Source organism: Myripristis murdjan, chromosome 23, assembly GCF_902150065.1.
Source record: "Myripristis murdjan chromosome 23, fMyrMur1.1, whole genome shotgun sequence".
Taxonomy (NCBI): Eukaryota; Metazoa; Chordata; class Actinopteri; order Holocentriformes; family Holocentridae; genus Myripristis; species Myripristis murdjan.
The window spans coordinates 16,313,450-16,419,710 of NC_044002.1; the positions used below are offsets into that span (position 1 = coordinate 16,313,450).

At 42.1% G+C, this 106,261-nt stretch overlaps 4 protein-coding genes and 1 long non-coding RNA gene across 8 annotated transcripts; 1 reads left to right on the forward strand and 4 right to left on the reverse strand.

The window, feature by feature from the left end:
- Positions 1-3,280: 3,280 nt before the first annotated feature.
- On the reverse strand, positions 3,281-37,415 carry LOC115355518 (uncharacterized). The gene is made up of 5 exons (XR_003927888.1): positions 36,985-37,415; positions 36,018-36,072; positions 31,278-31,334; positions 11,438-11,565; positions 3,281-4,211 (listed from the first exon to the last, which is right to left on the reverse strand). It is a non-coding gene; the product is annotated as an uncharacterized LOC115355518 (long non-coding RNA).
- A 16,628-nt stretch (positions 37,416-54,043) lies between these two features.
- On the forward strand, positions 54,044-60,920 carry wnt7ba (wingless-type MMTV integration site family, member 7Ba). Its single transcript, XM_030045674.1, has 4 exons — positions 54,044-54,126; positions 55,561-55,787; positions 58,653-58,924; positions 60,280-60,920. The coding sequence occupies exons 1-4, from the start codon at positions 54,044-54,046 to the stop codon at positions 60,757-60,759; spliced, it is 1,062 nt and encodes a 353-aa protein (XP_029901534.1). The 3' UTR covers positions 60,760-60,920.
- On the reverse strand, positions 58,076-74,354 carry atxn10 (ataxin 10). Of its 2 annotated transcripts, XR_003927840.1 has the most exons (12): positions 74,213-74,354; positions 73,530-73,709; positions 73,081-73,166; positions 72,873-72,969; positions 72,354-72,518; positions 72,045-72,125; positions 71,555-71,714; positions 70,647-70,755; positions 69,896-70,080; positions 67,259-67,322; positions 65,758-65,992; positions 58,076-58,277 (listed from the first exon to the last, which is right to left on the reverse strand). XR_003927840.1 is itself a non-coding variant. In XM_030045673.1 (11 exons), the coding sequence occupies exons 1-11, from the start codon at positions 74,341-74,343 to the stop codon at positions 65,808-65,810; spliced, it is 1,443 nt and encodes a 480-aa protein (XP_029901533.1). In that variant the 5' UTR covers positions 74,344-74,354; the 3' UTR covers positions 62,866-65,807. The 2 variants fall into 2 exon arrangements, 1 of the variants encoding a protein (XP_029901533.1); XM_030045673.1 differs by lacking the exon at positions 58,076-58,277 and having other exon boundaries at positions 62,866-65,992.
- A 2,076-nt stretch (positions 74,355-76,430) lies between these two features.
- Positions 76,431-90,743, reverse strand: LOC115355042 (fibulin-1-like). Its single transcript, XM_030045672.1, has 16 exons — positions 90,547-90,743; positions 90,139-90,241; positions 88,515-88,650; positions 87,978-88,131; positions 86,772-86,861; positions 86,213-86,350; positions 85,462-85,599; positions 85,147-85,290; positions 84,849-84,971; positions 84,379-84,504; positions 83,418-83,537; positions 82,407-82,538; positions 81,694-81,817; positions 78,965-79,107; positions 77,487-77,627; positions 76,431-77,247 (listed from the first exon to the last, which is right to left on the reverse strand). The coding sequence occupies exons 1-16, from the start codon at positions 90,599-90,601 to the stop codon at positions 77,108-77,110; spliced, it is 2,007 nt and encodes a 668-aa protein (XP_029901532.1). The 5' UTR covers positions 90,602-90,743; the 3' UTR covers positions 76,431-77,107.
- Positions 90,744-92,024: 1,281 nt separating this feature from the next.
- Positions 92,025-105,735, reverse strand: trim24 (tripartite motif containing 24). 3 transcript variants are annotated; one of them, XM_030046027.1, is made up of 19 exons: positions 105,031-105,735; positions 104,075-104,193; positions 103,849-103,996; positions 103,497-103,626; positions 103,072-103,188; positions 102,707-102,821; positions 102,260-102,406; positions 101,946-102,060; positions 101,504-101,643; positions 100,109-100,354; positions 99,750-99,872; positions 99,465-99,591; positions 99,275-99,332; positions 97,761-97,887; positions 96,523-96,824; positions 94,779-94,902; positions 94,274-94,348; positions 93,930-94,091; positions 92,025-93,332 (listed from the first exon to the last, which is right to left on the reverse strand). In XM_030046027.1, the coding sequence occupies exons 1-19, from the start codon at positions 105,302-105,304 to the stop codon at positions 92,778-92,780; spliced, it is 3,204 nt and encodes a 1,067-aa protein (XP_029901887.1). In that variant the 5' UTR covers positions 105,305-105,735; the 3' UTR covers positions 92,025-92,777. The 3 variants fall into 3 exon arrangements, with proteins under 3 accessions (XP_029901887.1, XP_029901889.1, XP_029901886.1); XM_030046029.1 differs by having other exon boundaries at positions 100,109-100,345; positions 103,497-103,629; XM_030046026.1 differs by having other exon boundaries at positions 103,497-103,629.
- Positions 105,736-106,261: the final 526 nt, after the last annotated feature.

The window sequence follows — 106,261 nt, forward strand, 5'->3', positions numbered from 1 at the left end:
TCCTCTGAACTTTTTTTTTTTTCCCCCTCCTTGTGCTGACTCTGCTCTGCTCCATAACCTCTCAAATAATAACCTCCATAATCTCTCAAGGCCTGTTTTTCAAATCTAGCCAGTGCACATTGGGAGTGCAAGCTGCCAATTCTCCACACAAAGCACCAGGATACACAACATGTAATATTTGGCGCCATCTACTGTGGATGGAGCCTCATCAATTTTTTAGTATCTGTCTCCACTCTCGGTATACATACTGTACTTACACTTAAGAGACACACACGCTTCACACACTTCACAAACACACACGCTTTCAGGGGATTTTCTCCCACTTCCACAGTAAAGCTAGACGTTGAGAGTCCACCGAGTGCGCTCAGTGTCTTTTCACACAGACACGTAGGAGGGTGATAATTTATTTTTTGGTTGATACCTCAGCACCTGGTCTCCTCCTGCGCCATCCCTCAGAGAACCATAAATTCAACACTATGCTCATGTTTTCTGACTTACACTCCATCCTGCACCAAGAAGTCCAATTGAGATACATTGAGGGAACAAGATATCCAAGTTGTTGGAGAGGAAAAAAGAAAGAAAGAAGAAAGGGGAAAGAAATCGAACAAAATCTTGAAGCAAAAAAGAAATTCTTGCCTTGAATTCCATAAACTACATTTTAAATGTTTACTCTGAACTGTGCTGAACAATTTCCTGACAGTGATACAGTGTTGCTCAAATGAAATGTCGTGGGTGGGCACTGGATGTTTTTCGTGTATTGAATTGCCTTCCAAAAATAATTTCTAGACTTTTATTACACCTTGATCAGATAAATTATTTAGCTCTCAGCCAAGAAAAAAAGCATTTTAAATAATCTTGATGCACCAAAATGAACCACAGGTAAAGGGATACATTTGGGAATAACAGTAGATGGATAGAGAGACCCACCACACACATTGAAAAAATTAGACTCCACTCACGATTTGTTCAGACAATATTTTGAACCAGTCTTTATTTATTATTCAAACAGTACATTAAAACATTAATGATGCTAATATAGCTCATTTTCTAAAGCCAACTGCTTGGCACGCAATCCCCTTCATGGCCAGTCAGAAATCTGTGATCATTTTGTTGCATTTAAATTTACATTCACATGAATCCAAGATGTCTTTGTCCTGTGCTGCATGCCATGATATATGTATGTGTGTTTGTGTGTGTGTGTGTGTGTGTGTGTGTGTGTGTGTGTGTGTGTGATGTCCATCTACGACTGTTTGTATGTTGAATGCATTGAGGTACATGCCATAATGCCACATTAATGGGCCTTGTTCTTACACACCTGTTCTTATTGACTTTTATAAAATCCATCAACCTGCCCAGGGAGTGTGGATGAAAATTAGACTCATAGCTAAATACGACACATTTACAGTACCGTTAAATGTGCACTGATCCTATTAAAACATATAATATAGAATAAAATAAAATACAATAGAAAAAACGTATATTGTGATTCTGCTCCACTCACCCCATTGGAAGAAAGTCCAACTTTTGAAACATAACAGCAATCAGTTTTGTCACCTTCAGCACTTCCTCTGCCAGATGAGAGGTGACGAGAGCGGCCTCTTCTATCCGTTCACAGCTCGGCGTGTCCACACTGTGATGTATTGCTGCCCTCCAGGGAAGGCAGTAGGTTGTATAGTTAGCTCCTGATGGGGTAAAATCACAACCCTGAAACCACACAACCTACTACCTCACCCTGTGCGAACACCATAAGTCTCACACGCGAGTGTGAACGGGACGGGGTCCGGGTCTGATTGCGGGAGGTTCGGAGGTCAGAGTAAAGACATTACAGCTACACCGCTACACACAGTTACTCCATTAAAGTAAAACCATCGTCCAAACAACAGCTCTGTGCTCTGTGCTCCAGGCATGATGGCCTGAGTAACAACATTTGCAGCTGTAATAAACACACATGAAACAAATGACCCCTCGTCACTCACAAAATGATTAGTAGCCCTACATTTTGTAGTAAGTGATATAAGTCTTCACTTTTACAAATTCATAGTTCAGCAATAACTACTAACAAACTTCAGGTTATTCTTTGAAAATGGATATACATTGAATGTTAAAAAAAATAAACAAACAAACAAACCTGGGGCTAGAAAAGCCAAAAAATCTTTCATTAACTTAATTTACATTTCTAAGGGAAACCAGCAGGAGATAACAGCATTTATCCAGATCAGTGTATATCATGAAATGACCAACATTCTCCAATATTCTGTACATGCGGTGTATATTATTGTTTTGGAAATGAACATGCAAGCGAGGAGAAGAGAAAACAAGTGCAATAAAATAAATTAAATCAAATTACAACTCCAAATCAGTAGTTTCCTTTCGCTGCGAAGATGCTGAAGACGACGCTGTTGTCATCACAGCCGCTTCAGGAAAGACAGTAAGTTGTATAGTCATCTGACAGCTTGGGAATGACCCTAAAACTATACAACCTACTACCTCACCCCAAAGGACAGTTGATCTGCAGCGGGCGTGTCTCGGGCGGCGAGGCTGACCGACGCCTGGGCGACGCGGCCGCAGGAAGCCGGGAACACAAACACTGCTTCAAAATAAACTGCCGAGTGCATAACCATAAATGGGATATTCTATATTATCCTTCAGATTAAATGAAACTGTAAAGTGCATACTGTGAAACGGGATATTCTACATTATCATCAAAATGAAATGAGGTACCCTACATGTAAATAATAATAATGATAACAACAACAACAATAATAATAATAATGTTATATGCTATTTCAAACAACACACTATATTTCTGACATTTGAATAAACTTATTTTTTATCTATTATTGTTATTAATCTTTTGAAAAACTAATGATTTTCAAGAAACATGTCTTTATCACAATTTATGTAGTTGAAGGGAACATGATGTGTTTCATAATTTCATAATAAATGGTCTATTTGTTTCAAACAGGGTTCACACTCATCTGGACATCCAACTCAAGGACTTTTCAAGGACGTTCTGACGGGTCCTGTTGGGCGAAACAAAAATTCTTTTCATTTCTAGCTGTGTCAAGAATTCTTGGTCACACCATTCACTTTTTCACCGCGCACCGCCGCTTAATCAATGCAACTATCCCTGGCAAGGCTTTATGTCAGGAGGTGAAGTATTCATGTTGGGACAGAGAGGGAGAGCAGAGGCGAACTGGTGAGTTTCAATCCAACATGAAAAAAAAAAAAGCAGCACTTCTGAAGCCGTCCATTTATTTTCAAAATCTTTTGAGGCCTGTTTTTTCTTTACTTTCAAGGATTTATGATGCATATGGAAGCCCTGTTTGAATAATGTGGAAAGTGAAGTAGTGGTCAGTATCTCAGCCTCTGAAACAGAATTTTCTCCTCCTCCATCCAAATCAGCCTAACTCCACCACAAAAAACAAAATAAACACATTTTAAAAAATATATATTATATATGTATGTACAATATAGTTTTATCCAAATTCTCCTGTTCCTTGGAAACGCAGTGGTGTGGGAGCGGTCTTCTTACTACACTTTTATTCGCGCGCGTGTGTGTGTGTGTGTGTGTGTGTGTGTGTGTGTGTGTGAATGTATGAAATTTCGTCAGTGTGTTGTCACAAAACAAATTTCCATGACGGCAGACAATAAAGCCCATTTTTTGATCTTATCTGGGCTCACCCAACCTCATGTGTAATTAGGAATTTAAACTCGACCCCCAGCAGGAGCTTGTCTCGCTTTTCGTACGCAGATTCGACAGGATTGGCAGAAAAATAGCAGATAATTTTGATTTTTAGGACTTTTGACTGCTAGCATCGGCGGATTCCCTCCTGTGTTTACCGCATGTGTTGCCACACTTGCGAAATCCATGACAAGTGGGAGATATCGGAGCCCACAAAAACCTTTTTCCCCCCCATATATTCTGCTTGTAATTACCAACTAGGAGGTTGAATTTTTTTTTTTTTTTTTTTTTTTCCAGTTTGGAGTTCAAATTCATGGAAAATCCTATGTGATGTGAATGTGACATAAATAAAAAAAAGCAAAGGAAATTGAGTGTGATTTAAAAAGAAGAAGAAAAAAAAAGATTACTACATGCCGCCATTGTGCAAGTGTAAATCAACGAGCGCTGTCAAAGGACTTCCTGCGTGCTTGACAAGTTACCTCGTCTGCGTCACCGGCCGCCTCGTCTTCTCTCAGGTTGGCTCGACCTGATGGAGACAAACGAGGGGAGAGAGAGTCAGCTGCTGTTGGCTGTCGAGAGCTTAAACTTTCACCTCCTTTCTTACAAATTAACACCACAGAACCATGGCAGCCCGTGTCCATGTCGGCGTGCACGCTCGCACGCATAACACACACACACACACACACGCGCGCGTGCACGAGGAGCAAAGCGGTGTGAACACGCTTGTGAACAAACGCGGGGACACACTCTGACACACACACGCACGACGAGGAGAGCGAGAGTTGTGTGTTTTATTCAGGAGGATTTTGTTTGTCAGTCAAGGTGAAGTGCCGTGTTGCTACCTGATGGCTTGAGTAACACCTCTCAAGTGAACACACGCACACACACATGCGCACACACACACACACACCACACAACTATTTAAAAACTCGCAAAAATTACACAAATATTCAACTAAATGCTCTGCAGCGATCTGAGTGGAGCGCATGGGTGGGTCACAGGAGGTCTCGATGCATCACAGAACGGTGTGTGTGTGTGTGTGTGTGTGTGTGTGTGTGTGTGTGTATTCGTGTGTGTGCTTGAGCGAGGGGCTGGAAGGTGAGGGGAGGCAGGTTTGCGGCTGTTTCGGGGAGTTTCCTGACCGAGACAGGAGAGGCTTGCGGTGCTACTGCGGTTTCCGTTCGAGCTGGGGGAGCAACAGGGGAGACATGAGGAGGTGAGGAGGGTCAAACTTTTTAAAGTGAGTCACAGCCCTCCATCCTCACACACACACACACACACATGCACGCACGCACCAGTTTGCGGCTGTTTTATTAGAGGCCGGGGATCCCATAAATGCCACACAAATCTGCCCCGACACAGAGGCCTCGACACAGGCTTCCCAGTGCCTAAGCCTGTAAAATACACACCAGAGCAGCGTCTCACTGCCTCTCTGTTACAGCTCATGTGGGCAGAAATCAGGTTTACAGAGGATGAGTCCTGTTACTAAACACTACTTTTATGTGCGACTCAATATAAGAGACATCATTCTGGCGTCGGGTTGCAGCCCCTTTTGCACACAATCCACCACCGAATCGTCTCGAAGCTTAAAAAACGCTTCACTAACCCGTCTGCTTCTCTTGATTTACACCTCGTTCTTTGTTAATCAAGTGAAACCAATAATAGCTTTTACCGAGATTCACCTCATCAGTTGGGCTTCATGCAAAAAAAAACAAAAAAAAAAAAACATAAGTGCACATTTAGTGTCCATCTGGAGTAAATCTGAGTTAAATTATTCAGCGTTCCTCAAGTTAAGTGCATCTACTGTGTGTTTTAATCATCTTATCCGCTTAAGGAGAGGTGTCTCCGTCACACCGCAGACTGCCCCGTGGCCGCGTGTCCTCGGACGCACTCTTCCCTAAAAAGAATATCCGCGCCCAGTGTTTTGGACACGCGCCGCCATAAACAGCGAAATCGTTTTAAAACTGTCAGGAATAATCAGCGAAGGGATCCAAGATTAGCAGACCTCGAGGGCGTCGAGAGATCGGTTAAAACTACAGTGAGGACGAGTCCAAAACAATCTGTGCAAAGAAAATAAAATAAATAAATACAAGTTGGGGTCATTTTTTGGATTTTGGCTAATTGTGAATCCTGCCGCGGGACGGGAGAGATGAGACATAAAGGAAGGAGGAGATGTGAGGCAGGAAAAAAAAAAAACAACAACTAAAAAACACAAAAACGCAAGAGCCAGATTCAAACCGCGTGGGAGTCTGCTGATCCAAGCTGCGCCAAAATGTATTCGAGAAGCCGGTGTGCCTTGGAATTTCTTATCTTACTTGAGTGAGCTCCACACACACACACACACACACACACACACACAAATAAAACACTTGAGCACCAGTGTTGTCCTGCCCAGGCGTCTGTTCCCTCTGCATGCAGTTGACCAAAACCACCAACAGGTGTCATGTCTCCCCCAGCACACAGGCGGTGTGTGTGCTGAGCTTTGGGCTCCCGTGACAATGAGGCCTTTGTGCGGTTCCGGGTGCCAGCCGGCGTGCCCTCGTGTACTGTTTCCCTCTAATCTTCATTTGACCTTTAGGCTGACGGCTTTTCTTTCCCCTTTTTCCCGACTAATTTCCTTTGAGGAGATTATCTTCGAGCTCGAAGCAGAGACTTACTGATTCAGATGACACGACGGAGCGGGTTTTGATGGGACGCGTCACTCGCTGCCACAGTCGGTGCTGTGTGCCGGGAACAACGTGAGCCGGATTGAATTCAATAAACCAAAATGCAAACTGTGTCAGTCGTGTTGCCTGCGAGTCGCTGGGAGATCAACCCAAGCGATGGTCATTTCCAAAAGGCAAAAAAATAAAAAATAGGTGGAGTGATTTTGACTTCAGGATATCAAAGCAGTGTGCTGGCATGCTCTCTCACACACACACACACGCAGACACACACAAATACATGCTTTAAACATCTCCTAAAATCATAAAATATTAAATAAATACACAGGTTAGACGAACGGCGAGTGTTAAGTGTTCAAAAATGTAAAATTAATAAAATGTTGAAACTGGCCTTTATGTTGAGGTCAGCCCGAGGGACATGAAGTCATACCCAAATAATCAGCTTTGAAATTAATTTTTGAAAAAGCAAAGAGAGTATGTTATGTATTAAAACTCGCACACACCTACACATGCACACACCAAAAAAAAAAAAAAAAAAAAAAAGGAAAATCACAGTGCAGATATATTCACTACACACACACACACACACACACACACACACACCAGGGTATCCATGTCGACGAGAGTACAGTAGCTCCCAGGTCATAAACTTTCCAGCAGCTCCTTCAGTGTATCATTAAGGCTGATGTGCCATATGTTAGAGTGATCACTGCTCTGAATACTGAGCCCAAATTTAGGCTAACTGTATTACCATGCACTGGCCACTGTTGAATCAGGTTAAATTAATCTCTCCGAAAAAAAAAAAAAAAAAAAAAAAAAGCACACGGTCCAGAAAATTACCAGTGGGAATTTTATTATGTTCTTCGAATTGAACTGAGCGTCGCCCGTCGAGCTCCGTTCGGCGTTTGATTCGGATTTTCGGCGCCGAGCGTTTTCATCAGCGTCGCCGTCGGCGTGAAGCCGATGAAAATAGGATGCCGAACTTACGAGTGTTTTTTTTTTTTTTTTTAAATCTCGAAAATTTAAAAACGGCAATAATTTAACTTTAAGAAATGAAAAAGCACCAAAGCAAACTGCGAACACAAGTAATTATTTTGCATTAAAATATACTATATTAAATAACTGTATATAATATATACTATATATATATATATATATATAGTTACACTTACACACACACACACACACACATACATACACACACACACACACACACACACACACACACACACACACACACTAAATTGTTAAAATCAAAGCCGTTTCTTAAGTAACAGTATATTATAAACTAAATTTAAATTACATAATTGCACTTAATTTTTAATTATATTACACTTAATCTTATGTTGGAAATGACACAAAATTTCAAATTTATATTTTAAACTAAAAAAAAATGAAAGAACATTTGCAAGACAGGACGAAAAATAAAACCAAAAAAGCTCAGTGTGCTTGTGTACAAATTATAGTTGTACAAAAAAAAATAAATATTGCCATGTATGTTTTATTTATATATTTATTCTTCATTTGGAAAATTATAGGTTTTGTAATTGGAAACACACACACACACACACACACACACACACACACACACACACATACACAAATGCAGACAAACACACACCTTCATGTGAGTACATACACATAGACACACACATGCACACGCATGCACACACACACACACACACACACGCACATGCACACACACACACACACACATTCGGGAACATTCTACTGCGAATCCTGAACCTTTAAAAAATGCACAAACTGTTTGATTTTCCCACAAACCTCGTCTGCTGATAGAGCTTTTGTTTATGCTTCATTTGGACTCACAAAACAACACCAGACAGTACGACTGACACACACACACACACTCACACACACACACACACACACACACACACACACAGAAACCCTTTGCCTGGCAGTAAAATACCAAGTTTGCCTCACAGTTCATTTCCCCTCTGGTTTGCCGCTTAACAAATTAAAAGTTGTGCCTGCAGGAAAATGACCAAATAAATGACGACTAAAAAATAAAAATAAATAAATAATAAAATAAATAAATAAATAAATAAACAAAACACTTTCAGACTCTGGCTTTAAATGTGATATGTTTACCATGGGCCTGGAATGCTCTGAATAATGACTGATATTTTGAGTGTGTGTGTGTGTGTGTGTGTGTGTGTGTGTGTGTGTGTGTGAGTGTTTTAAAATATGTGCTTATACCTTATTAGAGCACAAGTGAGATTTTGTGCTACATTTGAGTGCACCTGTGTGTGCTCGAGCAGGACTGTGAATGTGTCTGCAGTGTGTGTGTGTGTGTGTGTGTGTGTGTGTGTGTGTGTGAATACTCAGAGGAGGAGGCTGTGCCCTGCACTCCTTGGGAGAGGCGTGGGAACCCCATTCATCTTAGGAACCAGGGTCCATTGTGGGGTACATAGCATCAAATGTGTCTGGGTGTTTGCCTCGATGTGACTGTGTGTGTGTGTGTGTGTGTGTGTGAGAGAGAGAGAGTGTGTGTGTGTGTAAGACAGAGAGAGAGTAAGAGAGAAAGAGGGAGAGAGAAAGAGAGAGAGAGAGAGAGAAAGAAGGAGTCATCTGTGTGTGAGCCTAAGTGTGTCTGTTTCTCCCTCTCTCTCTGTGTGTGTGTGTGTGTGTGTGTGATTCAAAACGCAGCGTGCTAACTTTTATGTTAGCTCTCGCATTTTCTCCGACTTCTCCTGTTTTCCACAGCTCCGAAACACAACTCAAGATGTGTTGCCATAAATCAGGAGTGCAGCTTCAGCTCGGAGGCCAAATCCACATAGCTGTATCCCTTTTTTTTCCCCCAAAATAAATCACCACGTGACACCTCGATGGTTGACACTGCCGTCGAGTTGTAAAGGGAGAAATTCCATCAATTAAAACGCAAAGGTCAAACGGCCTTGTAAGTACAGGAAATCGATGTATAAAATGGCGCAATAAACTATCACTTATTGCCAAAAACTCCGGCGTGCCATGAGCACGGGATACGATGTTAAACTGAATGAAATCCAAGAACTAACCAGTTTTGTTTTTCCCTTGTCTACTAAAGAAGAGATATTCTTTCTACAAGTGCCAATATCTCGAGGTAATATATGTCTCAGCTTTTCATTGTTATTCATGACATAAATCGACTTGACAGATCTGAGACTGTAAGTATGCATAGGACACTGTGAAACCTATCCACGTTAAGGGGGGAGACACTATAAAACATTTGCAGTGTTTTTCTAAGGCATATGAAACAATCGACAGAGTTTCCAAGTTACAAAACACAGATTAAACAGCGTCTCTCCCAATTTCCCATAAGGGCTTTTGATTGTCAGGGGTTATAAGACACTCCGCAAATATTATCTTTCGTTTTTATCTGCATGCATAAAGAAGAGAGGAGAGGAGAGGAGAAGAGAGGAGAGGAGAGGAGAATTAAATGCAATTATATCCTTCATTTGCCTCTGTGGTATTTTTTTACTGCTGTACTTTGCCCGATGATCAGTGTCCAGGCCTGCCATGTTGCCGCTCGACGCTCTGACGCACTAGCTCATCATTTCAAACCGGCGGAGGCTCTCAGAGGAGCGTTTTCACAGCGTCAGGCGCGCCGTCGACGTCAGGCTTTTTCCTGCCGGAGTGACAGCGGCGGCGGCAGCTCGCACCAGGCCCTGTAGTGAAAGTGCGGCGGATGAATAGGCTGTCAAACGCGTAACGTAGGTGGGATGACTCGAGCTCTCTGTGATGACTCATGCTGCCTCCACATCTACCTATTGGTCGGGGTGGATTCGAATCTGCTGGGGTGCTCGAACATGCCACCACACACACACACACACACACACACTCGGCAAACGATGTGAAAAGCCATACAGTTTCAATTAGCGCTTGTGCGAAAAAACTGATTTATGGGCGGTAATCGATGAGCGCCGCGTCGAATGGCATCGATACAGGGTGCGGCATACCGTATTTCTAAATTATATGGATAATTCATAATACGCTGAAAATATCGGTCGATTATCTCCCTTAGGAGCAGAGTAAGCAGGAGACTATTATAAATGACTCCATAACTTTTGATTCTTCTGAAAGCAAACCCTCCTTTCCTTCAAAATAACCACCGCAAATACTGTATAATTACATTTACATTGCTTTGGGAACAGTTAATTTACTCGGGGCGTTTGGAAATCTAAATCAATTTGCAGCATAAACATTTTCTTTTATGTGTAAACGGTAAGGGAAATTGAAAAATGTGAAAATGAGCGATTCAAGTCGCTTTTAGCGTTGAAAAAAAAAAAAAAAAAAAAAGCCTCTATCTTGAATAGGCCCCTTCGTGCTATATTAAAGCGATGTGTGGCCACGTGTCAGCAATGGCCCATTTTTTAAACGTTTAACCTTCTGTTACAAAGCGAATACGTCCGGCGTGTTCATCGAAACGGCACTTTGTGATTCAAGTCCGGATCAGAATCGCGGCTGATAGTTTTGTGATGGCTGGGCAGGGGACAGAGGAGGGAAGAGGCAGCGTTGTAGTGAGGCACGGCCTTGTGCAGAAGGCCTTGTCTGGCCCTCGGCCTAACATTACAGCACTCGTCCCTCTCCCTCCAAAAGCGTCTATCTATCTATCTTTCACACACACACACACACACACACACACACGCTCTTACACAAGGCTGACCTGCAGGTAGAAATGCACTCTGAGAGAGATTAGCTCAGTTTCATCTGAAATTCAAAGCCCGTGCCACGTTTCTCCCTCTAGTTTGCCTATATTTAGTGAGGTTGCTTCTCTCTGGATAAAAGCCCTGAATGACACGACACCTCGACATGACGCTCAACTACAGCAGGGCACAGTCCAACGGAACCGCTCTTGTTTTTGTATTTGTGTCGCTTTTTTTTTTGGTCACATAATGTCTGTACGTGTGCATGCTCCCGAATTCTCTCGCAGACACACACACACACACACGCATGCGTGCACTTGAACAGCCACACACACAACAGATACACATAGAAGCTTACCTCCCAAACCCACACTTTACCCCTCCGCACACACACACACACTCACTCACACACTCACACACACACACAGAGTCAGACTTACCCACTACGACTTGAGGCCAGTGGTGGACGCAGCCATCAGCTATCAGGGTAAAGAGTAGAAATCTCCGCGGTCGGCTGTGCTGGATCCATCAGTAGCTCCACACTGTATGTCCACATATCCTCTCCTCTCTGTAGAGAAGGGCAGAGAAGGAGCTCTGATTCAGTCACACAGCTCTGCACTCCCTGCAAGGAGTAGGCGGGCACGCCAACATGAGGCTCCATTCAGAGCCCCAGAAACTGCCAGCCTCCCTGTCTGTCTGAACGCCTTGTCTAGGTGTCTGTCTGCCCATCTGTCTGCCCCTCTGTCTGCTTTCCACCCTGTCAATCTGGCCACCTTGCTGTAAACCCGTGCCTGTGCTTGCCCCTGAGCTACCGGTAACCTGTCTAACCCGGGCTGCCTTGCCTTCTTCTATCTGCAAACTGGCTGCCCTCGCTCTCTCCTGTCTGCCACCCCCTAGTCTGAGACTGTCAGGGCCCGCCACAATGGGGAGGCCATGTGGGTTTCCCATGGAGTCGCGTGTTCCTCCCGTCTGGCAGTTAACAAGGCTTTGAATGAGGAATGTTAGCAAACAGAGCCACTGAATGTCGGGTGAATGCTAAGCCAGGCAGCCAGTCAGATCGCAGCACCGGCCCGGGCACATGAATAATGCAGAAGACTCAACGGGGAGGAGGAGGAGGAGGTGGGGGGAGGCTCCACCTCCTCGTGCCCCCTCCCAACTCCACCCGCCCCTCCTTCTCTTCCCCGCTTGAAACTCAAATGCCTTCACGGGAGCGAGAGGGAAGGAGACACACACACAGAGAGAGAGAGAGAGAGAGAGAGAGAGACGGGAGAGAGAATTCAAAATATCTGCTAAAAATCACTCATGCAATAAAAAAAACTCCTGCACTTGTAAGATTTTTTTCCCCCCCACATTTGCAACTTTGCCACACACATAAAAACACACATGTAATCGCTTCTTGCAACATGCAACATTTTTTTTTTCCCCTTTCGCTGGGAAGCATCTCACTCTTTTTGGCTTTTTGTGTCTTTTGTTTGAAATTGGCACCTGTCCCAGAAAAAGCCCCACCACTGCTCCGCCCTCCTGCTCCCCTTTCACTGGAGACTGCCCACGAGAGAGAGAGAGAGAGAGAGAGGAGAGAGAGAGAGAAAGAGAGAGAGGGAGAGAGAGAGAGAGATTGAGGAAGAGAGGGTGGGGGAGAAAACGCAATAGGAGATTTCGAGAAGGAAAGGGTGAGGACGGAGGAAGGTAGAGGGGCATACGAGATAAGAGAGCACAGGAAACTGCATGAGAAATCATCTGTGAACCCAACAGCCTTTGGGATAGACAGAGAGAGAGAGAGAGCGAGAAAGAGAAACCGAGACAACACACACACGCAGCCAGGTAACATGAAATCAAGACAGCTGCAACATAGTCGTAGAACATGCTGGAGAACAAACTGCCGTCTCAGTCCTGAGCTTAAAGGGAGGAGGGCTCGATCTGCACTCACGCGAAAAAAAAAAAAAAAAAAAAAAAAAAAAAGCAGGCATGCCGAGTGATCAAGAAACACATGCTCGAAAAGCCTTCGCATCATGCTAAGGCACAAACCAAAAACCACCGTTTCCACCAGCCCGTTTTAACACTACCGACGACAACTCGGAGGCGGCAAAAAAAAAAAGTCACCAAATTCATGCAATCGACGCCCGGGAGGAGGAGAAAACGGGGTCCCAAAAATGTCTTCGCGGATGGCGCAGCAAGGTTGAAGTAGGAGTAAAGGCAAAGCCACTTGTTGCAGGATATTAAGGAGCAGATCTTGCAGAGAGAGGCTAGAGCAGGCAGAGGGTTAAAATCCTGGGACTGGGAGTAGTAAAAAATCCCTCCCTCTTTTGGCACAGACTAGCTGAAGGGGAGGGCCAGCCTGTAGAAATAGCAGCAGAGCGTTTTTCCCCTCTTTTTTTCAGAGCTGCAGCGTCCTAGTCTACCCTCTCGCATGTGGCCAGGACCCAGGGAGAGAGAGAAAGAGAGAAGGGAGAGAGAGGGAGAGAGAGAGAGAGCGCAGGGAAGAGAGAAATGGATAGAAAAAGAAGAGAGAGGCGAGAGGGAGGGGTGAGAGAGGGAGGGAAGAGAGCTGTGAGTGGAGGAGAAAGAGCTCAGCTGATGATGAAACGGGGATGTGTGGAAGTGCGTGCGCACTACGCGTTTTCATCACTGGCCCGGCACGACGTGCGCATGCACAGGGGGAGAGGGGGGGTATTTTGTGTGTGTGTGAGCGGGGGGTGACACAGTGCACTTCTCCTAAGGAGGATAGCCACAGCACACACACACACACACACACACACACACACACACACCCCGACACACAGATGATTAAAGGAGTCCAGAATAACTTTCGACACCTAACTTTAAGATTCATCTTTTGTTCCCCTTTCAGAGCGGCAGAGTTTGATATCAAATGCAGATTTCTCTACGACAGACGAGTCCATTTTCACAAAAGTTGCAGGGGGCCGACTGCAATGGCAGCAACTCAGAAAAAAGGAACGGCAAAAAAAAACAAAACAAATCAAGCCAAAAAAAAGAAAAAAAAAAAAGAAGAAGAAGAAGCAGGACCGAGGTGCACGGTGGTGAACAGCGCCTTCGTTACTGGCTCTCTTCTCTCAGCCACAGACACTTTTATGAGCTGAAAAGCTGGCAGGCCACTTTGACTATTATGGCAAGTGTTCAAAGCCAGATGAGTGCCTGGGTGCGACCGCCCCGGAGCAGGACCGAAGGGAGACTTTTTTGAGCAAGGGTCACGATTGCAACAGCGAGCCACTCGGGCTCGTGCATTCCTGTGATATTTACCGCAATGCACCCAACATTTACCGTCGCCAGCCCGCACCCTATCCTCCCCGCGAACGAGGCTATCAGCCCTGCGTGCGAATAAGGAGAGGAGAAATGTCGGGCAGCAGCAGAGCGATAAAATGGACTCTCCTGATGACTCTGCTCGTGTCCTGCGCCCCCCCCTTCCCTCCCTCCACCCCCCCCACCCCCCTTGAGTGTCCAGCCCACTCTGTCTCCCACCCTTTCTTGTCCTTTCAGTAGCACCGTTATGCCGTACAGTAAACAGCCCTGCTCTGAAATCGCCAGTGTTAATTCTTGAAGAACTCCGTCTGAGCCCGCTTTGAAGAGGATATTCTTATTTTTTTGCAACGTACATAAAATGTGGGTCACATTTTCTTACATAATTTTGTGACTTCTTTGCCAGACACCACCCCTTCTACCTCTCTTACCTCTCTCTCTGTCTCTCTCTCTCTCTGTCTCTATGTGTCTCTCTCTCACACACACTCACACACCAACCTCTGCATCAGACTGCTGAAGGTTATTCATGCTCGTCCTGCTTCCACCCGACTTCCCTCCCCAGAACTTCTCTCTGTGGCCAATGCTGTAATGCCCCTTAGCTGTTTGCAACAGATTCCCCCATGGCAAAAAACAACTTCCTCTCTCTTTTTCGACGCCATTCCCCTCCCCTCTGCTCCTCTCTTTCCCAAAGAAACCCAGAACTCAGCACAGGCAACTTTTTTTTTTTTTTTCTCCCCCTCCTCTCTCCCCAAAGTAGCAGCCGCACAAAAGAGAGGGGAAAAAGGAAAAACTGTCCAAAAAACGGATGGATCTCACATCATGGAGCACGGCTAAACAGTCTTGATTTCAATCTGTCTTTATTGCAAACTCAGATGCTAAGTTGGCACTGCGCACATTGACACAAAAAAAAAAAAAAAAAAGGTGGGAAACCTTCACTTTACTATTCTCCGCATGTGTGTTCACAAAAAAAAAAAAAATACTGGGGAGAAGTAGACTAAACCCCGAGTAGGAGCGAACAGCAAACTAATATGGCGGCTTAGGTAGTTGTAGTCTCGCCCAGCTCACTCCCAGTCTTGGAAGCTGAGAGAGAGAGAGACGCATTACGCTGCTGTGTTTCTACCTCAGAGGACAGACCCACCGAGAGAGAGACAGAAAGAGAGACAGAGAGCGAGACAGTGCACTTGTCTTGCCTAACTCTCTCTCTCTCTCTCTCCCCGCAGCTTTCCAGATTCTCAAATGAAACTCAGGTTCTCTGTATGCTGGGTAGTGCCACAGCCAGGACTGCGCCGCACCGTCCGCACGGCAAAAACACACACTGCGTCGCCGCGAAAACTTGCGGCCACATAAAAAAAACGAGGTGAAGAATGACAGAGACGGTGTTGCCACAGTGCTCGCACGTGTATTTCTCTGCACTTTACGGAGGTATTAATTTGATTGTGTCTCTCGTTGAGAAAAGCGGATAAAGCCCCGAGAGTCATCAGGGTGAACCCCCGTGACGTCACATCTCGCCACTTCTTTGAACCAATTGCAATCACTGCGAGTGTAAAACACCCCTGACAAGTAAATGCAAAACGTGAATCTAACAGTAATGTAAGCAAACCCATGTTTCTTAAGCCATCTGAAGTGTCCCTCTAGTCCTGCCTGTCTACCTAAGATGCTGCTTCTGCTAGTCAGTTGTTTACCATCTAACATGTGGCAGGAATTCAAAAAACTTGGCAGAGCCTGTTGCACCGTACGTCGTGGAGAGTTCACTTGAGGATACGGCTCTGGTTTTGGCTCAGCTGCCAACTTCTGACACTGTAGCCCTCTGCGCGGCCTCGCCCCTGCAGGAGCGGCCTGCGTAGTGCTGCCATTGATGAAACTCCAATATTAACAACCTCCTTTACGACACCTTCAAGAGTCCACAGCCCGAGCCTTTTTATCGGCCCGCTTCATCTCCAGCTTGAATCAAAGCTGCGCTCTGCTATAACAGACATTTATTGTGCTTTAAAACCATAGCGCATTGTTGACATTTGATATGCATGTGAGGGCCTTGTTTTTTTTTTTGGTTTTGTTTTTTCTTGTTTTTTTGAAAGATTGCTTCATATCTGTTGAAATGTGGGAAGCTGAAGAACACACTTTAAAAAAAAAAAAAACTGCTGCAGCAAAGCAATTAGATATGATCAGTCTTTCTTTTCCTAAATTAAACAAATGCAAGCAGTCAAATGCAAAACACAGTCAAATAAATCTGCCACAGTAAAGGTGTCAGCAATGCACAAATCATACTGCACAGTGGCAAGAGTGGCTGCAGTGAGTGTCTCACAGTTGAAATGAGTTATACTTTTCCTTGTGAACTGAAACAATATGGCTGTTGATGCAGTGGTGTGTATCAGTCCCCAGGAAGCCTTCACGTCCCTGTGAATCATCCTGTGAATCCACTGCTACAAATGCAATCACTCAGCAAACCCAGATTAAATTTATGGCACACAGAACCCCTTGCTGCTATACTGTCCCACTGCCTGGGACAAGCAACAAATGGAGTATTTCTCATTGTCTCAATATTAATGCTAAATTACAAAAAAATATGACTCTGTGCAAAGATTGATAAATTACAATATAACATTTAATTAAATAATACGAATTAGAAAAGCCTTTTATGCGCATTGTCTCCGTCTTTCTCTCTGTGTGTGTATTAAGTACCCTAAAGAAGTTTTTCTAAGAGGAAAATTCATCTTAAGACACAGGAAGAAATCAAAGTATTAAAGTCCTTCTCTGGACCGAAGAGGTAATTTCCTCAGTTTATTGGTTGTTGCAGTGAAACGAATGTACTCGAGTAAGTAGAAGCACCTGGAAAGGCCAGTTATGAGAGACGGGGCGGTGTCTGCAGCATTAACCTCTGACAAAACATGACTTACTGCATTTAAAATTCCAAGGAGTGGGCCTTATTTGCAAGGTAAAGCCCTTGTCCTGAACAGCACTCACTCACACATCTCACACTCGTGGTTTTTTCACCTTACAAGTTACAGCTATCTATATGCTCACACTCGGGCGAACACACAGACACTCGCTCCCCTCATTGGTGACCAGTGAGCCGGGCCGGCTCCCTCTACAAGGTGGTCTGCAGCGGGGCCCCTCGAGAGCACGCGCCTCGACAACTTCTCTATTACAGCCGTGACCCCTTGGGTCAGTCTCTGAAGGGTTGTGAACAAAGGCCACGACCCCGAGGTCAGAAGTGTAACGCCGGGGGCAGGCCGGGGCCCCACGGCAAAGAGCGCGTGCTGTTTGCTTTGAAAGGTAAGGATCACTAACACAGAAGCCTAATAAGGATTAAGGGGCCATCCCCTTTGGGATGTCACTCAGGGGCCTCGTACATCAGTCTCTATTAACCTCCATGACCCCCGGCGGCCATTACGGGGCTACGGGTCGCGGTCGCCTGCGCTGCGGAGTTGTAAAACCTGACGCCGCATGCAACCACTGACACGGCAGGCGCTGACAATCTGGACAAATTGTTTTAATAAGTAAGCACTTTGTTATTAAAGGCACACTTTTCTTTTTGAGGTATTGTTCATGTCAAGGCAGTTTTCAACTTGCTCAGGTATTGACTGGAACAATTAGATTTTTATGAAAATGACACTCCAAGTGATAATCGCCACAAACACGATTTGAACCATCGGCTAAATTGGCCTCTTTCTTAAAATGAAAACTATAAGGGACTCAATTCAATAAAAAATGTTAACAAACAAAATTAAATGCATATTTGAAAATCATGAGAAAGCAATCCAATTTACAGCTGTGCAATGCTGCTTTGATGGGGAGAGCCAGAGCCAGAGCTAAGTTTGATAAAAAGCATTTAGGCAACAACTGAGAGACAAAATCACAAAATGGAGGACAGGGGCAGACAACATGGCGGCTGGAGTGATGCAGTAACCAACACACTGTTTATAACCTGCCAAATCGCTAAACGAGAAATCGCTCTTTAGGTAAAGCAAGGTTATTTTTTTTTTTTTTTTTTTTGACAAGTGACAAAACTGGCACAACTGCAGGTATTAAAGACATAAATTCCTCCAGTCACTTTAAGGCCAAACAGATGCAGTGGTTAACCCTGTGCACTCTGTTCCAGATGAAGAAAACATTCCTCACATTTTCTATTCTGTGTTGGTGTTCATATCAGCACATTATCATCGCATTAAATAATTTACACATTTTGCTTTTACTTTTCAATTAAAACACTAAATTATTATGAATAAATAAAGTGTTTCAAAGATTATAAAGATAATAAAGTGCAATTATTTCATGCCAGAATGGCAAAAAAAGAGTCTCAACTAGAAGATAATTAATTTCTCTCTCACTACTACTGAATTGTGTTGAATATAAATAAATCTATTATATTTATTTGAAAAAATAAAAACATAAAAAACAAGTAACTTGGAAAGCAAATAATCTTAGTTTGTCTGAAAGTATTTCTAACAAAAGAGTACAATTTAAAAGGTACAGAGAAAATAATGTGATAATACAAGATGAAGCAACATAACAAAGATTCTCTGCTTTAAAAAGGCAGGGAAATTGAGCTGCGGATAAAAATGATTTTTTTAAACCCCCTGAATCAATTATTTAAAAAACCCGGAATGAATTTATGACTTATTTTACTATGAGAGTTGACAGAATATGTAACTTTATCGAGGAAGAAAAGGCTGAGCGATTGCATTCTGAACTTTTTATCTGAATTAACAACATAAAACAAAATCTTTTTCCCCCCATTATCTCACCATTAGGTAACCTTGAAAAGGACAAACAATTGTTATTAATATATATTTAAAAAATAAATCTAATAAAGTAATAAAATAAATAAATAATAAACTTTGTCCTCCTGATAAACTGAATACTGCTAAGTCACATGGCAAAGCTGAGAACAGACACATTTTTAATTCACTATAGGCTTGACCAGTGATCAGAGATACAAAGGAATACATTATTATCAATGTGCACCAATTCAGACATAATCTATTTTTAAAAACCGCACCATGAAGATTCAATTTAAGTTTAAAACACGCTTATAAGAAAACAAATAATTTCTCCCTCAGCCTCTGCCATAAAACAGTGTGTCTTGAGAAATCTATTACACAGGGCTGTCAAAACATGCTCTTATGAAAATATTATATTGAACTCTTGATATATGTCAGACAGTGAAAATACATAATACTCAGTTGTCAAGGAAATAGACCGTCATCTCATTGTGAGTGCAAAACATGTCAGTGTGCCTTCTCACTGCACAAAGGCATCGGAGTTTCAAACTTTTCACATCCCAAATTCCCCAAATCTGCATTTCCAAATGCAACTGCTGCTAATTCAAGTTAAAGTATTAAATAACTGAATATATATTTTTTCTTTTCTCCATTGGATTTCACTACAGTCACTTCTCATAAGTTAAACTTTTCCTCACATGATCCCTGCCAAACTTCTATTTGGGCTTTTTTTTTATGATTGTCTCGTTTCAGCACATAATATTCATAATGTTTAACGGCCTCATGAACGATTTGATTTTTTTTTTTACTCTGTAAACAAACAAGATGACACAGTGGCCGACATAAACTGTAAATAAATAGAGAGAGGCTTGTGCTTCAAAGATAATAAAAAAAAAAACCCATCTTGAGTGATTTGTGAGCACTACAGAGCACTTCAGGACATAACTATTTTAAAATTACACCGATCAAAAGCCCAAACTCGGAGCTCTGAATTCAAACTTATCTCTCTGATAATCATTAAGCCACTCACCTCTGGAAATAAAGCCTTTCTGTGGAGGGAACCCATTCGACAGCAGAGCAGACCAGAGCAAAGGTTGGAACAGCAGAGCGACAAAATGGCCCTGGACTTTCTGGACACAAGTGTCCCGAACAGCCTTAAAAACCTCCACAGAGACAGACAGCACATCCTGAACAAGCAGCACTTCACAACAGCCTCACAGCTCTTCCTTTTGGACCCCATCTCTCATTAAAGTAAGGGCAGTGCTCTGGGAAAATCAGCGTCCTACTTTCAGTTAACCATGAGACTACCTTCTCTAGGTCATTTTCCAACAATTTTCCAGGTTTATTAGAAAAGTTTGGTTTCTAATTTTGCTAATAGAATACACTGCCAATCTTGGGGACATGAAAAAATGTAATTACGGCTGTCTTTACCCAGTGAACAAAGCGATGCCACTCTGATCCCTGGTAACATGGGCTTTTCATCTGTAATTTACAATAACTGTGAGAAACATGGAAAAATTAAATTTGACCTCAAAACACATGCAGCAGTCCTGGGTACCTTGGTTTGATTCAAGCTCATATTAAAGGTTTTCACTGTGAGGCGATGAAGCACTGAAATATTGCGGGCTAAATGCTAAATGATAGAAGAAAAACGTCCTAAATATGAAGTCGAGTGCTTTCAAGGCAGGACTATTTCGGCTTAAGTGTGTTTTGTTCTTGTATATGCTCTTACTCTGAAATTAGTCATTATTGCTCATGCAAATCTGTACGTAAATTGCAAAACAGGCACACAAGCTGTACAGGTAAGTTTAATTTTTTTTACAGACAAATTTTCAGCCATTTGAATCACCCCTCCTTCCCCTCCCCTGCATCATACCTCTCTTGATTCCTTGCTACTGAAACTGCTCATATTTCGGGGTTCGTCTGGCGAAATGGAGCAAACGGTAATAAAACGGCCGTTATTTTTTTCAGTTCTATCGAGTGCTACTTTAGCTCCCTTGCTTTCTCAGGGAGTGGTACCACCTCTTAAAGGGTTCGGACCTGCTGTTGGCTCTAGTTTAATGCCACGTCACAAGGCCACTGCAGCCAGGACGGGCCTGGGTGGCCTGGCTCGGCCCAGATAGGCACCCCTGCGCACCCCTGCCCCCACCGGGACAGTACACCCACGTTTTCAAACAAGAGGGGGACAAGACAGACACACAGAGAGAGAGAGACACACACGGAGCCATGTTTTATTTTAACTGCCTTAAACGCAGTGCAGCCTCCCCCGTCCTTCCACCTCTTGCCCCGTTTATTCTCTTCTTCTCCTGAGATCACTCACTTATCTGTCAGAGAGTGACAGCACGTTTGTCTAATGCGCACCTATCCAATTCAGCTGAGTAAGGCTTTAGCAGCGCTCCAAATAGAGCGTTCGTTTGATTTCATATCGGCCATGAGTGCCTACACACACACGCACACACACACACACACACACACACATACACCACCTCTCCCTCTCTCTCACTTACACACACATGTACAAGAACATGTCTGGGGATGTCTGGGTTGCACAGAATAACATAAGATAAGATAAGACAAGATAAGAGAGAAAGAGAGAAGAGAAGAGAAGAGAAAAGAAGAGAAGAGAAGAGAAGAGAAGAGAAGAGAAGAGAAGAGAAGAGAAGAGAAGAGAAGAGAAGATGAACCCCAGCAGGAGAAATTCAATTTGACACACAAAACACAAGGTACAGGAGTAAATGTGTATAAAACGCATATATACATGTAAAAAAATCACTGCATTAAAGCACTGAGAAGCAAAGTTTCTGAAATTGGAACATCAGTCATATTGTTGTTTTCCCTGGTGGCTCTCTGTGGTTTAATAAGAAAAGTGCCCCATTTAAAGAACAATAATGTCTCTGAATTATAACGTGATGCATAATTTTGTCCACTGGATTTACTGTATTTTTTTTTTGGTTAATGATGACGAGTAAAATGAAATTGTAACGAACTGGCTACTTGCTATCTCATTAAAAAGATGTGTGAGTGTGAGTATGCAAGAGAGAGAACGTCTGTCTGTCTCTCTCTCACTCTGTGTGTGTGTGTGTGTGTGTGTGTGTGAGAGAGAGAGAGAGACAAAGAGGAAAAGAGGGAGCGTGTGTGTGTGCATGTATGTATGTATGCCTTAATGACCTACTCAAGGACATCCACATGGCATGGTAAAATTGAAAAATGAAAGAGTGCTAATAGGTCGGAGCATCTCCTAACTGCCACAGCCAGCGAGTCTCGATGGTAGTGATTTATCTTTAATTGGATTTTACAGCGCGTTCTCCCGGTGGGAATCAGCCGTCTGATTTCTCAACTATCCACACAACTTTCTGCAAAATGTGCAGGGGGAAAAAAAAAATAAGCAAAGCTGGTCTGCTGGTAAATAGAAAATGTAATTAGCCTGAAATGTGGAAATCATCTTTTTAGAATCAATAATTAATACTTCACAAATCTACAAAGCAACAGTGAAACATTACTTTTATCACTGCATACTTTTACATGTATTTCATGTGAAAACACTGAGCACTTTATGGATATTTTTTTTTTTTTTTTCATGGCTGACCTCTGTGTTAACCCCAAATCTTTGTTAAAAACACAGCCCTGATCCAGAGTGCTGTTCTCTTTGCTTTAAAAAGAGTTACTTCAAAATAAAAGGTTTACAAAACAATTAAAAGTTTGTACCAGTGTGCAAACAATATTACACATTCAAATTCCATATCACCTAAAGGGGAACAACAGTTTTCTAAACACTGTTTTGTTGTTTGTGTTTTTTTTTTTCTTGTGAGTCCATAAAAATGCTTAACATATAAATCATCAATTAAACATTAGATCTCACTTGAAATCAAGTCCTAAATCTTGAGAAGACTAATTTGTTTTTGGGTTTTTTTCCCTTCTTTTTTCTTCCTTTTTTTTTTTTTTTTTTTACCAAAAAGCAATAATGGACTGTCGTGCCTACTGCAGTGTGCAGTCTAGTGAGCCGGGAAAAGAGACGCTGGCTCCGAGGGGTTAAGATGCTAGCAGTCATGTGCCTGTCGGCTGCAACAAAAGCCTGCCTATGTAGGGTGCATACAGATGGAGCGAGCTCCTTTGTGTGCAGCGTTTCACACGTCGCAGCCTCGGAGCTGCCAGGTCTGGCTCTCTGGGCCTGGCTGCAGGCCTAGCTAGCAGCTTGTAGCACCAAACTCTGGGTTTTCTACTTTGCTTTTCCCTTACTTGAGACCAAACTGCAGCGAGTTTGAAAGATAATGGAACAGAAATACAAATATTGGGTCACACAACACAGCTCATCACAATAAAACGCAGAGCAGAGTCCAGGCGAGTTTAGATCAGCGTGACAGCAGCAACTGTAAGCAGGGCACTAAAAGCTCAATTGAGTGCAATTACTTATTTATTAAATCCGTCTCAGAGGTTTCCCTACTCTCTCACTTAAGTCTGCGACAAAATATTTAGTTTTTCCTCCTCTCATGTTTGCATATGCCCCTGTAAAGTGTACTATTCTCTCTGCTCTCTCAGGCTAATTGTAATGTCTTGGTGTAAATTCAATCTGTGGATGTGTATGGGGTGTTGTGCATAATGTGTACATGTTTTGTCTCCAACTATATACATTTTGTCTGTATATGTCTGCATATTCTGTTGTATTTATGTTACATGTGCCAAGTCACCAAGGCAAATTCCTAATACTGAACATTTTAGTGTATACATGTAGAGATTAAACTATTTCTGGTTTACTGGGGGTATGGGGACTGAAGGGCTGTGTGGACCGGCTTTTCTCATAAGCTGAGGCCAGGAAGCGACTTTGAGAGAGGAGTTCAGCCTCTGAGAAGCAGGAATGACTCAGATCAGGGAAAGTTTTACCAGCTTTTCGTCTGAGCTTGACAGATTTTACAGAAAATTAGACTGCAGAGAAGTAAGCTGTCCATCATTTTTGATAAAGAAATCCCTTTTTTTTCTCCCCCCTCTTTGGCGCATAGGACCCTCACGTGCAGCACCTCCCTGTGATCAGACATAAAACACACATCCACTCCGAGACAGCTAGAACACAGCACAAACGTGCTGTCAGCCGCACATTTCATCACCGAAACAACGTCCTGTTATGTAAAAAGACAAGTATCTCATTCATGAAGCTACGGCAAATAGTTGCTACAACAGACGCAAAACAAAAGCAGAAGTGTACAGCCAGGGTGTATTTAAAGACAACCTAAAATTAAAATGCATTGAGCACCATTTAAATAAAAAAAAAAAAGAAAAGAGAGAACCTATGTTTCGGGGAGGGAATCGAGTTTCGGCCCTCACAAAATATGCAAACTATACATATGGGACATACCGGCGTGGAAATACTGATCATATTTAAGTGCTTGTTGCAGATTATTAACCCACATGCTGATAAAAACTGCACTGTGATGAGAAACACTGATGTTATGGTTGTGTATTCATGTGACCGCCCAGATGACATGATTAAATGCACATTGTAAAATATGAAAATTTTATATATATATACCTGTTAAAGCTGCTACCAATGTGGAAAATGTAACACTACTAATTTGCATTCACATTTTAGGCACTTGGCTGGCGCTCTTACCCAGAGTGACTTGCAGTGAGTGAGCAGGTAGGGGGTTGGGCGTTTTTGCTCAAGGACACTTCAGCAGGACACGTGGCTGTTGACGGCCGCGCACTGGCTGTTACGGGGGTTGAGCCTGCGACCTTTTAATTGCAGGACGATCACTCTAACCGCCGGGCCACCTGCGGGCACTTAAAAACCCACGTAGATGGAAAACACTGCGGCGGAGAGCGGTATTATTTTGAAGTTATTTCAAGTGCAAGCAGAAACCAGTTAATTCATAGATTGGCTGAGTCAGATTTTTTAAAAAAAAAAATATCATTAAGTATATGACATGTTCGATACAAAAATACTCTTTGACAGGGTTTGAAAGCCCCCGAGCGAGCCACAAAAGTGACATACACTCCAAAAAAAAAAAAAAAAAAACAGACCATAAAAAGCAGATTCTGCCATGCCTCCGAAAATAACAATAAATCTTTAATGAGAGGAAAGACTGCTCTCTCTAGATCCTTCGCTCAAGTGCAGGAGACAAAAACAAAAAAATCCAAAAAAAAAAAAAAAAAAAAAAAAAACAGAGAATTGTCTGAAATATCAGGGCTCATATTCGGTGTAATGGCTTCCACGGACAAATTAGTTAGGTATGCTAACATTTTCCTCAGGCGCACAGCTGTAAGGAATTACTGCGACTTCATTTGAAGGTGATTGACTCGTTAGAGGCTTTTACTGCAGGCTAATAACATGCTATGTCTATGTTCATGAAGAAAATGAGTAACTGCCCTAATACTAATTAATAAAAATTAGTGGCTGTCCCATTAGAGATACAATTCACCGTGTGAGCAAGGCTACAACACATGCTAATGATAATATTTAAGCCGAAATTATTACTGTTATTAGCCGTACATCCTGCTTAGTGCCTTAAAGGAATAATTTGACATTTGCATTTTCAGGTATTTAGTTTTTTTTTGTTTGTTTGTTTGTTTGTTTTTTTGTTTTGTTTTGTTTTTTTGCCCCTCCACCAATTATTTAACACAATTTGGCAGGTAAGTTTTGCATTTAACTGAAAAATGGTGAGTTAGCGTAATGTTAGCGCTCCTTTCAAAACAAAGGGTTGGAGCGCCGCTAGCTGAAAGTTAGCTTGTTATGGTGAAGCTAGCGGCGCCTATTAGGAACCTTAACAAGTTTTTTTTTTTTTTTTTTTTTTGGTTAGCTGCTATGTGCCAAACCAGGAAGCTTTTTTTTTCCCTTTCTCCTTCTCGCTCTACCAAGCACCTAGAGGAGAAAAATAAGCGAGCAAAATCCCCCCTTGAAGCAAAGTGTTAGTGTATCTCTTTATGGCTGGCACAATGCTGGGCTGTCATGTCGTCAGCGTTGCCGTGAAGCTGTTGAGGCGCAATTAGCCGCCACAAATCGTCGCGTTTTGTCCAGCGCCATGTTACAAATTTTATTAAAGACAGTTAATATTCCCAGCTCAGGAAATGAAACTCTGCAGGGCTGCAAACACAAAATGTGCTTGTGTGTGTGTGTGTGTAACTTCCCCTAGTCTCTCTCCCCCTCTCTCTCTCTTTAAAACACACACACACACACACAAAACAAACCCCCTCTGTCATTCGAACAAGCCGCCGCTATAAGTTGTATGTTAATTAAACCTTTTGTCAGTAAAGCCTCGAGATTATTAGGTTCCCTTTTCTGACCCCTATACCCGTCGGGCACCAATCATGCTCTAAAACACATACACACGCCTTTTACACAGAAGCACACACATATAAACACACACACACCGCATGCTTGTGTTACATGGATGCCTGACAACCACAGCGATGGAGGAGACGTGAGGGAGGCAAAAAAAAAAAAAAAAAAAAGGTGCCCTGGCGTGTTAGTTTTCTGCCAGGGAGTCCCTATTGACCTGTTAAACCTTTGTGACTGGAACAAATGCAAATGGCGCTGACTTGTTCACACAAAATACTAAAGGCCCATTCAAATGAGGCCCCGGGCCACAATGCATCGGTGGCCGAGGGCTCTATGGAGGCCGGGCAGCCCCCAGTCTGAGAGACAGAGGGAGAGAGGGAGAGAGAGAGAGAGAGAGAGAGAGAGAGAGAGAGCTTCTTTTAGTATTTTAGCCATTGCACGGTTCATTCTGCTTGTCTGGTGGAGAGCGAACATCCACTCTCATTACTCCTTCATGACCCCCCCCCCCCCCCCCCCCCCCCCCCCCCCCCCCCTCCAAGTGAACACACATGCACACACACACACACACACACACACACACACACTAAACAAAGATAAAGTTACCCTACACCTGCGTGGTAATTCTCCCCTCGCTGAATCACAAACACCGTTACAGTGCGCTGAACTTTACTCTATAATTACTCTGTATGTAATACTTTGTAATTGGATGCCAATGGAGCCGAACCATCCCTGTTATCAAGCACGCTCCTGACACCGCTTAATCCACCTTCGCTTTTGGGAGGGGGTGGGGGAGTCAGTGTCTCCCTCTGGCTCATATCATATCCTACTTTTTAAAATTCTTTTCATGGTGGTGCCGAGTAGGAAATGACGACAGAGATGGGAGTGGGAGAGGGAGAGAGAGAGAGAGAGAGGGGCAGAAAGTGGAAGCAGCCCGATAGAGATCAAAGCTGTGCTCCTGTGCAGCTAAACGGGGATAAAACGGCACCAACATCGCCACGGTTTGGGAGTTTGACTCCCAGGAAAGAGCAATGCACCGATATTGGAAGAGTTTAGAGTTGGAACCTTTCATATCCTGCAGTTAAGCTTCTCTGTTTCCATTGATAAACCAATTAAGAGAATATCCCCGTCAACTTTAGATGTCTCGCCCACAAACATAACTTTCCGCCGCCAAATAGTGTGGAAAAAGATGTATCAGCGAGCCTTTTTGACTGAGGAGTATGTTATTTTTAATAAAAGAGGGAAAAATTATCCCTATGGTAATAGTAATTGTAAATATGCCACTGCTTGTTGCCATGTGAGCCTGAATTTTCCCCATCAAAACACAGCCAAAGATGTGGTCACAGTGACCCGTTTAATATGGGATGTAAACCAGGTATATTAACTGGGTTTAACATCATCTGAGAATTATTATTATTATTATGCTATTCTGAGATGTGAACATTAAATCGGTCATTTCACAACTGGGCAGATTCATATACAGCATGATGAAGAAATACTGTATTATTTTATCATAACTCTTTTTTTTAAATCTTTGTTGTTTACCTATGTATTTAAGTGAAGCTTGCTCCTACACTTGAGCATGTTCAATTCCTATGCTGAAGCATTTTATTGGTACAGAGGTTGTTTTTTGAAGTGTTTTTGGTCTTTTTTCTCTCCATTTTGTTTAACTGTAAAGGACATCACATTGCAATTCACTGTATAAAACGTGTTACAATGTGTTATAATGTGATATAAACAAAGTTTGGTTTAAAAATTCTCATGCATATTAAATGTTGCTTAAAAAGTATACACTCGGGGTGCAATAAGGGGCTTTGGACAAAATGGCACACAGTACATGTAGAGAAATTGGCTAAAATTTTTCAGTTTAGCTGCTTCAGCTTGGGTAGAGCACCCAAGGATGAATAAAAACTACATGGATTTTTTTTTTTTTTTTCTAAATTCCATTGCTAAATTAGAAATTTGCAAGTTACGGAGGGCTTTCTTGTTCTATCCTGTCCTTCCAAACAGGAGGTTTAGTCGGAGCCTGAGGATGACTCTCACCAGCACATCTGGACAACACCTGATCAGTGGGAGGCTGCCTACTGGACCTCCCCACTAAACTGGTTAAGTCAAATGAAGGGTTTCATTACAAAAGTAGGAATGCAGTCGAAGGTAAACCCACCCAAACTCACTTCATCCATCCTTCAATATAATATAAATGCTTAGGGTTTAAATTTATAGCATAAACTTATTGTACAAAATATCAGGGATGTCTTCTTGATGTTGCGATGCAGCTTCTTTTGCACAATCCATATCTCAGTCATCTCAAAACTTTTTTAAAAAATCCTTCCGCTCCTCTTAATCGACAGCTCTGCATTTGTGACTGACTGACTTTGACCTGACTCAACTCATCTGTATTTTATTTAGGAAAAGTAGGTGCCTCTAATATTTTGCACATTCATTCTATGTCATGAAACTGATCGAAGCTGCATAAAAAAATAATCATTATGCCTAACTTTTTATTTACCACTACATCACTGGTTTTAACTCCGTACTGGGAAAATGTGTTACCTTGCATTATACAAAAAAAAAAAAAAAAAAAAAAAAAAAAAAATGAAAACACTGATGCAAAAGTTACTGGTTTTGAGACTACTAACGAGACTTCAATGCTGACACAAAGCACCAAAATTTTCAAACGGGGTTTATTTTGGAATTAAACTCTTAAATTCTGCCGACATGTTTGAACCTGTAAACGTTTGCCTGGTGCCACTATTATGTTTGATTTTCTCCTGTTCAGTGGTGAGCTTTGCAAGAAAAGTAAGCTGATTGTACAGCCTCATCTGGGTCTCTTGGTTGTGTTGTATGTGAAGTGACACCTGCAGAGGTCACACATGAGCTAAAACTCTGCAGGGAGAGAAGCAGAGGAAGTGGGGAGGGGAGAGAAACACCACACAGAGAGAGACGGAAAAGACGGAGTGGGTCAAACTGTATTTGCAAATGCTTTTTTTTTTTTTTTAATGATTTTTGTTAGCCTACTTATGTGCCAGACCGGTTTGACATATAGGGTAATAAAATGAGTGCCGTAACTTTAGAGAAATCACAAGAAAACATATTTTTAAGACGATGTTTGCACATGTTTGCTTCATTTGAAAGTTAACATTAAAAAAAGACAAGAGAGATGAGAGGAGAGGGATGAAGACGATGTCAAATTTGAATCCAGCACGTTGCAGATACGCAGTGCCAGGATGCAACCCAAAGAAAAAAAAAAAAAAACAAACAAACACAAAAAATGAACTTGGTGCACTTTTCTGAGATTGACAGCTTACATTACACTTCTGGAATTATCCTGATGCAAAAAAAACACCCATCTGGTAGTCCATGCAAGTTTAAACAAACACACACACAACTATTTTTAAACCAGGATTTGACCCAGGTCGAGGACAGGTGTGGCAGAGAAACAGGCTTTCTGCTGACAAAACTTGTTGTTCAGTCACGTTCTCTCAGCCTCAGGGTGTTAACTTGACGCGGTTACTAATTTCACTCCTGAGCAAGTCATGCATCATTTTTTACCTTAAATGTTATTCCAGCATTTTCAGGCCTGTGGATAGCCAAAACTATCTTTCTATCTCTCTAACTTTATTGTGCAAAAATTTACTCATTCGTGGCTGACAAAGTCAAAACCACCTTGAAATAGCACCAATTTCATGACCTCAACATAATGTTTTGATTGACAAGAAACAAAAGGCTGTCATGTTGTTATAATCAAGTCCACAGGGATCATAAATTATAATACAGCCATCTCTGTTCTTCTCATCTCCTTGCATAAAATCCACGATGTTCAAATCCCCCTGACTCTCCCACACAATTATGGCATTCCAAAACTGAAGGCAGGCATGTTTCTCCTTTGCTGGGAACTCAGGGTGCTGACGGCACTGCTGGACGCACTCTGCTCATCGCTCGAATTTGATCGCCCCTTTCTGCTTATTACGCTCGATTAAAAATATACCATGGCATATTGCAACATTAGTCAGAGACTGGCAGTTTAAGCATTCATCTTGTTTCTGACTATAGGCTCATCCTTTAATTTTCTGCTGTATTTGCTAAAAAAAGTGCTGAGGAGGGGTGCCCAGATTGCACTGAACTTTGACAGTGCTCTGTCTCAAAACATATTTAGAAATATAGATCAAAGAAACAGGTTACTGTCGAGATCCATTGTCTGTTTTTATTTTCATATTTAACATTTACATAACAAGGGCACTCCCACTGGGAATATCTTTTTCAAAGGGTGGACCTTGCCAAGAAAGAAACATCGATATAAATACTGTTAGATTCAAATTATGGACTCTGTATTCTGTATTAAAATAAAAAAAAGAAACCTGGTCTCTTGGAAACCTATATTTTCTGCTATCTTCTTAAACTTAACTTATTTTCACTACTTTGTGGAATATGTTTCATGGTCTTTGGACTAACCCAACCTATTAAACCTTAATTTATTTATTTATTTAGATCGCTAGTTATTTTTCAATACATGCAACTATAAAGACATAAAAGTCTTTCCATGTTTTCTGAAAAGCTGACATTTTGAAGACAGGTTTTTGATGAGGTCTTTTGAAGACGCACTTCTCACGTCACCTTCTCCCTACTGAACCACATCCTCTCTTTTCTCTTCACTCCAAACACTCTTATGAATGCCTCCTGTCTCTCTTTTGAGCTCTAATATCCTATCGTAGTACGACTCTCTTACATGATCCATTTATGGTCAGAGAAATGCCATGTGGCTGTGACCTGGGTGCTCCTTTTCATCGGTTTGCACGTAGTTTTGGTGATCAAGGAATTAAATCTCATTCTACTGTGGCACTCACTGCAAGTCACTCATGTATATGCTTAAAATTAAAATGTTTGCATGAAGAAATAGTGGTGTATCCCCCCATAAGGGAAGACACTGAGTCTTCCTCTGCATACAGGCTGAGTAGAGGAGTGTGTATGAGTGTGTATTTGCGTGTGTGTGTGTGCAGTTCCTCTCGTCCAAGGCACTGTTTTGCGCCTCCACAACCTCACCTGCAATGCAGTGGCCGAGGCCTCGTGGTTCCACCTCTGCTGGTTTCCTCAGTCGCCCTGCACCAAACAAGAATTAACACAGAAAAAAGAGCCGAATCACAAATCAGCATCACGGAATCTACTTGGCACTAAGAAAAATGACCAAGATTTTCGGTAATTCATTAAGACACGCAGCAGACTGGCAGTTTGTGAGGACGCTGTTTTCCCACACTTTGCCAGCTCTAGCTGGGCACAGGACATTCTCACTGGAACATTTTTGCTGTTGCATGTCATTGCTATCAAGACGGAGAGCCAGTTTTTCAAGAATTTATTAACGATTATTTTCCAAGAGACACCCATTATTGTTTTTTTTTTTTTTTTTAAATTACAGGGACTATTTTTGAATTGACTGTTGTAACTGTTAGTGTTGTTGCTATTATTATGAACAAAATATTACAAGTAGTTACTCTTTCCATGAATTAAACTGATGAGATGAATGAAAAAACTATTGTCTCTTATTAATTTCCCTTACTAAATCTATACTAATTACAAAAGAGGAAATGTAGACAAAGAGAAGTAGATGAGTTGGAGGATTTTTGAGCTTATATGACAACTGAGATGTGGATTGTGCAAAAAAGGAATATATACATACACACACACACATACATAAATATATGTGTGTGCGCGCGCGTATGCATAATATTGTCCATTCAGTATTTGCAATAATAACGCTTTTGAGCCACAGCCTTGCAGCTGGAGGGGATTCTGTCTTGCTCAAGGGCACCTGGGCAGGGTGGACACTTGGTGACATTTGGATGCTCGACCCCAGGTCCTCGAGTTAAAGGGCGATCTCACTAAACATTAGACCACCCCGCCACCTTGGCTCTCATCGGCCCGAGGGGAGCGACAGTCTCTCAACACACAGCAAATAAAAACAGGAAAAAACGCCACATTTGGTGTAAGGCGGTTTTCTGCAGCAATCTACCACGCACAGCCCAGTTTATTGATAATAAATCCAACAGACAGAGTGTGTCATCTCCACTGTTCTTCGCTGAATGTGTTTCTAAAGCCGCATTCATGGCTATTTCTGTCATGCTATTGCAGCAACAATACTGTGTCCCACTATGTTCTAGGAAATTCTTGCAGCATAAACAGTTAAAGATTTAGCAAACGGCACACCATGTGAGCGAGGCTGAGGAGGTGAAAACTGTTGTGGACTGTAAATAAGATATCGAAGGCTGCGGGATTCTGCATCATTTTCCATTTCCATTATGTTGTCTTGAGCAGCTAAACCTTGCTTAACAGTTGTGTTTCAAGTGCGGTACATCTGGACTCGATTTTGCCCTCAGCGCTACCGACTGTCCAAGAAAGATTTTTGCGGTTTTCACTTCATTAGATATGTGATTGCAACGTTTTTATTTTAATTCCTAAAAAATCCCTATTTACTGTATTAGGTACATGAAAGCCTTCACAACCCTGAGGATTGGATTTGTTCCCACAAGGGTTTGGGCCATGCTGAGTTTCATCATTTTCAACATTTCACTGGGCTGCATTTTATACAGGAACAAGTGTCATCCATTATGACATTAGGACAAATTTAAACTCAGTAACTCAAAAACAAAGTGACTCTGTGCATGTCTGCCAACAGTTCTGGGATGTGAGAGACGTTATTATCGTTATTATTATTATTATTATTATTATTATTATTATTATTGTTACAGAAAGCCTTCAATCAGCCTTCTGCTTTACTAGAGTGGCTGTGAAGTGAAATTTACTTTTACATTTAAAGCATTTATCTGATGCTGTCACTCAGAGGGGCTTATAATAAGGGTGACAGTAGAACAGATAGTTATTTTTGGGTTTGGATTATTTTGTTGACATGTTAAACTCTGTTCTTAGGCATATAAAAGGATTGAGGTTTTCTGTATTGAGCCTCCACACCGGCAGTAATAAAGGCCATGGTATAGTGTGAGTAGGTGTTTTATGTTTTTTTTTTCCTCACTCCTAAGTACATAACACAGGCCAGGCTCTCTCTGCTGTGGGAATGTTAAAACTGAACCGGAAGAACCTGCACTGCTCCCCACAGAGGCCTGCTTCATTTGCTTTTAGTCTCTCTTTCTCTCTCTCTCTCTCTCCCCCCCTCCCTTTCTGTCTTTCTCTCTCCCTCTCCCTCTCCCTCTCACTCTCTCTCTAGCTCCCCTGTCTTTTCACAGGACTCGTGAACTCTCGCTAATCCCACCGATTCGCTCTCGATCACTGCTGCATATCCTAAAAAATAGATGTTACCTCGGTAGAACTGGAAGAAAAACAAAAGGAGGGAGGGAAAAAAACTGTCTGCTCAGCCAAAATAGACAATAAGGAATATAGAATGAGAGAGAGAGAGAGAGAGCAAGAGAGAGAGAGAGAGAGAGAGAGAGAGAGAGAGAGAGAGAGAGAGAGAAGCAGGCCAGATTGCAGAGGGCCTGGTCTCTTTTTTTCTCCTTTTTTTCTCTTTCTTTTTTCGCTCGCTCTCAAATGATTCACAGTGGAAAGAAAAGGCCTTTTCCCTGTCCTCAGTTGAACTCCACATCAGCTTCCTGTTAGAAGGCAAGGAGGAAACACCCAGAGCAACACGCGCGTGCGCACGTACACACACACTCTCACACACATACACACACACAGAGGAAGGCCTTCACTAGTGGATTCTTCGCTGCCAGAGAAATTAGGTCAAGCACTTAAATGCCCTGCACTGAGACGCGCAGAGATTTAAAACATGAAGTGTGTGGTGGGGACATCGCAGGCACACTCGAGCAAACAAACATGCACGTACACATGCATTTCTGCGTGCATGCACACACACACACACACATACAAGCCACAGACTATACTGTTTGCCCATGCCGTGCCATATTAATAATACTGAAAAAACTGAAATAATCGGTGACAGACGCCTACTGCTCCTACTGTTAATACATCGTCCATCTGTGCAGATTAGATCATGACGAGGCGGCACAGACACACACATAATGAAAGAAGGGTTTGCTGTGTTTAAAAAAAAAAAAACACACACAACAAAACGAAAAAAAACAAAAAAAACACCTGAACCTTGAACGCCCCTCACAGACAGACACTGGAGCGGCTACGTGCACGCATTTTTAAAACGCTGGATGACCTGATTAGGGAGCGACGGGATTGTCTGTGCTGCTCTACAACACAGCCCTGGACAGGACAGGGCAGAACAGGACAGCAGAACACGCCACAGTGCAGTATCAGCCTGCCCCTCGCCAACCCCCCCACCACCACCACCCTCCATCCCTCTCTCCCGCCCTCCTCGACCCGACCCGAAATGCCCTTAAAGAAACAACACACCACATCGTCATTGCATCCAATCAACTGTTCACAGAAAGGATGGATTGCGCTCGGTCTGATCTTGACGTTTAGGGTTTCAATCAATTGCGTGAGATATGAGGGAGACAGAGGGAGAGTGAGAGCGGGAGGGAGAGGGAGAAAGAGGGAGGGAGGGAGGGAGGGAGGATGGGACAAAGCTAGTTGCCGTTCATAAAGCAAATGAGAGAAAACTTGGGTGAATCCAAGCCTCTTCTCTCCTCATTCCAGCCATTACAAACCTCCCATCCTACGGTCCTGGGCTATAGGGGGTGGCCAGGAGGGCAGATCAGACGGTAATCACGTCAATCTTCAGCCCTCTGCCCCGCGTTTTCTCCCATCCCACTGACTCACAGTCGAGAAATGAGCCCATTGTCTGAGGGCCACCTGTGTTTTTGCTCCGTTTTCTCAAAGGCACAATGGCATTTTCCTGTTTATAGCCGTAACTGTGTTTTATAAACATGGAATATTAGCGGGCATTAATACATCATATCAGAGAGTGTGTTCACGGCCAACAGGTCATGTTGACCCAGTTCATATTTTGCCTCCTGACTGTGCTCTTCCTCTTTCCAGTGAGAGAGCAAGAGAGAGAGAGAGAGAGAGAGAGAGAAAGAGAGAGAGAGAGGGAGAGAGAGAGAGAGAGAGAGAGAGAGAGAGAGAGAGAGAATGTGGTAATAGCACAATGCCAAGTTTCTGTCAGACAACACAGAGCCCAGAATCTTTTCTTGGGAAACATTGCTGCATTGCAATTCGACTGACACTCCAGCAAGAGTCTGAATCTTCCTCAGCCAGCCAGGCAGCCTTCAGACGAGGCCTTGAGAGCACACACACACACACACACACACAGACATATTCATACACACACAGTGAAATACACAGGCCAGATGTGCAGGATGGGACAGACGATCCGAAAGGACGAACAACCCCAAAGATAAACTATGTGTGGTGCCACTTCTAAACTTTCTGCCTCGTGCTGAGTTGAAGGTGCGGATGTGTGCCGTGGTGCTCTGGGTGAGGGCAGCCAGCTGAAAGTTATCTTTGGCATGGACAGAGACGACGTCTGAACACATACGTACGCATTCGCACAAATACGATTGTGAGACGTGTTGCAATGCAATGCAAGGCGTAGGCTTTTGCACACACACGCAGAAAATGTGATTTTCACTGTCAAGCAATCATCTTCCTATCATTTATATGAACTGTGACAATATTTATTTCTGAGTTACAAGGCAAAAAGCTGCCCCACTATTGATTACTTTTGTAATTAAAGCAATTTTAGCCATGAATAATAATATATTCCCATTAGAGAGCTTTATATATTGAATTCTCTCTTTTAGACTCTCAAAACCGTTCGTTTGTCCTGGTAGTTACTTCGTTTTCAATTTTGAAACTTCCTACCTGGTGAATGTGCAGTTCTTGCTGTGGCTGTCCGAGATTCCCATTCAAGCACACTCTGAAATACACAAGTAACAATGTCCAGTAAATATCACCATATATATACGCTCACTTAAATCCATCAAAGGAAACTAAATTATAATCATTTTATATTTATATTTTATATTTTATAGATTTTTGTTTCTGCATCTAAGGCTACACACACTTCACATGAGAAAGAGGCAGAAAGCACAAGCCTTTTAACCATTAAAAATACATTCAGCTACTGGTGTTTGATCCTCTCGGATTTCAATGAGAGTAGAATTAATTTCATCAGAAACTTCTCTGAGGGAAACCACAGTGACACATCAGGGGAAACCACACAATTATACCATATGTTCTCATGTCTTACATACACTGATTATCTGAGGGCGAACAGCTCAGAGACGCTGCTATTCTAATTAAATGCACATTTTACTGAAATCCTACAAATTGCTCATTTGGAGAGCAGTCGTATCTTCCATTGGATTAACGTGATCTGCCCTGCTGCTGTGCCTATCTCTGTTTGCATCGGGGACAACAAAGGGAAAGATTATGCCTCTCTATGAAGGAAAAGTAGGGCACGAAAAAGCGACCTCTTTTCGTATATTGCGAGGGGGAATTTACAGTTTAGCGACCATTTCATCTCCACGTAGAGACGAATGGATGTTTAGGGCTTGTTCTCAAATTTACAGACGATTATGTTAAGCCAGGGTTATTCCGAAAGCGCGTTTTCAACACCCTGTGAAAGTTCCCCCAAGGACTGTGGCTCGTTTCAGTCAAAACAGTGTCAATATCCACTGACCTAGTCTGCATGGAAAATTTCGTTACATGCGTACGCGTAAAAAAAATACCCGTCCTCATTGTCATTTTAACGCACTTTACGCAAATGCGACACCCCACAACCCGCGTCATTAAAAAACACAGAATTGTAAATTGAGGGGCTACGCACCGATCACAGGGCTCAAGTTCAAGTTGGAGACCGTCTCTTCCCCCCGGGTGTCAACTCCATGTCCACGGGCTTTATTTCCTACACCGCGGTTCGCCTTCTGATGCGTCTGGACAAAAAATAAATAGAGGCGACAATATTTGTAGGCGACGAGGAGGGGAAGCCTTCATTTGGATATATGGGACACGGTATCCGATAGCGGCTACCGGGCCATCAAAGACTTGAATTCCTCCCTCTCTTCCCCGGCCATCCATCTCGGTTCAGTGGGGACAGACAGGCTACAGACTGCGCCGTGCGTCCTGCGCCGCCGATGAACCAGATGCGTCAAGTTCAGCTGAGGTGAAGCCCGTTATACAACCAGCCTGGGTCTGCAGCCTGCACTATCGCACTGGTTATTTAATGTCTGCTAAAGGGGAGAAAAAAAAAGAAAAGAAACACGACGAAGTCACATTGAAATATTTGCAAGAAAAAAAAAAAAAAGGTTGCGGTAGATGATCATTCGGCGAGCCTAACCTACCCCACCTCCTATCTCAGCCCCAAATCAAAAAACACGGTTTGCTTCTCTTATAATAAACTTCCCCGATATTCACCTCAGAAAAAGAAATAAAATCCCCCAATTCTTTTTAGAGGGGTGCAGCCTAAAATATGGCCGCAGAACTATAAATGATTGATAATATCCAAAATGATGAGCCTGGAGGAACAATGCACCGATGCTATATAAATAAAAAGACAGCATCAAGTATGATAAGGTTATTATAAATCCAGTCTTGTGGGTCACAGACTCACAAAAAGCCTCTACAGGATTATTATAGGAATATTGTAGTGATTTTTCGTTAGGGTCATTCTCCAAAGGGCTTCACCCAGGCCTGCCACTTGTTTAGTGAATAGCTCGACAAAGTTTTTATTCAAACAGCATCATCTATTTCAAATGACCACCAGGTAGCCTATCGTGTTGGAGAAAATAATTATAATCAAGGCAACTGGTAATACCCTAAATTTGGCTGTGTCATCCTCCGACCACTTTTGAGGTCTAAAGCAGCCTGAATGAACAACAAGGGGGAAAAACACAGTTGAGTTCATTCTGCACCTTATTAAAGGAAATCGTTCCCTTTTATGTCATCTAATAAAAGCAAATAGTTGGGATTTCAAACCTGAAGCCCTTACACCTGTTTGCCTGTGGTAATGAATATAACTCCGCGCCCCCCACCCCTCCTCATCCTCCTCCTCCAAGCCCCGTAAGTTAATGACGCTCATAGTCAGGAACCTCAGGTGACTTCAAGACAAGCCCAGACTTGTTAAGCTCTATGATTGGCCTCACAGCCACTTTATTGATTATTCAGCTGTATCTTGTTGTGGAGATAAGACTATACACATCATCATATTCAATCACTCAATCAATAAATAAATACATGAAAAAAGCTCTCCATATCTAAAAGGAAGGCAACAAAACGGGATAGTATTCACCTACTTTACTTTTAGTTATATCTGTATTAAACCAAATGATAATGAATGTGTTTTTAAATATTTATAGCTATCTAGAGGATGCAGCTTTTGTTTTGTTTGGGACAGTGGAGTAAAGCAGGCCTATGGTGGATTTGCCTGATAAGAAAAATAGGGTTAGGGTTAAGGTTATAATAGGAAAATATTATTTTGCCTCTGCTTGTCCTACATATAGGCTGCTGTATTTATAGCAATATTGTCTCTTTTAATGACTAGATAGATAGATAGATAGATAGATAGATAGATAGATAGATAGACAGACAGACAGACAGACAGACAGATAGATAGATAGATAGAGATGAAAAATTCATTCTTATAGCAGAGTAACACTCCACTAATGCTTCATCCGAACACACTCCTTCTTACTGTGCTATATAATAGTGTATATTTACAAAAGGAGGAAATGTTATGACAAAATTCACCAGTTAATTAAAATCCATCTATTGTGAAATTCAGTCCAGCCCGACCGAAAAAGGTTATTGTCCTTTGATGGAAATTTGCAGACATGGTCCTACAATGAAAACACACATTTAAAAACACACATGACCATGATTTGTCATGTTAATCTACAAAACAGCAGCAACGTTTCACTTGAGATTATTAATCACGTACAAAGAAAGCAATTCACTGCTGTCTAACTGAACGCGGGCTACAGTTGTGTGCCATTGTCCATGCTCATATTCACTGTGTGTAAAGAGGCAAGAGGCCGCATGTGATTTGATTTTGCTTTGGCTCTGTTCATGTGAGAGTTTCCATGCAATCAAAGCATAACCCAGTCACAATGTGAACCTGCAGGACGGAGGCAGGAGTATTGAGTGGTGGGAGAACTTTATTGACAGTCGCCCTCGGTGACCGCTGGTCTGTGTACAGTAAGCCTATATCTGTCTGCAGAGATAGGAAGATTAAGTGTGTGAGTGTTCCTATGGCTCACTCGTGTATGGACAGGGCACGCATATCGTGCATACAAGAATTAGAAGGTGAAGGAAGTTCATGTTGATTCAGCCTCATGGCTTCATGTGACTGAGGACACACACACTCACACACACACACACACACACACACACTGCAGCCTATTTTTCACATGATAACAGACAGCATCCAACCACCTGACAAAGCATAATACATGTTCATGTGTCAAACTATTTAGTGATCTCAATTACCGGCACTACAGGCACAGGCATTCGATAATAATACACAGAGATCTACAGCTTACAGGTAGAGTGTTAACTAGTATCAACGACAGGGTGGCCTTATGCTTAGAGAGACCGTTTTGTAACTGAAAGGTCAGTCGTTCAGCTGTGTGTCCCGTTATATTATCACTGACCACCACACTGCAAATTCACGTTAGTTCGTTCAGAATAACAGTGTCAGTTTATGCCTTAAAGTAATTGCAACTTCATTGCTGTCACTACATACACAAGTATAGATACAGGATTTGTCACAGTAATCATACTAGTAATAGCAAATGTCATGATTTGGGTGGTAATTCATGTGAAATTGTGTTTGTTCTCATTAGCACATATAAATCTGCAGCTCATGAAGACATATCAATAACCAGAGTGCATTATATCCTTTATGCAGCTGCCCTAATTTGCCTCATAAAGAGAGTTAACATACATAAGAGATACAAACCTATTATTAAAGCTTCTAATGGCCCATATGTTATTATTATAACACATTATGATCCATTATAGCTGCATGCCTTATAATGGTATTGCACTCTGGTATAGCATTTGTGGTTTTGGGCAGAACTCTTCCAAGCCTTAAAATGTATGATGTGTTTCTTCTCTTTCGGGTTTATCTACACGTACGTTTTTTGTTTTTGTTTTGGTTTTTTTTATACCACCTTGAGACAAAGGACATTTATTAAATGCACTTTAGAAATAAATTTGATTTGACTTGGCATGACTGGGTTTTTGCTTTTGAAGCCAAACTTTTAATCCTAAAAAGAACCATAACGAGGCAACAGATAAAGTGATCGTGAATATCATGCTTTATTTTTCTTTTCTTTGTAACTTTTTATTTATTTATTTATTTAATTTGGAGGACAAAGAAGTTATTTTGTCTGGTTGCAATTATCAATGGAGGCATGACACGGACAAAAAAAAAAAAAAAAAAAAAAAAAAAATCCCAAGTTTATGGATGTTGCCAGGACAGCTACGATCAAACTTTGACTTTGACATGAGTGTGCTGGAAAATAAAATCAAAGTGAATTATCCCTTCAGTGATAGTGTTAAGGGATGATAGTCCAGCTGATGGATATGGACGTAACATTAAGCACTTATCATCCAAAACCTTTTGTCACATCACACCTAAATGGACTTGTGCACTCAATACTCATCAATCATTCATTCCTTACTATTCATGGACACTCATTCACATCAATTAAAAGAAAGTTATTGACAAAAACTTTTTTTTTCTTGGTGGACATTTAACCACATCAATGATGCAAACGTGCAGTAACTTTCTTTGGCAACGTATATTTCTTCCTAATTTGAAGCAGCATGACGCCTGAAGAGGTAAGGAGGAGAGGAGAGGAGGAGAGGAGAGGAGAGGAGAAGAGAGGAGAGAAGAGAGAGGGGGGCTGAATCTGGTGAAGGTGGAAGGAGGGAGCTCCATTTGGCACTACTAATTTGCAATCAGACACTCTCTTTGAGCTCTCTCCCTCCATGTCTCCAGACAGTGTGGATGGCAGCTGAGACAAAGCTAGCATTCTCCGCCGCCCAAGGCCCCTCTTAGTTTTATTTCAGGCCACTGCTCTCAGACACAGGCCATTCTGCACCGAGCACCCAACGACGGCAGCTCTGGAGGGGAGGAAGGAGCAAGGCTGGGAGGAAGAGGAGGTGAAGGGAGGAGGCGGGAGGAGGGGAGGTGTGGAAAATGTGGGAGGGGACTTTGTCGAGGGCCAAACTGCTGCCTCTACCCCCTCCTCCCTTCCTTCCTCTCCTTGGATGACACCCCGTCCTGTTCCCCCTAAACGTGCTGCAGTGCAGTGCCACACCCCACCTACCACCATGATGAGCCCCGAGCCTTTATTGATCAAACCGCTCACACCAGGACAGGGCCGCTGACCTTTTCCCCTTGACCATCTCTACCCACTCATTACGCGTGAAATCCGACTCGCCATATCCTACTGTAAGAAGTTTGATGGGCGCCAGCTCTGCACTCCAAAGCGGCTCAATTTGGCTTCTACAGTTGACACAGACAAAATATTAAGGACATTCGTCTATTGAGTTACAGCCTAATTTGTAGAATCCACATCTCAGCTGTCTAAAAGCTTAATCCTTCTTAAACTCATCTGCTTCTCTTTATCTACATCTCTTCCGTTGTGATTAGTGAAGATTTAATAAGGGAAATCAATGAGGGGTAACGGTTTTTTACCTGGATCCAGCTCATCAGTGCACTTCATGAAAAGAGTAAGAGTCCCTAGATTAACTGCATAATAACCATCCATCTGATAATTATTGTATCTGTTAGAAAATCTGCATTTGATATCAACTGATAACGCAAAAGGAACTTCACAAGCATGTCTAAAGCAATATCACGTTAATTAAAACGCTAAGCCTGTGATACGCAGTGCATGAGCAGCGATAATTAACAGATATGTGTACGTGTGTCAGTGTGTGCTTATGTGCATGTGAGTGCACGTGCATGCACAACTGTTTGTGTGTGTGTGTGTGTGTGTGTGTGTGTGTGTGTGTGCCTGTGCCCCGTAAAATATGCTGTTATCACCTTGTTATCAGCAGTCCAGTGGTTGTACAGTATATTGCAGCTTGGTTGCCACAGGTAACAGGTGAATGATTACCCAGTGGGCCGAGGGTGTCCTCAAGCTCGGGTCAAGACCACTTCCCTATGAGAGGGAGAGAGAGGCAACAACACGGGGCCGCAGCTGCTGTCTGTAACAGGCCTGTGCACTTCTCAGCGTCTTATCAGCTCGATAAGCTGCATTGTGCTCACACTGTGTATGCATGCACTTACGGGGCAGGGCCACACTCTCATGGTTTACGCTGTATGTTTTATTTTGTGTGTTATCAAGCAAGAATGTGGTCGGCCTTTTGTTACCAGCCGTTTTGTAAGCCAAGGTGCTGTATTTTTGGCACCGCATTTTTCATATGCTTGTTATCTCACTCTGGATTGACCTGCATTAACGTTAGGGCTGCCACATTTATTTAGTTATGAATGAATCAATGTATCGGTGACTGTATGTCTGTAATTGCCCTTTGTTGTAGGCCTGACTGATCAATATTATAATATGAGTAATATGAGTATAATGTTAGTACCAATGTTATATTAATGTGGTGATATTAGACTAGATGTCATCCGGTTTATAAGGCTGCATTACAGTAGAGATACAGTTTCCTTATTAGACTGTTGTGGCTGGTCACCATAGCCACATTTCTGACTTATTGTTCATCAAGAATCACTTCTGTGTAAATATCTTTTGACAGCACCAACAGTCATCCCTATAATATCGTCACAACACCAGCATGAAGATATTCGGTCAAAGATATCATGATATTTGACTTCTGTCACCTGGCCATACTTTGGTGTACATCAATAAAAGTAGGTTGCCTCAAGAGAAGTAACGCCTCCAGCCATGTTTAAAAAAAAAAAAAATACTATAAAAAAATACTATAAAAACTGTCTTATTCTTCCTTAGCTTTGGATTGATTCCCACAGGTTGTCTCACTTAGTAACTGCCTTCCTGCGCTGGCCCAGGAGCACAATCCCTCTCAGTCTCATTCTAACACATAACAATGCCAGGAATGGCTGCATTTGTGCAGTACAACCATTAGGCAACATCCGACTGCCTAATTCATTCAATTTCTCCCTCTGCCGTGCCAGCACAACTGGTCTGAAAGGGTGCAGGGAGGCGGGAGGAGGGAAGGAGGGAAAGAAGGGGAGGAGGGGAGGAGGGGGGGCAGCTAATCGTCAAAATGCAAGCAAGCTAAAGTTTGTCTCAACGTTATAATTGTTGGGACGTTTGGCGGGGACAAAAGCGCAGGACACAGGGACTGATTGAGGGACTTGTTGGGAGAATTGTGTCCTTGAGGCGACCCCGCCGGTGCACCCTCGAGTGCTCGGTGCTCACCCTGACCCAGACCCCCCTGCTCTGAGCATGACCGTTGCCGTATCTGTGGCAGCTAACAGTACAAATGACTGTATCGCACCGCTCTACTTTCTCTCCTCCTCAGTCTCTTTCTCTTTCTCACTTTCTTTCTCTCTGGATGACCACAAACAGTCATTGTCACTGCAGACCGCGAGAACAATTGGGTTCTTATGCTGTGGCCGGTCAGGGGATGGGAGGGTAAACTTCAGCAATGTCTGCACTAAGCAAATTATAGCTCCAATGGCCTGTGTGGTTTGGAGAGGCTGTGCTTTGTGAGAGGTACTGCATCGAAAACCACCAGTTCAGCACATTTGGTGCTCCTGCCATTCAAAATGACGAAGGCCCAGCAAATATAGCACCACAGATTTTTTTTTTTTTTTCTTGAGCGATCTGTGCTTCCTATGTATATATTTTTCCATTAAAAACACATTAATAGCCATGTTTGGAACAACGACTAGCACTACTGAAACGCCTCTTATGAAAACTTGATAATTGCGTGGCTGCAGGGCAATGAAGGATCACTGTAGCCCTGCTCCCTCTCTCCCATCTTTCCTCTCTCCCCTTCCCTCTCTCTCAGATCAAGGCTCCGCCTGTCGACTGTCCTCCCGCGCTCCGCTCGCTCCACCCTCCCGCCCTATCCCCTTTCTACATGACATCATCTGCACATCTGTCGTCCCAACAGGGTGCTGGTGACACAGACAGGCCACAAAATTAGTAGATCTCGCTCTCTCTCTCTTTCTCTCTGGCTCTCTTTTCCTTGCTGTCGATCTACCTCTCCCCTCTGTTTCTTTTCCCTTCCATCGTTCTCATTGTCTCTCTGTCTCTCTCTTTCCCTGCAACCCTTTTTCACTTCTGGGTCCTGTAAATAATATGGATGCATACTACATTACCATCTCCTTGTTTCCCAGGCATGTGGCAACACGTACATTTGAGAAGGCAGGAAACGGCCATTAAACCAAATGATCCATGGGCCTGACCCCAGACTTGACCCGTGTGATTGTGAGCAAACTCAATCAGCAAGGTCAGCACTAACGTGATGTGACTCTTACAAAAGTTTTTTTTGACTCTCTGTGGTTTTGAGCTATTAGAGCCTGCTAAAACCGGTTAAGCGGTTGTGGTTGTATCTATGTGTGTGATTGTGTGTGTGTGCGAGAGCGGGACACACACACACAGACAAATAGAGAGGGGAAGAGAGAGTGGGAGAGATTTCAGTGTGTTTCAACAATAAGGCCCAACCCATTAAGGGCAGAGTATTTTCAAGGGAGTAGAAACTTACAGAAGTGTAACACATGTTTGATTCCCAAAGTCCCAGTGCAATAATTCTTCATGTATGAATTACTAACAGACCAAATCAAGTCGTACTGGATCAAACCAACTACACTGAAATTACAATCTTTTGTGAAGTAAATGAACAAAATACAATTAGTTCTATAATTAACAAAAGATTCTTTGAGAAGAATTGACACTCCTCGTGTATTTCCTTCTTATCTACATGGGTTGAACGTTAAGGGGCAAAAACAGACACTCGCACCTTTTTCTTAATACCTTTATCTTGTGGAGAAATGCATAATTCCTCCCATAATTAAAGGTACAGTACAAAAGCAATATAAAAGTAAACTAGCCCAATTTAAGTAAATTAAAATAATCATTTGCGATAAAACCTCACTGTTCAGTATGTTAACACCTTCAGGAGGTTGTGATGATCAAAACGATTTTTAAGATACAAGGTTAACAGACCAGAGCAACAGATGGGATTCGAACCCTGAATTACACAGGGGGATTCATTCATGGATCTGAGAGACAGCCTGAGGACGGCAGCACCAACAGCAGTCTCCACCCAAATTCTACTTATTTATATATTTCACTTTTTTCCCCCAGATAGTAGATCTGTGCATTATCATTCAGTAATTCGTCCTAATTGCTATTATTACTAAGACACCAGCAAGTTGCCACTGAAAAATGTGCTCATGCAAAATAACTCGGCACAGTCTTGAAATGCATTTTATGCTGTTTGAACGAGCTCCTGTAATTGCTCTGCACACTTTAGAGGGTTTAATAGCTACTGAGACGTATTCTCACTGCCTGCTGGCTGGTTAATGGAGCTGTCTGTGGCTAAAGATCCTTACCAGCCTGCAAGTTAAAATTAGTTAACAGGTGAGGGTATAGTATACATGCTGCTTTATGCAGCGATGTCTCACCTTTACCTTGAGCAAACACTAACCAGCTCCTGGATGCTTTTGCTGAAGTGGCTATAAAGTATAGACATTTACATTTTATTTTTGTAGTGCAAGATTTTTTAATGGTCACACAAAAAATATGACTATAGAGTTGCCAAAGAGAGCAGTTAACACTGTTACATTTTAATTTTCAACGGACTAAAAGCGCTGATATTCTGCTGTAAATAAACATGCATGCTGTGCTTTATACAGACAACTGTTGCGGTTTGATTTTGAAATTTTCGATGGTAGGAACCAAGATGGTGGAACCACTCAGGGGCGGTGGAGGTGCCTTAATCCGGGGGTTTGCCGGGCTGTTGTACAGCTTTGCCTGCTGCACTTTAAAACATGGGAGTAAAGAGCCCCCTTGAGGATCCCAAAAGTACTCACTTTGCACACACACATTGCTGCTGAGAATGCGACTCAGCAATGTGACACACATTTAAACTTACTTTTGGTAGAAAAGCTCATCATCTTCATAAACTAAAATAAATGGCGACAGTCCAAGAGGAGGAATTCTCTCTGCTAAAATTCATGTTTCAAACTGTTAAATACTGGACTGAATTATAACATTGTAGCCTGGTAATAAATCTTATCCCGTTTAAAAAATATGTGACATTTGTATAGCATGTGTGAAAGCATATTACAGCTGTTAATGCCACAGCATATTAGACAAAATGTTGGTTTAAAGAGAGCAGGCTCAGCCCAAACCAGAAAGGCCTTATCAGTCAAACTGAGGCTTTTTGCTGGTGCTTTGTCTCCCTCTGCAGTTACGGCAACATACAAGCAGAAGCAAGAGGCACTCAACTAAAACTATAATGAATGACAATGTGATACACATATAGGTCAAAAACTGGAAAAATCGCTATGTGGCATGCATGTATTGCAATGAAAAATAAATGCTGAATGGCAGTCAAAACGTAACCAAGAACAAAAACATAAACAGGATCATTATTATTATTATTATTATTACAGTCTCAGACAGCAACTCTCAACTTTCCTCAATCAAGGCAGAATGTTTTCATTTGAACAAAAATCTGCAGCATCTACTGTAATTTTATTGATTAGCACCCTGGAACAGAGAGGGGGAACTAAATAATGAAATAAACCGTTTGACTGGAAAGAAAATTGGCACACTGTCAGGCCTCAAGAGCACATTTTTGCAAAAACGACGATCTAGGACAACTGGAGCATTTGTCACTGCCTTCGGATAACAAGAACCGTTTTCTGATTTATATGATTTTTTATCGACTGCATGGAAAACACATGGAAGATTGGGGATTTGAAGCTATTAACTACTTACAAATGAGCAGCTTTTCTGCTTTTAGTTCCTCCTGGTCATCCTTTCAACTGTCTTGTCCGAAGATGCCATATATCTGTTTTCCAAATGAATCTAAGAGATATAAAAACAGCATTATTTTTATTAATTTTTTTTCCATTATCGTCTTTGTCACTTTCTCATGGTCTTTTTCAGCCGTCTTGTCTAGCGATACCATGTATCCATTTTCCAACATCTGCAACATGTTTACAAGTCCAAAGCAGTATGTGTACACCAAAAACATAAATCCTGTTTACATAAAAGGGATAATTTTTTGAAGAGATTTACGCGCCCTACATTGTAGAATATATGCTGTATTTTTGCCCTCCCTTCATCTGCTCTCAAAAGGGTTCAAGATGCTGCAAGGACAATAATTGCTCAAAAGTGGATTTGCGTTGTTGTTCCTCAACATGGAAACAATTTCCCCCTGTCAGCTTTTAGGATTTCAGGGATGCTCTGAACAGTGTACATTAGATTTGATTACAAAGTCGTTTCGCTTGGCTGCGTCATGAACACTCTCTAGCATGTCCACCCCCGGGGTAGTTTTGCTTTTCATCTTTAATACTCCATAATCCCATTGGAGTGCAGGGGGCAATATTCATTTCCCCAACCACAATCAGATTCCTCACGCATTCCAGCATGCGTTTTCCCCCATTACATATATAAGCACCATGTGTTTGTCTTGCCATATTAGGGTCTAAACAACGCCTCTGACATTGTGGTAAAGCTTGAAAGCCAGCTGAGTCACATGCACTGTAACTGCGTGCCAACATCCTTCACAGGGCCCATATGCATTTGCTTGACCTAAAGAAATTAAATCCATCAATGTGTCTTGGCGGATTGGAGGGCTGTGGCACATGTCGTGTGCACCTAACGTCGCGCGTTTGAACCCCGGTCATGACCCGTGTTGCACATCACTTTAAACCGTCCACCGTTTATTGAAGTGCAAAATAAAATGCAAAAGGTGATTATTTTTACTGCACTGCTGTCATATTTTAAGACTCTGATAGGAACCATTTACTTTTTTTTTTAAAGTATATTTTAAATCCTAATACGTCCACTGTATACTTTAATAGCATTTTAATAGAGTTACACTTTTTTCAACACTGTTTCTGGTGATAAAAAAAAAAAATATCCAGGCCCCAGATGGATAGAACCCTGTTAAGACTTAAGACTTAAACTCTGCATACAAAAACAGAAATATGCATACACACTCTTTGTGTCAAATTTAAAAAACATGCATACTCACTGTTCTGTTTTATACATCTCAGTCACTGTGGAATTGTTTGCACATGCAGAAGCCTCTTGTCTACTCCCACAATCAGCCCTAAATGGAGGTTGACACACACCAATTAGCAGTATTTCCATATAAAAAGTAGTTGCATTCATTCTCAAAGGAAAAAAAAAGGTAATTCCACCAAATGTGAAATTGAAACAATGGCTAGAAAGGTTGAGCAGAGGAGGGCTATTTTGTTTGGAGGTCTTAATGCTGGCATCCACAACAAAATGAAATAGGTAGAGTGACGAAGAGAGATTGAAGCTATAAATTACGTTAGCTCTGAGCTGTGGACCCTGGAAGATGCAAAAAAGAAATGGTGTGACTAAAAGCGTGAGGCGAAGAGGCGCATCAGTGCACACAGTACAAGTGTGTGAGCTACAGGTGCAGGCGAGGGGACCCCACCTTTCTCCAAAATAGATGAGTGACAGGGATCGTGTGCTTTCTCTGTGTCTGTCATTCTAACAGTGGGCCCAGTTCAGCACACAGCTCTAAGAGAACAGCTCTCAGAAACCTGAAGTGGTACGTGAGCTATTCATCATCTTGATTAGCTTATGAACAGAAAATCACATTCAGTGATTTGTGTTATTACACACGTCTCTGCCTATTTATAGCACTGGTAATGACTGTTAATTGATCACACATTGCCTCTAAATCAGTCCATGAGCACATCTTTATTATGTGTGACACGGTGTAACAGACAAAATTCACTCACAATATAAATTAGATAAATAGGCTGGGACAAAATCATACACTAGCAATGAAAGTGGATATTAAGGACACTTTGTATATTTTAATAGTTGTGGTACAATAATGTGTAAATTCCCTCTTTTATGTGATTTTTTTTTTTGTGCCACTTCTCCATCAGCCTGCAGCCAAAAACTGTTTACGCATGGTGTGAAGCATGCACGTACGCAGAAGCGCAGGTGATGTAATCTGGAGAAATGTGAGGGAAATAGGAGGTCACCTAAACAATTTGATTTCACCCTGGTTTTGAAGTTTTGGTTTGATCGCAATCTACAGAACTGCAAACAAGTAAAACTTTCTCAAAAATATGAGGCAAACAGTAGTAAGCAGGAATATTTCCTGTGCAAATGAAGTCTAAACTGAACAGGAGACGACTGGTGAAAGTTTGGTTATCACAGCCGATTAGTGCTACTACAGTTGAGCCCCAGGGTCCGCTACAGACCAGCAACCCTGAAGCTAGTACAGACTCAGACTTTCTCTCCCAAACAAGCCCCTCCACACTTCACACGACACACTGCTCTCATAGCTCAACACCTTTTCTTAAGAAAAAGGGTGAAACTCTCCAGAATAACAAAAATCCCATGCTTTATTCGAAGTCTCTTCAGCAGGGAGGATGCCTATCGAAAAATAAGGCTTAACCCCCACTCAAATTGAAGGACAGTCTCCCTCCACATTAGGTCATACAGATCAAAAATAATGTTCAAATTCAGTTTAGAAAAAAAAAGCATTTTCACTGTGGACAAAGCTGAAAGTTATAGCTTCTCTTGCCCTGCACTTTCAGCTGTTTGTGGATGGACTTGACTTGATGCACAGTTCATGCCTGATGCTTTTTTTTTTTTTTTTTTCTTTGCCTCTGAGTCCTTCTGCTATGGAGAAAAAAACGTCACTTAGGATGAATTATCTGATGTTTATCTCATGTGGTTTCCTAGGCAACCACTCGGGGACCCTGCTAGGACATCTGGGCCCCAGGAAAGGATGGACCCAAAAGCCCATAGGGCCATAAGAGAGCAGTATTAATCTAGACTTTCTTGGGCTCCATCCAGCATGAGGCCTCACTGAATTGCTGCTCCAAATCCTCCCCCCCTCTTTCACCCCTGTCACTCATCATCATCCTGCGATCCTACACTGTCATACCTGGAGTGGCGAACCAGTCCAGATACGATGATATCTGCTCTTCTATCAACATTCTGACAAGCGTCCAAATAGGAAAAAAAAAAAAAGCAAAAGTCACATTAGTTTTATAGCAACTGTTATCACTGCTCTGACGTCCTGTTCAATAACACCGAAAGAATTCCAGATGAGTCCCAAACTTGAGCGTCTCGGTCTTCACCTCATCTTCAGCACAAAAATATGAAAAGAAACAGATATCACTGTGCGAGTGCCAAGACAGTGAGTGCACGCTGCTTAAGTGCTATCTTGGCTTTGGAAATTGTGGTCAGGAGGATTATTTGACAGAGTGAGAGGGAGGAGGGAGGGAGAGAGGGAAAGAGACGGAGAAAGACACACGCACATGCACACACGTACATGTACATACATCATGATTTCTGGTGTCTGAGTGTTCTGCCTCTGCTGATCCGGTGCCAGAGACATTATCTGTGAGTCGTCCTCGGGAATGGCCGTAGATTTGGAGCTGAGTTTTTGTGACAAGGGTTTTATCCAGACGGAGGCTTGGATCCACCCTGTATCAGCCTAGACAGTCCAATTTATTGGCAGAGCTGCTTCTCATACTGTACAGGCTACATCTGCGGCTATGGTTACACACAATCTGAGTGGGCGTGGGGAACAGTCCAGTCTTATAACAGTAGAAAGAATGAGTGGTATTTATTCTTCCATGCTCCAAAACACCACATATCTCTCATAATGTTTTGTTTGTGGATATCAGCACAGGATTTAATTGTATCAAAGTTCATTTCACCAACTTTTTATGACACTTTGGCTGATTAGTTGATATCTGTGAAATACAATTTATCAGGGAGGGAAAATCCTTCGAAAAGCAGGACATTTTATTTTAATTTTGCCCTATTAAAACCCACACTCTCCCCCCAGATAGTGAATATCTCATTTTGGACTGAAACTATTCACAGTATCTCTGTGTGGTTACTTGTTCAAGCTGCTTGAGTATTTCCAACTCAATCTTCAGTCTCCAAAATGTCAACAAGCTAAAAGACAGCGCACTTTGCCCCTTATCTCCTGGGTGAAGCAGACCTATAAAACGCCTCATCCTTTGAAGGTGCGAGGGAACTGGACAGGACCATCCCCGCCTGTTGTACTTTGGTACTCGCTCTGAAATTCCACAGCAAACAGGCCGCTATTTGCAGGGACCATCTTTAAAAGGAGGGAGACAGTAAATATTCCGGCTGTGGTCTCTCCTTAACAGGTGTTCACAGCATTTTGCAACATGTTTGAGATCTGTCCCCATGCACGTTCCCATCGGATTACAGCGGGACAGTTCAAAGGCAAGTCTTATGAGATTGTGTTAAGAAGGGTTTTGCTCCAAAATGACATCCAACATACAAAACCTCTTGACAAAAGAGTGATAGCTAAAAAATAAAAAAAAAAACTAGTAATGATTGATAATAAGAATTTTCTTAATGAATAATCCCTTAAGGCGCACCATTCCAATTTCAAGGGAGAAAAATACATCAGAAATAATAACAAACAACATATATGGTGGTTCACCCTTACTTATCCATACAACTAACCGCAGTAATAATAGGTAACATAATCTCTTGTTTTAAGAAATTGTATCACTTTTGCAGACTGAACTATCTGTATATTGAATGATGAACTCCTGGTCGAAGTTATTTCCCATAATTCAGAATACATCTTTTCATATCTGCCTTGTTTGTCAAGTGGAATAACTTGATAAACTGTCCAAAACTGAACCTTTACTGGCCAAAGTGTAATATAGCAACAATAATATTAACTTGACTGATATGACGGGGTGATTTCCTTCCTGCTACCACATGAGGGCGTATTGGAAAAGTACCAGTACATTGTCTCCACCAGAAGAACAGAGACTGATCGACTGAATGTCTGAACCCACATGACCTGACATCAAGCTCCTGTGTAAGCAAGGGGAGCTGTTCTGTGGCTGACCCTAACCTCGGACGTCCTGGTGAAGGCCAGCAAACGAAGAGAGAAGTTCTCCTTAGGGATTAATTCATACATTCATCACTGTTACTGATTAAAGCATAACATTGCAGGTGTATCATATAGTGCTCAATAGATTTGCAAGTTGCTATTACAAATATTGCATGTTCTGACAATACATTCTTATAAAGTGAGATATCTCTGAGCTGATCTTTGCTTCTGCCTTGAGTATAAATGATCAACCCACATATATCTCACAAGGTGCTTCAATTGCTCACTTAGTATTAATGCTCTGCTTTCCTTTTAGTTCCCAAAGAGTCCTATTACATAACTTAAGTATATGCAGTACCTTATGCACCTGCAGACTACATTTTCCTGCTGCAAATCCCTGCTCTGCACTTTAAACAATTTGAAATTAATTTTACTCCTAACAGCTGTAAAATCAAATGAAATGCTGCAACATTTAGAGTTTTGCAGTCATGTTGCTGTTTTCTGATGAAGTGCTACAGGCTTGTTCTTGTCAGAGACAAGTCTAATGATGTGAGTCGTTTAGGATGATGATGTAAAAGAATACGGAGTGAAATAGAGCCTACAAATGTCATATTACATGTCAAGTCCACCTAAAGCTGAGCAGCAAGTGACAGGATGGTAGCCCTCTAACAAGTAGGTCACAGGTTCCTGCACCACCACAGGCAGTTAGGACTGGGTGATATGGACAAAATCAAATGCCACATTTTTAAACAAATACCTTCAGGATGTCAGGATGACTACTGGAGCTTCAAACAAGAAATTGTTGATGAGCAAAAATGAATAATGTGGGTACGACGACTAAGCAGTTAAAGGAAAATAACAGAACAGCTAGAACAGTCTAGTAAGAATATAAGGCCCCTTTGCTGTAATGCAGTCCTTAAAAGCAGGAAAAGGCAACACTTATGCCATATCACGGTATTACATGATCAAAAATCCTAGTCTCACATCACAATATTGATATATCAATATATTGCTCAGCCCCATGGGCAATGTGGTCAACAGCTGTGCATCCTGCTGAAATGCCCTGCTCAGTCAGTGTGAGTAACCCCGTCATGTCAGATGAACACATAAACTATAAAGGTGAGAAATGGTAAAACATGTCATGTAATTGTAAATTTACAGTTTTGTGATCAGCTGGCAAAGGTGCATTTTAAGGCATCACCAAAAATGGAACGCCTCATTGAGAGAGAGAGAGAGAGAGAGAGAGAGAGAGAGAGAGAGAGAGAGAGAGAGAGAGAGAGAGAGAGAGAGAGGTGGGTGGGGGTGTTGTGGGGGTGTTGGAGGTTTGGGGGTGGGGATGTGGGGGTTGCACACTCATCCATATACCCAGCCGGGGGTTGGATGGACCGGGAGAGGCCACTGTCTCCCACCCTGCCAATAACAGAACAGTCGCACTTTTGGAGAAGAGAGCTGCGCATATCTGACATCCGGAACCTACCTCCCACCCTACCTCACCCCCTCCCTCTCCTCTCTGTCTCTCTCTCTCCCTCCCCAGCTCTCTATCAGCTCAGGTGGCAGACCACACTTTGGCCGAGAGATGAAGCCTCCTCTTGTCTCCAGCACATGGACAGGGGAGCTTGGAGCTGCTGCAGCGCACCACGGCTCCGCCAACTGAGGATACCAACACTCAACAGCGCAAAGAAGAGACGGCTCTACAGCGTCAAACTCCTGGACTAAAGAGGATATATCTGTTTATATATCAACTTCTTTTTTTTGCTTTTTTTTTTTCCAAAACGCAAGACAGCAGAGTCCGCTGTGTTCAATGCGCAACCATGCTCATCATCTCGTCTCGCAGTGCGCTGCTGTCCGTCTACTATCCACAGATCTTCTTCATCCTCACCAGCGGTAGCTACCTGTAGGTCTCTTATGAACCCACTTGCTCCATTTGAACACCTGTCAGCTGGATTTATAAGTCGCATAATGCAGGCAATCAGTTGCGCCTTGTGCGCGAATTGGCCAATTACGCACCTGATTATCGGATGCTGAAGTCGGGTCACGCGTAGAAAGCAGGACTGGTTTGTGCAGGTGTTTATTATGACAAGAGAATATGCTCTGCATGATATTTTACTCATCCGAATTGCTAATGGAAGTGGCCAATAGGAAGGCTGTCTCGGTTTCTTGGTCGCTACAATTAAGTATTAAAAAAATACGACTGGCCAAACATTCATTGAAACGAACAAAAATGTCAACAAAGTGTGTAAAGTGGACTGAAAATGCGTGGTGTACCGTTTAATCAATTTTATTTTCTCTGAATGAACCTATACTACAGAGGGAAAAAAATACTCATACTACTCATTCCATAATTTGCACTAGAATGTGTCTTTATTCATTCAATATGTCATTTAGTTGGCGGAGTAGAGATGGCGGAGAGTGAGGTTAATATTTCATCTACATGATTTTTACATGTTCCAGGCTATATTACGTACGCAGCTGATGAGATAACCTGATCCTATGGATTTTCGCATTACAGCAGAACCACTTTGTCACAGGCTCACCTCGTCACACAAAAGCCATAATTTGAAAGTGGCATATGGAAAGGAGTAATATTGGACTACATCATGCTCCATGTCTATAGGCGCAGGCCAATGTAATGAGCTCTTTCATATGACATTAAACGACCTAGGCCCTCACAAAGGGAATGATTGCTGCACCATACATGCCTCTCATTCATAGCAAGGGCAGGTCTTGAAACCTAAAATAGCTGTGGTGGTTCATGTTTTGTATAAGAGACAGAGAAACACAGGCATACAGAAATGATCTGGATTTGGACCAAGTTAACTGTTGTTCTCTTTCATGTCTTTATGAAGGTCCATTAGATTACACATGTGTGATCTGGGGTAAGGTTTAATGTTACACACTCTGCTTTCTTCTCCTCGTGCATTCCTATGTTTATTTGGTTCACTTTTCCCCCTTAGATTTATATACTGGCTGTCTTCAAAAATAAAACACAAAATTCTTTATTGGAAACTATACAGATTTAAATTGTGGATGTGGACAACAATGAAATAGTTTCTTGCCCAATTGGTTGTAATGTTGCAACAAGGGCCCAGAGTTCAAGTACTGGTTCCATACGCATTCTGTCAGACTTTGCCTCTCCCTGTCCATCTGCTTCACTCCAAATTATATGGTTGGCACATGCATTCAATCTCTGGGATAATTCCTATCTCTCCTCGCTTTTCCAGATAACATGCTCCTTATAGTTCTGGTAAAAGCTCTACTATAATACTCCTTTTGTGTTTCCACCCATCTTGTTCGTCTCTCTCATCTCTCCCTTTCTCTGTCTGCCTAGGACACTGTCCTCTGTGGTAGCTCTGGGTGCAAACATCATCTGCAACAAGATACCGGGGCTGGCACCCCGTCAGAGAGCCCTCTGCCAGAGTCGCCCCGATGCTATCATTGTCATCGGTGAAGGGGCACAACTGGGCATCAATGAGTGTCAATACCAGTTCCGCTACGGCCGGTGGAACTGCTCAGCCCTGGGTGAAAGGACAGTCTTCGGACAAGAGCTGAGAGTAGGTCAGTCTGTTTGACCCTGGCTGCCTGGCTTGTGTCATCCAAACTCAGATTTTTTTTTTCTTTAAGGAGGACAATGGGCAGTCCACTCACCTCCAGTGCTTTTATTCTTTGTTGAGACAGCAGAAGCAAGAAGTAAAAAGTAGACTGGGTGAGGGAGATACAAGACAGAAGGCTGTGGTAGGATTGAACCCTGAGCCAGTGGAGGCACACATGCGGTTCCACAGGCAGGGGACCTAACCACTCAAGCATCTCTGAGCCAAAACTCTGATTTTTACCTTTGTTTATCTGTAACTGGAGAATATCCCAGCATTGTATTTGGCAAGTATGTCAAAATAGTTTGTCTAACACCAGTTTTGCCCCTCATTTCATACCAAATTAGTTGAGAAGAGATGAGCAGACCTAAGATTAGCACTAATGTTCTGGAGGCTTCATAAGCATGGGTTGATGCATATTACATGCGGTCAGTATGATACAAAGCCCCCTCTGGTGTACTTAAATCTTCCTGCCACTGTGTCAACAGGTATTTTAATTGGCCTATCCAAACCAAACTGAGCCGTGCCAGGCCTGATTTCCTATTTGCCACAATCGGTGGAGCTGTACTATGTCAGTAGGATTTATGTGGACCAGCAGAGCTCAGGTGCCGTTCAGCTCTGTGGTATGAAAGCAGCCTTAAAGATTCTTTTCATATTGTTCTCAAACATCCTGTAACTGTGGTCAATGGCATGAGAAAGAGACTGCTCAGCTCGGCTCAGCATAGCTCGACTTAGCGGCATGAAATTGCCTCCTAGATGGGTGGCGAAACTTTTATTGAAAGCATTTCTGGTCGGTCTCCCACAAGCAATAACCACAATGAATTCTCTGCCTCCATTAGACACTAACACGAACAACTGAAACTTGAAGCCGTCTTGCTAGTGTCCTGAAGGACTTTCAATCTGTAACTGGCTGTGACATCACTGCAGACTGTGCTCGCAACACCCACTTTCACAGCAAAACAGTCTTAAATGGAGTGTGAAGACTGCCTCAAGAAGTATAAATGTCCTCATAAGACGGCTAAAGGCCTATCTGGGTGTGCCATCTTCTGAGAGCCAGTATATCAAACCTAAGTGATCTGTAAACACAGAAACACACACATCTCCCTGGTTTTAGTCAACATTCCTCCCAGTTTTATTTCTCACAGAAGCCTGTTCACTTCTAATGTGAACCTCTTATATAAATTGTATTTCAGTCAGAAATGTTTTGTTGCGGTCTTGCTGTGGGTTTGGAGTCGTGTTTAATCTAGCAGCTCTGGGAGCAATCACTTTCTTCTACACGGGAGACAGGCAGACAGACGTCTGGATCCCTTTATTTCTTTTGTCAGAGGAAATGTCTCTATTCTCTCGTGGTGTGTAAAAGGGCTAATAGAGACACTTTGGACCCTGGTTTGTTCCCCATCTCCTGTCCATGTAGTCAATCTGACCTGACCAGAACTTTCTGGAAGACTAAATCATATTACATCTGATTAAAACAAAACTACATAATTATACAGTAGTAGCTGACAGTGTAAAAACAGACACTGAGCATCTCAGATTTTCTTGCTTCTTGGCTAAATCTTCAGTTAAAATGGTGTTGATTGGTCATTGTTTCCCTTTTTCATTTCTGTGCCCATTTTTAAAATTGGGGAAACCTAAGCCAGGGCCATACCCCCTCGTGTTTCTACCATCCATACGCATTCATTTGATTGAGTTGCCGGGCCTGTGAACTCATTAAAAATTGAGAAAGTCCAGAAAGATTCATTCTAACCACTAATTGAAGTCAGCTACAGCAGCTGGATGGCAACAATGGAACCGTGCATGCATTGCTGTACAATCAAAACAAATCACTGTGCATGGAGATGGCTGTTTGGCTATTGCACAGGCCTGATGCCTTGAGAAACGCTCACCATACAATATATCTGAATGGGTCATGGATTTAGCCTGATGAGAGAAGACTTCAGAGTTTGTTATGAGTTATGGACCAGGGGAACCGCAGGCCCAATGGCTTCTCAGACTGAGTTTGTCAGCTTGGAAGGGAGCCATCAGAATCGCCTCTACCAGAGACGCCATGCATTAATACTCTGGGTTGTTGAGAAGAACGGATGCCCAGAATTACCCTGATTGGAGAGGGAGGATATCCTATTACACAGACCAATTGTAATGCCAATAAATTAATTTCCTATCCATGCCGTAAATATAAATGTGTTTATTCTTAAGTTCAAATGGTGACACGTAAAGCTTGAAAATGGGAACATCTCGGTCAAGCCCTGCCACAGATCATTTCAACATTCAACACAGCAGTATCACTTGCAATAATGATATGGACATCTTAAGACAGACACAAAATGACACTTAAGCCGTGTGAGAAGGTCCATTGATGAAAACCATGGCACAGTGGTGCAGTGAGTGCAGATACAAACAAGACTCCTCTGGCCAACCAGTAGATGTCACTTGTGTTTTCTCTGTTGGTCTTCAGCTCCTGGCAAAAGAAAAGGCCCTTGAAGTCCTCTATCAGAGCGGTGAATGACTGAAGTGGATTACACATTAAGAGAAAGACATAAAAAGAAAAAATCCATAGAATTGGTGTTCTGTGATGCCTCATATTACAGAATAGCTATTGTGGCTTTTCACAGTCTACATGTGTTCAATAGCCCAAAGCATATCCCATTTATGTGGTCATTTTCAAGAGTCATTTAAAATCTACACATTATGTCAGCTACTTTATTAAGCAAGTGTGAAGTTAGAAAACAAGGGAATATGGGAGTATAGCAAGACTAGGAATCATACACATCAGACACATATTAGTCCAGCTCATACCAAACCTATAATTAATATTCTGCTCTATTCTCTTTAGGGAGTAGGGAGGCAGCATTCACATATGCCATCACTGCAGCCGGAGTTGCCCACGCAGTGACTGCAGCTTGTAGCCAAGGCAACTTGAGCCATTGCGGCTGTGACCGGGACAAGCAGGGCTACCATGATCACGAGGAAGGCTGGACGTGGGGTGGCTGCTCTGCTGATGTGAAGTACGGTGTGGAGTTCTCCCGGCGATTTGTGGACGCCCGTGAGATAAAGAAAAATGCCCGCCGGCTGATGAACCTGCACAACAACGAGGCAGGGCGAAAGGTAACCTGATCACTTAAGCAAAATCAATCTGACCAGTCTTAGGAGTAACTGCCATTTTTCAAATGGATTTCATTCCTTTTGTGAGGTAAAATAATCTTGCCTGGCATGCAGGACCAGGCTAAGCTGTCCCAAAAATGTCTTGTGCAAACCTTGCTAATACTGTAGACATAGTAAAGACAAGGGAGTGAAAAGATGTGTGGAATGAATAATTGCTTAAATTGGATGGAGGGTGCATGATTCCCAACTACAATTTTAGCTTTTATTAGTGCAACCACAACTAATCTCTTTCTTTAAAACAAGTATTTGCATCATGTACAAAAGGTTCAATAGATTAATTTATTAGATATATGGGTCCTGGATTAGCTCTAAGTAGTACAACAATGAGAAGTTCTGAGGAAAGATAACTTGTGCACTAAATGAAGCTCCTGTACACCAGAAGCTTTCAATGGACAAGCACATGTGAACAGGCGCACGAGTGTGTATGTGTGAGAGGAATGCAAGGCCGGGCAGATGCGGCTGCCAAGTGGAGTTGTGCCACAGCCCGAAAGTCCATTCATTGAATTACCAAGCATTAAGTCAGGATACAGGATATTATTGCAAGTCTCTCTCTCTTCCTTTCTCAGTGGCAGCACCAAAAACCATGCTTCTGCATCACTGCACACACTGAACCAACCAAAATCAAGAGGCAGTTCTCCCAAAACTTGATAGCCGTACAGTGGAAGACAGATGGAGTTGCTGATTTAATAATACTGGGCCTCTGGTCAGACAAGTCAGAAGACGTTCTGATTATGTGCTTGGCCACTGAAAAATCATATAGCCTTCGAAGTCTCAGATGACAGTGATAGCACATCTACCACCAAAATTTAGATTGCATTTTTATTTCTAATGTCAGAGTTGGTCACAACTTAGAAATCAGATGTGAAGGGCAAACAGTCACATGTCAATTTTGTCAGCAGAATATGCTTCTATGGCATCAAAATATAAATCTAGTTTCAACCACAGTGTAATTTTATACATGCAAGACTGCACAACAGCTCTGGTCACTTTTTCTGTCTATTATGTGGTCTGAACAAAGGTAAAGTTAATTAGAGACCAGCTGTGGGCTATGAGTTATTTTCCCCTGGTCTTTGACATGAAGTTGGCACATTGGTTGGTGTGCTGAAAGTTAGTCTATATTACACTAGTGTCAGGAAAAGTCAAAGTTAGCAAGAAATACTTGGGCAATGCCATTATAAACCCTTTTTAAATTTTTTGCTGTGCATATAATCATCCATCTGTTATAAACATAGAGATTTGAATTTCAGCAATTCATCCAGGTTATAAGGCCCTAACCCTCTTCATCTCTGTGTGGTCAGATCCTCGAGGAGAGGATGAAGCTGGAGTGTAAGTGTCATGGTGTGTCGGGCTCCTGTACCACCAAGACCTGCTGGACCACCCTGCCCAAATTCAGAGAGGTTGGTTACCTGCTGAAGGAACGTTATGGTGAAGCAGTTCAAGTGGAGCCGGTTCGGGCCTCGCGGCTCCGTCAGCCTTCCTTCCTGCGTCTCAAAGAGGCTCGGGGCTACCAGAAGCCCACGGACACAGACCTGGTGTACCTGGAGCGCTCGCCCAACTACTGCGAGGAAGACAAAGCCACAGGTAGCACAGGGACGCGGGGCAGACTGTGCAACGGCACCTCTCCCCATACGGACGGCTGCAACCAGATGTGCTGCGGCCGTGGTCACAACACCCACCAGTATACGCGTGTTTGGCAGTGTAACTGCAAGTTCCAGTGGTGTTGCTTTGTCAAGTGCAACACATGCAGCGAGAAATCAGAGGTGTTCACTTGCAAGTAGGGGACGAAGAAGTGGGGCACTGAGGGAGGTTGGGGAAAAGGGACAAGGGACAATGGTAAGGCCATGAGAGTGGATGTGAAGAAGTGGAATTTGAAGAGGAGGACTTGGAAATACTGATTCATCGTTTTGCACATTTTGACATCCTATTTGGAAATCTTTTGGAAGAAAAAGACAGACATGAAATGTGATATGAAGTTTAGAAAGCCTATTTGAAAAATAAACATGAACATCTGAGAAACATGTTTGCTTGCGTGCCGACAGAAAACTGCGGCATGGCACAAACACGTTGCAGGGTTTATATGAAGTGCAAGGATTGGTCGTTCTCTTTTTGTCTCCAGCAAAGCAAGTATTTGGAGGAAAACAACTGCCTAGACATCATACCAAGATATAGGTTACAGTCTTCAAAAGACGCCGCTCACAAGAGTAAAAAGGTCTTGTATTGGATCTGGAGGAGAAGTACTATCATAACACCATAACTGGAAATGGTACAACAGTGAAGTGCCTTTTGACTGCCATGTAAGAAAACAAGAGTAAAGTAAAGCTCTAGTGGCTTCTGCTGAAGATTGTAAAATGGCAGTGGAATACCTTTAACTGTACGCTCACACTGTATTCTGTTTGAACACTGAAAATAAAAAACAAAATTATTTATGTAAAAAAAACTTTCAAACTTAAGTCTTATAGTATGGATGGCAAGTTCAATTGCTTGTTAATGTTTTTATTATTATTTTTTCTCCCTCATGATCTTCGATTGCTACTGAAAAATTTCTAGCTGCGAGTGTTTTTACAGTCATGTGGCATTGCATTTAGAGCCACTGAACAAAATCTCCTGCTATTTTCATTTATTATTAATTGTCAGTGGCACGTTAAGATATAGATTAGTTCTCTGTTATTTTGCACTCACATAGTCAAACATCTTTCTCTTTTTCATGGGACAGTAGTACATCAACAAGTTGTGGGTTGTTTTGGTGAGTGCTGCGCTGACATACACTCTATGGACATATCTCCCCAGGGCCCATACCCTTTGTTATGCTAAGAGCCAAAGAGGCAGAAAATACTCACATACTATTTTGGGCCTCAAACTTTTTGGTTTGAACAGCGCTATCCAGCCTGACCATGTTCATTGTTTTGTTTTCGGAGGGGCTCTTGACTTCTGAGAAAAGCATGTAAGCCTCACTGAAACTCCATAGAGGTGCAATCAGGTTCAGATACATCGAACATTCCCATGAACGCCAGAGACGTGGGATTCCACATCGCGGCCTGTGCTTACACAAGGCCTTGCAGCGCAGTTTAGACCTGCTTGGGTGGATGGCATGTGCCTGAGCCGCACAGATGGGGGTATGAGAGGGTCAAAGGCCACAAAGCTATTTTTGGACACCACCCTTTATGTATTCAGATGTTTATTTAGGCTTTATATAACTTACAAAACAATTTGAAGAGTATATTTTTATATGAGGAACATATGGCACTTTATGTCATTTATAGATGGAAAGGAAAGTCACTATTTACAATCGTTTTCTTTTGTCATTGTATTCAGATTTGAGAGCCACAAATTATTTTAAATTTCTGTCTCTGATCAAAGTTTCTAAATTGTACATAATCCATGTGTTCAACAGAAGTAGCCCCGATTGTCCATCTCAATTTGATCCTTTACAATTCAAAGTAGCCCAGAAAGTGCTTGGTGATACATCAAGTGTTGGAAAGTCCTGGAAATTTTGTGGTAACTATGTAAAGTAACTGACTAAATAAATGGATGCTATAGGTAGATGATGCATTTGATGTTTCAACAAACAACTAATGTGCAGCTTTAGATTGTGAGGATTTTAGTGTTTCCAGCTGTCTTAGTGCTTTCGATGAGTACACCAAGGAACTCATTGCTTTCTAAAAGCATAGTCCTAACTTGGAGTACGACTGTAACTAATGCTGGTTTAGTAGTGCTGAAGTGGGCATCTCTTTTGTGACACAGCATCACTTACAAACACAGACAGTTGTATTTTTTTTTCTTTTTTTCACCAATAAAATCTGAGCATCCTTTCAGCGCCTCCTGAGTTTTATGTAACGTCTGGCCTTTACTTATCAAAGACCATTACACCAAGAGAGAAAACACCATTTGTCACACAGCAATACTTTATTCAGGGGAATATAAACATGTTCTGGCCCTAACATGAGGCATATGCGGTACAACTTGCAGGTTTTGCTGAAAGTGAATGTCAAACAAAAAGGCACATATACGATATAATAGAGTCCTGGGGTATAAAATGCTGATATGGGAAACAGAAGCATCTATGGCCATGACTGATGTGGTATACTGATGTGTTAGGAGGTGAATAGACGGCTGCGGCCATGCCACCTCATTCAGCCCGGCTGACTCTCACTGGCTCTTTCCTGTGGGGCTGAAAAGCATTGCAGCCAGCCAGTCGAGCGCAAGTAACAGCCTGTTTTGTTAGTTGTCTGAAATCCTGGGGACCGGAACCGCATAAGCTCCCCTCACTATACCGGCGGATTGAGAGTAGAGTCCAGCCGATTGTTTCAATACATTTTGTCATTAAAAATCAGAGGCAGAGCAAACAGGGTGGAGCGGGGTGTGGGCGGGCCCATTAAGCGCCGCATTGTTTAGGTGTCAGGACGGTTCAGCTTATCCAGCAACGGGAGGAGGAGGGAGGGATGTCATTCTGCAAACTAATGCTTATGGTCTGATTCACTTTGACTCTCTCCCTCATCGGATACCTGCTATCGCCATGCACTCATCCGCCATCTACTTATCCAGAATCACAATCACTTATCTAGAGAGGAAGTGCACATGCAAGTGTACACGCAGACACTGAATGCTCACAGAGTTGCTGCCAAATAAAAGATATTTTAATCTCTAAGACAGTATGTGTCGGTTGCTATACCTACATCTAATATTGTTCGCTTACAGTGAGGATATGGGGCACTCAAAAGACAAGGGCCTAAAATGCTTATTATATACTCAGCGTTATGAGTTTGAACTTAATAAATAAGTTAATCTGTATATTATATGCTATATCATGCTTTTCATGTCTCTATCAATACTACCTTTTCTATAAAGCATTTTGCCACAATATACCATAATGGAATGACGCATTGCAAAAGAAAGCAGTTATCTGGTGAAAAGCTCATATTTTGAGCATTGTTTTCAAAAGAAAAAAATGCATGGTGGCAAGCAATACACTGAGTATTTCATTTTCCACTTTCAAAACAGTTGTGGTTGAGTTATGCGTAGTTTAAAGTTAAGTCTATTCTTAAGCGTTGGTATGGGAATGTTGAGGCATACCCAAAGTCTTCATACCTCTAGCAAAGGCAACACCGTGTAATTAGGTCTGTGTGGATGTGTGTTTGGGAGGGGGGCTGATTACATCATGTTTTGGTCATTCTCTGTTTGACTGGTTATTGCAGAAGTCACTGTGAGTCTGTGATTAAACCCCAACCCCTGCTGGTAACACCAGTGTTTCTGAGGGGCAAAAAGCCAGGACACCGTGGTGCTTTTTGTCTTTGGATTAGACCACAATCCATCAGCTTTAGCAAAAGGTAGCAGCATGGTGTCCCCTTTCTCACAGGCTCTTCATTTCCCAGACTAAGGTTAAGACAAAACACCCGCTCCTGACCTCTTGAACCCTGCTTTTATACCAGAGAGGATCCCATGAGCCTTTTGTGTACCAAGAAAACCCCATCTGGATATGAGTGCCAGCATAACTTACATAGAAAAGTCAGTTAAACTCACTCCTCTAACAGAAATATTATCCATCATCTAATTCCAAGCCATTTTTCTGTACTGACTGTCAATCATTCTAGACAGACACAAAACTCGGGTTTGATAACTGAGGAGTGGAGATTAAGTATTAGCTAGCATAAATACATCTTTAAGCACAAGAACAATGGGGCTCATTCACCAAACATTCATTAGAACAAATTTGTTCTTAAAACCCACTTGCACAGTTTTCAAGAAGATCTGGCATTCTCATTTGAGATTTGTTCTTGGGTAAGAGCACAATCTACGCACACTCAAGAGCACTCTTAAACACATTTGAATACTGAAAATCTATAGTTCTATTCTATAGTATGATATTATAGGACTTAAATTAATATTTATATAATTTATAATATTTTTAACAATTCTTATCCTTAAAGCATTATGGTCTGTTGAAATAAACACAACACAAACACAAATCTGAGCTCAAACATTTTTTTTTTTTTTAACTTCATCAATTGTGCATCTTTCTGCAGATACAACATTCATTGAACGAGTAACAGCATCCCATTCATATCATTTTCTGTTACTTTGTATCCACTATTGACACTAAATATGAGTTCTGGGTGCTGCACCCCGGAGGATTTCAGCTCCGTTGAGCCAATGCAGTGTCCCCTGTCATGCCGTCCCTTCTCGTGTTTATGCACATGCTCGTGCATGTGACGGCGCTACCCATTTTTGTGTCCCTGCACTTGTCCTCACTTGTTTTGTGATCACTTTCTTGAACAATGAAAAATATACATGACACGCCATTTGGTGTTGACTTCCTACAGCAGTGCATCAATTTCAGAGCTGCAGTTTTTTTTTTTTTATGTCTGCAGTGCAGTGTCCCACCCCTTTAGACTTGCATTTGGGCAATCTTGACCTCCCTCAACTTAATCAAGTTCTGTGTGTGATTTTGTGTGTGCACAAGGCCCTGCAGCTTCATGTCCTTTAATGGGGACTGGGGGGCGTTTACCAATGCTAATTAGGGTCAAATGGCACATGCTTTCAATTTACAAAGTCAGAGGGATTCATCAATGTCAGAACACAGGTGTGAAAAATTCTGCAGTTCAAGATCTCGTCATGAATCCCATGTAGGCTTTTCTTAGGATCTTCCTTAAGAAGAAATGTATGAAAAAACTTAGGAAGATATTGGTGAATGAGGCCCACTGAGTACATGTGTGCACATGCACATTATGCAAGTGCACATGTACTTTATTTCTTTTTTAACAAATCCTTAACATGAGAACCTGCTTAGGGGTTGAGGGCTTCCTCTCTCCTAGCTGCTCCTCTTAGATTTTTAAGAGTCCTTCCTCACAGGTTTGAGCAGCAGGCTGCCGTCTCGCTCCTCCACCTGGAAGCCCAGCTCCTTGAGTGCAGAGTAATCAGCGACACCGCCGTGCTCCAGTGCAGCCACCAGCTCCTGGTTCTCCTTGTTGTGTTCCAGCAGGTTCCTGATGGCAAAGACGGACCACTGGATGATGACTAGAAATTAATCTGTTAAGGAGAGCAGCTGGTGGCCGGTGGAGACAATGTCATCATTTCAGTTGTGGAGAATGAAACTGAAACAAATGGTGGACTTGGACAAACTAGAGCTCTGAAATTTTTAGATTACTTTTTAGGCATTTATAAGAGTGTAGTTTTTCATCTTTGACCAGATGGTTGGTGATCTGACTCACAAATCAACTAGTCTGTGTTTACAAAATACAATGTAAGATTATTGGATGGTGAAAAAAATAATTTAAAAGTAAACAATAACAAATATTAACAATAAAACAACCAACAACTGTACTGCACAGAATTCCAAGTGACTAAATCTACAACATAGGGTCACAACTGCTACCATTATTAAGCAACCAATGAAGAGAGCCCTTTAGTGCTATATCAGGCACAAGGCAATAATTAAATAGTAATGACAGTCTGTATAGACGTTTTGACATAAGCATGTGCACGTGAGAAGACAGCACTGCCAAACAAACTCTCAACAAATCATTTTGTGTCATCTTGAGTGTTAAAATCATGTGTTAAAATCTTGCTTTTCTAAAGGCAAGTGAAAAAAATCTGGGTGGGATGAAATAATCACACTTATTTCCAATGCTTATCAACTTTTTTTTTTTTTTTTTCCAGAATTCTTGAATAAAGAGTCATTTTCTTGATAGTAACTGGCTGATCTACCTTATTCTGCCTTGTTTCAAAATATTTGAAAAGTCAGAAAAGTTCCTAAAACAACTGAATCTGGTTTGGAAAAACAAGTGGGATTATCTCATCCCACTGGCTGTTTTTTTTTTTTTTCACTTGTTTTAAGAAAACAGGATTTTAAGCATAATTTTACAAGCAAAGGAGAGAAAATACACTGTACATGTCAGTCAATGGGGGCAGTGTGTGTGTGTGTGTGTGTGGACACAGACAGGTTCAGACTAATGACCCCGTGAAAAGACAACCTGGCACGATGCCCTCACTTTAGCCAGCTAATACAGACCGGTAGCAGGATCGCCAGTGGGGATTGGGGATGAGACTGGCAGTGGAGTTGAGGTTTTCAGGCGCTAAATCATCTGCTTCTCTTTATCTACGTTTCCTCCTTTGTGATACATATAGATTTAATGAGGGAAAGCACTGCAGGATAATGGCTTTTTCCCAGATTCACCTCATCAGTGTATTTCATGAAAAGAATAAAATGTCCCAATTATTATGTATATAAACAGATAGTCCACATTTTTATTTCCAACATCAACTACACTTAGCCAAGGATACAAGGGTTGTTGCTGTCTATGTTGCAGTTGTCCAAGATGAGGGGGATGCCGTCCAGTTCTCTCACCTTAAAGAGAAAAGAAGTTTATTAGGATGTGGAAAAGTGGAGAGGTGTACAGAGCTCATATTTCTCCCTGCTCACTTTGCTGTCCATTACTGCTGGCTATTGTTGAACATTTTTTCAGCAACAATAGAAGTTAAGATGCTTTGCTTCAATAGCTTTGAAAGCCCTTTTCATTGTATTTCACTGGAGGCGTATTTCATCTGTATATGCTATTAGATTTTCCAAACAAAACATACCACAAGTCTGTACAAATCCACAGAAATGTAACAGATGCATTATACCTGAAAACATGAATTATGCTGAATGCATTTTTAGGTGATTTTCTCAATTCAAGACTCAGGGGAGTATATTAAAGTGTTGCGCTACAGCCAAAAGAGTCTACACAAAAATAACATGTCAAGATGAGTGTCCCTGTCTCCTAGAGTCTTACTTCCATGGAAAAGCGGCTATGTGGTTGTGGGTTGGTGTATGGCCGTCACAACAGGGTAATCTGCTCTGTATCGCGTGTCTAATTCTATAGGTTTAAATATTGTCTAGGCTGGGCGTTTGTGGTTACCCTCTAAACATACTGGTAGAAGCACCAGCACAGGAGGAAGTGCCTGCGTTTCAGAAAATGGAAATGTCATTCAAACTGTCAAAGAAACAGAGTTGCTGACGAGCACAGGCACCCAATTCCGCATTTTCCACTTTCAAAAATAATTGTATGAAGTTGCTTACATTATGTCCAAACCCATAAAGGGATGAATAACAAGGGACAGGACCCCGACTTCAACCCCGTACACGCAACACGATGTTTTGCATGTGCGTTTTAAATTACAATCTGTCCCAAAGGTGAACAGAATGACATTGGTTTACTGGAAGAGATCTTATGTGAAAACAGATATGGGGTGATTTCTGACCACTGACAGACCACAGATCAGCGTCCGTAAATATTATGGAGGGGCCAACTGAGGGTGGCCATCCCACAAGCATTCCACAGATCTGTTTTTATTAAGTGGGATTGAGTCTATATTGAGCTGCTGATACATGCCATCACAAGCCAGATTCTCCCCATCCCCTTTATTACCTATCTGTGCTTTATGTTATGGTGAGAGATGATGACAGATGGTGATGGAGAGAAACTGATACGATCACTGGCGTTTGGAGGGAGTGAGTGAGGAAATGTTTCTCATTTCAATGTAAAAACAACCATTTGCTGTGTGGCAAGCACATGTAAGGCAACCATACACACACACACACACACACACACACACACACACTGACTTAAACAGTGCCTCCTGCTCCATTAGACGTTAAGACACAGTGCTTCTCAGCTTGGGCTTTAGGTAATCCAGAAGTGGTAAAAGGAAAAGTGTGTGCTGTGATACAACAGGCCATCACTGAGGCCACACTGACTTCTCACAGTTAGTCCTCTTGAACTTTGACCTTATTGTGTCTGACTGATGAAGGGCGCTTCCTAACTTTTAGGAAGCCCTAAATCTACCTCAAGGAGGCATCTCAACAGATAAGAAAAGAGGAGTATTACAAAGGGGTAAAAAGCATCTACACATCTAGGAATCTCCAATAGGAGAAATGAATGGCGCCCAGATTCTAGTCTGTTCAATTCCTACATGTTTTTGGAGCTTGAACCAGGCTTAATATTTTGAACCCAACTCAATTATGGCAGAGAAAAGTTTGGCTGAGCCAAACCCAATCTGCCAACCAAAACAAAATGTTGAACCCGACCTTGTCTGAAGCTCATGAAAATTCTGTCCTAGCTCGACCCAAAGCCGACCACCACCGGCCACGGCCTCAATAAAAGTTGTATTAGAAATATACTCATTTAATGCAGTCCTCGCAGTGTACGCCACCTTCAGATTAAAATGGGTGGATGTAAAATCTAAATTAAGATATACAAGTCAAATCCATCCAAAAACTTAATCCAAAATTAACAAGTTCTTTAAATCCATGTCTTAAGACAACATCAACTAAAAGTTTAATTCAAGCAGTAAAAAGGTAAAAATTTGAGAAAAAAAGACTCTATACTTGAAATTTCGGCCTTGTCTGACCTGAACCAATCAAGCCCCAATGGGTATGTGCAGCCATCTGAATCTCTACATACTTTCCATGTCTGAATCCCATACTTTTCAAATCCTTAATTTCTTGACCAAATTTGAAGATTTTAGTTGTGATACATGTTGACGGTGCCAGGCCAGTGGCAGTACATCTGGAAACCATTCTTCACAACAACAGCTGTCAGAAAATATGATATGACCGTGGGTTTACAGCTGCAGAAAAACTATGTGCTACTGCACCAAACAAGACTAACACCAAAACTCAAGACCGAATGATCAAATGAATTTGTCACTATATCAAACTTTTATCAAACTTGCAGAATGCATGAGCCTTTTAGGATGATTCACACATATTCATTGACTCTTTTACCATCTGCAGGTTGTTCTGACGTAGCATCAACCTGATTATAAAGTGGGTCTAAGGTGGATTCATGCAACAAGTAATTAAATTAAGCAATTCACTGATTTATCTCTTCATTCAACCAACTGTCTACCCATCCACCTATCTGATTCAACCCGAACCTTGTTCTGGTTGTCGGTGTTGTTGTGACAGAGGTTTCCTATCAGTCTGATGAGGTGAGCCTTGAAACTGATGGATGGAGAAGAGGACGAAGAGTCTCCATCAGGGCTGAAGGAGGAGAAATTTTGAGCAGTACTGAATACATTTTTGCTGGCCTTTCCTAAGGCATGGACCTGCTCCAGGAGCTCTGCAAGGGAAAAATGAAGAAGGGAAGGAGGGGAAGAAGCAGAAACAGAGAATGAGACATGTTGTTTACCCCGGAGCTTAAGGTCAATCCACTACAGCAAACAACTCAAATGGTGCTGGAATTTTCTACTTGATTTTTGGCTCATTAAGTTCTTCTCACGTCAGGTTACATTTAGTGTATTTATAGCAGTGTAGTTATTTTTTCAGTTTATGGCTCCACTTGTCAAAGTAAGTGATTTGTTCCCACCAACATCCTTTTCTGTAATTTTTTAACATCATCAAACATGTGCAGACCTGTTACTATGTGCCAAGAGCAACCAACAAAATAAGATATGCCAATGGACAAACATTTCTCTACCAAGTTTCTACCAAGTATCGCTTATAACATAAAAATACTTACGTTCAAGTGGATCATTTCATTATCTATCTTCATAATTTTATATATTCATTCTATCATTCTCTGGAACCCTTTGGAGAGCTAAAAATATTATGGCTAAATTTGACCCATAGCCTCCAGCTTTGGCAGCCCTGATAGGAGGGTCTGTGTGAGCCTGTGTTTGTATTTACCAACAGTGGTGGAGAGGAGGTCAGGATGGTCCTGCAGGAACATGAACTGCCTGTGGTCTGAGGTCATCTCACACAGGACGTCCAGCAAACTGATCACTGTCAGCGCCTCCTGTAGGACATACAGGGGATTACAACCAATCGGTCTCTCATAAAGATGGGATGTTGTATGAGGTAACACTAAAGATGTCCTTCACAGCATAAGGCTAAGTTCATTTTCTAGTAATCACATTCAGGAAATAGAGTTTCCTATAACAGTAAAAACTGAGAAGAACTCCACAAAAGGTTGATATAGCTGGGAAAATGTGCACATTTACCAGTGCATCAGTAACTGAAAACTTTTCCCAAAGTAAATCAAGTAAACATGAACATTTGCTGGCAAATGAGACTGGAATACACATTTAAAGCAGTGCAAAGTTCTCCTATAATCCTGTCACTATGCTTTTTAAAAGCACAACGTATCATGTGGCCAAATTACCCTCGCAGATTGGCTTCTGTACTAGACTGAGATTTGTGAGGCAAAAATGCATTTCTAAAATTACTGGAAAGGACAGACTCTGCCTGACTGTTTGAGACACATCTAAGAATAAGGATGAAGCACATCTTTTTTGCCAAACTGAATCCACATTGGAGAGTACACCTCTTTACTTTGGGTCAAGAAATTTATGCCTGACTGATTTCATATTTTGATATATTTTGATTCAATAGCTGATGTGATTGATGTGTAAAAAGGTGTATGCACAAAACATGCCTCCCACTTCATTATGCTGATTTACTGCAACTATAAATAATCTGCCAAAACATAACTTAATGAGGCCAGGAACCTGTCGACATGGCTGTACTACAACAAATGCTACAACAATACCAAAGCAAATTGTGTATTTGAGAGGTCAGGATTTTAGTAACTGTACCTCATCATTGGAAGCAGAACCAGAGGCGAGTGTCAGCACGGCTGCGCAACCTTTCTGAAAGCAACAGGCCAGGAAACGAGCCACACTGGGGGGGATGGCACCGTCCTCCTTCAAATCCCCCTCTCCTAGCTGGGCTGACAACAGCTCGAGCAGAGTAACCCTGAAACACACATGCACACCTATGAGGTATTCAGCCTCTGTAAGGTATTCAGCCTAATATAGTCACTGTTTATTCTGCAATATCAGATTAGACTGAATGACCTACTGTAGCTATTGTTACTGCCAGTCATGACCCGCTGCTTTAAGAGAGTATGGAGGAGGCTAGTCCTTATACAGGGTATCCATACTTAAATAAATGGTTGCTATTTGTATCAGCAGATCGGTTTCTGTGTAATGTGAGACACAAATTTACTGACAACACAGTAAATCATGATGACATTTAGCACTGAACCCTGTGGATTGCTCTGCAGCCCTATAGACAGGGAATTACCTCTCTAGGTGAGACATCCCAGTATACATGTTCTCCACTAGAGATGAGGAGCTGACGAAGTGCTGGGTAGCAATCAGAACGCTGTGCAAAAAGGACAAAATTGACTTTATTAATAATTCAAGCTACAGAGATCAATATAATTCCTTTGTAAGATATACACACAGCAGTACATACTTCTATATACATTATCATACACCTCTTTACTCACGCACACACACACACACACACACACACACAATTACATGGCCAGATGCATATCAAAGCACACACACACACACACACACACACACACACACATCACACTCTTACGTCCAGTCCAGGTCGGGTTGGGTCCTGCAGAGCTCCATCACCCTGAGTGCTAGATCGATGTTGTTTGGTTCTGCCAGCTGTTCCACCTTGGCTTCATCCAGACATGTGTGGAGAACCATGGCGGTGTAGCTCACCACCTTCTCATCATCAGCACTTAACAGTTGCCTGTACACAGATGCCAGATTAACTTTCTGCAAGAAGGAATCCTTGGTTATGTGGGCCTGTTATACAGCTATGAAAAATAATAATAATAATAAAAAAAAAAAACAGTGATGCAGAACCTGTAGTCATATGAACTAAAGAGCATCTGGTTTCACATCAACTCTATGCTCCACAGTGAATGTCATCTTTGTGTGTCAACAAAGGCAGGCACAGGAAATTTTAACTCACTTGAAAATCTATAATGCATGAACGCTGATCTGCAAATGATTTTATGATGTGCACTTCTGAAGTAGCTGCATAACAACTATGCAAACAAAGATGAGGTTTCTCAATGTGGCTGTACAGTAGAAAACTTACTGGAAAAGATTTGGAAAGCTCAGCTGCCAAATGTCATCTTTGCACACCTGGTTTCCCACAGCTAGGTTTCCAAGAAACTGGATCCCACAGCGAAGAGCTGGACCGGGACAGATGGGGAGGATTTAGAAAAAAAAGCCTAGTATTAAATAGGGCGCTCATACAGGTCAAATGAATGCATTTGGGATTGATGAGCTAAGTAAAGACTTACGCTCAAGTATGCCATCTGTGCTCTCCACAGTTATGGTCTGAAGCAGTCTCAAGAGTTTTATTGACACCTCTATGAAACCAAGCTCCCTGGATGAAAATACAGCATTATATTCTCACATTGTTGTGTTAAGGTGCATCTAAGCATGTTATCTTGACTTGTTTCTTCTGCCAAACATTATTTATTGATATTTTTTCTTTATTGGAAATTACTGACATGCATTCTAGGCCACACAGGAAATAACTAAATGAAGTTGAAGCAGAAGCAGACGAGGAAGATTGAGGGAAAATGGGCAGAGCAAAAGAGTGCATTACAACACCTCATGGGAAAATTACTCATGGACATGCACTGAACATCACACACCATATTATCTGCATTTTTAAAAATAAATTATTGTCTGTCAGTGTTACTGCCATCTCGCATCCGCCAGCCTTGTGAGTTGCGTGTTTCACCTGAGCAGCCCCTGGTTGCGTGTGCTCTGGACGCAGGCGTTCCTCTGGCCTCTGAAGCACTCAGCAGTCATCTGAAGCTGCAGGCCCTGGTCCTCTTCATCACTGGCATCCTGCAGCTCATCCAGCAGCCTGGACAGGACCTTCAGGAGGCTGCAGAACGCCTCCCCCTGCACAGCATCTCTGGGAGCACAAGGCATTACAAAAGATGTGTTTCATAGTAGAGTAAATGAACAGATGACTGAACAAAAGAGGATGGATGGATGGTTAACCCTACCAAGAAAAAAAGTCCAGCAGCACAGTTTTATTTTTTGCCTGTTTTTGGTGTAATTATACTATACAATACCATTACTGAACATTACAACAGAGGTTACCTGGTATATGAACAGGGTTTAACACCAAAAAGCAGATACGTGAGACTGAAATGAGCTTTCAATTATGCTGAAACCTTCTGATTTGTGTTATGAAAATGTTTGCAGTGTCCAACTCTCGCTATCATCTAAATTAGCTTGGAAAGTGCTGATAAGTAGTTAACTGCTTAATATGCGACACTGAAAATAGCAGGACAAAATGTAAACAGGCGTTGCTAGCAGAACTTAAACGCAGTTAGACTCTCTGTTAGCTTAGCATGTGAACTAAAACGTCGTGTTTGCTGTTGAAAAGGCGACATATAATTTTTCACCTACCTGTATTCCTGGTCCCGTAACGAAGCGGTAAATGTTTTCAAAGCCTGTAAATGACCGGGGCATAATTTTTCATTCAAAATATCAGCGATAACGGTTTGCATGCTCATCCTGCTGTCAGTTGACGCTGCCATGTTTGCTGCGTCACTCAGGTGGGCGGGTCTTCCGGGTGATTTTCTAGCATGCCATTGGCTGAGTCCAAAATGAAGGCGTGGCCAGAGCATGTTGCTTTGTTTTACACTAATTTCTTGCATTGATTAGTCTTGCACAGCCAGACTGATCTCTACGCTTGGTTTCAGAGAAAGGAGAAAAGGTGTGACTGAACACATTATTATTCTGCTAAAGGGAGAAAACCGCTCTGGTTTGTTTGCATTTCTTTAAATCAATCACTATCGTCTCAGTCCGGGCTGCAGCGACTGTGCCCGTGCACATAATGTCGCGGGTATTTTAAAAAATCTAAATGGTTTGTACCCATCGAGTGAACTTTTAGGACTACTGATCAAAGATGATTTTCTGGTGAATTACTCTCTTATTCTTTGCATATGCACAAATCAAAGTATATGAAAGTGAGACCTATAGGTTGAGTGTATTTCATAAAGTTTCTTTCTTATTTTAAATCCCTGAAAGTCAGATTCGGTATAATCTTTTATACCATATTGTAATATTTTAACTTCTCGTCCGTTTTGATTTGATTTTGTTTCTGTCTTGTTTTTTGTATGCACCTGATCCTATTGGACCTATTGGATGTGCTGGCGCTGAACCCATGTTGTTTGTACATTTGTTTGTACGCACACACACACACACACACACACACACACACACACACACACACACACACACACACACACACACACATATATATATATATATATATATATATATATATATATATATATATATATATACATATATGTATATATATATATATATATTTTTTTTTTTTTTTTCTTTTTTTTTTTTTTTTTTTCTATTTTTTCTTTTGTCTGGGATTAGTGCAGTGTACATCTGGTAAGTCAGACTATATACTGATAGTCAATAAAATAAATTTAGACATTTTTGTATCCACCAATCTTGGTTTATGCTTGCTCAAATTATGCAACAGTCAAAAAAAATGTTACAATAAATTCTACAATATAGCTATAAAAACCTCACAATATTGATAAACCAACAAATATGAATTCATGTCAACAATATACTCAGCTTCTGGCCTTTCAGTGTGATTGATGCAATTTCTGCATTTCATGTGTGTGTGTGTGTCTGTGTGTGTGTGTGTGTCTGTGCGCGCAATTTGCCCTGTTTTATTTGCAGGTTGCTTTTGTGAACTTCACAGGAAAGCCTTTTAATGTTTATGGTGCTACATAAATCAAGTTCACTTAACTTTACTTGTCCTGTTGAGAAGCAGCTCAGCTGTGCGAGGGGCCGGGAGCCAGTGGTTATGTCACCAGAGTTATCAAGTGGGCAGCTCCTATCGCATGTTTTGAGCCCACAATATTTACACTTAACCTACACTATTCTGCGCCTACACTTAAACCTACTTCACAAAATTACAACCAATAAATTCTAACTTAGAAGTTGTTATTGCAGGTCTCGTATGCAACAAGCCGCAACCGCTTCCACTAGACTACACTCACACATCTGAAATCCATTCACCAAAAGGCATGTTTAAAAGTCAGGAGATCAATTGATCTCCCTTCAGCCCAGACAAGTTGTGGGACAACTGTTGCAGCTGCAACAACAAAACCACAGGACAAGCCTTTGGGATTTCCATATACGGTGGAGTATTTTAGATCACAAAGTTTTACTCTCTCTGGTCGTCCCCTCTGTTTTCACTGGCCAGGCAGAGCAAAGCGGTGGTGAAAGGCGGTTCATTGTGGAAGAAAGTTGATTATGGATGGTAAGAAATATCCACCTCAAGCAATTTCTCAGCTTTAAGATGAGGTATTTGAAGAACCAAACATTCCCAGTATAGGATTGCCATTATTCATGCCTTGAGCGGGAGGACTGGAAATATCCTCACAAACTGGAAGTGGTATGGTATAATGGGGAATTGTCGGGTTAAAAGAAAAAAGGGCATCCTATATCAGATTTTACTTATTCTGGAAACCTCAGTCATGTTAACTAGAAGATGGCTGGTTTAGTCTATGATAGCCACTCTCCTCTCAAAAGACCGGAGCCCCGAGTCTAACGTGTAGCTTTTTTTAAGCAAAACATGGACATGACACTGCGTTAAGTCTTTATTCACATGTGATTGTACAGTCAGATGGTTCAAATCATCGCCAGTGTTACGGAAAACAACTCTGTGCAGAATTTGATTATAAAATGAAGTTTTGCGTCCTCTTTTCCCCACAACTCATCAAATGGAACAAATTTTGAAGAGTCCCACATTTTAACCAATAGTGCATCATAGTGAAAAACAATGAAAACAATGAGTTCAAGTCAAACACAACAGACAGTAGTAAATAATACATTGACTGGCTATTTGCAACCTACCTATCTATGCCATTATTTTAAACCACACTCATAAAAAAAAAAGACATGACTGATTTGTTACTTTTCAGCATACAGTAATGGCTTAATTTTGTGTAGGTATGTGTTTTATTAATACATAAGTATATTGAAAAGTAACACAATCTCTTTTCCCAATGTGCAGAAACAGGCAAAACGGTAATTCAATGCATCTTGAGCACTTGATAATAAACACAAAGATCCTTTGCTGTAGTTCATCTTGCAAGTAATGCATCAAACTTTGGGGCTGTTTTTTCTCTGTGTCCAGTGAATGAAATCGGGCAGGCCCAAGCAAATTTAAGTATTCAAAACCAAATCAGTTTTTCCCCGGGCCTGCGCTGCACTGCCAGTGTGACATTTTCATCTTAACTCATAGCGGACCTGTTTTGCAGCTCAGAACCAGAACTCGGAAATGAAGAGGTGGATGACGACAATGTTGCGGTGGGAAACGACCCCTGACCTGATGTAGTTCATGGCCACCTCAACCACAAGATCCCTAGGACCGGTGATGGGCTTCACCTGCCGCACTACCCCTGTGGAATGACATAGATTAGGATTATAGTAATTAAACCTGACATATTCTAACATGCAGGGGTCAAATCACACTGGAAATGTGACCAAGAATCAGGGGATTCAAAGGACACTGCAAAGAGCACCACTCCCACAAACACACATCAACACCATAAAAATGCACAAATCATCACGCCTCTTCTCGACCAGTGTCTTGCGTTAATGAAACTTAGCAATTCAAAAGCGGAGGCTCTTCTCTTACCCATAATCATGCCGTTGTGGGAGCGCTTCACCACGTCGAAAGAGGACTGGTCGTCTGCAGCCCCAATGTCGAAGAAGACATCAGGGGCACCAGGGAGAGGAGCTGGGTTCGCTGGCGCCATTGTCCTCAGGAAAACTATTTCTGTTGGAAGAATTCTTTTTTAATTTTACATTAGTCTGATGGTCTCATAGAAGCAAACCACAGAGTACATTTGGTTCCTCAAAACAGATATTTATGATGTGATTAAACAATTGCTCTGTGGGTTGAGATGCATAACTGAAACTGATGTGCTGTATCGAGGCTGTGTTTGGAAAAGTTTTATGACAATGAGGCTGCAAATGATTTAAAAATTGTGATTGCTTTTACATGCAACTTAGCTGGTTAAATAACACGATACAGAATACTGCCCAGTGTAAAATAACTTTGGCATCACAGAAAACACACACAGATGTGACATATAAACGCACGCGAGCACACGCAGATGCAAATGTGCGCTCGCATAACCAGACGCAGATCCTTCCATAAATGCGTCAGTCATCTCGCACAACATCATACACTGAAACCCAGATTTACTAAAGCCATTAGTGGGTACTAAAATGTTTTCAGTGTTCAAAGTCAGCATTAAGACTTGCCCTTGGTACAAGACAAATCAGGGGATTTTGCACACGCTCAAAGTTTTTTTGAACGCATTAAAGACGGCCAGAATGTGCAAAATATCAAGGAGATTTTCCTGACACAGCCTTACAACTTCTTTTGTACAATTCACATCTCAACTGTCTACAAACTTCAAGATTCCTCTCAGCATCTTCTGCATCTATTTATTTAAATTTCCTGCTTTGTGATTGGTATAATTCTGATATTTAATGGGGAACTGAACAGGAATTTTATAGGAAAACTCAATACGGGGATAATGGCTTTTACCAAAATGAAAAAAATCCCTGTTACTGTGTACATTTGCTGTGGTGTCCTAAATCACACTGAGCACACACACATTATTGATGGAGGGCACGGGCACCAAGCCTCACTCCTTACTGCCTTACACTGTCTCTCTCTCTTACACACACACACACACTCACACACACATGCATTGAAGCCACTGAACTCTGGTATTCCCCTTAAGGAGTTTCAAAAGTTTAAAAAACTTTTTTCAGCATTTTGTTCAGTGCCACATAAATGTTATGTATCTGCTTGTTGCAACACTTCATTGAAGCTTACTATATTAGTGTAAAATAGCCAAACCCAAGGTGCCTTTGTTTTATGGCTGCATTGTTACATTAAATATCTAGATGTCTTTTGCATCATTTTATGAATTTTTCCCTGTAATTCAGCAGAACATATTTGGCGTCTTTGGAAACCTTGGGACCCACGCTAGAACTTTAAGTGAAGTTCTGTGGGTTTGAACTAAGCTTGACCGCGCAGCATGCATTTGTAATGACGGATCCACCAATGCAACCTGCTGTTATTTCACTTCTTCTTACCCTCTGGCATAGTGAACTCTCTGAAGGTGGGCAGTGAGAGGCTGGTGTGTGTGATGAGATGAATGGGGTCGACGGCACAGCTGATGTCGTTGGGTTGGCAGGATTTTATACAGCGCACACTGACTGTGCTATCGCTTCTGGGTCTGAGAGAGACAGACAAGGGTTTGGAAAAAAAAAGACACAGAGAGGAGGAGACAGAGGGAATATGGAGAAAAGAAAGGGGGGATTAATGAAGAGGAGACAGGTAACAGAAACGACAGGTAGATGTACACACAGATCATGCATGTGAATGAGTCATACATAAAATTTACACAAGGAGAGGCATTAATTCCTCCCAAATTTTACCCCCACAAGCGAAGAGAGGGAGAACCCCAATATCTGCATGAAAAGATTTTCACCAACGCTGCATAGTTGAGTTGTACAAGAATTTGGCAACACCTGAATAGTCTCATAGTCCTCCATATTTAATTAGGGGACAAGGGCCTTCAAAAGAGGCCAAACCCTGGAATTATATTAGCGAGGGTCCCCTGATGTGAAGACAGTGGAGCTTTCAACATCGCCTCAAAGACTGCTGAGGGAATGGAGCCATGTAATTAGCAGCAAGCAGGTGAGTCCAACTTGGTCGCTAAGCCTGAGGCCAAAGCCACAGAAATGATTGTGTGGTATCCCACACCAGCTCAATGCCACAAAGGAAGGAAAAAAGGGAGTGGTGGTGAAGGGAGGGTTGAAACCGAAAGAGGGTAAGACTGCATGTTGTTTGACGTGGTCCAATGAGAAGATCACGAGACGGAGAGAGGCAAGCCATGATACTGAGGAAAAACCTCAAAACCTCGGGGGAATACTAATCCTCTATAGCATCTACACATTTCCAAATTACCCAATAAAGTGTACCTCCAAAAATAAGACCTCTATTGTTTAAAAAAAGTGACAGATACTATATGCAGTTCAGTGAAAAATGACCTTCAGGTAAATGGATATAGAGCATTTTGGAAAATGACTCCTCATAAGCAGATGAAAAAACGTGTGCAGATTCAAATCTCTATATGCACCAAACCCCAAGAACCATAAGGAGGAAGGATCTGAGCACTGGAAAACTTGTCTGGCTGCATTCATCTAGCTGACCAGCCCGGCTACTGGTCTTTGGTATCATTTTCAGTAGATTAACTGATAACCACCCAATACCAACACTAAAAGCATCATCCATCATATGAACTGTTATGCAGCTCCACCACTAATTGAGACCCCATACTGGCCGGGCCCCAGGTGCCCATAAATAAATGTCACGCTTATTTTTCTTGCTATCCACCAAAGCGAGGAATCTTTGATCTTCTGGTAAGTCAGTTTGGCAAAGATCATAGGAAAAAATTATTTCAACACTATTAATGACGAGAGCAGAAGAAGCACATAAGCACCGGCAAAAACCACTGGTGGCGTGTGTGTGTGTGTGTGTGTGTGTGTGTGTGGGTATTCAGCCTCAGAGAGCAAAAAAAAAAAAATCATTTTTAATGTCAGTTTTTAATTGCAAGCACATAGAAATTTTTACAAAAAGTGAGGCTGCCAGACACACATGAGGTAGAGTGAGCTGCCATCAATGCAAATTATTGCACTTAACAATCCTGTCATAGTCAAGTAGTGGCTAAATAGCTATTGAGCCCCACCTAGTGGTAAGAGAACGTCAAAACACCAATAGTTCATATCTACTGCTACATTATTGAAAAAAATAAATAGAGGAAATTAATAATAAAAGGCACAGTGTAGGGCTTAATACACTACCACTTTATAAATATGTCTCATCTTAATGTGGTAGAGTTTAGGTTCAGCCACCTCCCAGTTAACTAGAAAAAGACACTGTTAATGACACTTTAAAGAGTAAAATCCTCAATGGCCTTTTTGCCATTTTGTCTTATCATCCAGTCATATTCCAGATCCACCTTGGGTTACTCAATTTCTAAATTTCCCAAATACTTTTAATATGGCAGTATTCTTGAGGGACGGATGGGTTGCTCATGTGTGACAAACACAGCAATCTTGGCCATGTAGAGGTGCGCTGTCCCGTAGCGAATGAGCCTCATCTCCACGGTCAGAAAGAAGTCCCTGGGCTGGGACAGGGCACGGCGCAATGAGATCACTCCACCATGGGCCTGCTTCTGCACGATGAAGTATCCCCCCTCGTCTCCGGACACTATGTCGAGCAGCATGTCGTCCCCCGGCACGGAGTTGGAGGGTCCCATCCGGAAAACGTCGGCGGGGACTGGAGTGTTGGTGGGGAAGGTGATGTTGTAGAAGGAGATTCTCAACGGCAGCGAGAAACACGACGCAGGGTCCCGCGTGAACTCGCAAGTTACGCGCTCGCAACGGCTGCAAGGGAAAAACGCAACGATGGGTTCACTGGGTTTAGGGCAGAAATGGTCTCATGCATGGATAAGAGTGTGGTACCCAAAGAGGAGCATGACAGAGAGGCAGTGAGATGGAGGTGGAGAGTGAATGAGGTGTGTCAGACAGATTAAAACGTTTAAGTCAAGAGGTGAGGCATCACAACCAAGCAAATCCACATCCAAAAATCCACAAATGAGTACCCTAAGTAAAACCATGCGCATGAAACGCAAAGGAACACCTGATCAAGACTTGAGACTGCAGAGCGGGTACGACACATCATGCACAGCCAACAGTAATGAGTCAGCTCATTTCAACAGCTAGTCATAATGAGGTAACCACTCGTCAGCTCTCACCCCTCGGAGGCTCGGCGGAAGTTTGGCGGACATTCCAAGGACAGACACCGAAATCCTCCCTGCACGTTGAAGCAGCTCTGAGAGACGGAGCAGGTGTGGCTGCCCGTTGCACACTCATCGATGTCTGGACACACAGGGAGAGCAAAGATTAGGCAAACACTAATAACATCAGATCACCAGTTTACTACATTAAGTATAATACTGTGTGCATGCTGATGACATGCATGCATTTAACGCAATGTAACAGATCTCAAACAAAAGTAATTCAGGCCCCCTAAAATTTCCATAATCTATCTGAAGGGCCTGACTAGGGTTGATGATGGATAAAAAAAAAAAAAAAAGGTCAAAGATTTATTTGACCAGGTACTGAGATTTCTTGGCTTTCAACACCACATTCCTGAATGCTGTACTCTATTTTTGAATAAAACTCCCCACTGGCCTTAAGAAACTCCCTACACAATGACTTGTATAGGATGAGATAAGTTTTATTGATTATTGCAATTCCAAATGTTTGGCAATAGAGGGCTACAAAGGTCCTGGACTATTTATTGCCCCTTTAAAAACAGTGCAATCGAATCTGCCTCTTGTCAAATCCACCCTGACAGACATTTCACAGATACAATTAACATTAACATATAAGATGGAGAGCAAGCGGCAGTGACAAAACAGTATAGCCAGGTGAACACTGTGAGAGGTAAGGTTTGTCTCCAGACCTTGGCATGTGCGTCCATTGGAGGACAGTGTGTAGCCGGTGGGGGGGCAGGTGCAGAAGAAGCTGCCTGGGGAGTTGGAGCAGCGGTAGGAGCACACGTGGCCTCCAGCAGGCAGGGCACACTCATCAATATCTGAGACCAGAGAGGAAGTCGAGGAGAGTGGAAGGTTGGCATCATGAAAAATCAGAAGCAGAATTAGAATCAGAAATACTGATCTCCAAGGGGAAACTGGGCAAAAAGTTGTGCAGATAACATGAATGACACTGTATTTGAAATGGGGGCGGCGATTCCTCTCCCTACACACTCCATACTATGTTTCATTTTAATTCAAAACTCACTTAGAAGTCATTTACACAAAAATCATGCCATGTTCGACCTACAGTAAATACACTGTGTTGCCAATTGTAAAAAAAAAAAAAAAAAAAACATTCATGTAAGCCTGGTGATTACAAATAGGACATGCAGGAGTTTTTGCATGCCGCAGTATCTCCAACTTGTCATTCCTAGTATTACAATGAACTTTACTAACTTTTTAAAAAATCAACTAATATCTGTTGCTGTTCATTCATGATTGACTCATAGATAAAAAATAATTTTAGACGATGGTTATTCCATCAGGTTAAACACAAGAATGCTTTCAAGTTGTAGAAATGCTGATATGATATGAATGTGGGTTTAGCCATTAATTTGAGCTGCATGATTCAAGAGCAAAAAGAGTGAGAATCTTGCCACTAAGTTTGTTTTTCACATTTTGAATTTGTGTGTTATTTTAACGCCAGTCATTAGACTTGCAGCAGCTTTGGTTTGGGTTGCTAAGATGTTGAGAGACAGTTTGAAAGCATTAATCAACATAAAAAAGTCGTATATCAGACACAGCAGTTCAAGCTTCTGCCTCTTGTAAGCTCCTTGGATAAAAACGCCAGTCTATGTAACCCTAGCCCTCCATGTATACACTACAGAAACAGCCTCGGCATAAACCAGTGGCCCATTCTTCATGGAGTCCGGTCGTACCTTCACATGTAATCCCATCAATGTCACTCAGCTGGTAACCACGGCGGCAGTAGCACTGGTAGGAGCCGTAAACATTGGCACACTCCTGGCTGCAGGGGTTGGCCTCACACTCGTTCACATCTGGCGAGAAGCGAGCGAGGACAGGGCACGTCTGTTTACAACTGCGTATTTGTTCAGAGATGAATTTTTGGCATTTGTATTTTGGGCAGCATGCAATTACAGACAGTAAAGATGGAAGAGAGAGAGAGGGGGGAAACATCCAGCGTACATTACAATCCGCAATGTTGTGAGGACGTGGCACGCACTCTTGGCTTGATGATTCAAAACATGACCTTTGCAGTACAAGATACTTCTATCTGTTATATAACAACACAGAAATTCCTACTGGCCTCAATGGAGGCCGATGCGTTACAAAATGCTTTGTTTTTCTTCTCCTCTTACCACACACACTATTGCAGGCTTTTACTCTGCAGAGTTCCCTTTTTAAAGCACTATCCATCCATTTGGAGGAAAAAAAAATCTTAATTATCTGTAATGCGTCTCTCAGTATTTCTAAAACATAGTGGATCCAACCTGTACAGGGATTTGTTTATGAAATCACATGTTTGAGAAGCTAAATTAAAAAAAAAAAAAAAAAAAATCATATTAAAAGAGTGTGTCCAGCCCTGAAAATGTGCCTTATTTTTGCCATTATGTTACCTAAGACGTTACTTTCAGTTTAATTTTTTTCAGTGATTATATAAGATTGGGTGTTAATTAATCCTGGCTGGATTATCACACTTTGGAAAAAAAACCCTCTCAGCCCCTGAATTGGCTAAATTTAGAAGCTCTGATCCTCAGTAAAAAGGTATGACAATGTTTATTATGTCCTACAATCCATTTTGGATTCTGACCCATGGTTTAGGAAACGCCATGCTGATGTAAGTCACGCAGAAAAGAGTGGGACCAGATGTGAGTTTACCCTCGCAGTTCCTGCCATCGTTGACCAGCCTGAAGCCTGTGGTGCAGCTGCACTGGTAGGACCCCTCTGTGTTCTCACATTTGTGGGCACAGAGTCGCCCTGGATAATGCCTGCACTCGTTGATGTCTGAAATGCACAGCAAAGAGGGCAAAAAGTCAGACATTTATAAATCCACAAAATCCCAGTAATGTGCACCAAGAATATGAGCGCTCATGTTAAAACTAGTCATGCTTTTTTGCCCTTCTCTTTTGCACTTACATTTGTTAGGTGCATTGCCCACTAAATAGGTCAAATGTAATTTTAAATGAAATGATCAGCTACTTGTTGTGTTTCACTGCTTGACTTTATGAGATGTTAGACTTTTCTCTGTGTTGCGTGGCGAACTGTCTTCCAAGTAGTTCAGCTTCATTTTTTTTAAAGTTTGACAAGCATACACGACACAGAGAAATGGTGACAGTTCTGTACCGTACCTTCACACATCTTGGTGATGCTGTTGAAGATGAAGCCGACTCTGCACTCACAGCGGAAGGAGCCCACCAGGTTGACACAGCCATGGTTGCCACACACATTGCCTGTGCGACACTCATCCACGTCTGCAGGACGGCAGGAAGAGGAGAGGAAGAGAGAGAAGAGAGAGGGACACAAACACAGAAATTAGAATCTCTTTTCCTTTATTGAAGCAAGGAAAATTGAGGTGAGATCCCCTGATGTAACAGTGCACAACTGCAAAACTCGTAATGGAAAAATTTATTTTCCATTACGAGTTACCTTCGCAACGTGTGCCATCCTCATTGAGATGATAGCCCCGTCCACAGGTGATGGTGTTTCTGCGACAGGTGTAAGAGCCCACTGTGTTGATGCAAGTGTGGCCAGGCTGGCATGGACTGGTGTGCGCCACACACTCATTAATATCTAACAAGACAAACACATCCTGAGCATGGCAACCAACAAGCCAACTCACATTTTCACCTGCATTTAAGGCCTATAACTATAAGAAAGTGGGTATTTGGATAAATGCCTTGAATTAAAATGTAAAATATGTTAAGGGTGCAGGGTTTTGGGTGCACATAATGGTAGACGCACCAATGCAGCTGCCGATCGCGTCCTGAATGTAGCCGTGTCCGCAGCTCTCCCTCGGGACACAACGGAACGACCCCGCTGTGTTGTTGCAGACAAAGTCTGGCCCACAGTTATGGACTTCCAAAGCACACTCGTCAATATCTGAAAGGGCAAGGAGAAAGAATGCTTTTGTCACAAATACCCTATGAAAAAATTAAAATACACATATTTTACATGATGTTGATTATCAGAAACATGTTGCTCCTTGCTGTATATCGTATATAAGCTGACTGACAAAAACATATACTGCAGATTTTTTTGTAATAACGTGAGAGCAAAATGAACTGTAATACATGTGGCTGCAGCTTATTTCATTATAACTTCTTTTTTGGTGATTAAAGTGTGTTTGTGCATTATGTTTGGATGGAAAACCCTAATTCTCAGAATTTGCTTTCATTTATTTTGGGGTTATTATAAATAATTTTAGCATGTATAAAATGATTTTTTATTATGGTTTATTATGTGTGTGTGTGTGTGTGTGTGTGTGTGTGTTTGTGTATATATATATGTGTGTGTGTGTGTGTGTGTGTGTGTGTGTGTGTAGGGATTTTGCAATGTGCCAGAGTAACTGTTTGCAACACCTTTATCCCTCTATTCTTACAGCAAAAACTACAGCAATCAGTATTGTGATTTTAATGATGTTTTTTTTGTTTTTTTGTTTTTTTGTTTTTTTTGATGAGTAGTTCAGCACAGCTGTATATACGTGAATCGTCACCTTGGCATATGTTGTTGTCGGTGAGTTCGTAGCCGGTGCCGCAGCTGGTTTCCCTCTGACAGCGAAAAGAGCCGTCTGTGTTGATGCAAACCTGGCCGAGGGTACAGCTGTGACTGCCAGTCAGGCACTCATTAACATCTGAGGAGAGAGCCTTCTGATTAGATGCTGGAAGCACTAATCCCACCACCAAGGCAAGTGGGTGGTCGCATTTAATTTAACTTTTAGTGAGGAAATCCTCATAAAAGCTCATAACACAGTGTTCCTACACCTTGTCTTTAATCAAATTCAATTCTGTACTATGAAAGTAAGGCAATACAATAAACACGACAATTTCAAGCAGTTTCAAGCACTTGATTCAACATCCAAGCACTTTTTCAAAGCTTGAAAATACCACATTAAGATTCAAGCATTTTCAACTATTCCCTTTGCTACAGATCATGCAGACCTTATACAATTTCATAGTAATTACTGCATGGAAAAATTCCAATTTTTTTTAAGAGGTGGGTTGCCTGAATTATAGAGGTTACGATCATGGATTCATTCAAATTTGCGAGCTTACCCTCACAAGTCACCCCATCCTCTTTGAGCTGATAGCCATCATGGCAGGCACACGTACCGTTACCCACATGCAGCTGAGAGCAACTGGATTCTGAAAAGAACGGGCACATAGAAATAAAAATATACAGACAGTGAGATAGATGTACACAAACACACAAAGCCAGACACAACCAGACCCTGACCTGTCTGTCAACAAACAGGCCATCTTCAGCCACATCAACTGTATGTCCTAATTCACATGGAGTACAGGTAATTGGCTGATGGAAGATAAAGCCAACAAGGCGGCTGTTAAATCCTCTTAGAAGCCTTATTAGAAAGAAGGAGATTACTTTATGAAGTTATGAAGGTGTCAAACCTCGGCAGGTGTCCTTTCCCACCGGAAGACACGACCAAATGTTGGATTTTTACATTACAGGAAAACAAATTGCAAAGGTGACACAGGTTACATACTTAAGCATAATTTAGCAAACCTCTGGTGCTTTATTTACTTTTGAAATGCTCCTATCAGTCTGGCCTTTGCCCCGTGTGAGCAAGACATTGATTGGCTTTTCTTCACAAATAACTGACCTAAACTCAGAGTGACACGTTTCGTCGCTCTACTTCCCCAAATGTTTGTTGTTTTTCACCTATCTCTAGGAGGCCAGATTACGCTTGCCAGCTGGGTCACAAAAGGCCCAAGCCACGGCAAGTCACAAGTTGTCTCTGAGTCACCATTTGGCAAGGTGTCTGGAAGCTTAGCCTGCTCAAAGTCCTTGTGACCGCGTCTGTTGGTGCGTCTGGTAGGAACCTGCACCCCAGCTGCCATATCAAGGCCATCTCAGTGAACCATTTGGCGACAGCGCTGTTCTCTGCTCCTGCTTTGATTTGACGCACTCAATTCTGTAGCACACCAGGTCTTCCACCCCAAATACTTTTGTGATGCATGAGATAAATCTCAGTGAATAAGGTTTTGCTCTCAGCACTGATGAATCATGATATTTGTGGTGCAAAAAATGTCATTTGGCACCTAATGTGTGCAAATCGCCTTGCACGCATGACTGCTTTTCCAATGCCTCCTTTGAACTAAGTGTCAGAAACACCCATTATTCCATGATTGGGCAGGGTGGAGTTAATCAAGGCTTCTAACAAAAGATTGAATGCACTGCGTTTTTTTTTCCAGGTTACATCAGCCCAGCTGGCAAAGCAGAACTTATTTGGTTTTTTTCACCTTTATCGGTACGTTGGGTTCCGTCTGTGGTGTTTTTAGCACAGCAGGTTTTAGCGGCGTGCTCACACTGTCTCCCCAGCAACAAACCCTCGAGCTCACAGCTAAAACCACGGCCTGCTGCCATGAGACCCAACACACAGCAGTCACAGCACATCTACAGGAGGGAGAGAGAGAGACACACACACACAGAGGGAGATGAGAGGAGAGATGGCAGGGGAGCTGAGAGAAAGAGGCAGTTGACACTCAAAGTCAAAAAAGGAAAGAACTCCTTTAATAATCTCCAATAAGATATTCCTGGAATATTCACATTATATTATTATAAAAGACCTCATACCCAGAAATAAGTGGGTGTGGAAACTGGATGGTTGGACTATTGAAAGATTAGAGGAATAGCTCACTCAAAACACAAAAAAATCCCTATCTTTATTTGTTGCTTTCTTTATTATTAATTCCTATTTTTGAGTTTCTCACATGTATATTCTTTCCACTTTGAAATCCACAAAAGAATATCCATCCAGCCCCAGAGAGGAGACCCACCTTTGAGACCTGGGTTTCCCAAGGGTCTCCCTGGAAAAAGGGCCTCTCACAGGCCCCTTGATGCTTGGCCATGTTGATGCCGGTGGTACAGAGCTTCTCTCCTGCGACCGCTGCACAGCACTGCTCCTGGGCGATCCTGGATGGTGCGCAAGGAGAAAAAAAAATTAAAAATCAGATGGGATAATCTAATATAAATAATCCAGAGCAGAACCTATTTTGTTGCTGTTTTTTATGGGAAAGGAGGAAAGAAGCTGAATAGGAACCAGTGAAGAAATGTGTTGAGTTATATGACCATTTAAAAAAAACATGGTGGTTTCTTCATATTTGGAATACTGATCTGTAAAAAAAATCAATCAATGACCTGGCTTTGACATGAAGACAGACACTAACCATCAGCAATAAGATACCAACTGGCAAATTCACATTGCTCTATAAACATCATGTCAAATGTCAATGCATATCAATACATTGAGTGATCGAATGTATATTGCTTCTTCATAAATTGTATCTACATTTATGTTTAGTTATTTTTCCATCCCAGGATTTATCTAATCGATCTATCTATATCTGCACGTTCCTTCCACCGACCTCCATGTGTTGTCCAGGTGTTCCCTTGTTTCATCAATCACTACCTCCATGTTCTTACAGTCAAACAGGGCCCTTTTAGTGTTGAACTGCTCCAGGGGGCCACTTAGCTCCTGTACGGACTAAATAGTTAGGGTATGGCAGCCGTCTCCTGTAGCAGCACGACTGACTACAGGGGACTGCGGAGATGATTTGAGGCTTGCAGCCCTGGGGATATTTCCTGCTTTTAGAGATACCATCAGCACTTCACAGCCACTAAAGATCTCCACCGCTCACCTACAGTACAGGGTTCCCACACATTTTATATTGAAAAACCCCTTACTTTCCTTCTTTTCTTGATGTGATCTGAGGATTTCAGTCTGTGTGCAACAGGCCTATGATGCATGAGATAGCAGAATCGCCCAGTTTTTGTCAGCTACTCCACTTGGCATGTGTTCATGGAAACAAATATTTGTGTGTATTGACTGAAACGGAGTAACATTCTTCCATGCTTGCTCAGGCTTTGTGCAATTCCCAAAATTTTTCTGAAGCTGGAAGTTACCAATTCTCTTGTGCAATCGATTTGGGCCGCTTGCAACGTGGCTCCAGTCTCACTCACATTCATTACCCATCATGCATTTTAAGTCTTCAACAATAAACACTATGTGACCCCAAGAAGATCCACACACACACATAACCCAGACAGATAGAATTATGAGATCTCCAAATGCAATTTCACTTTTTCCACTGTCCCCCATTTGAATAATTGCCCCCCTAATAAGCTGATACATGTAGGTATTTATTATTAGACATGAACTGGGACGATATTACACAATTCTTTTACTGACTGCGTGATACCAGGGGGGTGGAGTGAAATCAGTCGTCAATCTGATCCACTCCCTTTCAATGCTGAGCTCCTGATGAGCAAATTAACAGTTAAAAATCAAACTGTTCCTCTTCGCTATAAGGCCGCCTGGAGGCTCCCGGGCCCCATGTTGGGAACCACTGCTCCAGAGGACAAGGTCGTTGGTGAAACCAGGTGTTGCTGAGTGTAACCTACCTGCAGATGTGGGAGGAGGAGATGAGGGGGAGGATTGTACAGTCTTGTCCCCCCTGGGACCGATTCCTCCCATCCTGACAGCACTGCTGTACGGTGGGCAGCTCTGCGCACAGTTAGGATGAGATGGAGTTACAAAATAAACCTGAACTAAACAACAGTGCGGGGTTATAAGAGAGGAAAATGGTCAAAAGTTTTCTGAATGCGAGTATTATGAAGACACCTAGACGATTAACTTAAAGTCGGCCCGCCCTGAGTAACTCGTATTAGTCATGAATCCCATTTCCCAAATAAACCTACGCAAGCGACACATTTCAGTAACTAAAAATGTGCATTATAATGTTGCTCTACTCAAAACAACAGTCTAAACTTGCTGTTTCAGTGCCAAACGTCATCTATCACCATCCATACCTTGCCCGAGCAAAACTCCGTACAAAGATGAGAAAAGTATAATCCACAGTGCCATTGGACTCGGTTTGGAGTGTTTACCCCTGCGATGGTATAAAATAGCCGGATGGGATGATTTCTTAAAGATGAGCGACAGAGGTGCTCGGCTCGCTGCTGCGGACGGACTCCAGGCGCGCTGCGTCCTGAGGAGGAAGCGGAGTGCGCTGCGGCCGGGAGGCGACACAGGTCCGATAATCTCCTCCTGAGCTTTGGGGTGGGGGCAACCTCGGAGCCCATCGCCTGATCGTCTGACGGCGACCTGGCTGCATATCAGCATTCATATGCAGATATCTGTTTATAGAGATTATCGTGGGGGGTGGAGGGGTGAGGGTGGTCAAAGGTCCAGATTCGGAGACCTGCCGTGATTTGTTTGATTAAAGCATTAATTGGATTCTCTTGATAATTACTGCATTAAATAGCCAGCATCTAGCAAAAGTAACCATAAATAAAATAAAATTTAATTAAATAAACACAGGCTCGCATTGGGCGTTAATGTATGCTTGTGATTTACTGTACAGATTCCCACGCTAAAGAAAGGGCCCCTAATGTGTGGATTAAAAAGCTTTTTGTTGCCCTAAAGTGCTGTACTAAATGTAGAATATTAAATACCAAGGACGTCTTGGATGTTGAGCTGCATCCTCTTTCATAATCCACAAATCATCTGTGTCAAAGCTGAAAAATCCCTGTCTAACCCATATGCCTCTGTATCCAGGCTACACCCCCTGCTGTATAGATTTAATTAAAAAAAAAAAATCAGTTAAGGATAATGGCTGTTATGGCTTGATACACCTCGGCAGGGTGCTATACGAAAGAGTTTCCCTAATGTTTTGTACAAACTGTGTGTATTTTTAATTTCTTTCACACTGCTCTGGTTTTGAAACAGGGTTTGGTTGGAATCTACAAAACTACAAACCAGGCGTTTCTCAAAACTACGACAAAGCAACTGTTATCTGAGACAAAGGACAATTTTAAAATACTTTCCCTGCCTGGCCTGTGCCCAATAATGTACATTGACCATTCCACATTTTATCAGCCATTGCTCCATTTGTACACAGAAACTGAGCGATAAAAGGAGGTTTGGAGATTTTAGGGTACATACTTAAGATTTTGTTAATTTAAGCCCCTGATAAATACTTACACGTCATGATTTGTGAGATGCAGTGTGAGACAATGCAGCCCACCTTCAGTAAGGGAAAGCCAGTGATAAATAGTCATTAATCAATTAGGATTTGACCCAATCTTCCAACAGTAACCATGATACAGATACCAAACCATGACGATTCAGTAGAAACAATGAAGTCAGGGGCTGATAGTGACAAGCTGATAATCATGTGTCTCAGTTTTATCTGCTACAGTCACAGCAATGACTTGTAAATGTGCTCTAGCAGGATGAAATGTGGGAAAATTCATCCTGTGAGTAAGGACCACAACACAAAGACGGGAACGGGATAGATCTAATTTTTTGTTTTTGTTCACAACTGAGCAGCGCCGTTTTAAAATGCCACATTTCATCCAAACTGCGAGACTGTTTTAAAATCATTATAGAATTGATAGATATGGCACTTCATTCTATACACAAACTACAAGATGTACAGAGTCCCTATTTGTTACACAGCATTCAACTAAAATGACAGTTGCAATGAAACATAAATATAACAGTCTGTTTATAGGCCAAACAGATCGTACAGGAGAGCTATATCCTATTAACACAATAAAATGGAGACATGATTGATATTATTTAGATTTCCTGCATGCAATAACTAATGAAAGTCTTATTTTCATGATTTGAATGCAGCACTTGTGCCTTCAGTACATGGCATTATGTACAAGTCAACCGATAATGCGAGATAACTGATAATAATTTACAGGGCATCCTATCCACAAAGAATATCATTTGTGTGCTTCTCAGTGTCATCACAAGAAAATAATCTATGTTACAGTACAATTGTAACCTCTGTCCCATCAAAAGAACAACAAAAAGAACTTGTATACTGATTTCAATGTGCATCTACCGCAAGACTGCCGCTAAATAAGTAAATTTAGTGTAGCAGTATAATTTTTCCTATTGCAAATTGCAGGGTACAAAACAAAAGTATCTGATTGCAGCAAATACAGGTCCCTACTGGGGCCACTTTTGTGGAAGACTGGAATCAAGCTGCTTTCCAATAGTTCTCTCCCTCTTCATCTTAATCCGTCTATCCCTCCTCGGTCTTGGCTGTTTTTGCAGCAGGGGGCTCCTGGATTATTTCAGGAGGCTCGGCGGTACCGTCTGTCGGGAGCTGAGGAGGCTTGTCTTTCAGGGAGCTCGGGGTCGCAGGATCTCCTGGTTCAGCCTCAGCAGCTGGACTGTCTTTCACAGGAGTCGTCTCCTCCTGCTTCACCTCCTCTGCGGGAGGCGTGTCTCCCTCCGCAGCTGCCGTCTTTGTGTCTGTCCCCTGTTCACTCGTAACAATCACGTTCTCTGTTGTTTGCCTCTCTCCTTCCTCTGGGGCTTTACCCTCCGGAGGAGCCAAGTCCTCCTCCACAGGTGGGATTCCATTTCCTGCAGGACTCGCTGGTGCATCGTCCTCAACGGGAGCCATGCCTCCTTCCATCATCGGTTCCTCTTCGTCATCTATCTCATCCTCCAAGGGAGGGATCATCTGTTCTTCCCTCCCTCCAGGGAAAATCTTGTCTGGGTAAAGGAGCTTCAGCTGCTCCTCAAAGTAGTCCTCCAGGTACAAGCCGGCGCTCCCCACCTCTGAGGTTGCCTGGTCAAACACAGAAATTTCAGTCAACAGTTAACTGTTTGTTCTTCAGTGAGTCTTCAGTAAAACCAAATTTTATGTTCAAGAAAACAACAGCTATCAATTATCGCTAAAACATGAACGTGAGATAAATAGCAATGTAGGTCTTTTAAGTTTCGGCTCAAGGAAGGTCATTTTATAAAGCACAAATTTTAACCCAATTACCAGCTATGCATTTTATCAAATAAAGACAAACATAACATAAATTTCATTAATTCCAGGAATAAATTGGGCATGCTGTCAGCAATAAAGTGACTTGCACTAAACCCACCCAATACCAAAACACAGCAATAACAAGCAAGGTTATGGATAAAGATGTAAATTACATAAAGACTCATACAAAAACCAAGAAAGATAAAAAAAAGAAGATGTGACTGCAAACAAAATGATAAAGGGCAATACCAAATTCAATTAAAATGTTCTGTTAGATCTTTGGCATTTTAACACAGACAGATCTTGACGTAGGGTACTTCTGTATTTCTGCTCTTTACAGATCTATAAAAGTTCTTCCACAAATATTAACAATTTTACAGCCGGCATGCTGTAGAAACCAGTGTTTACCTTGTAGTACTTTGCGCAGTTAAAGAATATGAGCCTGATGTCTGCCACAATGCCCTCAGGATTGACGTAGTGTTCACCCTGCTTCAGCTTTGTCTCTAGCTTCCTCTTCACTATTGACAAATCCATCGGCGTTTTAATCAATTCTTTGTACCTCCGTGTCTCCTAGAGAAGAAAAACAACACAGGAGAGCAGCTGCATTAGAAGCAGGACAGGACATTTGGATATTTCTGTCCAACAAGCCCAACGACTCTTAAAAACATTCAGTTAAGATTTGGAATATTGTGTAAATTAATACGATGGAAAAAAAAAAATCTCTCCACACTGGCACAGTTTTATGTCCTTACTGATGGAGAAGCGGGCTGCTGGAAGTCGGTGCTGAAGTCGTTGCAGTACAGGCGCAGCAGCAGCCTCTCACACCTCTGCATGTTCACAGATAAAGAAGAAACATCAGTGTTCAAACATTCATGTGATGTTCTTATCCACAGCAACTTGCCTCGGCTGAGAAGGTAGGGGTTCAGTGTCGAGACTGGAGACACTTAAAATATGAAATGTGGTTGTTTGAAGAGACTGTTACAGGAATCAAACCTATGACCTTCCACTTAGAGGAATAATCACTCATCCATCCTGTGGTCCAGGCATGATGTAAGTAAAGTTGAAATGTGTGCTGCTAAACAGCATTTATCAGGTTTGCAGTTATAAGAAAGTGGAAGCCACAAACCAAAACCCATCGGAGCAGAACTTTCTTTTTCAATGTGAATTATGAGAAACAGGACCACCACCTTTAAAGTAATACTCCAGTTTTTTTTTTTGAGTAAAATTCCCTTTCAAATGGCAAGTGAGTGACTGTACCCGTCTATCAATAGGTGATAATCTCTCAGAGTCTGGCTCCTCCTTTGCAACCTCCTTCTCATCACAGTCGTACACCATCTCAGGAGAGCTGAGGTCACGGCAGAACGAACAGAACCACTCACCGCTGAGGAGAAAACACATCAGGACAGAGCAGGAGGAGACGTAAGGGCAAACGCACACACTGTTCGAGACAGATTTTCAAGGTTGTTGTGTCCTAAAAAGACTCTGGTCAAAAAGCTCCTGATTTTGCCAGACACCCCTTTTGATCGCTCTAACCTCTGTGATACGTCCATCCTCCCTATAGGCTGCTATTGATTCATTTATTGTGCCCCTATTAATTATCCCCTTGCCTCCTCTGTGATTTTACATGTGGACTGAATGATATCAATCTGACAGCTGGGAAAGATCAAGGATGCTTCACACTGTGATAACTCAAAAAACACTCCCTTATCTCTGGCCATTTGTCCTAACCCAGAGATCTCTATAGATCACGTCCATCCATTACACATTAGAGGCTGACGTTAGATCGATAATACCACAGGATCCAATTTCCTTGGGACCACAGGGCAATGTGGGGATCGGGATGGGACAGGAAAATAAAGCTGTAGGAGGGAACAGGAGTTGGGAGCAATGATTGTCTTTAATGTTATGATCATCTGAAAGCAGTTTCCGGTGCGTAAAGCTGTCTTATAAGTTTCATTGTTTCACTGGTATCATCTCCCTCATGTAGGTTGTTTGGGTGGAAGTTGGCCAAAACGAGAACACAATTTCACATCCATGTCACCCTCTACTGACATCAGTCAAGCTTATGTGGACAATTTGATCACTTTTCTGGATAGACCAAAGATGGAGCTCAACCAAGTAGGACCCTGCAGCCAAGTCTCCCTTTCCATTTTCTGCTGAGGCCCCTGCTGCCTCATATTTGACAAGTTCAATTCAAGATAGCTCTAATGATCTCTGTATGTCTGGTGTTCCTGTAAAGTAAATTGTAGGCTTGCGTTACAGCTCTTCAAAGAACGTAGCTGAAACCTGAAGAATTTAGTTGTGGTTCGGGGCTTCACACGCCTTTATATTAGCCTTGGCTCCTGGAAAAATCATTATCTGCCCACTGTGTATCATCCTGTGCGATGAAATGCAGCCGCTGAAATGTTAAGATCTATATCGCACAAGAAAATTGTTATTAATGACCCTATCTCCTCTAACTGCCTCCAGTTTTTGTTTTTAATGGAAATGTGGGTTGACTCGAATGCCTTCTTACCAAGGAGTCTCCATCTCTGATTTTATCTTTCTAATAAGTCTAGATTCTCAGGTCAGAGTGAGGAGGAGCTCCTGTTATCCACAGCAAAAATCATGGAGATTATAAATCCTTTGAAATTTGTCACTGCTCTGAGCCATCTCTCGGTTTTCTGTGGCCTGATCTACTCAAAACCCAATTCAAATTTTATTTCTGATTTCTCTGACCTACTTTCAACTGCAATCACAAAATATTATAGGTTCTTCCTAGGCGATTCAAATATATATGACAAATTTGAACACAAATTTCTGGATATTACTGAATGTTCTGACTGTAAGCAACACGTATTTTCTCCCACAGACATTGTAGTCACACTGTTGGTCCTGTCATTTAATAAATACATCAATCAATCAAAGAAGAACATGTATATCTCTACCAGCACAGATTGATCATCGCCCTAAAATGCTACCAAAACAATCTTTGTGACACTGATGAGTTCTTGTCTCTCACCTGGGCGACTCGTTCAGCGTAGGGATGTGGCAGGACAGATGAAAAACCTTGGGACACTTGTCACAGCAGAGCAACTCGCCTCCGTTCTGACACACGGCGCACCAGTCCTCGTTGGGATCTTCCTCCGGCTCGGCGCTCTTCTCCGGCTGCGGCTCGGCTGGGAGCTGCGGCTGCTGCTTCTGCCCAGGGGTGGAGTCTGATCCTGGGGCTGGGTCTGGCGGCGATGCCCTCTGCTGCTGCCGAGACTTGGACTGGGCCCCGGTGCTGCTGTCTGGCAGGTTGGCTCCTACGCTGGACTGCACCTGGAGGCAGAGGGAAAGCAGCTGCAGCTAGACAAAGGTGGAACAATGGACTGAGAGCAGCAACACACACACAGGGAGACATTAAAGCCAACACATAGTGAATATCTCTCTCAACGAAAAAAAAAAGTGTTGTTTTTGTTTCCTGTTCGATTAATCAGTAATCAGAAATATAAATCCCCAAATCTTCTTGAAATTTCCTCAAAATTTTTCACTGGGTTTTGAATGAGAGGTGTAATGAGAACGTGAACATTTAATCAAATACGTTATGTTAGTTAGTAATGTAAAATGTTCATCAGTGAAACGTAAATTTTTTTTTCTCTCTTTTTGTGATATGATCCATGAGGTGCTATGCTGGCTTTTTTTTTCTGAACGGTTTGGTGTGCCTGACTGGAACTGAACTTACTTACTGAAGGTTATTTAGCACATCTGCTGCCTACTGTTGTATAGAAAGCAAACCTGATGAAGCGTATAATGCAGCATGTGTCATTTACACAGGATGTCTTACTTGCAAAAAAATCTAAAAATAAATACGTAAAAAGAAAGTGCATCTGTCTGGAGACTTTTGTGTGTGCGGTGACTTGTCTTTTCTTGTTCACCTTCAAAGGAATACACAGCTGCGCCCAGGACAGGTAATGCCTTTTGCGTATATCTGGTTTCAAATTAACTATTTAAATTCCAAATAATCACACAGAGATGAGAAAGCTGGTACTATCTGTTAATCAGTGTATAGGACTGCGGTCACACCCACTCAACACAACCATTTGAATTTGTTAAATAAATAAGTATTGCTATAAAACATCAGTTATTACAGATATGGACCTATTACAGATGTATTCATGCACTGAGGAAAAAAATATTGGCTGAATTTTTTCAGTATTAGCCCCAGAAATCATGTTTCCATCTGGCTCTATTAATTAAGCCAAGTAAATCTCTTACAAAGCGAACTTCATCCTCGTCCTCTGGTTCGTCCTTAATAACAATGATTGGCCCGGGAGATGACCTCCTTCGGCGCTTGGCTGAGGGGCCGGCCGGCAGCTCGGAGCTCTGCTTCCAGGAAGTCGTCCTTCATCACACACCCACACAGATAGAACAAAAGAGTGCACACTAAAAAACAAAATCTGGGTTGTTTCAGTAAACCAATTGCTGGGTTAAGCCTCTAACCCCGCAATTTAGTTATTTTCATTCAGTTCATGGCTCAAACGATTAACCCAGCATTCGGGTCAAGCCAGCCCAGCCTGTGTTCTGGACACTGTTTCCCAGCAGTGTGGTTGAAGCTGGGTCATTTTTTTAACCCAACAATTTTTTGAGTGCACAAGGAGAGACATACTACTAAAATACAATTTGCCTGGTTCAAATTGCTGAGTTTTGAGGGTCACTGAATGCATGAAAAGTCTGAATTTATCTGGAATCACTTGACAGCATGCTGCATGTGATGAATAAAACTGTTTGGTGAAAGAATGGAAGTGAGCATAGGCAGTGTTACATGTCAAAAAGGGATATTTATTGTGAATAATAACTTACAGTATTTTAGTGAGTAGGGGATTTTAGGGACTGCAATCAAAACAAAGTGTGACACCCAAATATCTAATTACTTTAATTACATTTAATTGGGGCAACAATTAGAGCAAATACAGAAAGACTGATCCAGGAGACTGATTACATATGATCATGTTGTGAGGTCTTTCACACGATACCGACAAACACTTAAGATTCTATGATTTTACTGCCGTGAAATCTCTTCACAGCACTCACTTCTGTTTCTTGTTATGTTCAATTGAAAGGACATGCTGTGCATTTTCACAACAATGTGGAGAATTTAGTATGTTAGTGCTCAGTGCGGCGGAGGACTCTAAGTATTTCAACTTTTAGTAAAAGAACACTGAGCTTCAATCAGGCTTTCGACTGTCACGTATAGGAACTGTGGCAAGCAGCATTTTCCACATGTTTCTGTTTTGCTAAAACATATTGATTGTATAGTCTCATTAAATAGTTTTGGTTTAGCAAGCTACAGCTTCCTGGCTAAGGTAGAAGATCCTATCTTCTGGTAAATAAGACGTGTTTCAAATGTTGCATATGAAAGAGGGAGATTGCTTCTGAGATGTCGATGAAGATTGTAAAAGACTGAGAAGACAGAGTAGTTCTTTTGAATTAAGTGAAAGCTCTGAGCCAAGGTGTGAAGCTTCAAGCTGAGGTTAAGTTTTCACAGTGCAGAACTTAAGATCCAATTCCTGTAGACTGTGATGATGAAGTTTCCTAAATGCGTATTTGTGGACAACTCTGAGAGACTGCATTTAATTTGCCTTAAACCGTGGCAACAGCACCAGTCAAAAAAACATAGTAACCGAAGGGCACAAGGGTTGAATTCTTCAAACTACAACCAGATGGATGAATAATATGAGAAGTGAGGAACTGTAACTAGGAAAGACTGTAGGATCGGTGCTTCTACTTACCCTGTGCTTCTGTCTGAAGACGAGGGTTTGGCCATTGGGGAATTCTGCCTTCCTTGTGCTTCAAAGACGGGACAAAGACAAGAAATAACTTATGAATGACTGGAAGAAAAGCTTATTCTAATATTGCACAGGACTGTCAGGGCTGTCGCTTAGTAATGACAGGTGTAATATAGCTTTTTAGTAAGCGTACCAGTCTTATCTGCACTTGCGGAAGCTAGACTCGGCGCAAAGCTTGGTTTGGGGATAGAGATGGTAATGGAGGGGACAGAACTGCCAGACTCACTTCTCTTCAGGTAGGATGAATCCATTAGGCCCCGCTGAAGCAAAAACAAAACAAGGAGCGTATAATACATCATTACAATGAAACAAAATAGTCCAAAGCTGCACTCTTGTTCTTTGGGGGTTATGATAAAAAATAAAAAAGGGTGAGTTTTAAAAAGACCTAAGTCCTTTCCCATTCTGATCTTCTACCCACCTGGTGTAGTGAAGTTTGTGTGGCTGCTCCAGTGGAGAGAGGGTGAGGGTAGCGGGATGTACCCTGCAACACCTCCATAGGTTTAGGAGGAAAATTGGAGCTATGGATCAGCTCTCTCAGAGACTGGAAATTTACGAAAACAAACAAAGTCAAACATTAAAAAACAGTTTGTGTTCTTAAGAAACCAGTTTACCATCAACTGGGAGTTATTTCTGGGGGTTAAAAAACTTTAAATGAAACTATTACATAACAGTCCATTTCCAGTCCATATTACCTTCCACAGACACACACACACACACACACACACACACACACACACACACACACACATCACAATCTTACCATCTGCACCAACTTACCTGAGCAGGTGGGAATCCCGTGTTGTGAAGCATGGAGGAGGTGGGGCTTCTAGGGTTGGGGTGGGAGCTTCCGTACCTGCGGCTCGGTGGTCCCAAACTCGGGGGGGCCTGGGAGGGGGAGGACCCGCCCTGAATAGGCCTTGTTGGGGGCGGGGGCCCAGGTGGCCCCGGGAGCCTAACATTCTGGTACCAGGACCAGTGGCCAGGAGGAGGCTGTCTATTAGGCTGCTGGGCCAGCTTCTCCACCTCAGATAGAAGAGGTTGATGCATGAATCAAGGGATCAGAGATTGGAACAACTGCAGCTGATTCAATTTAGAAAGAGGATATTTTTCCTATAATCTATGACACAAACTGAAAATAATTGCCCAGTACTTTTGACTCTTAACAGCATCAATGCATTGAGTGAAGAAAATACAGCGAGAGTGAAGATTTAATAAATTTGGCTGGGTATTAGCACTGAGTTCCCGTTTGAGTTTGGTGAAAACCTGCACACATCTACTGAATGATCAAGATTTAAAGAATCAAAAACAGCTCGTTCAAATGAATACCGCATTTAATTGGAAAATCAGTATTTTACCCAGCCCTGGAAAAGAAACATTTTGGTTCTCATGCTGCTTTGTCTCAACACAAGCTGATAGTCCAGTAATTTTAGGCCAAAATTGGGGTCAACCTAGGACAAATTGCAAGAGAAGCAAACTCAACTGATTTTGTATCCTCAGTTTGTCCTGAGTGAGAGAAAAAAAGTCCCAAGAAATCCCATCGGTGGAAAGTTTTGAAAATCACCTATATATGACCATATAATACCAAAAAACACTGTTTTTAACACACAGGTGAAAAGGGTTCAAAATTTTACTTTCAGATATCACTATAAAAATTCACAAGTTGATTACACACACAAAGACAAGAAAAAAAGTCAATTACAAGTTCTTTGAATTATTCTGTTTACACATGCATATCACACATCATCTGATTTGATATGTGCTAATTGGAATAAATGCCAGAACAGATATTCAAACAGTGAATTAAAAGGTTACTATATAACAGTGTGTGACAGAGAATGTGTGACATGCATGTGTGAACTTGTAACTGACTTTTTTTCTTGTCTTTGTGTGTGTAATCAACTTGTGAATTTTTATAGTGATATCTGAAAGTAAAATTTTGAACCCCTTTCACCTGTGTGTTAAAAACAGTGTTTTTTGGTATTATATTGTCATATATGGGTGATTTTCAAAACTTTCCACCAATGGGATGGGACCTTTATTTCCCTCACTCAGGACAAACTGAGGATCCAAAATCAGTTGAGTTTGCTTCTCTTGCAATTTGTCCTAGGTTTTTTCATAAAATGACTGGACTATGAAGGCCCAAGCTACTGACTGGGCTGAGCGTCTTTCTACCTGCATCTGCAGCTGGGCCAGGGTGCTCTGGCGCTGCTGGGCCGACACTGAGAGAGTCCCAGCAGGTGCTTCTCCTCTGGGACCTGCCTGGTGGTTGGGGAGAGGCTGCCGGCTGGTGGCCCTTTCTACCACGAGAGAACCTGGAACACAGAAAGAGAATTTAAACTACATGTAAATGTGCACTAATAACACCTCTCACCTATATCCTCATTTAGCCTGGGATGACTTGAGATTTTGCATACTTTTAAAGGTTGCCCTGAATGAAAAAGATGGAGAAATGCTGCATTATACTACTCGACTATTCCAGTTCCAACATGCTTGGCTAAATCACAAAGACTTTAAGACTTTTTTTTTTTTAGCTTGCACTTGGGAAAAAAAGAGATACTGTTGTAATTCATAGTCGGTCACTGTTAAAGTGGGACTAAGGTGGTGTCAGTCTTACCAAGGTCTACATTTGTCGCCCAAAAACCAGAGCGACACTGGAACCGAACAGAGCTCTGCGGGACAATGGAGGGACTACAGCTTGCCCTCATCAGGTAATGGATCTGGAAAAGAATCTAGGAGAAAGAAAAAGACAGGGAATTTCCAAAGAGCCGCAAGATATTATAAACACAGCTTGGAGTTTGTCAGATAATCACTGTGAAAAAGAGAAGGTACTTCTACCCTGACATACAAACAGACAAATGAACTTGGTAAAGCAATACAGCAGTGTTTTTCTAAAGCAATGCAAATCCTGTGTGATGTTCTGCTATTCACCAGTCTCTTGCAGTAAAGGAGGGCTGTGCCGCTGTGGCTGGCCGTGGCCCATTTGGTGAAGCTGATGACGTGATCAAGGTGCCTGGTCAGAGAGTTGATGTCCTCCTGCTGCTTTTTCAGACCCGTCTCATGGTCCTTAGTGAGAGCCTGAGAATGAAGGAAGCATAATACATGTGTTATAAAGGTTAAGGTTGCATTAACTGGTAAGGCTTTTGACCACTTGAGGGTGTCGAGAGCACAAACTTTTCGGACTTCCAAACATTTCTTCCATTTCTTCCAAATATTTTCTTCCACGGATAACCCAAAAATCTACCTATTCTTATATTTCTTTAACTGAGGTAAGGTTAACGAAGCACAATAGAAAAATATTTTAGGATAAAGCAAATATGTTACATAAATGTAACAGTAAAATCATAAATGCCACGAGGGCATTTGAAAAGTACATACTTCAAGCTGGTTGACCAGAATCTTTCCCTTCCTGTTGATTTCCATAATTAAGTTGCAGATGGACTTCTTGATTTCATTGGTGACGGTCTTCCGGTTTTCATCAACTTGCTGGAGTCTGTGGGAAACAAGGTGAGCAAATTGCATGTAAATCTTGCCAGACATCAATTCTGCGTAAATACTAAAACCAAATAAGGAATTTGGTTAAACAAATTTGCTGAAACCACACTTTTTAAGATACAGGAACATCAGCTTTCCATGAGAACCGCTTAATTAAGTTACAGCCGATTGAAGTCAAAGCATAACTGAATGCAAATAAGACACAAACTGTGCTTTAGTGCCAGGTGCACGATAGAGGCGTCCTTTACCCGGTGTTAATGCAGCTCGAAACCTCCTCAATAGCTTTTCTCTTCTCTTGCAGCTGCTGCGTCATGTTCTCCAGATACTGCCTGTGGTTCCTATAGGCGTCCTCCAAAAACTGGTAGCTGGATGCAAGGAAAATCCAAAATGTGACTGAATAAATCAAAGCTCCGTTTCACAGCAGTAATAGCCGATGACATTTGGTAAAATAAAACGGAACTAGTTTTGCTCTTTTTGCCATTCATGTCAAAAGTCACATCATGTAAAGCTTCTTTTTGCTTAGAATTAGCACCAAGGCTGCTGGAGCACCATCAGTTTTCCACTACAACCAGCAAAGAACAGTGTAAAAGCAGTTTCCATAAAAGATGGAAGAAACACCACTGCACATTATTTCTATGGTTGGGGAATTCCAGCAAAATGGAGTGCTGCCTACTTGTGGTCCTTGTGCTTCAGCAGCTGACAGTCTCGGCAGGTGAGTCGGTCGCACGTTTCACAGAACAGCTTCAGCGGCTCCTGCTTGTGGATGTCACAAAACACGGGCCTTTGTGTGGACATACCTACTGCTTCTGAAAGAAAGGGCAGGGGTGGGAAAATAAATCAAAAGAGAGAAGAGCAGAGTTGTGTCATGGGGGAATCAAGACACGCTCACTTGGAGGACTGTCACATCAAACATCTGCTCTGCTTTCTGACATGTCCTTAATTCATGTTTTTTATTCAATATAAGCAAGTTTACAAGTGAAAGAGTGAAAGTGGCTGGTGGAGTTTGGGGCCTGGGGACACGCTACCTGGAGACATCTCCTCCTTCTGTCGTATGGTGTGATCCCTGGTGAACTTGACCCTCTGGTGCGCTTCGATACACGTCACACACAGGAACTCCACACACTCCACACAGTAGCCCGTTGCCTCTGTATTGTCATCACAGCTCATGCACACCTAAAGCACACAGGAAAAGAATGTAAAATCGAGTAAATCAAAGATCACCGCTGTAGTTTGTTGGGATTAACCTCTCACCTGGCTGGTTTTCTCCACTGTGCTGCTGGGCACCTCAGCAGAGTCCTTGACAAAGAAATTATCCAGCACGTCCATCTCCCAGCATTCCTGTCGGCACACTGGGCATCGGATGGCACCAACTGGAGCAGGACACCACAACATATGTTCAAGGCTTCAGCTCACAACCACCAGAAGTAAATGTAAGGTGATATAACCAAAATCAAACATCATGACATCTTTGGCATTCCCCTGATATCAATTTTGTAACAATATTGTAGGGATTACTATCACTACCAAAGAGAAAACAGACCTTAGTAATGTCAACATGATGACCAAGAAAATGGAGCAGTCTAATAAGCTCAACAAAATGCATCCTTTTACTGTAATGCACCCTTTAAAACAAGGAAAAGACGCCACTTATGCCATATCATGATATAACGAAATCAAAAATCTATATCTAAAAGACAATATCTTGTCTCTAGGGGTGTAAAACCAAACTGTGAAAGAATGCCTTTGAAAGAATATTTGTTGATTTCAAATTATTATCCCAAATCTTTGAATGGAAAAAAAATGTACTTTTGCAAATAAGACAAAACACAGGTAACATCAGAAATAGTAGTGTTGTTTCCTTTTCTATCTGATACATAAAACAAACTGACCCAAAACCTGTAACACAAACCAAACCATAACACCCCTACTTGTCTCAGATCACAATCTTGTTGCCACACTGACGCATCAGTACAAGTTTCACAATGAGCACACCGGCTGCACTGTGCAAAAGCTGCACCACACACTTTAGCTGCAACACGGCACAACCCAGATGCATGCTGGTTACAAGTCTAGAATGGCAGTGATGATGTGACATGAGTAGATACTCTTATAAATGCATGTGGATGGTGGTTATGATGGTTTCAGCCAGTCACCACCTCCACCTCAGTGATGGGTTAGGGTCAGATGCATGAAGACAGAGCTCTCACGTGGTTTGCTGTTGTCAACTTGACCCTGGGAGTCCCGCCTGGGCTCGGCGCTGCGGAAGGGGGGCGGCAGGCACCTCTTGCAGAAGGAGTGCAGGCACGGCAGAAGCTTGGGCTCCCTGTTGTGGAAGCTCAACTTGCAGATGGGACAAGTGTCCATGAGGCCGAAGGTGCCCTGTTGCTTCAGCCTCTCCTCCTCGGCGGGCAAACTTTCGGCCTCGTTCTCCACGATGATGACAATGTCATCGTTGTCGACGTTGCCGGGACTTTCATCCATATTACCAATCAAAGCAGCCAATCAATAACTCGCTTCGGGAACAAAGGCTAGCCTGTGATTTTCCTCACTAAGCAAGACGGATAAGAGAAATGAATCGTAATGTCGTGCATTACAACACAGAGACGCACTGTTTCCCCCCAATAAGCTGGTTTACCTGACTCTCTGATAATAGCATTAGCTCAAGTGCAAATTCAACCCGTTTTAGCTGCTAAATTAGCAACCTAGCCTGCTTCAACTTGCACATCTGCCAGAGGAAAAACATAATCACTCTCTCGCTCCGTGGAAGGGCTTCCTACCGCAACGGGCGAACGATGACACCGCAAGTCCCCCCAATAAATAAAAACTGTGATAACTACATTGTGTTGTGAGGCACATTAATGCCTGGTGAAACGCGACCATCTGTGCATTCTTTCTCAAAACATACACTGGAATTACCCAGGAAGCATCGCGAGGGTTTTAAAGCTACAGCGTCCGGTTGGGGTCAAACTACCTCGGCGCACAAAATGCACGCCAACAAAACATTGCACATTAACTTTTATTGTGCACTCAATGTTTTCTTTTTTTTTTTCTTTCTTTCTTTTTAGTCCAGTAATTTTAGGCCAAAATTGGGGTCAACCTAGGACAAATTGCAAGAGAAGCAAACTCAACTGATTTTGGATCCTCAGTTTGTCCTGAGTGAGGGAAAAAAGTCCCAAGAAATCCCATTGGTGGAAAGTTTTGAAAATCACCTATTTATGACCACATATTACCAAAAAACACTGTTTTTAACACACAGGGGACAAGACAAGAAAAAAAAAGAAAAAAAAGTCAATTACAAGTTCTTTGAATTATTATATTTACACATGCATATCACACATTATCTGATTTGATATGGGCTAATAAGGAATATCAGGAATAAATGCCAGAACAGATATTTAAACGGTGAATTAAAAGGTTACTATATATACAGTAACCTTT

Coding starts and splice junctions, on each gene's coding strand:
- wnt7ba (XM_030045674.1), top strand. CDS start 54,044: ATGCTCATCATCTCGTCTCGCAGTGCGCTGCTGTCCGTCTACTATCCA. Junction 54,127..55,560: donor CTCACCAGCGGTAGCTACCT/GTAGGTCTCTTA, acceptor CTGTCTGCCTAG/GACACTGTCCTCTGTGGTAG. Junction 58,925..60,279: donor ACAACGAGGCAGGGCGAAAG/GTAACCTGATCA, acceptor CTGTGTGGTCAG/ATCCTCGAGGAGAGGATGAA.
- atxn10 (XM_030045673.1), bottom strand. CDS start 74,343: ATGGCAGCGTCAACTGACAGCAGGATGAGCATGCAAACCGTTATCGCT. Junction 73,710..74,212: donor TTACGGGACCAGGAATACAG/GTAGGTGAAAAA, acceptor TTGTGCTCCCAG/AGATGCTGTGCAGGGGGAGG. Junction 72,970..73,080: donor CACAGATGGCATACTTGAGC/GTAAGTCTTTAC, acceptor GTCCCGGTCCAG/CTCTTCGCTGTGGGATCCAG.
- LOC115355042 (XM_030045672.1), bottom strand. CDS start 90,601: ATGGCACTGTGGATTATACTTTTCTCATCTTTGTACGGAGTTTTGCTC. Junction 88,132..88,514: donor GGGAAACCCAGGTCTCAAAG/GTGGGTCTCCTC, acceptor TCCCTCCTGTAG/ATGTGCTGTGACTGCTGTGT. Junction 84,972..85,146: donor GGATGGCACACGTTGCGAAG/GTAACTCGTAAT, acceptor GCCGTCCTGCAG/ACGTGGATGAGTGTCGCACA.
- trim24 (XM_030046026.1), bottom strand. CDS start 105,304: ATGGATGAAAGTCCCGGCAACGTCGACAACGATGACATTGTCATCATC. Junction 101,644..101,945: donor GGCGACAAATGTAGACCTTG/GTAAGACTGACA, acceptor TCTGTGTTCCAG/GTTCTCTCGTGGTAGAAAGG. Junction 94,903..96,522: donor ACGCTGAACGAGTCGCCCAG/GTGAGAGACAAG, acceptor TTTTCTCCTCAG/CGGTGAGTGGTTCTGTTCGT.